This window comes from Sciurus carolinensis, chromosome 12, assembly GCF_902686445.1.
Source record: "Sciurus carolinensis chromosome 12, mSciCar1.2, whole genome shotgun sequence".
NCBI lineage: Eukaryota > Metazoa > Chordata > Mammalia > Rodentia > Sciuridae > Sciurus > Sciurus carolinensis.
The window spans coordinates 118,401,696-118,542,600 of NC_062224.1; the positions used below are offsets into that span (position 1 = coordinate 118,401,696).

Genomic DNA, 140,905 nt, shown 5'->3' on the forward strand with positions numbered 1-140,905 from the left:
GCCAAAGACAGTCCACTCGGGACTGCAGAGGCCCGGGCGTGAGAGGTAGTCAGATCTGGAATGCCGGAACGTGCCCCCAGAAACGAGGGGAGTCCAGGGTCCGGATGGAGCTGCCTTTGGCTTAGTGCAGCAGGAAGACTTTGGGGTAAAGAGCTTCAGACCTGGAGTTGGTGGGTTCCTCGTGCTGGAAGCAGTCGTGGGGGCCGTGGTGGGGCTGGGGCAGGAGAAGATGAGTCTCGCCGAGGCCAGTGGTGGCAGGTGTGCCAGCTGGAGCCCAGGATGAAGCAAGGCGTTCCTCATGGGTTGGGTTCACTTGGGCTTCGCAGCCTGTGAGGCAGACAGGACTGCTGGGGTGCCTTCATGTAAAGGGACCGAGAGGTAGGTTGGGGCTGGTGACTAGAAGCCCTGAGCAGAGAGAGGCGGAGCCGGAAGGAAGTTCACACATGCACGTCCCCAGTCCCCACGGCAGAGCTGGGGCTCCTCCCAGAGGGCACGCGGTCCTGCCTCCGTGTGTCCACACGCGGTCCTGGCTCCGTGCGTCCACACGCGGTCCTGGCTCGATACGTCTACCCTGGGGGCACAGACGCGCTGAAGCAGCCACGCTGTGATTCACACGCAGGCTGGTCCTTGTGCCATCCAGGAGCCCCCGGTGCCCAGGGGTGCTGTCCCTGTCCTGCTGAAGAAAGGGGAGGCTCCTGCACAGGTGTCAGTCAGACGTCCCCCGCTGCCCGCCCTGGGGCAGAACCAACCCCAGCCACACTGCAGGTGCTTCCCCACACCAACCTCACTTACAACCGGGGAGACAGAAAAGAGTGGGACCCAGGGCAGCCGCCGAGCGTGCACCTGAGGACGTCAGAGTGGGCCGTGGCTCAGGCCCTGTCCATCTCCGGAGTCCTCTCAAAAATGAAAATGCTGATAATGACTCTCAGAAAAGGCTTCCAAAGTGCCATCTTCCAGGAGAAAGACTCAGAGTTGTGGCCATTTAGGCTTCCGCTTGACCTAACATGACTATTGAGGCAGAAAACACATGCAGTGGGCAGTGAGTCCTGCCCCCATTGCCCAGGTCCAGCCCTAGCAGGGTCGGGGGTCCGAGGTGGGTAGGAGGCTGGGCGGCTGCAGTCAGATGCCACCCAGACCAGGTTGCAGAAGGACGTCCACCCAGACCAGAGAAGCATGAGCGTGCAGCCCTGCAGGGACCGAGGGCAAGGAAGAACCCTGTCGATGGAAGTGATGTGACGCGGCTCAGTCGGCCTGGTCCCAGGAGGGGGTTGCGAGAGGCAGCGGGCCCGTCACTGGGAACTGAATGAAGAGGCTGGGGCCTAAAACGCCTTTATAGAAGACGGTGTGACGGTGGCCCTGGAGTAGGGTGGGTCACCCCAGCTCAGGCTCAGGGTCTGAACACAGAAGCCGCAGCCTGACCCTGAGACGGGGTCCCACAACACCAGTCCTAAAGGGGACCTTCCAGCAGCTACCACCCCAGGCCCAGCACCGTACCATCTAAGCACAAGAAGAGGTGCTGCCGGGCATGCTGGCCCTCAAAAACACAGGTCCTGCTAGCAAATAGCTACTGAGTACTGACCTTGCACACCCGCTGATCAGGGCCTGTGAGGAGGACCCCGCCAGAGCAGCCCTACTGAGCCTCAGCACTCAGCCCTGCCCAGGGACAGACCCAGCGCCTCCCTTCCCTCTCTGACTACGTTGGACGGTTTGGCCTGCCTGCTGACCTCCAGATCATGACTCCACTCTGAGTGGGCTTTCCACTTCGTGTGGATGACTCTGCTCACATCCCTTCAGTAGCCCCGCTGGATCCAGGCTCTGCCCTCTGGGGGAGAGAAGAGGGATCAAGCATCTGGATGAGAAGCATCTTTTCCCCGTAGGAATGTGAGGCTTCGCTAAAAGAAAAATGGAGCTGAATGTTCTTGAAACTTTGTACTCTTCTCCCCGATGTTCTTCCCGACGTTCTTCCCCGTTCTCCCTTCCCTCTCCCTACAGTAACTAACTGCTCCAGGGAACAGCAGGAAGCTTGTGATTGCAGATCCTGGCTTTCTTTCCCGAAGTTCTTTCAGGAAAGAACTGGAGGAAACGAAATGTTTGGAAAACGTAGACTGAGGACTGAGGTGTCCTCCGTCCCACACGAGAAGAAAGCCCTGGGTGAAGCTGGTGACAGACCTCAGAAGGCTGGAGACAAAGGCCCTGCATCTCCCTGCTCTGACGTAGCCCAGGAGGGAGGTCTGTGCGTCTCGAGAGCAGAGCCAGGTCTGCTGTTCTACCTGGGAATCAGATGAGACCAGGGGCTGTAGGCCATCCAGACGGGGCTGTCCACGGCAGTCTTAAGGACAGGCTACAAAGTGGCCCCGAGCCTTGTGTCTGTACCAGAAAGAAGGAAGGCAGAGAGCCAGCAGGCCAGGGGAGGCCAGCCAGTGTCCATGGTGGCTGGTGTGGGCAGGTGAGTGGGGCCAGGCAGTGCTCTCCCCCAGGCCTGCGTTGATTCCCCATCACAGCTCAGGTTCAAACCAGGAAGAGAGGAAGCGCACAGCTCTGGCACCCAGCAGAGTTCTGGCTTGACGCGCAGCCAGCTGAGCGACAGAATGGAGCGTTCCGTTTCTCTTCTGAGTCTGGGGCGTCAGGCTGACAGCAGCGTGCATGCCGCTCGGGCCGTGGTGAACTCCGTGTGCACACGCGCAGATGCTCGCTCACTCCAGGTGACCGCTGTCCCCTGCACCTGTCCCGATCCTCCAGTCCTCCGGGGCTCTCAAGTCACACGGTGCAGGCGGAACTCCCACACACTGGCAGGGCTGCGCACCTCCCCTGCATCCAACCGAGAGCAGAGCCCAGGATGCTGCTGGCCTCACGCTCGCCATGGTTCCGTGAGCTCGCAAAGGACCACGGGGAGGGAGGTGCAGTGAGGATCGCCAGTGGAAGCAGGGGTGACCTGGGTGTTCACCAGTGCCCATCAGAGATGCTCTGGGAGATTGTTGGCCTCGAGTGACCAAAAGCCATGTGCTTTGAAGCACTCACAGTAGGATGTGATGATAAGAACATTTTTCTCAAGAAAGCAAATAGGCAAATGAGAAAAGCAAATATTCATGTAGGATTCGTAAATCAACCAACCAACTAAAGACCTCATTAATAGACTGAAAATAAAGGGAAATAGAACTCATCACACAGGACAAGAGCAAAATTTTTATTATAAATAATTCAGTATAAATATGCCTAATTCCTAAGTTTGTGAAATACAGGGCCTAAGAAAAAGTAAGTAAGCTTCACCTTTGGGTCTGAACCTGCTTCAGGTCTTCGTGGCTCCGCCACCTTGGGTAAATTGCTTGCCCACTCTCTGCTCCTCTGAGACTCACTGTTCTGTAAGTGGAGATTGGGAAGTCCAGGCCCACTGGCTTGTGCTGGGGAGACATCTACTCCTCTAACAGGGCCCTCCCTGACCAGGCCCGCCTGGCGAGTGCCCACAGCAAGGGTGCAGCCCCTCGGGTGTGCACGCACCTGGTGTGGCCTGCAAGCCCCCAGCACAGAAGCTGGGGCAGCCAGCCATGGCCTCCCCTGCACAGCCTGGTGTGTCTTCCCTCCCTGTTGGGATCCGGTCAGTCCGTCCCCTGGGTGCCCAGGCTTGGCGCCCACCCGGCTGCAATCTCCCACAGCAGCCTCTGACCCTGCTTGGAGCTGCTTTAATTCACCTTTCTAAACATCCTCCCTCTGACCAGGCTGTATGCAGCCCCGCGGGAGATCCAGGTGGAGCGTATCATGCTAAGGAGCCATGAAAACCTGCCATGGTTCCCAGCAATTGGGCAGCAGCTTGTGGACAGAGCCCCTGTGCCCCCTCTGACCTCCCCCATAGTCGCTGTGCAAGCCTGCTCTTGGACCTGCCCCTGCCCGGACACTGACAGCTCTCGACCCTGTCCTGGGTCATGTGTTCTACAGTGCCCGACGTCAACAGGGAGTTCAGATATCTAGTTCACAAATGAAGAGATGAACCTTCACTGCCGTGACCAGTTGTGGACACCTGGCCTCCCCCAGCATCACCCCGCTGACTACGAACAACAGACAGGCGTCTCTGTATCCTCCTTCTGAAGAAAAGGCCCTGAGTCTCGGCTCGGTAACTCGAGGTGAACAGCTAATAGAGAAACTTACGAGGTCAGGCAGGAGGAACCCGGGGAGAGAGCAAGGTCCCGGCAGCTGGGTGTCTGTGTTCCGGATCACACAAGTGGAGTCACGTCCCTGTGCTACCACGCTCACCCGGCTGCCCAGGCGAGTCGGGGCAGAAAGACACCATGCAGGAGGGAAGGGCCCTACCCTCTGCCATCCACGTTCCAGGCTAGCCTCTGTCTCTCACCCGCTACCGTCGAGTTCTGAAGAGGGCCTTTGTTGACGAGCTATTTCGTAGAGACCGTCTGCAATGCAATCTTCCTGAAGCTGAGATTTTCCCAGAGCAGAGTCCTGAGAAACCAGTTGGGGTTTTCCTCCAACAATATTCAAAACTAACAATTTTTTAATGAACAGGTCAAACCACAAAGCAGCAGGCATGCCTGGTCTCCATGCTGGTGGGCTAAGGTGCCTCCTGCACTGCCCAGGGTTGGCTGGTGGGAACAGGCTTGAGGCCTGCAGCCTATCCACACCTCTCCCTGGGGAGCACTGTCCCCCGAGGTGCCCTGGGGATTGGGCCAGGCCAGTCTGTGGCCCTCGGGTCACATCTGAAAGAGGAAACAACAGAAGCGTCATGGGAAAATTAGACAGGATATAAAAGCATTATCTAGGGCCCCAGGGAGATTGTAAGTATGACCTGAGAAAGGCCAAAGCCCGGGGAGAGACAGAAAAGCAAGGCCGGGCCGCGCCAGTCCCAGCTGCCAGAGCCCTGGAGGCTGCTCTCTGGACCTTGCTTCCTTTCTGGCGATGTACAAGTTGGGTCCCGTGAGACCCTGCTGGTGCTGCTTCTAAGTACCTCCCTCTGGTAAAAAGCAAAATAGAAACCCAAACAAACAAACAAAGCAACATACAAAACCCTAAAACGAGACCCGTTCTGAATGTGTGGAAAGCTGGGCACTGAAACAGAAGGGAAATTTTTGCCCTTTGCTTGTTGACCAGGTCTGAGACTTCCGGCTCCGACCCTGGCGGGCCCCTTTCCTCCCAGAGAGAGATCGTGCGGAGTCAGCCCTCGAAGGGTCCTCTGTGGCTCAGCCCCTCACCTCCCAGCTGCAGAGTCCCCGATCTGGGGGAAACCACATCAGCACCGGGTCCAGAACACTCCCATCCAGCAGGGGCATTCCCATCCTGGCTCAGGATCCTGTCTTCCTCAGACCCACCCTCACTTCTCTCTGATACGGCTGAGCTTTACCCCACACCGCTCCACTGACGTCCATGCCTGCTTCCCACACACCCAAGGTTCCAGCAACCAGGAACCAGATTTGGTACCATCACCTCTTCTGGAGAAATGACCGAGTGTTTTCTGTGTCAGAGTTGAAAAGTGGTGAGCTGCCAAGACCACTCCCTGCAGCAGACCCTGTTCTGAGTGGTGGTCTGTATGACCCCTCCCTGCAGCAGACCCTGTTCTGAGTGGTGGTCTGTATGACCCCTCCCTGCAGCAGACCCTGTTCTGAGTGGTGGTCTGTATGACCCCTCCCTGCAGCAGGCCCTGTTCTGAGTGGTGAGCTCTATGACCCCCTCCCTGCAGCAGACCCTGTTCTGAGTGGTGGTCTGTATGACCCCTCCCTGCAGCAGACCCTGTTCTGAGTGGTGGTCTGTATGACCCCTCCCTGCAGCAGACCCTGTTCTGAGTGGTGGTCTGTATGACCCCTCCCTGCACCAGGCCCTGTTCTGAGTGGTGAGCAGTATGACCCCTCCCTGCAGCAGACCCTGTTCTGAGTGGTGGTCTGTGTGACCCCTCCCTGCAGCAGGTCCTGTTCTGAGTGGTGGTCTGTATGACCCCTCCATGCACCAGGCCCTGTTCTGAGTGGTGAGCAGTATGACCCCTCCCTGCAGCAGACCCTGTTCTGAGTGGTGGTCTGTGTGACCCCCTCCCTGCAGCAGGCCCTGTTCTGAGTGGTGGTCTGTATGACCCCTCCCTGCAGCAGACCCTGTTCTGAGTGGTGAGCTGTATGACCCCTCCCTGCAGCAGACCCTGTTCTGAGTGGTGGTCTGTATGACCCCTCCCTGCAGCAGACCCTGTTCTGAGTGGTGGTCTGTATGACCCCTCCCTGCAGCAGACCCTGTTCTGAGTGGTGGTCTGTATGACCCCTCCCTGCAGCAGACCCTGTTCTGAGTGGTGGTCTGTATGACCCCTCCCTGCAGAGGAACCTGTTCTGAGTGGTGAGCTCTATGACCCCCTCCCTGCACCAGGCCCTGTTCTGAGTGGTGGTCTGTGTGACCCCCTCCCTGCAGCAGACCCTGTTCTGAGTGGTGGTCTGTATGACCCCTCCCTGCAGCAGACCCTGTTCTGAGTGGTGAGCTGTATGACCCCTCCCTGCAGCAGACCCTGTTCTGAGTGGTGGTCTGTGTGACCCCCTCCCTGCAGCAGGCCCTGTTCTGAGTGGTGAGCTGTATGACCCCTCCATGCAGCAGACCCTGTTCTGAGTGGTGGTCTGTGTGACCCCCTCCCTGCAGCAGGCTCTGCCCTGAGTGGTGGTCTGTGTGACCCCCTCCCTGCAGCAGGCCCTGCCCTGAGTGGTGAGCTCATGAGAAACTCCCCAGTCAGGCAGTGCAGCCCACCCTCCACCTCCCCTCTGTCATGCAGAGCCACTCTCTGTGAGAACTCATGGAAGCTGGGTAGCTCGGGTCTGCAGAGGACAGTTCTACAGAACTCATCTACCCACCCACTTGTCTCTTGTGCAGCTTTGAAGAGTCCAGGATTTCCCACTGGTCCCTCTGGGATATACTGATTCAAAGAACTTTCCCAGAGACATCAAGCAGCATCTGGATAATTTCAGGAAAATTCTTTTGGGAAAATTTGGGTTTGTTCTAGTGAAGAGCATGCTGGCCATCGGGTTCTCAGCCTCGCCCATGGATGCCCTTCTTTCCCCCAGCAGTATTCCCAGTGGCCTGGGTGCCTTGCCAATGTAGATCAGCTTTTCATGGGGTCAGTCAGTGGGGGGATTGACCCCAACACACAGCCAAGCATACTGTGTCCTGCTCTGTAAAACGTGTTCAAGTCCCCCTCCCATCTTTGGTTGTGGAAATTGTATGGGGTGGACTAGACGGAGTGTGCACAGGGGAAGCCTTTTTACACCCTGCATTTTGTTGTGTGTATACACAAACTGGAATCCCATCCACGCTTGGTCTTGCCCTCAGGTCTGGCTCAGCGCTGGCCCCGGGCGGGTGGCCCTCGGGCCTGGCTCAGCGCTGGCCCCGGGCGGGTGGCCCTTGAGTGGTTGCCTTCTGGGCATTCACGCGTGCTCTTCTTCCCTCTTCCTCCCCTCGCACTCGCTCCGAGACGGTGGGCTCATCCACAGTCTTCGTCATGGCCTCACTTCTGCTTGCCCCCTGCAGACCCTGCAGAGTTCGCCCTGGGCTCTCTCAGCCTTGGGCATTCTCAGGGCCCCTCTTTCCAGGTCCACGGCTGCATCTCCCCCTGGTCGGCGGTGGCAGTGCAGTAAGGGTGGACAAAGCCAGCTCCCTTCCCGGGCCCCAGCACATGGAGAGCGGCCGCCTCGCCCTCGCTCGTGGGGAGAGCTGCCTGGCTTCACCCTGCTTCCTAGTGGACTCATCTCCTGGGCCAGGGATCAAGGACTCTGCTGCTGTCTTCTCTTCTGCTTCCGTGAGTCCCAAGGGCAGGGTGTCCTGCAGGCCCAGCAGTGTGACTCCATTCTGGACGAGGTGACGGAGAGTTCCCGGCTCCAGAGGCAAGTTTCCACATTGTGGCTGGGACCAACTTGTGCCTCATCCTGAAAGTGGGCTTGGCCATCAGCACTGGGCAGAGCCGAGTCCATCTTACTCATCCATGTGTCAGGGGAGAAGCCAGAGGTCTGCCGGCCGCTCCACCTGGACAACAGACGCCCTACTCGCCTGCTCCTGAGGCAGGAAGGTGAGGGCCCTGACCCTCTCATGAGGAGGACAGAGACAAGCGTGGAGGAGATTCCCGTGTGCACCGGCCTCGGGTCCATCAAGCGCCCTGGGAGACACAGCCCTCGGACAGGGCGCCAGCCTTGGTCCTGAGCTGGAAGGCCTGCGTGGGGGGCAGGCAGCCTCAGGGCTGTCCGTCCTGGGCCGTGAGGCAGGAGTCTCTTCTGAGACTCTCCCACTCCTCCATCTGGAGGCAGCCTCTGAAGTTTGTCTTCAGGCTTCTGGTTTGTTCCTCACAGGGAAGGCCCTCCTTCCAGAGGGTCTACAAGTGGCCCTGACTCTCTTGCAAACCTTGGCTCTTTCCTGCCTGGTTTCCTCTTCTGAGGGCAGGCAAGGTTCTTCTTCATGAGGGGTAGATGAGCTAACACCACAGAGCCCTAGAAGTGCTGTCCATGGCCTTCGGCTTCCCTGGCTCAATGCGTGGAGTTCCCGATGCCCAGAGCTGCCCCAGCTCCTGACCAACATGGGTGCCAGGTGGGCAGCTCGGCTCAGCCCTAGTGTAACACCATCAGGGAAATCTTGGCTGAGTCAGGACACGAGGCCCCAAGGACAACCCAGTCGAGTCTCAGGCTGTCTGCAGAGACTGCAGAAGAACAGCCTGCGGCTCATCCAGAGCTGAGAGACAAGGGGCTGGACCGAGGAGGCCGACGTGAGGATATGGAAGCTGTCACCGCAGCTGTAAAACTGAGGCAAAGAGAAGAGACACCGACAAACGTGTGGGGCAGCCAGAGCTGGGCCTTCAGCCTCAGACCCTCCCCGAGGGTGCCCAGCACGCGGGGCTGCTGGATGCAGCCACTCTGCTGCAGGCAGAACCGCTCCCCACTCGCTGAGGAGCCTGCTGCTGTCAGGTGTGCGTGGACCACGGACCTCTGGGCACTAGTGCCGGGCCGCACCTTCCAGACGTGCCTCTGCAGGGAGGAGAGAGCTTTTCCTGCTTCCTCACTGCTCTCTGAAGCTCTTGGCAGAAAAGACCCCGAAGAACATAGGAAATATTATCTGTGCCAGAATAATGCCATTTCAGCTAAGTGCCACGGAGTCAGGAATTCAACACAGAAGATTGGCAGAGGGCAAGAATAAATAGCTTCTGAGGTTCTCTGGGCCATTTAATTTATGGTCTATAAAGTTCCATCCATTAAAGGGCAAAAATGCGGATGCATAAACATGTGGACAAGCTCTGCCAGGGCTGCTGACCAGGCGCTCCACCAAGAAGGGTCAGGGCTGGGCTTTCAGCTGACCCCCGTTTCACCAGCCTTGGAGACTTACTACTGGGACGCTGCAGATGCTGCCCCGACCCGTGGTGTCCGGGACCCCGAGGAGGGTCGCTCTGCAGAACATGATCGTCAGGGATGCGTCTCGGTCCTGGCCCTTACGCTCATGTGAGAGGGAGGACGCGCTGGAGGTGGGCTGGGTCCTCTGTGCTGCCTTCCTGCATGGACATCTGTCCTCTGGGGTCCTGACCCTGGAGTCCATGACGCTCCCAGACTTGCCCTGAACTCAAACATTTGCCAAACACATTGAAGCTTGATTTGAACGTTTTATCATTTTTAAAGTTCCAGAAGCACAGTGTTAAAAAAAGGAAATCACCCCAAATCCCGCAGCTCTGGCTCTGCCATGGGCCGTCTTCGCTTCTCTTGCTCTCGTGGATTCTCGGATGCACTGGGACCCGGGGCTCCTGACACGGCACCTCTCTTTGGTGTTCACCATTCCACCGTGACCTCATCCAATCTCGTGGCGCCAGACGCCTCTGAATGCTAAGGGCTCCTCAGATCAGGACTCCAGCCCAGAGCCACCGCTGCAGTCCAGCGCCGTGTCAGCCTGGCCTCGGCCTTCAGCAGCCACCCTTGCCAGCTCTGCAGCTCGAATGGCCTCAGGCACATACAGCTGTTGGAGGGGCCTCCTCCTCACTCAGCATGGCTTCCTTGAGACCCCTCCCAGTGGCTGGGCAGGTTGTCTGCTCTTCTTTGTGCTGCATACTATCACCCACTGGGGACATTGTAGCTCTTTCCCACTCCTAGCTGTTACAAAAAAGCTTCTGTGGGCCTCCAGTGTGACTGGCGGGGCCATATGTTAAGTATGTATTTGTTTTCTTATTTTTTTGTTTTTGGTAGTGGGAATTGAAGCCAAGGGTGCTTAACCACTGAGCACATCTCCAACCCTAATTCTTTTTTCATTTTTGAGACAGGGTCTGGCTAAGTTGCCTAGGGCCTCACTAAGTTGCCGAGGCTGGCCTTGAACTTGCCATCCTCCTGCCTCAGCCTCCCAGGTTGCTGCAGGGAGAGGCTGTGCCACCATTCCTGGCCTACATTGGTTTTCTAAGGACCTGCCAGCTTGTTTTCCACACAGTGGTGCCATTTGACAGGCCCATCACCAACTAGAGGCTGCGCAGCCTCTCTGCGGTCCTACCAACACCTGGTGCCACCTGACCCAGCCACCCCAGCCTGAGTGCTGTGGCCCTGAGGCAGTGCTCAGTCCTTGAAGAGAGATGCTGAAGCCTTTCCTGTGTCTGTGGCCACCGGCACGTTCTTCCTGATGAATTCTCCTCTCGTGTGGCTGCCCCTTCACGCTGCCCCTTCCGAGAGCCCTTTTGTGCCCTGTGTGAGTCTTCTGTGTGGCTTGTGTGCAGTTCGTCTTTCCGTACTTTTTATTGGAACATTAGAAGAGCAGACATAAGGACCTATTTACACGTGTTTGTCCACTGCTTCTCAATTGAGTGACCAGAATGCTCTCGTTTTGTCCTTAATTAGTATCTGACAGATCATAGCATTCTGCAAAACAGAGACGCAGAATATCAGCCGACATCAGGTCCAATGGGCCCAATTCTCCCTGGGTTCTACTTCCTGCTCAGTGTCGGGAACTCATCTGAGCAAATCCAAGGCAGCAAAGCCAAGCGGCGTGCAGAGTGGCCCTGTGATGCGCTTCTGGGGACAGGCTTTAACAAACGGTGATGCGGAGGGTGGGGCTGGAGTGCCTGGGAGCCGCGCCCTGCACTGGCCCCAGTGCAAGTCCTGATCAGTGCCAGCTGCTTCCCCGAGCTGGGACCGGCCGCTCCGCCCTGGCCTGAGCTCCTCCACCTGCAGACAGGCAGGCACTGGAGCCACAGGACCCGAGGCTCCTTCTCAGAGCCGTGTGGCACCCAAGGACAGGGACGATGGGGCTTGGGTTGGTTTGAGGGACCCTGAAAGCCCTCTGCAGGGTCACCTTTGCACACCTTCCTCACGAGGACGGGCGCTGCCTTCCTCCCTGCTCACATCCAAGCGCCGTGCTGCGCTCGCGGCCTTCTTTGGCCTTTCTGATCTAAGTCCACACCGATCACAAGGGACTAGGGCAGAAGAGCAGAGCTCTCCCACAGGCACGTGAGGACCGTGAAGAGGAGCAGGAAGACACTGGCCAGCAGGCTGGGGTGGACGAGGCCACCAGCAGCAGACACGTGTCCCCCAATAAGGGCAGCCATGGGACTGGCTGATGACCTACTGCCACAGCAGCCTCGCTCCAAGGAACTCCACACGGAAGAAAGCGCCTCGTAGGCAGCTCGGAAATCAGATGACGAGATCCTTCCTCCAACCAGGAAGCCGAGAATGCTGCACCTACGTGCGGGAAGGAGAGGGTGGACGAGGTAGTCCCAGCTGACCTGCACGCACCCGCCTCCGGGGACAGAGGCAGAGACGTGGTGGATCGAGATCTCATCCCTGTGGGGTGTGGACCCCTGGCACTGGAAAGCGGGGTCAGGAGCCTCCTGTGGTCAGGCCTCCCCACAGCAGTGTTTCCGGCCATGAGCTGTGTTCACGCTGCTGGACTTGGATGGAGGGCTGTCGGGACGAAGGCCTTTGGGCCAGCCGCGCCCCAGCACAGGTCTGCGTGGTGCTGAGCTCCACGGCTCTTGCCTGACAAGCCTTCCGTTTTGCTCTCGGTGAGTCCTTCTGGCTGTGTCCTGTTTCTCCACCCGAGAATCGAGAGTCGGCACTCAGAGAGGCTGATTGCCCCAGGGCTTCTGTGAGCACTTTCATTTTCTTTTTCATTTATTGCTAGTATCATTGTTTCTGCTAATGTTGTTCCAAACATCTGCCAAAATATAAAAAATCACTTGCAAACCTGGCTTCCTTTCTCCCCGAGTGTTAGAAGTGCTGCAGGATGAGTTCCAAGCAGGCGACATGGGCGTGATGAATTTGCTGGGCACTGGTCTGGAGACCATGCTGATCAGGAGCACCTGATGAGTTGGGAGGTGTGTGGCAGAGCCAAGGGAGCTGGGAGGGCCTGCCCTTGGACGTGGTTTCTGAGAAGCAGGGGATACCAGGAACAGCAGGGTGGGTTCTGCATCTGCATCTGACCCCACTTTTGTTCAAACTGCAGAGCCAAGAACATCTTCCTGGCTTTGCAGATCTCCTGCTGCTTCTGGTAAATGCTGCTATCAAATTATCTGCCACTCAAACTGACAGACAGTCCTATGGCTCCAGCTGTCAGCCCCTCAAATGCCGAGGAGCCAGAGCTGTGCTGGGTAAGCTGTGTTCAGGGACTGGCACAACTGCAAGGTCAGGTTTCCATTGTTCCCTAGAAGGTCCACGTGTCTTCAGCGAAGTCAGCCAGCTGGTGCAGGAGGCAGGCTCTCCCATTCTGAAAGCCAGGCCTTTGCTCCTTTACATATGGAATGTTCCATGGCAGTGGAACACACCCCTGCACCTGGGCTGCCTGTGGAGACTGCCTGTCTCTCAAAAGGTGCAGCAGGCACTTGACAGAGGGAACTCGTGCCCCATCGGACCCTGTCCCGTGGACCTTCAGAAAGCATGGGCTCCCTGAGGGGCCAGTGGGGGACGCTGCAAACTGGAGAGACTTGAGCTGCAAGCCCTGGGTCAAGGTGGACCCAGCTTGGAGGTCTCAGTCGCAGTGACATTCATTCACTGCCAGAGGCATCAGTCTTGGGTGGGAAACCAGACGAGTGTGGTGATCCAGCCTCTCCAACAAGACCCAGAATCTTTCGGATGCACTTAGAAACCCCTCATCTCCACCTCCCGGAGGCTTGCCTGCCTCCTGAGCAGCAGCCTGGCCTTCCTGTGGTCTGGAATTAACATCAGAACAGGGCGCACATGCACCCGGACAAGCTGCGTTGGCTTGACCAGCTCGTGAGCTGTATCCACAGCTTTGCAGGAACCAGCGGTCATCTCCGTCACTTCTGATTGAGTGGCGCTCCCAAGTCCATTTCCCGTGGTACTCTTTGGATTTCTTCCAGTCTCTCTCATGAGTAAAGTAATGATGTGCAAATCTTAGTGTTTATATATCTTTTTATTTACGGTGAGTAGATATTTAAAGCGGAGCTGCAAGGCCACAGTGCCAACGTGTTTTTGACTTAAAAAGAAGCAAAGCTTGCGAGCAGTTTTCTGAAGTAGTTTACCATTTGTTATGGTTCAGACAAGGAGTCCTCAGAGCTCATGTGTGAGACAGTGTTCAGAGGTAGGTGGTCGGTCGGTCCTGAGATCCTTAACCTAGTCAGTGCATTAACCCACTTGAACGGATTCACTGGGTGGTCACCGTAGGCGGTGGGGCGTGGCGGGAGGAAGGGGTCCCTGGAACGTGACTTTGGGGTTTTTCTCTTGTCCCCAGTGAGGCTTTCTGCCTCCCAGCCGTCATGTCCTAAGCAGATCTCCTCCTCCACCACGTTCTTCCACCATGACCTCTGCCTCACCCCAGCCCAAAGCAATGGCGTCAGGCAACCATGGACTGAGACCTCTGAAGCTGTGAGCCAAATGAACTGCTCCTCCTCTGGCCTTGTTCTTGTTGGTCTTTGGGTGACAGTGTGTAATCCTTGGGCCTGGAGTCCTGACACCCTTCAGCCTCTGCCTCCCGTCCTTTGGAGGGGTGTGAGTGACTGAGCCAGCAGCAGCAGACATGGACCAAGGCATCTGGGCTCACAGGGAAGCCCCCTCCAGGGGAGGGCAGCCCTGGAGGGAGCCCCGACTATCACAGGAGTATGTAAAGTGATGAGCTAGTTATGAGCCACGGAATTTTTATTGCTTTTTTATGTGATAAGAGATAACTGAAGCAGAAATTGATTTTGTTTTCAAATCCTTTCCCCAGAGAACAACCTAGCCTCGGTGATTCCCTAATGGATTTCATGATATTCATGGAAGAAGTAAGTCATTCTGTGGAAACATCTCCTGAAGGGGAGAAGAAGGGCACACCCCACACTTAGCGTCACAAGATCACCAGGCTGTGACGTGAACAATGAAGACGCATATTCATCACAAGGAAAAAGGTGTCAGGTCCAGGTCCCTCATCAACATAGGGGCGAATGTCCCTAAGAGACTCTGGGCCAATGAATCAAGAAATACACAAATTGGGACACAAATCAGTACCATGAGTTTCATTCCAAGACCGTGGAGTTGGTCTAACAGCGGTCAGTCCATGCTCACTAGCTTGACAGAGCACAGGAAGCAGGACCACCTCAGGAGGTGGGTGAAAACATGAAAACCCAGTGCTCACTTACAATGAAGAAACACTGGGAAAGACAGGTGCGAGGGAGCTTTCCCCGAAGAAGACTGTTCCTGAAAACCCTGCGGCCGCAGAGGCCTTCCCCAGGACCCAGACGGGGCCGGCCTGCTCTTACCCCTTCCACTCCACCCAGGCCTCGAGGTTCTGGCCAAAAGCAGATGTAAAAGGGGCAGATGTAAAAGTTTTGGAATTAGAACTGAGTACATACTGATGGACTGATCCAAATATTTACTTAAAAATAACATAGTTGTCGACATAGAAATTTCCACAAAATCCTGTTTCCGCTGGGGATTTCTAAAGCAGAGAGGGACTGCCAGGAGTGTCAAGGGCTGGCGAAGCCTGTTGCTCATAGTACAGGAGCCGGGTACTTAGGTCGCAGCCGCGGGTCCTTCATTACCGACCACGTGTTCACAAAAGGGCCAAGTTTACTGTGTAAGAACCTCGGACCCCGCTAACCGCCCCGTGCGAGTTGATGCCGTCTGTGACGACAGTGAAGGTCGTCAGCCGCGCGCCTCCTAATGCCACGCGACGGCCCGCGCATCCCTGAGGATGTCGCCTGTGTGCACCAGGACCCGAATCCAACATGAAGACGTGTTTTAAGAAGCAGGGATGCTCTGAAAACTTTGTTCTCAGCAAGAGTTCGGGAAGGTCCTGAAATCTGACAGTGCAGGGCTCAGGGTTGCAGGGTCCCAGAGGCCCAGGAGATCAGGGCGAGCCCCAGAGGGGAGCTGTGGGCAGCGCAGCAGGTCAGAGTCACCCTGCCGCCTGGACCCGGGCTCCAGCACAGCCCGAGCCCTGAGCTCGAGGTTGCTCCGCTGGGTCTGTCAAAGGGCACTCAAAGAGTGGGAGAAACAAACTTTACCTTACCCGGAGGACCCAGAGGAGACCAGCGCTCCAAGCTCTGAGCACCCCTGACCACTTTTTCACAATATTTATAGGCGATCTAGTGCCATATATGTTCTAGTCTAAAACAGTATACAATTGGGCACAAGTTTTCAAAAAACAGTATATGATTGTGTGTAAGACTTTCAAGTGGAAGTTGTGTTTACAAAGGACAGCCATAAGGGAGATGGGCTCCTCTTACCAGGCCTCACAGGGTCATTTACACTTCAACAGGATGTGGTCAGATCCTAGGAAGTCCTTTGCATTCCCAAGGGAAGGAGTGAGTGTGCTCCTTAGGTTCCCTGCAACCCAGCAGGCAGAAACTGGAACAGGGAGGGGAGCTCTCTCCAGGGCACCTGTTCTTACACCTGTTTCGTGTACTTTATATCCAGGCCCAGGTCAGTTACCCACTGCGGCTCTGCTCTGGCCCTCCTTTACCCTCCTTTGGATGGGGTGCTCCCTGTGCCCCTGCAGCTTGGAGTATGTAGCTGTGCCTTTGGCCTCTCACAGGGGCTTACAGCTTGATCTTCACCTCAGTGGAGACTTTGGGTTTGACATTTTGAGCAGTGCCAGAATGGTTGACTGGGGACTTTGGAGATGACCAAATGTGAGGACCTGGGTGCTCTGAGTTCTATCAATAGTCTCAAAGCACTAAGGTTCTTGGAGAACAGATTAATAAGCTGTGGGCAGGACCAGCTTTTATACCCTTGTGTAGCTCCAGGTTATCAGGAGCTTGCTTCAGGGCCATGCTACAGCAAAGTCATATTTTCCACCTCTCTAGTGTCCAGACAGGTTATTTTTAGCTCAAGCTTGTCTCTACCTTGAATAAAGTCATAATAAAGCAATATTATTAACAGCGCACCAATCAAGGCCGGGTCATCTGCCTTCTCCCACCAAGGTCCAGGTCATTAACCATGGTTCACTAGTTGCTTTGTCAAGCTGGCCAGTGAGCAGCAGAGCTGGGACAGCATGCTCAGTTCAAGCAGTGTTTGTGGACATCCAAGTGCCTGACAGCACACTCAGAGTCGGCGCTGCAAAGTGAGCAGATGGGGCCTTTGTTCAAACACACACACACACACACACACACACACACACACACATGAGCGCGTGTGCGCACACACAGAGATTTTGGCCTGTAAGCCTTTTTGATTATGATTCAGAGTAAGAAATACAATCTGCCTAATGATCCCAAGTACAGAATGCTGATAATTAAAAGGAAGCTTCCGGAAAGCAGCATTAACCTGTGTGTAGTATGCTTGGATGTTCATCTATTCTCTCATTTGATTTAAAGCATCAGGTCACAGTACATGGAATCGACAGGTCTTAGCTAATGATTTGAAGGAAAGAATATCCGAGGAGAGAGTCATTTGAATTCCTAACTTCGGAATAACAGGAAAACTGAGGTTGTTCTTGGGAGCCAGACCCTGAGCTGCTCTTGGAGTGAGTGTGGTGCTGCGGGTTTGGGCCTGGGCTCTGCCATCGCTCTGGCACCTGTTTGTGTGCCATCGCTAGCAAGTGCCTAGCCTCAACCGGACGTTCAGGCTGACTTCTTGGTTTTCCTGGGACTTCTTGAGTGGCAGGAGGCAGGAAGTCTGGAGGGCGGGAGCGGCAAGCCTCAGCCAGGAGGCCCACAGACACCCACCTCCCATGGAGGCGCAGGATATTCAGACCTGCACTTGCAGAGCTGCCCTGGAGTGTGCCAAGGTCCTGAGCACAGGAGGCGCCTCCTGAACTCCCGTGTCCACCCAAGGGCCTGGCACGTATTGGTTGCTCACATCCCCACCCCTCCACTGCAAGAAACCCAGGCTGTCCCCCACTGGGAGGGAAGCTGGACTCAGTGACCCCAGGGGCCCTTGCAGCCCTCAGGATGGCTGTCTTCAACAGGTCTGAGTGGCCTGAGGCGCCCTTCCTGGGAAGCCCACAGCCTCACTGTAGCCTGCCTGAGGTCAGAGTTGGAGCCTGAGGGTCCTGTGCATGCTGGGGCAGCCCTCTGGATCCAGCAGTCCAGGCTGGCAGCCCAGCCGGCAGCACAGTGCAGGAGCTGTCCCCGCCCTGTCCTGCTGCAGATTCCTCGGCAGCCCTGGATTGGTCCCGAGCCACAAGGGGCTGGGCCAGAGCCCTATATATCTCTCAGCGGGAAAGGCAGCCCCAGACCCTGCGGAAGGTTTCAAAGACCCTTCCCTGTTCGCTGTTGAGAATTGTGTCCAGAGCGGAGGCGCCAGACACCTGCCAGGATGTGTAAAGGGCTTGCAGCGCTGCCCCACTCCTGCCTGGAGAGGTGAGCAGGGGCCAGGGGCCGGAGCCTGGGGTGCTGTGGGTGCCCTTGCCCTGGGGACACTGCTGCTGGGCTGAGCTGGGTCGACAGGTCCTCTGTGAACAGCAGACATTCTGAAGGGTCCTCACACCTCCCTGAGGACCCAAAACACATTCCTTCCAGGGGATGCCTGTCCCATAGGTGCTGGTACAGAGTGAGGGAGCGAGGCTCAAGGCAGACCTCACGGGCAAAGGCCTGGGCCACATCCCACCTCTCTGCTCCCCTGAGCAGTGTGTTTAACCTCTCTATCTCAGTTTCCTCATCTGCAAAATGAAGATGCTGAGACTGTCTGCCACAGGCAGTTATGGGCATTGAGTTCCTGAGGGGACATGCTCAGAGGGTCTGGATGTGTAGATGGTCACCTTCCCTAATGGAGGAGAGGAGGGGTCTGCTGGGAGGAGGAGGGGACTGGTCTGTGTCTGCTCAGAGGGTCTGGATGTGTAGATGGTCACCTTCCCTAATGGAGGAGAGGAGGGGTCTGCTGGGAGATGGAGGGGACTGGTCTGTGTCTGCTCAGAGGTCTGGATGTGTAGATGGTCACCTTCCCTAATGGAGGAGAGGAGGGCTCTGCTGGGAGGAGGAGGGGACTGGTCTGTGTCTGCTCAGAGGGTCTGGATGTGTAGATGGTCACCTTCCCTAATGGAGGAGAGGAGGGCTCTGCTGGGAGGAGGAGGGGACTGGTCTGTGTCTGCTCAGAGGGTCTGGATGTGTAGATGGTCACCTTCCCTAATGGAGGAGAGGAGGGGTCTGCTGGGAGGAGGAGGGGACTGGTCTGTGTCTGCTCAGAGGGTCTGGATGTGTAGATGGTCACCTTCCCTAATGGAGGAGAGGAGGGCTCTGCTGGGAGGAGGAGGGGACTGGTCTGTGTCTGCTCAGAGGGTCTGGATGTGTAGATGGTCACCTTCCCTAATGGAGGAGAGGAGGGGTCTGCTGGGAGGAGGAGGGGACTGGTCTGTGTCTGCTCAGAGGGTCTGGATGTGTAGATGGTCACCTTCCCTAATGACAGGGAGAGGAGGGGTCTGCTGGGAGGAGGAGGGGATGGTCTGTGTCTGCTCAGAGGGTCTGGATGTGTAGATGGTCACCTTCCCTAATGGAGGAGAGGAGGGGTCTGCTGGGAGGAGGAGTGGACTGGTCTGTGTCTGCTCAGAGGGTCTGGATGTGCAGATGGTCACCTTCCCTAATGGAGGAGAGGAGGGGTCTGCTGGGAGGAGGAGGGGACTGGTCTTGTCTGCTCAGAGGGTCTGGATGTGTAGATGGTCACCTTCCCTAATGGAGGAGAGGAGGGGTCTGCTGGGAGGAGGAGTGGACTGGTCTGTGTCTGCTCAGAGGGTCTGGATGTGTAGATGGTCACCTTCCCTAATGGAGGAGAGGAGGGGTCTGCTGGGAGGAGGAGGGGACTGGTCTGTGTCTGCTCAGAGGGTCTGGATGTGTAGATGGTCACCTTCCCTAATGGAGGAGAGGAGGGGTCTGCTGGGAGGTGGAGGGGACTGGCCTGTGTCTGCTCAGAGGGTCTGGATGTGTAGATGGTCTCCTTCCCTAATGACAGGGAGAGGAGGGGTCTGCTGGGAGGAGGAGGGGACTGGTCTTGTCTGCTCAGAGGGTCTGGATGTGTAGATGGTCACCTTCCCTAATGACAGGGAGAGGAGGGGTCTGCTGGGAGGAGGAGTGGACTGGTCTTGTCTGCTCAGAGGGTCTGGATGTGTAGATGGTCACCTTCCCTAATGGAGGAGAGGAGGGGTCTGCTGGGAGGAGGAGGGGACTGGTCTTGTCTGCTCAGAGGGTCTGGATGTGTAGATGGTCACCTTCCCTAATGGAGGAGAGGAGGGGTCTGCTGGGAGGAGGAGGGGACTGGTCTTGTCTGCTCAGAGGGTCTGGATGTGTAGATGGTCTCCTTCCCTAATGACAGGGAGAGGAGGGGTCTGCTGGGAGGAGGAGGGGATGGTCTGTGTCTGCTCAGAGGGTCTGGATGTGTAGATGGTCACCTTCCCTAATGGGGGAGAGGAGGGGTCTGCTGGGAGGAGGAGGGGACTGGTCTGTGTCTGCTCAGAGGTCTGGATGTGCAGATGGTCACCTTCCCTAATGGAGGAGAGGAGGGGTCTGCTGGGAGGAGGAGGGGACTGGTCTTGTCTGCTCAGAGGGTCTGGATGTGTAGATGGTCACCTTCCCTAATGGAGGAGAGGAGGGGTCTGCTGGGAGGAGGAGTGGACTGGTCTGTGTCTGCTCAGAGGGTCTGGATGTGTAGATGGTCACCTTCCCTAATGGAGGAGAGGAGGGGTCTGCTGGGAGGAGGAGGGGACTGGTCTGTGTCTGCTCAGAGGGTCTGGATGTGTAGATGGTCACCTTCCCTAATGGAGGAGAGGAGGGGTCTGCTGGGAGGTGGAGGGGACTGGCCTGTGTCTGCTCAGAGGGTCTGGATGTGTAGATGGTCACCTTCCCTAATGGAGGAGAAGAGGGGTCTGCTGGGAGGAGGAGGGGACTGGTCTTGTCTGCTCAGAGGGTCTGCATGTGTAGATGGTCAACTTCCCTAATGGAGGAGAGGAGGGGTCTGCTGGGAGGAGGAGGGGACTGGTCTGTGTCTGCTCAGAGGGTCTGGATGTGTAGATGGTCACCTTCCCTAATGGAGGAGAGGAGGGGTCTGCTGGGAGGAGGAGGGGATGGTCTGTGTCTGCTCAGAGGGTCTGGATGTGTAGATGGTCTCCTTCCCTAATGACAGGGAGAGGAGGGGTCTGCTGGGAGGAGGAGGGGACTGGTCTTGTCTGCTCAGAGGGTCTGCATGTGTAGATGGTCAACTTCCCTAATGGAGGAGAGGAGGGGTCTGCTGGGAGGAGGAGGGGACTGGTCTGTGTCTGCTCAGAGGGTCTGGATATGTAGATGGTCACCTTCCCTAATGACAGGGAGAGGAGGGGTCTGCTGGGAGGAGGAGTGGACTGGTCTGTGTCTGCTCAGAGGGTCTGGATGTGTAGATGGTCACCTTCCCTAATGGAGGAGAGGAGGGGTCTGCTGGGAGGAGGAGTGGACTGGTCTGTGTCTGCTCAGAGGGTCTGGATGTGTAGATGGTCACCTTCCCTAATGGAGGGGTCTGCTGGGAGGAGGAGGGACTTCTGTGCCCTGACTGCATCAGAAGAAGCCCTCAGGACACAGGGGTTACTTAGCCAGGGTTCCTGGATAAATGGACCTTGTTGTCTTGGGTCTGGACAGTGCTTCAGAGGAAGTCCTAGGTTTCTACAGTGGACAGAGCAGAACAAGTATCTTGCTAGAACTTCATCTAACAATCCTACGTGCTACCGAGAGGAAGGGACGTTTCTCCTCCTATTAGGACTGGATTTGATTAATTTAGTGTGATCTGTATTATCAAAGGAAAGTGATACCTGCATTCTGTTCCTAAAGGCATGGCGGGGCTTACCTGAGAAGGTCACTTTGTTAGTGGCCACCTAGGACTTCTGTCTGTTTAAAAGACCAGGTCTTCTTTTGGATGACTTCCACCCTAGACACAACATCAAACTGATTTCTCAGGAGAGAACCCCGCCTATTGCTAGCTTCCACAGGCTCTCTAGTGGTCTGAGTGAGGCCCAGTGGGGGCTTGCCCTGTGGTCAGCAGGACAGATTGTTAGTGTCCTGCACACAAGAGGGACCGGTCGCCGTTAGTCCCAGCTGTCAGACTCCACCAGGGCATCCATGTGGCCCAGGGACCCACTGTGGGCCCGGAGCTCTGCTGTGCGTTGCTGCCCTACCTGCTCTGCGCAAACCCAAGAACGGTGCTCAGGTGTGCAGCCGAGCCCCGGACACCCGGAGGTGAGCTGGAGCTCTGCCCCTCGGGCACTCAGCTTGGCCTCCCGTGGGGCTGTTCTGACTGGCTGCTTCTGCCGCCTGGGCTCTGTCGGATCTCTAACATGGACTCACACTGACTTCAGATCCCAGAAACTCTCAGCTCGCGTGGCCTGAAAGCCGGACGAATTTGCTCTTCTTCCTCAGTAGGAACTGCATACTATTATGGGGTGGCCGCCGTTGAGGGAAGAAGGAGTTTCTGTTTCTGGGCCCAGGTTGGTGGCTGTTGTCTGTCCTGTTGGCCAGAAAGCAGAGTGGCCTCTACTGAGCCAGTCCTGTCCGGGCCAGTCACTGGGAACGGGAGCCAGGATCCGGCTGCCGGCCAGATGAGAACAGGTTCCTATCTTCTCCTCCTTTAAGGTTTGGATCCGTTTCCAGAGAACACTGGATCTGTGCTGTATCTCAAAGGCCGACTCAGCCAGGGCTGGGACCACAAAAAGCCTATTTCCAACTGCCTAAGGAAGTTATACTAAGGTGCCCACGTTCAGGATCACAAAGCCAACGTGCCGTGGGGAAGGTGTGCGTTCACAGAGTTCCTCTGCTTTCACCTGGGTCCTCACACAGCAAGGTGTTGAGGTGGTAGCTCGAGGTTGAACTTCCTAGCTGGTGTGTTTGGGAGGGCTCTGAAACTCTCTGATCTTTGTCTGCTCACTTGCAAATGAGAGTACTTGGGTGTTGGGAGAGATGCTACGGAGATGCACGTAGTACTGTATACAAGGTGACCTGGATTCAATACTTCCCTTGCACCCTTCCTTCTTTCCTATAGGTTGTCAGAGAAATGCTGGTCAATCACGTGCCAATGCCTTTGATAAAAGTTACTTCTTGGATCCTTCTGCATCATGCCTCATCTTTTCTAAATAATAAAGGCGAATTCGTAACATAGCACAGTGTTTCCCTAACACGTTTCACTTTTTTAAAAAGCATTGCTGGTGATTTATACAACATTAGAAACTACAGTTCACGCTTGAAAATTAAGAATATCCAAATGCCCTCAACGATCTCTCCACAGCTGGATTGTTTGAACCCACAGAGGCTTACACACTGAGATAGGATGAAAGTCTCAGATCTCTTAATCGACAGGCTCTCCCTGCTACAATTTATTTGTGTAGCACAGCATTTTGTTCACCAGAACAAGAGGGTACATCAGGCACAGGGACGGCACAGACAGGAAAACAGGTGTTTGTGCCGCCCCAGACCAGGTTGGCACACCAGGGAGTTCTCAGGTTCCTGCAGGCTCCCTCGCTCTGTCCATTACCTGTGCTGCAGCAGATGACTGGAGACCTGGTGGGTCATAGGGAATTGCTGAGACCCTTGGTTCTGGAGGCTAAAACCCTGCGAGAGAGTTGGCATGGACACATGCTGCCCATGATGTGGTGAGCAGGGACCTCCAGTCCATGGTGAGGTGGTGAGAGGGTGTCTAATGCCCCATGGTGAGGTGGTGAGAGGGGGTCTCCTGACCACAGTGAGGCGGTGAGAGGGGGCCTCCTACCCATGGTGAGGTGGTGAGAGGGTGTCTAATGCCCCATGGTGAGGTGGTGAAAGGGGGTCTAATGCCCCATGGTGAGGCGGTGAGAGGGGGCCTCCTACCCATGGTTAGGTGGTGAGAGGGGGTCTAATGCCCCACGGTGAGGCGGTGAGAGGGGGTCTCCTGACCACAGTGAGGCGGTGAGAGGGGGTCTAATGCCCCATGGTGAGGTGGTGAGAGGGGGCCTCCTGCCCATGGTGAGGTGGTGAGAGGGAACCTTGTTCCCCGTGGTGTGTAAGGAGTTAGCAGCTGTGTACAGGAACCAGGGCCAACCCAGGTGCGCGAGTCCTCTAGGTGCAGCAGGGTGTAGGGTCAGCCACGCTGTCCGGGGTGTGGAACAGGACACGTGTGTTCTGCTCGTTGTGCTGCACTCCCACCCAGGTCTCTGACTGCTGAACCCCTGCAGCAGGTTATCAGTGTCAAAAGGTGCTGGCCCATTGTTGGGGGCCTCTGCCTTCTGCATTCTGTCTCTGGTCGTGTGGAGACCTCTTCATGCGGGTGTGCTTAGGTCTGGGCTCTGTCCCATCCTGTAGGGTCAGGAAAGCCTGGGTCTGCAGAGGGCTCCAGTGTAGGGTCAGGAAAGTCTGGGTCTGCAGAGGGCTCCAGTGTAGGGTCAGGAAAGCCTGGGTCTGCAGAGGGCTCCAGTGTAGGGTCAGGAAAGCCTGGGTCTGCAGAGGGCTCCAGTGTAGGGTCAGGAAAGCCTGGGTCTGCAGAGGGCTCCAGTGTAGGGTCAGGAAAGCCTGGGTCTGCAGAGGGCTCCAGTGTAGGGTCAGGAAAGTCTGGGTCTGCAGAGGGCTCCAGTGTAGGGTCAGGAAAGCCTGGGTCTGCAGAGGGCTCCAGTGTAGGGTCAGGAAAGCCTGGGTCTGCAGAGGGCTCCAGTGTAGGGTCAGGAAAGTCTGGGTCTGCAGAGGGCTCCAGTGGCCCTGGCCCCTGCCGAGCCTGTGCCTTCCCAGCTCCAGCCGATGGCAGGCTCCTTCCTGCGTGCTTGCTTCCTCTTCCCTTTGCCTCCGCCTCTTCCCTTCACCTATGCCCAGTTTTCTGCCCCAGGGTGCTGACAGCTCTGCCCACTCTGTGGCCTCAGCCGTGGGCCTCTTGCCAGTCCCCAGACGCTTCCCACGTCACCTGGCTCCTGCTGTGACCAGTGGCTTTGTACTGGTGCCGATGGAGGGGCTACTGTCGCCACTGCACGGTTGAGGGCACTGGGTTTTCCCAGAGAGAAGGCACAGGGCCCGGGCCTGAGGAGCCTCCCTCCTCCAGGCCTGCAGCCACAGCCCTATGACTTCACATCTAGTGAGGGGAAGAAGGTCGAGGTGACGTGGAAAAGAAGGAGAACAGCCTAGTGCTCCCCAGCCCTTCTGCCTGGATCACCAGCAGAGCCGGCCTGTCCTGGGGCTAGGTTGGGACCTGGCCTGTCCTACCTCTGTCTCCACTCCACCCCTTCAGACGGCTCATGCTTTGATTCCCATTCCACATCTCTATCCAGTGATGACTCTGAAGACGCCTCTCTGTCCGTTGAGGGTCACAGGTTGCAAACTGCGCTCCTGCTCTGCAGAAGTGACAGCCAGCTTTGCACACCTGTTGGTGCCTTCCCATTGCTCATGGGACTCTGGGCACTAGTGCTCACCTGGAGAGTCAGCGCCCATTCCTGTTAAGGCACCCAGGCTGTGGCCGCAGCTTGCTCCCAGCTGGGGTGTCCTGACTGGCGGACCTGTGCCTTTGGAAGTGCAGGAGGAGGATGTCCAGACTCAGCCCAGGTCCACACTGTTGCAGACTCTGTGTCGGTCAGTCTGGTGTGTTCATGGGCACTGTCCCAGGGATGGCGGAATCTGCAGCTCTCACGCAGTTCCAGAATAGTTCTGGGGGGAGCAAGGCTCTGTGGCTCTGTTTCCTCCTTGCACCCTGAAGCACAGTCCTGTGTAAGTTGCCCCCGGCTCCTGAGGAATGCTCTGCACAGCCACCCCTCAGGAGACTTGCCCACGAGCAAGACGAGGTGTCCCAGCTCAAGACTCCTTGGCGCCCACGGTTAGAGAGGCAGTTCCGACCAACGTCCGATGGCGAGCTAGGACTTGCCTCTCCGAGGGAATCCTCCGGTCCACAGTCCTGGCAGCATGATGGAGGTCCTTGGGCTTCTGCCAGAGCCCCGGTGGGTGCTCCTGGGAGACGCCAGGCGGGCAACACTCCGGCTGCCCCTGGACCCTGCTTGGCATCAGCAGTGTTATGGACCTCCGCACAGTGCAGGCGGCGTGACTTGGAATCAGATTTCAGACTCTGGTGTTATGTCAGGTGTGGAAGCGGCCGCGGTCAATGCCATATCCTGCCTCCGGGGGCTCTGGCACCACGAGGAACCTGAAACTCCTGCACTCCCGGCTCATTTTACCCACTCATACAGAAGTCTGGGTTCCTAGCAGGGGCCAAGCCCGGGACCCAGGCCCCTCTGATCTTGTCTTGATAGAGTGGCCAAATGTTGCTTCGGGCAGCTTTGCAGGTCAGGTTCCTGATTATAGTTATTGTCTCCTGGCTTTTGAAGCTTCTCCAACCTGGGTAAACAGAGGGGCCTGCATGGGGCCTTCTGATGTGGGAGGAGCCCAGGCTCCTTGTCCCCAGCCCTCCGCAGCGTCTCTCCAGGACCAGCCATCCACGGCTGCCCAGTGTTTCCCTGGCTCGCCGTGTTTCCCAATGACCTTTTAAACATTCCCACCTCGTGAGAAGAGTCTGGTCCTCCCCACCGACATCTTCCATCCTGTGTCAATCAGGCTGCTGTTTTATTGGCACCCGGAAGATGCTCAGGAGGAACTAGTAAATCCAGCGAGGCTTCCTGGCCTCGCTCCCCTCTGCAGCAGTGAGATGGGGGTGCCTCTGCCATGCCTGGGAAGCAGGCCTACCCCGTGGGTGGACACCGAGTACCTCTCAACCAGCCCACACACTCACGTGCTGTGCTCACCCGCTGCCGCTTCTGGGACAGTCGCCTTGGCATTCCTGTGGGACGAAGGAGAGTTGCAGTGGCCCTCACCAGTCCAGCGGTCAGGTGACTCAGCCACAGCCACCCTGCCCCTGGGCCAGGCCCTCTGTGGGGGCCTGCTAGCCCAGCCCACTGCAAGAGACTCCTCAGGAGGCTGACCACTCCCTGCAGGACCCACAGCAGCCCCTTCCCCAGAACCCTGGGCCGCCACTTGGCTTTGCTGCCCCACACTGGCTCTCTTGCTGACCAGAAGTAGTTTCATCGTCTGGTAAATGTTCCCTTAGCCAGCGGCTTCCGGGTTGGTAGGAAGCCCTGGCAGACTCCTCTGGGCTGGTCTGAGTGCAGCACGTCCTTTCCTTTTAACTACTCCTGGGGTGGAAGGGCAGCCGCCTCTCACGCATTTGCTGACATGGTCAGTGGACACCCTGCAGGCGGGGGTCTCTGGCAGCCCCCGGTGACTCTACCAGGGGCTACACGACCTTGCACTTCCTGATCTGGGGGACCGGGGGGGGGGACGTAAGTTGGGTTTTCTCAACATTCTAACCCAAGGGCTCAGTGACCCTTTAGCTAAAGAAGGTGTCATGGTCCAATCCACTGGACACAGCTCTGCTTTCGCTGCTTCTGGCCCAGGCAGGGCCAGTGCTCGCAGGGTGATGAAGTGTGATTGCCATGGCTGGACGTCTGCGGCAAGAGTGTCCAGGACGAGCATCCAGGAGCACGTCCAGCCACATGACCGCTGAGGGCAGGGAGTGAGGGCAGCTCACATGGAGACTGTCCAGTCCAGGGAGAAGGCAGGGCACACTTCAGCCACACAGGGCGTGCCACAGGGCTGGGCTGCGAGGATGGACCTGAACCTCACACAGGGCGTGTCCACCTCCCAGGCCATGACCAGCTCAGGACCACAGACAGCCTGTCCCCCACTGTAGATGGCAGGCAGGTCTGTGCTGCGGTCGTTTCATTCCAAGCCACAAGGCCGTTAGGACTGGAGCTGAGGAAAGCCTCTGGGCTCACAAATCTCCTTCACTGCACTTTTCCTGATGGGTTTTATTTGTGAATTTGGCTATGAATCCATGCTACTGTGTCTTTAACTTCAAAATACTTACGCTTCTGTTAGCACTGTGCTTGAATTTTGATGATCATGCTGCACCCTTGTGGTTCTCCTTCTGCATCTTTATGCACTGGATGCATTTAGTTGCCACTTAGACTGAGAACCTCAGCAGTGTATGCAGTCGTCAAGAGCCCAGGTACTGGAACGAGATTGGCCCGAATCCTGCGACCGCCTTTCACTGTGTGAACCTGGGCAAGTAGCCTGACTCCTCTGGGTCTGTGTCCTCAAGGGCACAGGGGCAACAGGTGCTTCCCTCACGGGACGACTGGAGCAGCAGATGAGGTGCTGACCACCCATCTGGCTGGAGAGCAGGGTGCTCGCCCGCCCCTGTTCAGGCTGGGCCCAGAACAGACGACCACCTCCACCTCCCTGCAAAGTTGCAAAGCAGGTGCAGAAGGAGACCCAAGGGAAAGGGCCCAACACAAGGACCCAGAGAGGCAGGGTCACAGATGACCACTGGGCCGGGGTTGGAGAACAGCTGCCGGGAGGGAGGCTCTTCTGGAAGAAAGTCCCGAGTGTGTCCTCTGAACCCTAACCTCCTTCAGGGATTTTTAACTGATGTTGACCTAGTTTCCCTCGCCCTGACCTTCCTGGATAATTTCATAGTAGGTAGATCGATGCTTACACTTCACTAGTTATTTGATTTTTTTTTAAAGCTGTGAGCCACCAGTGGTAGCCATGCCTGTGATCCCAACAACTCAGGAGGCCAAGGCAGGAGGATGGCAAGTCCCAGGACAGCCTGGGCAACTTGGTGAGGCCCTGTCTCAAGTAAAATAAAAAGGTTCGGGGAACTCAAGGTGTAGTGCTTGCCAGCACGTGCTGGGCCCTGGGTTTGATCCCCAGCCTCATCTTCCATATGCAAGGCTCTAGGGAGTAATTCAGACAACACACACCAGCATGGACACGCGTGTAAAAATGGCGACATGGACACGTACGTAATGGAGGCCAGGGGACGCTGTCTAGGTTGAGCTCTTTGGCCTGGGAGAGAGGAGCAACAGTGTGGACACAGCTGGGTTGGGGAGACTGGGCGGCCACGGCTGGAAGCAGACCATCCAGCCAGGTTCAAAGGGCACAGAGGTCTGCAACAGCAGAGGCCATGGGGAGGCCCGGGCAGTGCCTGGGTTGGGTGTCCACCTGGTGTCCACTTGGAAGAGCGAAGGCGGAGTGTGCCTTGGGGCCGGCTTGCCCCTCTGCCTTGGCCTTGCCACAGGCTTGGCCTTCAGACAGTGCCACACGCAGGTATGCCCCACACCCTCCGTGGAGGCTGAGGGAGGAAGGAGTCCCTCGCCGCTCCTCACACTGGAGGCCATCTGCATGCCCAGCCCATGGCGACATCCTTCATCCTCACGGCCAGCAGCGTCTTCTGGTACCTCTGCTTCTCATCAAGTCACCTTGAGACGCTGGCCCTCCCTTGGCCATCGTGACCCTGTGACCATGAGGTGTCCACTAGAAAGCCCAGTGTGACCCCCACTGCAAATCCCCCACTGGGCACCTCTGCAAAGACCTTGCTGTCCAGGCGCCAGGGCCCGGGTGTCTCTGGAGGGCCGGGGGGAAGGAGAGCCTTCTCCGCGCTGGCCGCGTCTCTCCAAGGTCCAGCCTTAGGGTCCTCCTCCGAAGCCAGGCCTTCCCTCTCTCCTGGCACTGTCTCTGCAGCTCTTCCCTGAGTCTCAGGTCTGGTTCTGTGTCTGCGACTTGCGTTTGTGAGACACGAAATCGCCTCTCCCGGGCACTCCCAGCAGCTCGGCCTGAGGTGGGTGCTCCGCCAGGGCTGGCGCCTTGCCCGCCACGGGTGAGCACGGGGCTTCCGCTGGTGGCACAGGTGGCCTCTGCCTGGCCCCTGGCCTCTGCTGCCCAGTCCGAGACTCAGTGTCTCCTGCACAGTGACCACACGTGGGGCAGCTCCCATTCTCATGTGTGAGAGCCAGGGAGACTGCCTGCTGACTGGAGGGCAGGAGGGTGGTCTCAGAGCGCTGGGCGGGACTTCCAGGACAGCCATCCTTGAACACATGCGTAGACCTTGAAGCCTCTCCGAAATTTTCAGAAAGCATTTTAGAAAAATGTCAACTCTGTACCAAATTCCGGGAGGGGTCCCGTGGAGCTGGGGAAGGCTCTGGGGTCCACACGCCTCTTCCTTCCTGGCCTGCAGGCTCTCAGCCAACTCAGACACCCCGAAGCCCAGCACCAGGAGGTCTTCCTCAGTCTCCCCAGGGAGAGCTCGTCCTCCATGTGCAACTCCTGCAGAATCGTTTTTATCTTCCTTACAGCTCTTCTTACCCTATTTCTCTCAGATTCAACTTTGGTATTTGATATCCTCTGATTTAATTCTCATTAAGGTGTGCAGGGCAGGTATTGTTGACCTCACAGCTGTTCCAATGAACTCAGTGCGCTCCCCGAGCTGGGTTCGACCCCAGGGTGCTACCCCTGAACACGTCTCAGCAGCAAGCCGTGGACGGCCGTGGACCCAGGGAGTGGAAGCTTTATGGGAAGGGTTTCTCGTGGTTTGGGAAACATTCCCACGGTTTCCAGGACGGCATGGCAAATAGTGGCTGCTGTGCTAAAGAAAGTCTCTCCAGTAGATCAGAACGGAAGCAGAGTCCTTGAGAATAGGAGCCTTGGGATTAACAAGTTGCTGTTACATTTTCTGGGGGACGGTTTGGGACCTAATTCTACACTGCAGAACGGTGCTCTTATCCTCGTGTCTTCAGCAGTTTGCTGCGCATGCCCTTTTAGCCACGTGGCCAAGATAGGAGCCGACCTAGACGTTGGCGGCCGTGAATCTGCATCTGCACCTGGGACGGCACTTGAGGCTCTGGGAACGGCGGCCTCGTGGAGTGGCGGGACCGCTGGCTTCACTGTGCTCCTCCCTCCCTCCCTCCCTCCTCCTCCAGTGCCCTGCCTCGCTCTTACGCTTTGTGATGCATGAAATGAGGTAAAAGTAGGCCCCGTGCACGAAGCCTGAGTCCTCAAGTCCCTCCTGGCCACTCAGAGCAATGTGGAGCGGCTCCAGGGCTGTGGGAGGACAGCGTTCAGACGCTCTCACGGGAATCTCCTCTGACCCTCCACCTTTGGAACTCGAAATAGCTGTGGCGTCTGCCGCCTCGACGGGGCCTTTTCCCACTGCTCATTACCGAATCGCCACAACCCAAAATCCTGCCAATGACACTGGATGAGGTGAGGATGGAGGTCAGAGGGAAGTGAGCTGTTTCTGTCCAGCCCGTGTGTCCTCTCCTGGCCCCTCTCACCCCAGAGGAGGATGTCAGAGACAGGCCACAAAAGCATGGGAATGTCACTGTTTCCACGGAAACCCTTAGCTTGGGAAAAACAATACTAGTTTAAGATAAAATAATAGCACAGAGAGGTGATGCTGCAATGTGCCTGCGCTGCTCAAGGCAGCTGCAGAGGCCCCCAACTCACTGCCCATGTCCCTCCACGTCAAGGACCCAGTGAAGGGACAGCAGCTTATCTTTCATGCTTTCAGAACTAGCTGCACAGTTAGGAGGGGAAGACCTTCCGGAGGAGCTCATCCTGAATGTCAAGCAGATCTTTAATGACCCCATCCCACCTCACCCTATTCTGTCCCATCCATTCCTCCATCCCATCCCATCCACCCCACCCCACCCCACCCCACCCCATTCCACCCCATCCCACCCCACCCCATCCCACCCACTCCTATCCCACCCCACCCCATCCCACACCATACCACACCATCTCACCCCATCCCATCTACCCCATCCCACCCAACCCCACGCCCTCCTATCCCACCCCATCCCACCCCATTTCACCCCGTCCCATTCCATCCCACCCCACCCCATCCTATTCTATCCCATCCATTCCTCCATCCCATCCCATCCACCCCACCCATCCCACCCCATCCCAACCTACCCCATCTTATCCCATCCATCCTATCCATCCCATCCTACCCACCCATTCCATCCTATCCCATCCCACTTCATCCCACCCCATTCCACCCATCCCATCCCATCCTATCCCACCCCATCCCACCCCATCCCACCCCATCCACCCCACCCATCCCCCCCATCCCACCTATCCGTCCATCCTGTGTAAACCTATCTCATCTGTTCCATGCATCTGCTTGCAGCTGCCCATTTACCACACCTTTGACACAGTGCTGTGACATGACAGTGGCGGCAATAGTAACAGCGTGTATTGGATATTCTGTGTCCTGGGTGTACTCTAACACTCGAATGCCATGATTTCTTAGCCTCGTGACATGTCTGTGAGGTAGGGACTCTTCTATCACCATTTTGCACTGGAAAATGGACTTGATGTGAGAGAACCTGCTCCAGCCGCCCTGCTGGTAAGGACTGGGGGCTTCTCCTCTCTGCCCCAGCAGCTGAAGCCGCGTCAAGCACTGAGCTACTGTCGAGGCGCGTTGTAGAGACCAAGGTGTGTGCCTGCCCTCCAGGAGGCTGTTCACTGGGAATGCCAAGGATGGGACTCTCGGGACCAGGGACATCTGCTGTCCTAGCTCTGCTGCTTACTAGCTATGAGAAGTCGAAGACATCTTCCAATTTCTATGAGCTTGGGTTTTCTACTTTTAAAATGGGAGTGAAGCAAAGTAAACACTCTCTAACATGGTTTAGAAATGGCTCCATCTTGTGATTTCGTGGTAGGGAGGAGACGAGGCTGTGGCTTCAGAGGTTTGGGGAGAGCAAGACAGTCTGACCCAGAGCAGCAGAGGAGTTTAAAGCTGGTGCCTGGGTGGAGGGAGGCATTCGGCTGCAGATCCTGAGGAGGCCCCGGGACGGCAGGAGACACTGGGGGGAAGAATGGACTGAGGTTGGGGAGGAAGATTTGGAAGCCAGGGGGAGGCAGGCGGTTCTCCATGTTCCTGGCCTGAGGTGTGAACTCTCCAGTCTCACCTCGCATCAGGGGCTCTGGGCGGGCCCAGAGTCTATTCTCCAGGAGAATCCCCTGCACTCTGTGGGAGGAGCCCCTGCGGCTGTGACTCTCCCAGGACAGGAAACAGCCTCAAGGCATGCCCATTACCCAAGGGGAGGTGGCAACAAGGAGGACGATGGCCACAGGGCACTACACTGGCCACAGCGTGCACGCCGTTCATGTACCTGTTGCCGTCCGCGGCAACAATTGCACAGGTATTTATCGGAGGTGGACTGGAAATAAACTACTTCTATTTCTGTGCTGATTCCTTGCTTGCTTGCTTATTCTCTAGCCCACAGAGGAAGAAAAGCTTGCTTGATTTTAGAGGAAGAGAAACTTTGAGAGAAAGATAGGCTTTGCTTATAGAGAAAGTTTTAGAGAAAGAGAGGCTTCTACACTTATCAGAGATCTATTTCTTCTTAGAGGTGCGTCCCGCATCCTGTGAACTAGGTGCTATCCATCTGAGGGCTAGCTGCTTCTTCTAGCTGCTGCTTCTCTCCGCTAGCTGCTTCTTCTAGCTGCTGCTTCTCTCTGCTATCTGCTTCTGCTTACTGCTGCTATTTCTCTCCGCTAGCTGCTGCTCCTTGCCTTCTGCCTGCTGCCCGCTTATATTCCCTCCAGGAGGCGGAGGGTAGGGCCACGCCAGTTGAGATCAGGCGAGGAGCCAGCTGCCCTATCACGGCAAAGGTCAAAACAAGCAGGCACAAGCAGGAGCACTCGGGAACACCTGTGCACACGTTGTGTGCATGGACTTAATTGAATACGGCCAATGATAAATCACCTGGGTGTGCTTATATTAATCAACCTCCTCACTGCCGATGTGATCAAAGTAACCTCCGGCTGGCCTCCAGGCGCCATCCCGGCGCAGCCCACATGGCACAGCCCCCAACATGTGCCAGTGCCAGTGGACTTTGTAACCAAGCCATATCTCTTGTACTCCTCCAGAAACTTCCTTGAGTAGTCGGAATGTCCCCCTCCTTCTGGGGCTGGTAAGTCTGAGGCCCAGAGATATTGCAGCCTCCATAGCAGGCAGCTTCGAAGACGAGCCCACGCCAGCCTGTTCACGGCCACATCTAGGTGGCTTTTGGCAGATGCCTGTGACTGTCAGTGGTCAGTAGGAGACAGTCGTTCTTCCACAATGTCACGCTCAGTGCGTGAAAGCAAGACCCACGTGTGCCCTGCCCTGAGCCACTGTCCTCTATGCTCTGGCCACGGGGAGTATCAAAGCTGAGTCACAGTGATGCTCAGGACCCTCTCGCTCTGCAATGGGCAAGGAGCAGCCTCGGAGCCTGGACTGGACCGAGCCTCACAGAGATCAAGCTGCCAGGTCGTCTGCAAGGCTGAGGGCTAAGGGCACCTTTCTGCTGTCCTGTGGCTGGGGCAGCTTCCCAGAGCAGTGACCCCAGTCCAGATCCGCCAGAGTCAGTGCCTTGATGGGAGGCGCCCACTGCCTCATGCCCAGGAAGCTTGTTTCCAGCACTGTTCTGCTGGCTGGCACAGCACATGGCCTTGGTCCGGACCAGGCGGCCGAGACACAGCCTTCGCCTCCGGAGCATGACCTTCAAACACCTGCTGATGACCTCTGAGAATGACCTCTGAGAAGTGCATTTCTACTGGGCAGGCAGGGAGGTAGCTACTGCACAGGTGCCACACTGTGCAAGAGCCAGCCACAGCTGCTGCCAGCTATGGTTACAGCCAGCCTCCATGACAACCGGTTGTGATTACAGTCAGCCACAGCTGCTGCCAGCTATGGTTACAGCCAGCCTCCATGACAACCGGTTGTGATTACAGCCAGCCACAGCTGCTGCCAGCTATGGTTACAGCCAGCCTCCATGACGACCGGTTGTGGTTACAGACGGCCACAGCTGCTGCCAGCTATGGTTACAGCCAGCCGCCATGACGACCGGTTGTGGTTACAGACGGCCACAGCTGCTGCCAGCTATGGTTACAGCCAGCCGCCATGACGACCGGTTGTGGTTACAGACGGCCACAGCTGCTGCCAGCTATGGTTACAGCCAGCTGCCATGACAACCGGTTGTGATTACAGTCAGCCACAATTACAGCCAGTCACTTTTATAGCCAGTTACAGTTACAAATAGCTACAGTTACAACCAGCCTCATTTATAATAAGCCATAATTTTTCATTGTTCTCATTCCTTGTTTTTCCTGTCTTGCCCAATTAAAATCTAGACTCCTGCGGAGGACTGACTATTTCATGGGGAATTTCAAATGAGTAATACTGTATGACAAGGGCCTGGCATTCAGCAAACATAGTTTTCATCTTGACAAAATGAATGTGCAAAAGGAGAAGCGTGCGAGGCCAGGCTGGTGTTTTTTTGAGATGAGGTCAGCCTCGCTGCCCAGGTCAGCCTGGAACTCGTGGACTCAAGGGCTCATCCCCCTGGCTGGGACTGCAGGTGCTGCCCCCGCAGTGCTGACCTGAGCCAGGCTGAGCAGGCCCTGCTGGAATTCCCAGCCTTTTCCTGAGTTGTGCGCGAGGGGCTTGCACGTGGCCGTGAGCTGACAGCTATACGGAAAGCAGCAGTGGGAGGAAGACTCACCGGGGGTGCCTGAGGGCACCGTGGGAGCCAGAGCCGAAGGCTAGGTGCTGACTCCCACGCCCGCAGCCACCGGCGTGTGAAGCCACAGGACTGGTCTCTGTCTCGGGGCCGCTCTGTTTCCTTAAGTCCTGGAAAGTGATGGTCTCACAGTTAACTCTGCAGATTTCCAGATTGCACTTACTCTCTCTGCCTATCCTCATAGAACAGGTCCTGTGTGGTGTGAAGAACAGAATGACTACGCAGGTCGAACTTGTCTATTTTTTGATTTTTAAATTCTACTTTCCTTTCCTGAGGTGCTGGGAATCACACTTAGGACCGTGCACCTGCCAGCAAGCACGCTACTGCTGAACTGCATGCCCAGCCCCTCCACATACCTATTTTCAGCCTCTCTGAAGGACAGACATTAGATTCAATGGTTTTGGCCACTTAGGGCGTTTCCACTCCCCAGTTGACCAAATCAGACACACCCTCGTCCTCAGGGACTCGCTCTGTCTCACTGAATAGTTCAGCAAATGCTGCTTTACTTTAGCCTGGGGAATCAGTTCATTTGCTCGCTTGTGGGTTCCCTGGCTCAAGTACCAGTCTTTACTGAGTGCCCGTGGAGTGCAGGGCCCTGGGCTGAGAGCGAGGCTGTCACTGTGAGCAAACCCGACTCGCCGCAGTCACAGACACACACACAAACGAACGCACGCAGGGACGCAGTGCTGTGCAGGGAACCCCAGAGGCTCCAGGCAGTGAGGCCGGATGGGCAGCGCCCTCCTGCTGTGCTCCCTGGGCGGGCTCCTGTGTCCTTCTACCATCATAGCCTGCCCGCTGTCTTTCAGGACAAGCAAAGCACGTGCTTCAGTTTACAGGGGGGCAAGTTGCCCTTGCACTATTCCCAGGGTCTGAAGCTCCTTCCAGCCCTGGAAATGCCTGCACAGGGCTCTCTGTGGCTGGCTCTCAATGCATCTTGCTCAAACATGATTGCGTTTCTAGAGCATCAACCAGGGCTTGTTTTTGGCATTTGCTCCTGAAGGCTGTCCACCCATGAGCATCTCAAGCATAACAATTTCCACTCGATGCACAAATTAGCAGGCAGGACAAGGTGGCCCATGCCTTTGGATTTTGATTTTGCAGCCAGGGTACCTACATGGGGAGCAGGTTTAAAACAGCAGGTCCCTAGACTTATTCAAATCTTCTGGACGAAACCACTAGTGAGTCATCTCCAGAAAGAATGACTCCTCTGAGCCTTTAATTAAGCTCTCACCCAGGCATTTCCAATTGATTTCACTTCAAAACAAGTTTTTCCTTATTAAACAGAGGGACAAGGGACTGGACCTGCGAAGGTATAAAACTCGCTTCCTGTTAACAGGCCTTGGTGAAACCTAGCCAGAAGAAACGCCTGGCGTGTCAGAGAGAGCCCGTAAACAGGCCAGAAGGTCTCCCCCAGACAGGGCTGCTTCTGACTTTAAATCAATGTTAGCTATGCTCCAGTTTATCTTTAAAGGGGAGATAATGCAGTAAGCTTGGGCTTTGTCTTGGTTTCCATTTGATTAGCTTCCTTCCCGGAGTCCTGTGTGTGCAGTGACGGGGAGAGGAAAAGGACAAGGGTGTGGAGGTAGTCCAGAATCGCCCAGGGGGAGAGCAAGCCAGGCACTATTCCTCCTGAGACAGAGGCGAGCACGTGTCTACAGTGGGGGGAACCGCGGGCTGCCCGTGTCCTGCACACGGACGCAGCCAGGCACCACTGCCCAGCAAGCTTCCAGTTAAGCAGACTGCTGCCCTACACAGGCCCTGCTCCGAGGTGCTGTCCTGGCAGCCCGGGAGCGGGGTGTCCCCAGGCTGGCAGGGCTTCCCTTCCCACCTGCGGGGCCAGCATGAGGAAAAGTGGAAAGTGATTTTCGTTCTCTTTTTAAAGATTATCTTTAAAAGTTCATTCTTTTTAGGCATGCATGACAGTAGAGTGTTTTGACATATCACACATACGTGGAGTATGACTTATTCTTTTTTTCCTGCCTCTGGATTTATTTATACGAACAGCATAGGAGGATACCAGTCCCCATAGATAGGGGCTCAGGGGTCACACCAGTCCTGTCCTCACATTCACAGAGGATTTTATTATGGAGCTTCGCAGGGACCTGGGCACCCTTGGGCGGGGAGCTGGAGCCGATGCTGATACTGGAGCTGCAGTTGCAGCCTGGGTCTTGGCTTGGACTTGGGCCTTTGGCCGGCAGAGCCTGTCTCCCTGGCCATGTGGGCATGAGCACGCTTCCCAGGCTTGGGATGGGCAAGTGAGGCAAGGCAATCCAGCTTGCGGCTGGTGCCCTTTGGCATCTTGGGCTTGACCTCTGCAGGCTTCACCAGGGCCTTGACGGCCTCGGCTTGTGCACTCAGGGCCTTGGCATTGTTTGCCTGCATCTTTTTCGAGCCCTTCTTGTTGTGCTTCTTGGCAAAACGCATATTTCTCAGGAACTTGGGGTCTACTCCCTTAAGAGATTTGTATCTCTGTGATCGGGGTTTCTTGATTCCTTTTCTGTGCCATTTTCGGGATTGGTTGTGCGTGGTGTGGTTCTTGGACTTGGCCATGTCTGCACCATAAGCCGCTGCTCCCAGAGCGGTTAAGACCAGAAGAGGAAGAGCAACTTATTCGAATTAGGATCCCGTTCAGTGGTGGTACATGATGTGGAGCTTCACTGGTCCTGTGTTCACATTATGTGTGTAGGAAAGTGAGGTCCATTTATTCCACAGTCTTTCCTATTTCTATCACCCTCCCTTCCCTTCAGAAGGAAATGCCCTTTTCTCTAATCCAATGAGCTTCTATTCTTCCCTCCCCCTTATTGTGGGTTAGCGTCCACACATCAGAGAGAACATCCAGCCTTTGGTTTTGGGGGACTGGCTTATTTCACTTAGCTTGATACTCTCCAGCCATCCATTTACCAGCAATTGCCATAAAGTCATGCTTTTTTGTAGCTAATATGGAACGTGACTTTCTACACATGATGGAATATGGAACATGGAATGGATTAGAATGTGATTTTCCACAATGATTTTATAAACAGCAGTTGATTTCCACATAATTCCATTAAAAAACAACTAAGAAGTGATATAGATTAGTGACTACTGGGGATGATTCATCCTGCTGTTAAAAGGTTTCTGTCGAGTGTCGGGAGCATTTATGTACATCGTATATACAGTGCGTTCATGGGAAAAGCAAACGGACATACAACAGAAAAGTGGAAATTCAATGTGTTCATAAGACAGAGCCTGTCTGAAGATGATTTTCCGTAGTGCTGCATCGTAATTGCATTCATGTCAGATTTTCTACAGGTAAGGGTGGTGCAGAGGCCCTCCCTCTTACCTCCCAGAGTGCGACTGTATGTGGTGACGGCTGTGCTCTGCTCTAGACAGTGAGCATGTCATGGTTCCTAACTGCTTACACCCTCCCGAGCCTAGAGGACTCTCACCTGGGTTACCCTGCTCCCTGCACAGAGCCGCTAACTCCTACACCCTCCCGAGCCTAGAGGACTCTCACCTGGGTTATCCTGCTCCCTGCACAGAGCCGCTAACTCCTACACCCTCCCGAGCCTAGAGGACTCCCGCCTGGGTTACCCTGCTCCCTGCACAGAGCCGCTAACTCCTACACCCTCCCGAGCCTAGAGGACTCTCGCCTGGGTTACCTGGTCCCTGCACAGAGCTGCTAACTCCTACACCCTCCCGAGCCTAGAGGACTCCCGCCTGGGTTATCCTGCCCCTGCACAGAGCATACTTGTTCTACTGCCTGCTGTGCTGGGCAGGGAGAGAGCAACCTCGTTGGGTCAGTGGCTGAGAAGGTCTTGAGAAAGAGCAGAAGGAAGGACCCTGCAGGACACCTCCTGACCATGGCTATTGTGTCCCTTGTGCTGAGGGACAACGGGGTACTGGAACTGGTATTTCCTGTGGTGCCCTCCCCTTCTCTACCTTTCCTAATGCTCCTCTTGGGCATTCTGCATCTCGTCTCTGTGGTCGAAGGAGAAGGAACCTGACCTAATCACAGGTTGATCCCGTGGCCACTCTGTCACGTCTGGCTGTGATTAGCTGTGACCAGAAGACAAATGTTAGCAGCTCTGTGAGGAAAAAAGCTAGGTATTTTCAGTTCATATCAGCAAGCGTCCTTGAATTCCTGAATACTTTTGATGTCAACATTGTGCCCGGCAAGGGGATGAAGGCATTAGGAATTCCACTTTCCAGTTCTCGTGTCCAGCTTGGAAACAGACACATAAGTCACACCGTCATGCAGGACGGCAGCCTGTAAAAGCTGTGCCACACGACCAGGCCAGGAGCTCTGGGTCTCTGCCTGGCTCGTCCCCTGGATCAGTGTCAAAGCTCTGCTTGGTGCTCTCCAGGCTTGGAGTAGCGGTGAGGGGAAGCAGGGCCTGAAGATGGCGTTAGGACTGGGAGTGAGAAGCCCCTCCTCTTCTCAGAGGAGCAAAGTCCAGACCACTCACGCCCGAAAATGCTGGCCACACAGGGCGGCGGAGAGCGAGGCAGGTCCCCGGCAACAAGTCCGCTCCGTGAAGGGGTGCCTCCAGCGTCCGGGGCAGGCCGGGGCAGGGGAGCAAGCCCTGTGGAGGGGAAGGTCACCCAGCAGAACACCCCGGCCCCGCAGCCGGAATGGCACACACTCATCTGGTACACGCGTCATCCTGCAGGAGGAGCTGGGGTCGGGCAGTAGGGACACTTTTTAAATGTCATGTACCTAACTGGTGGCTGGGCACAGAGCCCAGGAGGACGGGTGGACCACACAGAGCCATTACCTGTGCATCCCAGAGACGGCTCAGGCTGCACCAGCCTGGCTGGTCGTCTGGATGTACTTAAGCTCCCTGTCATTCAGCTTCCTCATTGGCAGGACGGAAACGACACTACGCTCGCTTCCGTGCAATAAAGATGAAGCATGTAAATCAATTGAGATTAAAACGGGACGATGCAAACTAACCAGGGTCACTGCAGCCGCCTGGAGGTGTGACCATCAGTCTGCGCTGGTGTCCTTCCTGTGCGACAGGAAGGAAGCAGTGACGCAGTTGTCTCTTCTCGCTCTCAGAGCAGGAGGGACTCTGCTGTTGAGTCGCAGGTGCTGGTGTGGCAGTCCTCTTCCCTTCCCTCCCTTCCAGGGCCAAGGAGATCAAGCTCAAGTTGGGCACCCTCCTGCAGAAGCCCGACTCTGCCGTCGACCTTGTCATTCCCTACGATGAGAAGGTGCAGAAGCCAGCCAAGACCCAGAAGTGAGTGAGCCCCGGGCCCCTGCTCCACAGACCTGCCCCGATCACTGCAGATCAGTCCCCCGAGAGTAGGTTGTAGATGAGTTTTCCCTATGAGTCCATTTCTGGAGCACAGTGTCAGACACGGGCCGAACACACACACACACACACACACACACACACACACACACACTCAGAAGGAAGGAGGGGAGCCTTACCTTGGGAAAGTCAGACACTCTGTAAAAAGGAGAAGCTATCTGCTCAGTTAGCCACCAGAGTGTGGTAGAAACACCGGATCTGGCGCTGGCTGGGGCCAGGAACCCTCCCAGATCACGGGCCAGGAGCCCTCAGTGACCCCTCAGCTCGCTGCCGAGCGCCGGGACGGCTGGGTGCGAGGAGTGTTTCCCTCAGGAAGGTTCTGAGGGACAGGCAGATGATCCAAGACTTGGTTTCTTCCCCAACTTGGAGACCTCCCAGGTCCACAGAGGAGTGGGTGCTGGGCTGGCCATTTCTATTCCATGCACAAGAGCTTCCCCCAGTTTTACACCTGCACTCCTGGGTTTCACTGTGTTCAGGCGAACCTAGGCACTGTGGGAAGATGCAGTCCGGGGAGCTGAGATGTCAGTTCTCACAGCGATCCCGGCCCGATGGTCCTTCTGCTGTTGCTGTTGCTCTCTCCGTTTGAAGCTGTAGGGCTCTGGGCTGACTCTGCACATGAATGCCCCTTCTGGGCTCTGAGGACCTTGGACCCTCACTGCTGTGGCCAGGCGGACTCACCCACAGCCTGCAAAGTGGGCCTGCTGAGGACCAAACACAGGGCACCATCCTTGGTCCACATGTAGACCTCCGGAAGTACTGCTGTTTAGAACCCACTGCCCACTGGCGTGCTGGGCACTGCTGCCCATGGGGCAAAGGCAGGACAGGGTTCTCAGATATGGGCTGGCACCGAGTAGCTGATTAAGGGGGCGGCGAGCGGAGCAGGACCTAGTAGGTGCCACCCCAGCCCCTGGTCACCGTCCCAACAAGAGCAGGGACCTGCAAGGATGTCAAGTTGAGCCAGGCACCCTGCAGATGGCCAACCAAGCTGGACCCAGACACACAACACAGAGTGACCCACACTCAGGCACCCTGCAGATGGCCAACCAAGCTGGACCCAGACACACAACACAACACAGAGTGACCCACACTCAGGCACCCTGCAGATGGCCAACCAAGCTGAACCCAGACAGACAGTGCAGAGTGATCCACACTCAGGCACCCTGCAGATGGCCAACCAAGCTGGACCCAGACACACAACACAAAGCGACCCAGACCAGTCACCCTGCAGATGGCCAACCAAGCTGGACCCAGACACACAACACAGAGTCAACCACACTCAGGCACCCTGCAGATGGCCAACCAAGCTGAACCCAGACAGACAACACAGAGTGACCCACACTCAGGCACCCTGCAGATGGCCAACCAAGCTGGACCCAGACACACAACACAAAGCGACCCAGACCAGTCACCCTGCAGATGGCCAACCAAGCTGGACCCAGACACACAACACAGAGTCAGCCACACTCAAGCACCCTGCAGATGGCCAACCAAGCTGGATCCAGACAGACAACACAGAGTGACCCACACTCAGGCACCCTGCAGATGGCCAACCAAGCTGGACCCAGACACACAACACAGAGTCAGCCACACTCAGGCACCCTGCAGATGACCAACCAAGCTGAACCCAGACAGACAACACAGAGTGACCCACACTCAGGCACCCTGCAGATGGCCAACCAAGCTGGACCCAGACACACAACACAGAGAGACCCAGACCAGTCACCCTGCAGATGGCCAACCAAGCTGGACCCAGACAGACAACACAGAGTGACCCACATTCAGGCACCCTGCAGATGGCCAACCAAGCTGGACCCAGACAGACAACACAGAGTGACCCACACTCAGGCACCCTGCAGATGGCCAATCAAGCTGGACCCAGACAGACAACACAAAGCGACCCACATTCAGGCAGTCTGTAGATGGCCAACCAAGCTGGACCCGGACAGACAACACAGAGTGACCCACACTCAGGCACCCTTCAGATGGCCAACGAGCTGGACCCAGACACACAACACAAAGCGACCCACATTCAGGCAGTCTGTAGATGGCCAACCAAGCTGGACCCGGACAGACAACACAGAGTGACCCACACTCAGGCACCCTTCAGATGGCCAACCAAGCTGGACCCAGACACACAACACAAAGCGACCCACATTCAGGCAGTCTGTAGATGGCCAACCAAGCTGGACCCAGACAGACAACACAGAGTGACCCACACTCAGGCACCCTGCAGATGGCCAACCAAGCTGGACCCAGACAGACAACACAAAGCGACCCACATTCAGGCACCCTGCAGATGGCCAACCAAGCTGGACCCAGACACACAACACAAAGCGACCCACATTCAGGCACCCTGCAGATGGCCAACCAAGCTGGACCCAGACAGACAACACAGAGAGACCCAGACCAGTCACCCTGCAGATGGCCAACCAAGCTGGACCCAGACAGACAAGACAGAGTGACCCACACTCAGTCACCCTGCAGATGGCCAACCAAGCTGGACCCAGACAGACAACACAGAGTGACCCACACTCAGGCACCCTGCAGATGGCCAACCAAGCTGGACCCAGACAGACAACACAGAGTGACCCACACTCAGGCACCCTGCAGATGGCCAACCAAGCTGGACCCGGACAGACAACACAGAGTGACCCACACTCAGGCACCCTGCAGATGGCCAACGAGCTGGACCCAGACAGACAGTGCAGAGTGACCCACACTGTGTAGGGTGCTGAGCGCCCACGACCCCCCAGGGCCACAGCCCATGCATGCGGAACCACCAGCAGGCGTGACCATGGCTCCTCGCATGTCGCTGGCTGTGCCTTCCAGGAGCAAGCCTGTCTCTGGGGACAATGGCCGATATTCACGTACTGTGCCTGGACTCCTCAATTGCAGGGCACCCTGCAGTGCCTTCGGCTCATGACCAGCCCCAGGCCTGTGAAGACTTGCTGAGTCCTTACCCGTGGCCACCATTGCCCTGGGCACCATGGCTGGGACACCAGTGGGGAACGCTGGCCCTTTTCCATCCTGTGTGTGGACCCAACGGCAGACATCTCTTGCCCTCAGGAGATGCTCATGCTTTAGCTGCTGGTGTGCAGGTTGGGTTGCTAGCCCAGGGCAGGGCAGGGGAAGGTTCTCCCGAAGGTCCTGATCTCCCAGGCAGTGGGTGCACCATGGTGTCAGTGAGATCAGGCAGGCAGGTGGGAGAGTGGACAGGAGGGGCTACCAGTTGAGATGGCCCCTGAACCAAGGCACTTGGCCTTGTCAGACCTGCAGTCCACCCCTCCGCTGAGGCCATCCATTTGAACCAGCCCCCCCACACACACACGGAGGGCGCGCGCCCCCTGGTCCGCTCTGACCTTTAGCCCAGGATGCTGACTGGTCCCTGCATCTGTCTTGTTTCCTGAGAAGTTGGACGTAATGAGGGCTGGCTCACCTGAGAACCAGGAGGAACCTCTGCTGCCTCCCAGGCTGCTGTCAGGACGGGCTGTGGGGCTGTGTCTGCCTGGCTGCCTTACCTCCCCGTGGACCAACCTGGCCCTGAGTGGGCCCTGCAGGTCCTCTCCAGGACTGATCTGGGCTGTGATGTGCTGCTGGCATGGACACTGTCCAGCTCCGACAAGACCACTGGGGAGAGACTGGCTTTGGCAGCATGCTGACGTTGGGTGCACCTGAGGGTGCTCAGACTGCTGCCCCCCACGTCTCCACACCCCCAGAAGAAAGGGCCCAGGGAAGTGACTTCATTTCATGAGCATACTCGAGTTAGGAGGTTCAGCAAGCGAACCAGGCCTTTCTCTTGCTCGAGCCGATTTCTTTTGTCCAGTAATTTAATGTCCCGCTGCTTCTGTGCGTACTCTGACGTGATGTGTGACTATTAAGTGCAAAATATGGAGCTCACTGTAGTGAAGAAATCAGGGTCTACAGGCCTGGTGATGGCCACATAGGTGCAAAGGAGCACATTCGTAGGGAGAGTCTCAGTACGAAGCTCTGCAGAAGAGCCAAAGGGAGTCGTTGACCTTTTAGGTCAGCAAAAAAGTGAAGCAGGACGCACAGGCACTCACGTCCACGCCATTCCCCCGTCCCTCTGTGCTGGCTGGAGGAAGAGGGCCGAGACGGCGGCTCACGTGCTCAGTCTGTGGGAGCTCCTTCCGCCCCAGTCTGCGCATGCTCTGTCGTGGGGAACTGGAGTCGGAGGTCAGCGCAGCGCTCAGCACGCATAGACAGCGGAGGCTGCATCTCGGCCCCCAGGACGAGGACCCACGGCTGTGCCAACCTCAGCTGCTGGCCTGAATCATTAAAAGGTCACGCACTATTCCTCAGACTAGAAGCAGGGCCTCCCTGGGCTGTCTGCAGAGTCCGGGGTGATGCCAGAGCTAAGAACCCCCCAGCCCACAATGCCCGCCTGTCTGGTCTGGAGCAGGGAGTGGGACACCTCCCAGATGAGGCCCGCAGGACCCTGGCACTGCCAGGAGCGGGGAGCTGGCAGGAAGGGATGGGCACTGAGATGAATCACCAGACAGGACTCGGCGACCGGCCGCCATTCTCCTGAGTCAGTGCCCCTCGCGTTTGTGACAAATTCCATTCCAGGTGTGCAAACTGTGTTTCTCAAAATAGTCCCCTGTTCTAATTAGACAGGGAAAATGTGGATTTTTAAAATGCAGACTCGCTATGATCATTTCCCAGCATGAGGCAGATCACACCCCATCGTTCTCTAGCCTTGCTGATAGCCTGGGGTCAGGGACACGGAGCCCCAGGCTCCGCAGAGCAAATGGGTGAGGTGGAGAGGAGCTCAGCGGTGACGGGCGGAGTGCTCCCGCGGGACCCACGGAACGTGAGGCTGGCGCTGTGACCAGCAGACAGACCCAGCTCACGCGCCCAGAGACGAAGATCTGCCCGGGGACACAGCAAGGCAGTCGCTGACCGACGGGACCCATGGCTAGGAAACCACCCGCTGTCCTTGTCCCAGGACGGCCAGGGGCATCGCCGACTCGGCAGGGCCACGGCACTGCCAACCTGGCTGCCCGCCCAGGCCTGCTCTCACTGGCCTTCCTCTCCTCAGGCCCTCGCGGGAGGAGGCTCTGCAGTGGCGCGACTCGCTGGACGGGCTCCTGAAGGATGGCCGTAAGTGCTTGGGGCCAGGGGCTGGCGCCCGCTGACCTGCCCCTTCTCCTCTCTGCGACCCTCCAGTCCTGCTAGTGGTCTCCCTGGGGAGGCTGGCGCGGGATGCGGCAGTGCTGTGACCAGGAGGGCGAGGAAGGTGGAGCGTGGGGACAGGCCCGGTGCCCAGGGAGGCAGGGCGCAGGCTGCGTGCCCTCTGCCTGCTGCCGCAGGGGCAGTCAGGTGGCTGGGCCCACGTGCTGCTGCCTGTGTTCTCCAGAGGCCAGGACTCCCTGTGGGCAGGCTGGCCTTGACCTCCTGGGCCCCAGTGATCCTCCACCTCAGCCTCCAGGGCAGCTGGACTCCAGGCACTGTCCACCACACCTAGATGACCTGTGTGCTTCTTCAGTGCTCATCAGAAAAGAGCGAGGCTCCTGGGCACGGTGGTTCATGCCTGTGATCCCAGCAGCTTGGGAGGCTGAGGCTGGAGGATGGCAAGTTCAAAGCCAGCCTCAGCAACTTAGTGAGGTCCTGAGCAACTTGGTAAGAACTTGTCTCAAAATAAAACATAGAAAAAGGGCTGGGGGTGTGGCTCAGTGGTTAAGAACCCCTGGGTTCAACCCCTGGTACCGAAGAAAAGAACAGGGTGCTGCCTGCTCGGCTCTGCTTGGGTCAGGAAGGACCCACCCACCACAGGTCAGCGGTGCGCCCTGTCAGACTGCTCTCCAGCTCTCGGGACGCCACTGGGGCTGCCGCCCCTCTGCCTCGGTTCCCTCTCAGGCAGCAGGCCTCCTTCAGCTTCACTCAGGAGGTGACTGGCGCAGGAGGGCTCCTGCCCACACCAGTGCCACCTGGTACACCTGCCTGCCCACCCTGCCCTCAGCAATCCCCAGGCTCCTCTGCCGACTATGAGTTCCAGTGTTCAAGGTTCACCACGCTGCAGAAGACATGTTTGGGTAACCCTAAGTTGGCGGCTGGCGTTGAGCCAAGAGGTGGCGCATAGTTAGTGTTAACACAGCGTGATCTACTTCTGCCTGATTAGTTAATGTCTCCTCTGCACTAGTGGTCAGCAGATGTTTCTCATTCTTAATTGGTACCGTGGCACATGCTCCAACTGTGCTACTTAATCCTAAACTGATTGGCTGCCTTAGGTACATAAGACACACCTATAGGAAACACCACGGATAACCAGATAAGCACGGATAAGCAACGGTTAAGCAGCACCTCTGAATGATGGCAGAACGCAGGTTGCAGATTGCAGAATGGAGAAGTAAAGCCACACCTCTAGATAGCAGAGGGAAGGATGCAGGATGCACCTTTAAGAAGAAGCAGCAGAACTAAGAAGTAGCATCTCTGAAAATGTAGCCTCTCTGATAAGCAAAGACTCTCTCTTGGGCAAAGCCTCTCTCTCTCCTCTCAAAGACTCTTTCTCTCTTATGCAAAGCCTTTCTCTCTCTCTCCTCTCAAAGCCTCTCTTCCTCTATAAACTAGGGAGTAAACAAGCAAGAAAGCAGTCCACTAAAAAGAAAGATAGTAGAAGTAGTTCGTTTCCACCTCCCATAAATACCCGCAGGACTGTTGCTGCAGGCGGTAACAAATATCTGCAGGACTGTTGGCGTGGGCGGTGACACCACGCTGCTGCACAGCTGGTCCTGGGAAGCTGAACTGATCTCTGCACATGGGACGGCTACGTGCTGCCTGCGGCTGGTGTATCTTGGGCTCACATGTCAGTGCCAAACCCACCCCTCCTGCAGGGTAACCCAACACGACCTGGCTAGTCTCCCTCCACCTGCAAACTATCAGCACCCTCTGCCAACACAGCGCCACGCAGCTGCCCTGCCTGGGTCTCTTCTGTGTGCAGTGTCTTCCCTCTGTGACGGTGGGCTCACTGGAGTGGGTGGGCCTTCCATCTGCACGGCTCTGCCAAGGAGGAGCAGTGAGGGAGACAAGGGCTTGTGGCCAGGGTGCTCTTACAATGTGACTCAGCTTACAGTGCCAGCCCTGGTTTCTCCATCTTAACAAGGGTGCAGGAGAGACTTCTTAGATGGTGAGCCGAAGTAGGCAGCAGTGGCTAAGGGTCATTTCTCAAGGATCCTGTGCCCACAGGCATTGCTCACAGGACCCTGTGCCTACCAGGCATTTCCCAGGGGACCCTGTGCCCACAGGCATTTCTCAGAGGACCCTGTGCCCACCAGGCATTTCTCAGAGGACCCTGTGCCCACCAGGCATTTCTCAGAGAACCCTGTGCCCACCAGGCATTTCTCAGAGGACCCTGTGCCCACCAGGCATTTCTCAGAGGACCCTGTGCCCACAGGCAATGCTCACAGGACCCTGTGCCCACCAGGCATTTCCCAGGGGACCCTGTGCCCACCAGGCATTTCCCAGGGGACCCTGTGTCCACCAGGCATTTCTCAGAGGACCCTGTGCCCACCAGGCATTTCCCAGGGGACCCTGTGCCCACCAGGCATTCCTCACTGAACCCTGTGCCCACCGTGCACATCCCAGAGGACCCCATGCCCACAAGGCATTTCTCAGAGGACCTGGTGTCCATCTTCAGGACCCTGTGCCCGGTCACAGGACTGTGGTGTCTGTTGGGCGCAGGACTGACGTGTGGTGTGTGAACGTCTTGTTCGGCCGGAGACCGTCTGCCCCAGCAGCAGGCTCAATCTCTCGCTTTGGAGACTGATCTCCACAGTCTGTAATTTGGAGCTTTTCAAAATCTTACTCATTTCTGATTCACTTTTTACTTCTTGTACTAAATAGAGTCCCATCCTCTAACACATGTAAAGTTCAGAACATATTTATTAAGCAAATGAGCGGATGAATTAACTTGCTTCTTGGGACCACGAGGTTGGTTAGAAGGAAAGTGCTGATGTCCATCTGGTGCCCTCCTCAGCCGGCTGCGGCACTGCCCGCCCAGGCGGCTTCTCCCCGGTAGCTTTGGTGCCAGCAGCAGTTCCACAGAGCACAGGTGAATTCCACGCGCCCTGGACGGGACCCCTGCTGCTGCCCAGAGCCCTAGTGAGCAGAGCCACCCCGTGTTTCAGGAGGACAGACACTCCCTGCCACCCTCGGCCCTTTCCCAGGGCCACGCGCTGAGGCATTTCAGGCTCCTAAGGGTCGGGCACGAGGAGTAAGGAGTCTGCAGAGGACCCGAGCGGCTGGGCCCACGTGTCACAGTGCAACGCCTGCTTCTCCAAGGGAAGGCCTGTCTCCACGTGGGACTCGTGTGCACGTGTACACATGGGTGTGTCGATGTAACGGCACACCGAGCTTCTAGTGGAGACAACGATGTGTTTTAGAGTTACATGTGTCATGTGGGCCTACTGTGTGTGTCTGTGTTTGTGTAATGTGTGTGTCTGTGGATATTATGTGTGTGTTTGTGGACATAATGTATGTGTCTTCTTGTGGACACAGTGTGTGTGTGTGTTCATGTAATCTTAAGCTCCAGATAATTATCCTCTAAAATGATTTGTATTTTTAAGGCCTGGGCAACTTATCTCCTCAAAGCAATAAACAGTAAGCGCCCAGTAAACTTTCTAGTCTGCTTTTCCTTTGAAGGGCCACCTGTCCTTTCCACCAGCTCGAGTAGAAAAGGGCATTTAGGTGAGGGTGGGGAAGATCTCAGAAACAGGGAGAGGCCCGTGGGCGAGGCTGAGAGTTTCGCCTGTTTTTCAATGCTGTGGTGACCCTTTCTTCCCTCTTTCTGAGTCTGCATCTCTCCAGGACTCTTCCTTCTCCACCTTTCTGGCCACTCTGTATCTGCCCTGTGCCTTTGGACTCCTCCCAGGGAAGAACCCCCAAATGATAGGCAACCCCCATAGCACTGCCCAGCATCACCAACCAGAGAACCACATCTGACCATTTTCCCACACAGCAGCTGCTGTGCCTCATGGGTAACTAAGCACAACTGCATATTTGATTCTTGTGAGCTGTTCTGACTCAAATCCTCCAAAACTAACAGTCTCTCATCAGAAAAGATCTAAGATAGCTGTGATCAATTCAAGCCATAGGAGGAAGACAGAAAAAAAAATGCTTCTACAATTCAACAATCCCTCTGTGCAGTTCCAGTATGATAAATGTAAACCATTTAGACTTGGAGGACAACATCCTGTTGGTTTAAAGGGCAACTGCTAATGTAGGATATTCTGGGCTAATGTAGGACATTCCCTCTCCATTTGATTTGCTCACCAAAGCATTCCATACAATGTTTCTTATTTTTTTCTTGAATGGAAATAAAATTAAATGGTACCAATCCTCTAAAAAATGAAATATTAAAGTGACTACTCAAACTTTGGTAACTAGCAAGAGTCCTGTTACCTTTTCTTTTTAAAAAATAATTTCCAATCATGCAGTGTGTTTGATTCTGTTCTGAAGTACACCAACTCCTTACATATTCTGCTTCTGTTCTATACGCAGCATAGTCTGTTCCATTAGTAGGTTCCTGGGAGAACATAAACAGAATGCTGTTTTCAAACACAAAATAGATTGCTCATGGGACCTTCTGTAAGACAGTTACAGAAAATAATTCCACCACATGACCATTTCAAAGAACACGGAAGAATGGATCACTCAGGTGGCAGAAACATTTCAAGTGGTTCTTCTTTCCCCCCAAGTTCAAAAACTAGAATGGTTCCTAAACTCCTGAGACACGATGGATTCTCTAATGGGGAGAGAAGCAGCATGAATCAGGCACATCTCTCTTCCATCTGTGCCTGTTCCTGGACCAGGTGCAACTCCTCTCTTCCATCAGTGTTCTCCCTGGACCAGACCCATCTCCACTCTTCCATCTGTGTTCTCCCCTGGACCAGACCCTTCTCCTCTCTTCCATCTGTGTACTCCCCTGGACCGGACCCATCTCCTCTCTTCCATCTGTGTTCTCCCCTGGACCAGACCCATCTCCTCTCTTCCATCTGTGTTCTCCCCTGGACCAGACCCATCTCCTCTCTTCCATCTCTGTGCTCTCCTGGACCAGACCCATCTCCTCTCTTCCATCTGTGTTCTCCCCTGGACCAGACCCATCTCCTCTCTTCCATCTCTGTGCTCTCCTGGACCAGACCCATCTCCTCTCTTCCATCAGTGTTCTCCCTGGACCAGACCCATCTCCTCTGTTCCATCTGTGATCTCCCCTGGACCAGACCCTTCTCCTCTCTTCCATCTGTGTGCTCTCCTGAACCAGACCCATCTCCTCTCTTCCATCTGTGTGCTCTCCTGGACCAGGTACATCTCCTCTCTTCCATCTGTGTGCTCTCCTGGACCAGACCGATCTCCTCTCTTCCTTCTGTGTTCTCCCCTAGACCAGGCCCATCTCCTCTCTTCCATCAGTGTTCTCCCTGAACCAGACCCATCTCCTCTCTTCCATCTGTGTGCTCCCCTAGACCAGACCCTTCTCCTTTCTTCCATCTGTGTGCTCTCCTGAACCAGACCCATCTCCTCTCTTCCATCTGTGTTCTCCCCTAGACCAGACCCATCTCCTCTCTTCCATCTGTGTGCTCCCCTGGACCAGACCCATCTCCTCTCTTCCATCTGTGTGCTCTCCTAAACCAGACCCATCTCCTCTCTTCCATCTGTGTTCTCCCCTAGACCAGACCCATCTTCTCTCTCCCATCTGTGTTCTCCCCTGGACCAGGCCCATCTCCTCTCTTCCATCAGTGTTCTCCCTGGACCAGACACATCTCCTCTCTTCCACCTCTATTCACCCCTGGACCAGACCCATCTCCTCTTTCCATCTGTGTTCTCGCTAGACCAGACCCATCTCCTCTCTTCCATCTGTGTTCTCCCCTGGACCAGACCCATCTCCTCTCTTCCTTCTGTGTTCTCCCCTGAACCAGACCCTTCTCCTCTCTTCAATCTGTGTGCTCTCCTGGACCAGACGCATCTACTCTCTTCCATCTGTGTTCTCCCCTGAACCAGACCCTTCACCTCTCTTCCATTTGTGTGCTCTCCTGGACCAGATCCAACTCCTCTCTTCCATCTGTGTTCTCCCCTGGACCAGGCCCATCTCCTCTCTTCCATCTTTGCTCTCCCCTGGTCAAGGCCCATCTCCACTCTTCCATCTGTGTTCTCCCCTGGACAAGGCCCATCTCCTCTCTTCCATCTGTGTTCTCCCCTGAACCAGACCCTTCTCCTCTCTTCCATCTGTGTGCTCTCCTGGACCAGATCCATCTCCTCTCTTCCATCTGTCTGCTCTCCTGGACCAGGTCCATCTCCTCTCTTCCATCTGTGTCCCCCCCTTGGACCAGATCCATCTCATCTCTTCCATCTGTGTGCTCTCCTGGACCAGACCCAACTCCTCTCTTCCATCTGTGTGTCCTCCTGGACCAGACCCAACTCCTCTCTTCCATCTGTGTTCCTCCTGGACCAGACCCATCTCCTCTCTTCCATCTGTGTGCTCTTCTGGACCAGACCCATCACCTCTCTTCCATCTGTGTGTTCTCCTGGACCAGGCCCATCTCCACTCTTCCATCTGTGTGTTCTCCTGGACCAGAACCATCTCCTCTCTTCCATCTGTGTGCTCTCCTGGACCAGGCCCATCTCCACTCTTCCATCTGTGTGCTCTCCTGGACCAGGCCCATTTCCTCTCTTCTATATGTGTGCTCTCCTGGACCAGACCCATCTTCACTCTTCCATCTGTGTGCTCCCCTGGACCAGACCCATCTCCTCTCTTCTATATGTGTGCTCTCCTGAACCAGACCCATCTCCTCTCTTACATCTGTGTGCTCTCCTGGACCAGGTACATCTCCTCTCTTCCATCTGTGTTCTCCCCTGGACCAGACCCATCTCCTCTCTTCCATCTCTGTGCTCTCCTGGAGCAGACCCATCTTCACTCTTCCATCTGTGTTCTCCCCTGGACCAGACCCATCTCCTCTCTTCCATGTGTTCTCTCCTGGACCAGACCCATCTCCTCTCTTCCTTCTGTGTTTCTCCCTGGACCAGACCCATCTCCTCTCTTCCTTCTGTGTTCTCCCCTGGACCAGACCCATCTCCTCTCTTCCAAATGTGTGCTCCCCTAGACCAGACCCATCTCCTCTCTTCCATCTCTCTGCTCCCCTGGACCAGACCCATCTCCTCTCTTCCTTCTGTGTTCTCCCTGGACTAGACCCGTCTCCTCTCTTCCTTCTGTGTTCTCCCTGGACTAGACCCGTCTCCTCTCTTCCTTCTGTGTTCTCCCCTGGAGCCGACCCTTCTCTTCTCTTCCATCTGTGTGCTCTCCTGGACCAGGCCCATCTCCTCTCTTCTATCTGTGTTCTCCCCTGGAGCAGACCCTTCTCCTCTCTTCCATTGGTGTGCTCTCCTGGACCAGGCACATCTCCTCTTTTCTTTCTGTGTTCTCCCCTGGAACAGGCCCATCTCCTCTCTTCCTTGTGCGTTCCTCCTGGACCAGGTGCATTTCGTCTCTTCTATCTGTGTGCCTCCTGGACCAGGCCCATCTCCTCTCTTCCATCTGTGTGCTCCCCTGGACCAGACCCATCTCCTCCCTTCCATCTCTGTGCTCTCCTGGAGCAGACCCATCTTCACTCTTCCATCTGTGTTCTCCCCTGGACCAGACCCATCTCCTCTCTTCCATGTGTGTGCTCTCCTGGACCAGACCCATCTCCTCTCTTCCTTCTGTGTTCTCCCCGGATCAGAAACATCTCCTCTCTTCCTTCTGTGTTCACCCTGGACCAGACCCTTCTCCTCTCTTCCATCTGTGTGCTCTCCTGGACCAGACCCATCTCCTCTCTTCCATCTGTGTTCTCCCCTGGACCAGACCCATCTCCTCTCTTCCTTCTGTGTTCTCCCCTGGACCAGACCCATCTCCTCTCTTCCATCTGTGTTCTCCCCTGGACCAGACCCATCTCCTCTCTTCCTTCTGTGTTCTCCCCTGGACCAGACCCATCTCCTCTCTTCCTTCTGTGTTCTCCCCTGGACCAGACCCATCTCCTCTCTTCCATCTGTGTGCTCTCCTGGACCAGACCCATCTCCTCTCTTCCATCTGTGTTCTCCCCTGGAGCAGACCCATCTCCTCTCTTCCATCTCTGTGCTCTCCTGGACCAGACCCATCTCCTCTCTTCCATCAGTGTTCTCCCTGGACCAGACCCATCTCCTCTGTTCCATCTGTGATCTCCCCTGGACCAGACCCTTCTCCTCTCTTCCATCTGTGTGCTCTCCTGAACCAGACCCATCTCCTCTCTTCCATCTGTGTGCTCTCCTGGACCAGGTACATCTCCTCTCTTCCATCTGTGTGCTCTCCTGGACCAGACCGATCTCCTCTCTTCCTTCTGTGTTCTCCCCTAGACCAGGCCCATCTCCTCTCTTCCATCAGTGTTCTCCCTGAACCAGACCCATCTCCTCTCTTCCATCTGTGTGCTCCCCTAGACCAGACCCTTCTCCTTTCTTCCATCTGTGTGCTCTCCTGAACCAGACCCATCTCCTCTCTTCCATCTGTGTTCTCTCCTAGACCAGACCCATCTCCTCTCTTCCATCTGTGTGCTCCCCTGGACCAGACCCATCTCCTCTCTTCCATCTGTGTGCTCTCCTAAACCAGACCCATCTCCTCTCTTCCATCTGTGTTCTCCCCTAGACCAGACCCATCTTCTCTCTCCCATCTGTGTTCTCCCCTGGACCAGGCCCATCTCCTCTCTTCCATCAGTGTTCTCCCTGGACCAGACACATCTCCTCTCTTCCACCTCTATTCACCCCTGGACCAGACCCATCTCCTCTTTCCATCTGTGTTCTCGCTAGACCAGACCCATCTCCTCTCTTCCATCTGTGTTCTCCCCTGGACCAGAGCCATCTCCTCTCTTCCTTCTGTGTTCTCCCTGAACCAGACCCTTCTCCTCTCTTCAATCTGTGTGCTCTCCTGAACCAGACCCATCTCCTCTCTTCCTTCTTTGTTCTCCCCTGAACCAGACCCTTCACCTCTCTTCCATTTGTGTGCTCTCCTGGACCAGATCCAACTCCTCTCTTCCATCTGTGTTCTCCCCTGGACCAGGCCCATCTCCTCTCTTCCATCTTTGCTCTCCCCTGGTCAAGGCCCATCTCCACTCTTCCATCTGTGTTCTCCCCTGGACAAGGCCCATCTCCTCTCTTCCATCTGTGTTCTCCCCTGAACCAGACCCTTCTCCTCTCTTCCATCTGTGTGCTCTCCTGGACCAGATCCATCTCCTCTCTTCCATCTGTCTGCTCTCCTGGACCAGGTCCATCTCCTCTCTTCCATCTGTGTCCCCCCCTTGGACCAGATCCATCTCATCTCTTCCATCTGTGTGCTCTCCTGGACCAGACCCAACTCCTCTCTTCCATCTGTGTGTCCTCCTGGACCAGACCCAACTCCTCTCTTCCATCTGTGTTCCTCCTGGACCAGACCCATCTCCTCTCTTCCATCTGTGTGCTCTTCTGGACCAGACCCATCACCTCTCTTCCATCTGTGTGTTCTCCTGGACCAGGCCCATCTCCACTCTTCCATCTGTGTGTTCTCCTGGACCAGAACCATCTCCTCTCTTCCATCTGTGTGCTCTCCTGGACCAGGCCCATCTCCACTCTTCCATCTGTGTGCTCTCCTGGACCAGGCCCATTTCCTCTCTTCTATATGTGTGCTCTCCTGGACCAGACCCATCTTCACTCTTCCATCTGTGTGCTCCCCTGGACCAGACCCATCTCCTCTCTTCTATATGTGTGCTCTCCTGAACCAGACCCATCTCCTCTCTTACATCTGTGTGCTCTCCTGGACCAGGTACATCTCCTCTCTTCCATCTGTGTTCTCCCCTGGACCAGACCCATCTCCTCTCTTCCATCTCTGTGCTCTCCTGGAGCAGACCCATCTTCACTCTTCCATCTGTGTTCTCCCCTGGACCAGACCCATCTCCTCTCTTCCATGTGTTCTCTCCTGGACCAGACCCATCTCCTCTCTTCCTTCTGTGTTCTCCCTGGACCAGACCCATCTCCTCTCTTCCTTCTGTGTTCTCCCCTGGACCAGACCCATCTCCTCTCTTCCAAATGTGTGCTCCCCTAGACCAGACCCATCTCCTCTCTTCCATCTCTCTGCTCCCCTGGACCAGACCCATCTCCTCTCTTCCTTCTGTGTTCTCCCTGGACTAGACCCGTCTCCTCTCTTCCTTCTGTGTTCTCCCTGGACTAGACCCGTCTCCTCTCTTCCTTCTGTGTTCTCCCCTGGAGCCGACCCTTCTCTTCTCTTCCATCTGTGTGCTCTCCTGGACCAGGCCCATCTCCTCTCTTCTATCTGTGTTCTCCCCTGGAGCAGACCCTTCTCCTCTCTTCCATTGGTGTGCTCTCCTGGACCAGGCACATCTCCTCTTTTCTTTCTGTGTTCTCCCCTGGAACAGGCCCATCTCCTCTCTTCCTTGTGCGTTCCTCCTGGACCAGGTGCATTTCGTCTCTTCTATCTGTGTGCCTCCTGGACCAGGCCCATCTCCTCTCTTCCATCTGTGTGCTCCCCTGGACCAGACCCATCTCCTCCCTTCCATCTCTGTGCTCTCCTGGAGCAGACCCATCTTCACTCTTCCATCTGTGTTCTCCCCTGGACCAGACCCATCTCCTCTCTTCCATGTGTGTGCTCTCCTGGACCAGACCCATCTCCTCTCTTCCTTCTGTGTTCTCCCCGGATCAGAACCATCTCCTCTCTTCCTTCTGTGTTCACCCTGGACCAGACCCTTCTCCTCTCTTCCATCTGTGTGCTCTCCTGGACCAGACCCATCTCCTCTCTTCCATCTGTGTTCTCCCCTGGACCAGACCCATCTCCTCTCTTCCTTCTGTGTTCTCCCCTGGACCAGACCCATCTCCTCTCTTCCATCTGTGTGCTCTCCTGGACCAGACCCATCTCCTCTCTTCCTTCTGTGTTCTCCCGGAAGCAGACCCATCTCCTCTCTTCCTTCTGTGTTCTCCCCTGGACCAGACCCTTCTCCTCTCTTCCATCTGTGTGCTCTCCTGGACCAGGCCCATCTCCTCTCTTCCATCTGTGTTCTCCCCTGGAGCAGACCCTTCTCCTCTCTTCCATTGGTGTGCTCTCCTGGACCAGGCACATCTCCTCTTTTCTTTCTTTGTTCTCCCCTGGAACAGGCCCATCTCCTCTCTTCCTTGTGCGTTCCTCCTGGACCAGGTGCATTTCGTCTCTTCTATCTGTGTGCCTCCTGGACCAGACCCATCTCCTCTCTTCCATCTGTGTGCTCTCCTGGACCAGGTACATCCCCTCTCTTCCATCTGTGTTCTCCCCTGGACCAGACCCATCTCCTCTCTTCCATCTGTGTGCTCTCCCGGACCAGGCACATCTCTTCTCTTCCATCTGTGTTCTCCCCTGGACCAGACCCTTCTCCTCTCTTCCAAATGTGTGCTCCCCTAGACCAGACCCATCTCCTCTCTTCCATCTCTCTGCTCCCCTGGACCAGACCTATCTCCTCTCTTCCTTCTGTGTTCTCCCTGGACTAGACCCGTCTCCTCTCTTCCTTCTGTGTTCTCCCCTGGAGCAGACCCTTCTCCTCTCTTCCATTGGTTTGCTCTCCTGGACCAGGCACATCTCCTCTTTTCTTTCTTTGTTCTCCCCTGGAACAGGCCCATCTCCTCTCTTCCTTCTGTGTTCTCCCTGGACTAGACCCATCTCCCCTCTTCCTTCTGTGTTCTCCCCTGGACCAGACCCTTCTCCTCTCTTCCAAATGTGTGCTCCCCTAGACCAGACCCATCTCCTCTCTTCCATCTCTCTGCTCCCCTGGACCAGACCCATCTCCTCTCTTCCTTCTGTGTTCTCCCTGGACTAGACCCGTCTCCTCTCTTCCTTCTGTGTTCTCCCCTGGAGCAGACCCTTCTCCTCTCTTCCATTGGTGTGCTCTCCTGGACCAGGCACATCTCCTCTTTTCTTTCATTGTTCTCCCCTGGAACAGGCCCATCTCCTCTCTTCCTTGTGCGTTCCTCCTGGACCAGGTGCATTTCGTCTCTTGTATCTGTGTGCCTCCTGGACCAGACCCATCTCCTCTCTTCCATCTGTGTGCTCCCCTGGATCAGACCCATCTCCTCCCTTCCATCTGTGTGCTCTCCTGGACCAGGTACATCCCCTCTCTTCCATCTGTGTTCTCCCCTGGACCAGACGCATCTCCTCTCTTCCTTGTGTGTTCTCCCCTGGAGCAGACCCATTTCCTCTCTTCCATCTGTGTTCTCCCCTGGACCAGACCCATCTCCTCTCTTCCATCTATGTGCTCACCTGGACCAGACCCATCTCCTCCCTTACATCTGTGTTCTCCCGTGGACCAGACCCATCTCTTCTCTTCCATGTGTGTGCTCTCCTGGACCAGACCCATCTCCTCTCTTCCATCTGTGTGCTCTCCCGGACCAGGCCCATCTCCTCTCTTCCATCTGTGTGCTCTCCCGGACCAGGCACATCTCTTCTCTTCCATCTGTGTTCTCCCCTGGACCAGACCCTTCTCCTCTCTTCCATCTGTGTGCTCCCCTGGACAAGGCCTATCTCATCTCTTCCATCTGTGTGCTCCCCTGAACCAGACCCATCTCCTCTCTTCCTTCTTTGTTCTCCCCTGGACCAGACCCATCTCCTCTCTTCCATCTGTGTTCTCCCCTGGACAAGGCCTAACTCCTCTCTTCCATCTGTGTGCTCCCCTGAACCAGACTCATCTCCTCTCTTCCTTCTGTGTTCTCCCTGGACTAGACCCGTCTCCTCTCTTCCTTCTGTGTTCTCCCTGGACTAGACCCGTCTCCTCTCTTCCTTCTGTGTTCTCCCCTGGAGCAGACCCTTCTCCTCTCTTCCATTGGTTTGCTCTCCTGGACCAGGCACATCTCCTCTTTTCTTTCTTTGTTCTCCCCTGGAACAGGCCCATCTCCTCTCTTCCTTCTGTGTTCTCCCTGGATCAGACCCATCTCCCCTCTTCCTTCTGTGTTCTCCCCTGAACCAGACCCTTCTCCTCTCTTCCAAATGTGTGCTCCCCTAGACCAGACCCATCTCCTCTCTTCCATCTCTCTGCTCCCCTGGACCAGACCCATCTCCTCTCTTCCTTCTGTGTTCTCCCTGGACTAGACCCGTCTCCTCTCTTCCTTCTGTGTTCTCCCCTGGAGCAGACCCTTCTCCTCTCTTCCATTGGTGTGCTCTCCTGGACCAGGCACATCTCCTCTTTTCTTTCTTTGTTCTCCCCTGGAACAGGCCCATCTCCTCTCTTCCTTGTGCGTTCCTCCTGGACCAGGTGCATTTCGTCTCTTGTATCTGTGTGCCTCCTGGACCAGACCCATCTCCTCTCTTCCATCTGTGTGCTCCCCTGGATCAGACCCATCTCCTCCCTTCCATCTGTGTGCTCTCCTGGACCAGGTACATCCCCTCTCTTCCATCTGTGTTCTCCCCTGGACCAGACGCATCTCCTCTCTTCCTTGTGTGTTCTCCCCTGGAGCAGACCCATTTCCTCTCTTCCATCTGTGTTCTCCCCTGGACCAGACCCATCTCCTCTCTTCCATCTATGTGCTCACCTGGACCAGACCCATCTCCTCCCTTACATCTGTGTTCTCCCGTGGACCAGACCCATCTCTTCTCTTCCATGTGTGTGCTCTCCTGGACCAGACCCATCTCCTCTCTTCCATCTGTGTGCTCTCCCGGACCAGGCCCATCTCCTCTCTTCCATCTGTGTGCTCTCCCGGACCAGGCACATCTCTTCTCTTCCATCTGTGTGCTCTCCCGGACCAGGCACATCTCTTCTCTTCCATCTGTGTTCTCCCCTGGACCAGACCCTTCTCCTCTCTTCCATCTGTGTGCTCCCCTGGACAAGGCCTATCTCATCCCTTCCATCTGTGTGCTCCCCTGAACCAGACCCATCTCCTCTCTTCCTTCTTTGTTCTCCCCTGGACCAGACCCATCTCCTCTCTTCCATCTGTGTTCTCCCCTGGACAAGGCCTATCTCCTCTCTTCCATCTGTGTGCTCCCCTGAACCAGACCCATCTCCTCTCTTCCTTCTTTGTTCTCCCCTGGACCAGACCCATCTCCTCTCTTTCATCTGTGTTCTCCCCTGGACAAGGCCTATCTCCTCTCTTCCATCTGTGTGCTCTCATGGACCAGGTTCATCTCCTCTCTTCCTTCTGTGTTCTCCCCTGAACCAGACCCTTCACCTCTCTTCCATTTGTGTGCTCTCCTGGACCAGATCCAACTCCTCTCTTCCATCTGTGTTCTCCCCTGGACCAGGCCCATCTCCTCTCTTCCATCTTTGCTCTCCCCTGGTCAAGGCCCATCTCCACTCTTCCATCTGTGTTCTCCCCTGGACAAGGCCTATCTCCTCTCTTCCATCTGTGTGCTCCCCTGAACCAGACCCATCTCCTCTCTTCCTTCTTTGTTCTCCCCTGGACCAGACCCATCTCCTCTCTTCCTTCTGTGTTCTCCCCTGGACCAGACCCATCTTCACTCTTCCATCTGTGTTCTCCCCTGGACCAGACCCATCTCCTCTCTTCCATCTGTGTGCTCTCTTGGACCAGGTACATCTCCTCTCTTCCATCTGTGTGTTCTCCTGGACCAGGTGTATCTTCTCTCCTCCATCTGTGCACTCTGCTGGACCAGGCACATCTCCTCTCTTCCATCTGTGTGCTCTCCTGAACCAGACCCTTCTCCTCTCTTCCATCTGTGTCCCCCCTTGACCATACCCATCTCCTTTCTTCCATCTGTGTGCTCCCCTGGTTCAGGCACCTCTTTTTGCTTTCATCCCTGCTCCCCTTTCACTTCTCTCCTTTTGATTTCCGGTTTCCTTTCTTTTCTTCCTGGCTCATCTTTCTCACTTTCTTATTCCCTGGCACCCACAGTCTTTATGAAGATAGTTTTAACCATGATAAAAGCAATAACTATTATTCATTAATTATCGTATATCTTGCACTGTTTTCAGAAACTTGCATATGATCTTTATTTAATGATTGCAATAATTTTAGAACTTAAAGTCAATAGCAATTCCTATTTTTCAGAAAAGGAAGATGAAATTTAGAGAGGTTGGATAACTTGCTCATGAATAAAATACTATAACAATAGCAAAATCAAAATGTTTTTTTTTTCTTTAAAGCTTTGTTCTTTGGTTTCATGAGTTGAAAGGAAATGCTTTCCTTCATCTGTCTTATTTGTTTCCCTGGAGCTATTGCCTATTAAATGGCAGATGGGCATATTTAGAATAGGAGAGAGAACGCAAAGAGAGGCAGAGAGAACTCAAGCTCAAACCTTGAAGTCAAAGAATTATAGCCTCATGGGAAAGAGAACTGTAGGATTGGAAATCCTGATCAAAGACCCAGAAGTATTGTGTTCCCTCCCAACAAAAAAGTCCTCAGAGCATAGTGGGCAGTGGCTACCACTCAAGGAGGTGACTCTTGGGTTGGGCTTTAGTGATGATGAGTATGAACTTGTGGTGCAGGATAATGACAAATGCCAGCTTGTACTGAGCTGTGAATGGTAATGATGACTGGCATCACATAAGGGCTTTGTGAAAGTGAGTCAATCTCCATCCGGCCCTCTCATGATTATGTCCATTTAACAGACGAGACAGCAGAGACTCAGAGAGGTTCACTTGGTTCACTTGCCCAGCTTATTGCAGGAACACAGTGTGCTGGAATCTACCCCAGGCAACTGGGCTCTAGAGCCCACGTTTTAAACCTATTGGTGTATAGTTTATTAACTATGTAATGGAACTTATTGATGATCAGTACTTATCAATTATCAATGCCGTTTAATTCTCCTTCCATTTCTCCCTCCCTTGTTGAAGAAATTTGTGCTAATCTAGTTTTCAATATTTTTTTCCTTCATAGTAAACTGACTTGGATTTGTCTAATCCTGCCTTTATTTTCAAAGTGGTCTTATGGGCAGTCTCATTTAGGTCATGATAGGGTTGCTACTCTATTTTACATCAATATCAAAAGGGGTGTTACTCACTGGGCCAGCTCTGGGATCATAATGCAGACCACACTGGGGTGTTGGCACAAGCCTTGGACCAGGACCTCTGGCCCCGGGGTAGGGATGCCTGAAGAGATTTGTTGAGGGGTATTCTGAGGCTCAGGCAGCCTTAGTAGGAAGGATGTGGCAATTCAGCAGAGATGCGAGCTGGGTGTGCTGTGGGGTGGAGTGGCAGGGAGGTGGTCAGGCTGAGAAGACTCAAGCTGCTTGTAGAGCAGAAGCATCTGGCCTGTAGTCTTCTCCACTCTGACCCAAGAGAGCATCCTCCCAGATGATGGGGATGGACCAAAAGCAAACTAGAGGCCAAGGAGGGGAATGCACATGTGCGGTCACACGTTGTCAAAAGTCTTGGAATAATATTGCGGCCTTCAGTGAGAGGGCACCCAGAAATGGACGTGCATGCTGGAGGGTGGCCCCTCAGCCTGTGGGAAATGACCTGACGGGTGTCCTAGAGTGGTCAGAGACAGCACTGGGCATGGGATCTCACCTATGTGTTCTATGGGACATGGAATGGGTGACCGAAGGTGCCTGACAGCTTGTGGGTTAGGGGCTGACGAGAATTAACTGCCTGGCATATTCTACACACTGCTGGTTCCTCTGCGGTCTTAGATCTGCTGATGAGAATTAACTGCCTGGCTTATTCTACATACTGCTGGTTCCTCTGTGGTCTTAGATCTGCTGACGTGGGCCCTTCTCAGACTTCATTTTCTGGCAGCTAGAAAGGCCTTAGAAATTTCCACTCAACAGAGACTGACGTCCTTGGTTTAAGACACATGACGCATTCAGCCACAGTGGAGGAGAGCTGGGTCCACCTCTTCTCTCTGCACACAGCTGGCCTTGTAGTCTCAAGTGCAGTGGACAGCAGCAGCTGATACTGGACAGTCTGGTCCAAGAAGAGGAACGAGGCGGCTCTGAGCAGAGGGAACGTGTTCAGAAGCTTTGACTCTACGTCCAGCTGCCTAGCCTAGAGTCCACTCTGCCGCTGGTCAGCTGGGCCTCTGTGGGTAGTCACTTGACCTCTCTGACCTCACTGTAAACTAGGACTTCTCAGGTTCTCACAGAGGATCCAGTAGGTGACATTTGTGGGGTTCTTATATCCGTGACAGACACAGTCAGGAGGTTGGCCTGGCAGGAGCAGCCAGGTTCAGTGTCACTAAGTCAATCAACACATTTCCCCAACTGACTTCTTTCCTTGCTAGATGCACTTGCCAGCTTCAGAAGCTTCCTGCAGTCTGAGTTCAGTGAGGAGAACCTCGAATTCTGGCTTGCCTGTGAGGACTACAAGAAGATCCAGTCCCCTGCCAAGATGGCAGAGAGGGCAAAGCAAATTTATGAGGAATTCATCCAAACGGAGGCTCCGAAGGAGGTGGGTCCTGGTGGCAGGTGGGTGGGTGCGGTCAGCGGGGATCCGCTTGTCCCCAGGAGGCTTCCCTCTGAGAGACGGCCAGCACTGGGGCTCAGGCTGCTTCTGCTGGCGCAGCGTCTGCCCGGGCAAAGCTGGAGCTCCCGGTTCTGCCTGGCCGCTCTCCAGCCACGGCCCGCGCAGGGTGGGTACTGCGCTGCGATCTTGGAGGGATTGCTGACTCCCTCTGAACCTAGTTCCTCCCCCTGTGAAACAGGTGTGTGGGAAACTGCTTTGCAGGGCTGTCAGAGGGGTAGACGAGGTGTGGAAACCCCCTCCCAGGGACAGGACTCATGGTGCCGGCTGAGCGCCCCACGCCTCTCCCGCACGTCTCCTCTGCTCCTGCCGCCTCTGCTTTCCTTTCCTTCAAATCCTTTCCTCTCCTCTCTGCTCTCCCCGTCCTGTTTCCCCTGCCCTGTTCTTGGGGCCACAGGACAGGACGTCTGTCTGTGAAGGTCAACACAGTGTAAGAAAGCTGCAGACAAGGAACCCAGATGCCCGCTGAGCTGCAAGGCCAGCTCTGTGTCGGCCACGCAGAAGCTTTGAGAGGGTCGTCTGCGCATTTCTTTGCTGTCAATTAAACCAAACTGCAAAGGTGCCTGGGAAGGGCAGACGTGGCAGCAAGGCTGTCCGTGCTGTGCCAGGCTGCTCCACACCCGGCCCAGGCTCTGAGGGCTCAGCCCGGCTCTGCCCTGTGCCAGGGCCCAGCGCACCTCCCCCCAGCAACAGCGCCTGACAGCGAGTGGCTGCGACCCGATCGTCCCGCGGTCCCAGCATCAGGTGCTCGTTCTTGGTCATGTCCATCCTGCTCTGCTCCTGCCAAGAGGACCACGTGTTTGGGTAATGGGCAAGCTGCACACCTGTGTGTGATGGATGTGCTCTCTCCATGACTGGAGGCCTCGGAGTGCAGAGGACCTTGGGCAGCCAAGGAGGTGAGCGGCACTGCAGGGAGCTGGTTCCCTCTCCTGTGCTGTGAGCTCTGGGATTCCTGCCGCCTGCCCTCCATTCCCGAGGCTACCAGGAGGCCCTGAGCTCTCCCTCCTGCTGCCGCAATCCGGGTCGGGCATCCCCTCTTCTGTCCTCACGGACTCAGGAGCAGGGAGGAGATGAACTAAAACGGAGACCACTGTGGAGGAGAGCTGGAGCACGCTCCCCACCCGCAGTGGACTCTCCTTCACCGCCTGCATTCCTTAACTTCATTCCTATTCATGGGACTCTAGGGCTTGTTGAAATACCTGAAAATGGTGAAAACCACCCAGACCTTTGCTTGTTGCTCTAAGCTCCAGGAAAACATTGTTCTCAAGGTCCCTTATGAAGTCATCACTGGTTATGAAAATATGAGTTCTAAAATAGTTTCAAAATAAATCCTGGATGGCTGACCTACTAGAATAGGAACACAGAGGCCACTAAACATAAGGATCCAATTAAAATAACCCAGACCACAGTCCTAAATGACACGGGGTTGATGTAAGGAATAATCCTAGGCATGGACCCCAAAAGACGGCCCCTGTCTGATGAGGCAGAGCAGGGACCAGGGAGATGGATCCTGCCCCTGGGTAATGAGGGAGAGCAGGGACCAGGGAGGTGGACCCCGCCCCTAAATAAGGAGGGAAAGCAGGGACCAGGGAGGTGGATCCTGCCCCAGGATAAGGAGGGAGAGCAGGGAGGGAGGTGGATCCTGCCCCAGGATAATGAGGGAGAGCAGGGACCAGGGAGATGGATCCTGTCCCTGGATAATGAGGGAGAGCAGGGACCAGGGAGGTGGATCCTGCCCCTGGACAATGAGGGAGAGCAGGGACCAGGGAGGTGGATCCTGCCCCTGGACAATGAGAGAGAGCAGGGACCAGGGAGGTGGACCTCGCCCCTGGGTAATGAGGGAGAGCAGGGACCAGGGAGGTGGATCTCGCCCCTGGACAATGAGACAGAGCAGGGACCAGGGAGGTGGATCCTGCCCCTGGACAATGAGAGAGAGCAGGGACCAGGGAGGTGGATCCTGCCCCTGGACAATGAGAGAGAGCAGGGACCAGGGAGGTGGATCCTGCCCCTGGATAATGAGGGAGAGCAGGGACCAGGGAGATGGATCCTGCCCCTGGGTAATGAGGGAGAGCAGGGACCAGGGAGGTGGATCCTGCCCCTGGACAATGATAGAGAGCAGGGACCAGGGAGGTGGACCTCGCCCCTAAATAAGGAGGGAGAGCAGGGACCAGGGAGGTGGATCCTGCCCCTGGATAATGAGGGAGAGCAGGGACCAGGGAGGTGGATCCTGCCCCTGGACAATGAGGGAGAGCAGGGACCAGGGAGGTGGATCCTGCCCCTGGACAATGAGGGAGAGCAGGGAACAGGGAGGTGGATCCTGCCCCTGGGTAATGAGGGAGAGCAGGGACCAGGTAGGTGGACCCCGCCCCTAAATAAGGAGGGAAAGCAGGGACCAGGGAGGTGGATCCTGCCCCAGGATAATGAGGGAGAGCAGGGACCAGGGAGATGGATCCTGTCCCTGGACAATGATAGAGAGCAGGGACCAGGGAGGTGGATCCTGCCCCTGGGTAATGAGGGAGAGCAGGGACCAAGGAGTTGGATCCTGCCCCTGGACAATGATAGAGAGCAGGGACCAGGGAGGTGGATCCTGCCCCTGGACAATGAGACAGAGCAGGGACCAGGGAGGTGGATCCTGCCCCTGGGTAATGAGGGAGAGCAGGGACCAGGGAGGTGGACCTCGCCCCTGGATAATGAGGGAGAGCAGGGACCAGGGAGGTGGATCCTGCCCCTGGACAATGATAGAGAGCAGGGACCAGGGAGGTGGACCTCGCCCCTGGATAATGAGGGAGAGCAGGGACCAGGGAGGTGGATCCTGCCCTGGACAATGATAGAGAGCAGGACCAGGGAGGTGGACCTCGCCCCTGGACAATGATAGAGAGCAGGGACCAGGGAGGTGGACCTCGCCCCTGGATAATGAGGGAGAGCAGGGACCAGGGAGGTGGATCCTGCCCCTGGATAATGAGGGAGAGCAGGGACCAGGGAGGTGGATCCTGCCCCTGGATAATGAGGGAGAGCAGGGACCAGGGAGGTGGACCTCGCCCCTGGATAATGAGGGAGAGCAGGGACCAGGGAGGTGGATCCTGCCCCTGGATAATGAGGGAGAGCAGGGACCAGGGAGGTGGATCCTGCCCCTGGACAATGAGGGAGAGCAGGGACCAGGGAGGTGGATCCGGCCCCTGGATAATGAGGGAGAGCAGGGACCAGGGAGGTGGATCCTACCCCTGGATAATGAGGGAGAAGGGGACCAGGGAGGTGGATCCTGCCCCTGGATAATGAGGGAGAGCAGGGACCAGGGAGGTGGATCCTGCCCCTGGATAATGAGGGAGAGCAGGGACCAGGGAGGTGGATCCTGCCCCTGGATAATGAGGGAGAGCAGGGACCAGGGAGGTGGATCCTGCCCCTGGACAATGAGGGAGAGCAGGGACCAGGGAGGTGGATCCTGCCCCTGGACAATGAGAGAGAGCAGGGACCAGGGAGGTGGACCTCGCCCCTGGGTAATGAGGGAGAGCAGGGACCAGGGAGGTGGACCTCGCCCCTGGACAATGAGACAGAGCAGGGACCAGGGAGGTGGATCCTGCCCCTGGACAATGAGAGAGAGCAGGGACCAGGGAGGTGGATCCTGCCCCTGGACAATGAGAGAGAGCAGGGACCAGGGAGGTGGATCCTGCCCCTGGATAATGAGGGAGAGCAGGGACCAGGGAGATGGATCCTGCCCCTGGGTAATGAGGGAGAGCAGGGACCAGGGAGGTGGATCCTGCCCCTGGACAATGATAGAGAGCAGGGACCAGGGAGGTGGACCTCGCCCCTAAATAAGGAGGGAGAGCAGGGACCAGGGAGGTGGATCCTGCCCCTGGATAATGAGGGAGAGCAGGGACCAGGGAGGTGGATCCTGCCCCTGGACAATGAGGGAGAGCAGGGACCAGGGAGGTGGATCCTGCCCCTGGACAATGAGGGAGAGCAGGGAACAGGGAGGTGGATCCTGCCCCTGGGTAATGAGGGAGAGCAGGGACCAGGTAGGTGGACCCCGCCCCTAAATAAGGAGGGAAAGCAGGGACCAGGGAGGTGGATCCTGCCCCAGGATAATGAGGGAGAGCAGGGACCAGGGAGATGGATCCTGTCCCTGGACAATGATAGAGAGCAGGGACCAGGGAGGTGGATCCTGCCCCTGGGTAATGAGGGAGAGCAGGGACCAAGGAGTTGGATCCTGCCCCTGGACAATGATAGAGAGCAGGGACCAGGGAGGTGGATCCTGCCCCTGGACAATGAGACAGAGCAGGGACCAGGGAGGTGGATCCTGCCCCTGGGTAATGAGGGAGAGCAGGGACCAGGGAGGTGGACCTCGCCCCTGGATAATGAGGGAGAGCAGGGACCAGGGAGGTGGATCCTGCCCCTGGACAATGATAGAGAGCAGGGACCAGGGAGGTGGACCTCGCCCCTGGATAATGAGGGAGAGCAGGGACCAGGGAGGTGGATCCTGCCCCTGGACAATGATAGAGAGCAGGGACCAGGGAGGTGGACCTCGCCCCTGGACAATGATAGAGAGCAGGGACCAGGGAGGTGGACCTCGCCCCTGGATAATGAGGGAGAGCAGGGACCAGGGAGGTGGATCCTGCCCTGGATAATGAGGGAGAGCAGGGACCAGGGAGGTGGATCCCGCCCCTGGATAATGAGGGAGAGCAGGGACCAGGGAGGTGGACCTCGCCCCTGGACAATGAGGGAGAGCAGGGACCAGGGAGGTGGATCCTGCCCCTGGATAATGAGGGAGAGCAGGGACCAGGGAGGTGGATCCTGCCCCTGGACAATGAGGGAGAGCAGGGACCAGGGAGGTGGATCCGGCCCCTGGATAATGAGGGAGAGCAGGGACCAGGGAGGTGGATCCTACCCCTGGATAATGAGGGAGAAGGGGACCAGGGAGGTGGATCCTGCCCCTGGATAATGAGGGAGAGCAGGGACCAGGGAGGTGGATCCTGCCCCTGGATAATGAGGGAGAGCAGGGACCAGGGAGGTGGATCCTGCCCCTGGATAATGAGGGAGAGCAGGGACCAGGGAGGTGGACCTCGCCCCTGGACAATGAGACAGAGCAGGGACCAGGGAGGTGGATCCTGCCCCTGGATAATGAGGGAGAAGGGGACCAGGGAGGTGGATCCTGCCCCTGGATAATGAGGGAGAGCAGGGACCAGGGAGGTGGACCTCGCCCCTGGACAATGAGACAGAGCAGGGACCAGGGAGGTGGACCTCGCCCCTGGATAATGAGGGAGAGCAGGGACCAGGGAGGTGGATCCTGCCCCTGGATAATGAGACAGAGCAGGGACCAGGGAGGTGGATCCTGCCCCTGGATAATGAGGGAGAGCAGGGACCAGGGAGGTGGATCCTGCCCCTGGATAATGAGGGGAGAGCAGGGACCAGGGAGGTGGATCCTGCCCCTGGATAATGAGGGAGAGCAGGGACCAGGGAGGTGGATCCTGCCCCTGGATAATGAGGGAGAGCAGGGACCAGGGAGGTGGATCCTGCCCCTGGATAATGAGGGAGAGCAGGGACCAGGGAGGTGGATCCTGCCCCTGGATAATGAGGGAGAGCAGGGACCAGGGAGGTGGATCCTGCCCCTGGATAATGAGGGAGAGCAGGGACCAGGGAGGTGGATCCTGCCCCTGGATAATGAGGGAGAGCAGGGACCAGGGAGGTGGATCCTGCCCCTGGATAATGAGGGAGAGAAGGGACCAAGGAGTTGGATCCTGTCCCAGGATAATGAGGGAGAGCAGGGACCAGGGAGGTGGATCCTGCCCCTGGATAATGAGGGAGAGCAGGGACCAAGGAGTTGGATCCTGCCCCTGGACAATGATAGAGAGCAGGGACCAGGGAGGTGGATCCTGCCCCTGGGTAATGAGGGAGAGCAGGGACCAAGGAGTTGGATCCTGCCCCTGGACAATGATAGAGAGCAGGGACCAGGGAGGTGGATCCTGCCCCTGGACAATGAGAGAGAGCAGGGACCAGGGAGGTGGATCCTGCCCCTGGGTAATGAGGGAGAGCAGGGACCAGGGAGGTGGACCTCGCCCCTGGATAATGAGGGAGAGCAGGGACCAGGGAGGTGGATCCTGCCCCTGGACAATGATAGAGAGCAGGGACCAGGGAGGTGGACCTCGCCCCTGGATAATGAGGGAGAGCAGGGACCAGGGAGGTGGATCCTGCCCCTGGACAATGATAGAGAGCAGGGACCAGGGAGGTGGACCTCGCCCCTGGACAATGATAGAGAGCAGGGACCAGGGAGGTGGACCTCGCCCCTGGATAATGAGGGAGAGCAGGGACCAGGGAGGTGGATCCTGCCCCTGGATAATGAGGGAGAGCAGGGACCAGGGAGGTGGATCCTGCCCCTGGATAATGAGGGAGAGCAGGGACCAGGGAGGTGGACCTCGCCCCTGGATAATGAGGGAGAGCAGGGACCAGGGAGGTGGATCCTGCCCCTGGATAATGAGGGAGAGCAGGGACCAGGGAGGTGGATCCTGCCCCTGGACAATGAGGGAGAGCAGGGACCAGGGAGGTGGATCCTGCCCCTGGATAATGAGGGAGAAGGGGACCAGGGAGGTGGATCCTGCCCCTGGATAATGAGGGAGAGCAGGGACCAGGGAGGTGGATCCTGCCCATGGATAATGAGGGAGAGCAGGGACCAGGGAGGTGGATCCTGCCCCTGGATAATGAGGGAGAGCAGGGACCAGGGAGGTGGACCTCGCCCCTGGACAATGAGACAGAGCAGGGACCAGGGAGGTGGATCCTGCCCCTGGATAATGAGGGAGAAGGGGACCAGGGAGGTGGATCCTGCCCCTGGATAATGAGGGAGAGCAGGGACCAGGGAGGTGGACCTCGCCCCTGGACAATGAGACAGAGCAGGGACCAGGGAGGTGGACCTCGCCCCTGGATAATGAGGGAGAGCAGGGACCAGGGAGGTGGATCCTGCCCCTGGACAATGATAGAGAGCAGGGACCAGGGAGGTGGACCTCGCCCCTGGACAATGATAGAGAGCAGGGACCAGGGAGGTGGACCTCGCCCCTGGATAATGAGGGAGAGCAGGGACCAGGGAGGTGGATCCTGCCCCTGGATAATGAGGGAGAGCAGGGACCAGGGAGGTGGATCCTGCCCCTGGATAATGAGGGAGAGCAGGGACCAGGGAGGTGGACCTCGCCCCTGGATAATGAGGGAGAGCAGGGACCAGGGAGGTGGATCCTGCCCCTGGATAATGAGGGAGAGCAGGGACCAGGGAGGTGGATCCTGCCCCTGGACAATGAGGGAGAGCAGGGACCAGGGAGGTGGATCCTGCCCCTGGACAATGAGGGAGAGCAGGGACCAGGGAGGTGGATCCTGCCCCTGGACAATGAGGGAGAGCAGGGACCAGGGAGGTGGATCCTGCCCCTGGATAATGAGGGAGAAGGGGACCAGGGAGGTGGATCCTGCCCCTGGATAATGAGGGAGAGCAGGGACCAGGGAGGTGGATCCTGCCCCTGGACAATGAGGGAGAGCAGGGACCAGGGAGGTGGATCCTGCCCCTGGACAATGAGGGAGAGCAGGGACCAGGGAGGTGGATCCTGCCCCTGGATAATGAGGGAGAAGGGGACCAGGGAGGTGGATCCTGCCCCTGGATAATGAGGGAGAGCAGGGACCAGGGAGGTGGATCCTGCCCCTGGATAATGAGGGAGAGCAGGGACCAGGGAGGTGGATCCTGCCCCTGGATAATGAGGGAGAGCAGGGACCAGGGAGGTGGACCTCGCCCCTGGACAATGAGACAGAGCAGGGACCAGGGAGGTGGATCCTGCCCCTGGATAATGAGGGAGAAGGGGACCAGGGAGGTGGATCCTGCCCCTGGATAATGAGGGAGAGCAGGGACCAGGGAGGTGGACCTCGCCCCTGGACAATGAGACAGAGCAGGGACCAGGGAGGTGGACCTCGCCCCTGGATAATGAGGGAGAGCAGGGACCAGGGAGGTGGATCCTGCCCCTGGATAATGAGACAGAGCAGGGACCAGGGAGGTGGATCCTGCCCCTGGATAATGAGGGAGAGCAGGGACCAGGGAGGTGGATCCTGCCCCTGGATAATGAGGGAGAGCAGGGACCAGGGAGGTGGATCCTGCCCCTGGATAATGAGGGAGAGCAGGGACCAGGGAGGTGGATCCTGCCCCTGGATAATGAGGGAGAGCAGGGACCAGGGAGGTGGATCCTGCCCCTGGATAATGAGGGAGAGCAGGGACCAGGGAGGTGGATCCTGCCCCTGGATAATGAGGGAGAGCAGGGACCAGGGAGGTGGATCCTGCCCCTGGATAATGAGGGAGAGCAGGGACCAGGGAGGTGGATCCTGCCCCTGGATAATGAGGGAGAGCAGGGACCAGGGAGGTGGATCCTGCCCCTGGATAATGAGGGAGAGCAGGGACCAGGGAGGTGGATCCTGCCCCTGGATAATGAGGGAGAGCAGGGACCAGGGAGGTGGATCCTGCCCCTGGATAATGAGGGAGAGCAGGGACCAGGGAGGTGGATCCTGCCCCTGGATAATGAGGGAGAGCAGGGACCAGGGAGGTGGATCCTGCCCCTGGATAATGAGGGAGAGCAGGGACCAGGGAGGTGGATCCTGCCCCTGGATAATGAGGGAGAGCAGGGACCAGGGAGGTGGATCCTGCCCCTGGATAATGAGGGAGAGCAGGGACCAGGGAGGTGGATCCTGCCCCTGGATAATGAGGGAGAGCAGGGACCAGGGAGGTGGATCCTGCCCCTGGATAATGAGGGAGAGCAGGGACCAGGGAGGTGGATCCTGCCCCTGGATAATGAGGGAGAGCAGGGACCAGGGAGGTGGATCCTGCCCCTGGATAATGAGGGAGAGCAGGGACCAGGGAGGTGGATCCTGCCCCTGGATAATGAGGGAGAGCAGGGACCAGGGAGGTGGATCCTGCCCCTGGATAATGAGGGAGAGCAGGGACCAGGGAGGTGGATCCTGCCCATGGACAATGAGACAGAGCAGGGACCAGGGAGGTGGATCCTGCCCATGGACAATGAGACAGAGCAGGGACCAGGGAGGTGGACCTCGCCCCTGGACAATGATAGAGAGCAGGGACCAGGGAGGTGGACCTCGCCCCTGGACAATGAGGGAGAGCAGGGACCAGGGAGGTGGATCCTGCCCCTGGATAATGAGGGAGAGCAGGGACCAGGGAGGTGGACCTCTCCCCTGGATAATGAGGGAGAGCAGGGACCAGGGAGGTGGATCCTGCCCCTGGATAATGAGGGAGAAGGGGACCAGGGAGGTGGATCCTGCCCCTGGATAATGAGGGAGATCAGGGACCAGGGAGGTGGATCCTGCCCCTGGATAATGAGGGAGATCAGGGACCAGGGAGGTGGATCCTGCCCCTGGACAATGAGGGAGAGTAGGATCAGGGTGGTGGATCCTGCCCCTGGATAATGAGGGAGGTCAGGGACCGGGGAGGTGGATCTGCCTTGGACATGCACCTCAGAGTCATCTAGTACATGTTTGTGTGGGGAATGGATACAGGTATCCAACCTCACACTTGCCTAGATGTACGAATTTGTGCAAGTCTCTGAATCTTGGTTTCTCTCAGATTTCTGTTTCTCTTAACTGCAAATGTTTTGCATCCGTGTGTGTTTAATAAATTACAGGTATTACTATGTAAAAATCATGCGGTTCTTGCATTTTGACCTAAATATTCACTCTTCTGAAAAGATTGATCATGTTACAGATTCACTCTGGCAAGTAGTAATCCAAGTTTTTTTTCTTTGAGTATTTACCTCAGCTGTTTTGTCAGGAGCTGTCCAAGGGATATGGTGTTAAGAATCGGGACTAAGATTTTAAAATTTGTAGCTGGATGGAGACACAGCCTGTGCATTCACTGTCTGGCTGTAGTTAAGGTTAGGAGGTAATCTCTCCCAGCCCTGTGAATGGCAGGTGTCAGAAGGGCTCCAGAGAGCAGGTCCTGCACAGAAGCTGAGAAAGAGCTGCTCTCTTCCGCTGCCTCCTGTGAGTTCAGAGGGTCAAATCCCCTCACGTTTTAAGATAAGTCTAGGAGATATTTAATAGATTTTAAGATCATATTTTCCGACCATTTGGAGTCAGGCTGCCCGATAGCTTAGCGCATTTCTTCCTAAGAGGGGAAGCAGCCCTGGATTCGCATGGCAGTCTGAACTCATGCCGAAAACGGAGGCGTCTGCGTCGTAGTCTCCCCCTCTCCCAGACTTGAGCTCGCAGGCCACAGAGCCCACATGGAAGGCAGGTTCTCTGCCCCATCCCACCTGAGGCTGCTCCTGGTTCCCAGGGCTGCTCTGCCCCGAGCCTGCACCAGGCACAAACCCAGGCTTAGGAGCACACAGGCCTGCCGCCCCTGGCCCCGCCCCCCAGGCCTGCCTACCAGGGCTCCTAGGTATCTGGGCTCCTGGAAATGGCGCTGTTCAGTGGCAGGACCTCCAGCAGCCCCGAAGAGACCCTCAAACCTCCTCCAGGGTCAATTCCGTTTTCTCCTCTATTACATTCACACCCCTTGGGAGCCATTGAAGCACACAGCGTGAAGTACATTCTTCTCTAATCAAACTCGGGCTAGCTCCCCTGCTCACCTGCAGGGGAACAGGCCACACAAGGCCCTGATACCGTGATGCCTGGCTCATGCCACGTGTGGCCCTGCACACAGCACATGTGAGCCACCACCTTCCAGTGGCACTTCTGGCTTCTTGATTTGCTTTTTGCCACTCTGACCTTGAGTAAATCACATACTGTTTCTACACCTCTGTTTCAGCTGAGAAATCTAGATAGAGAGCAGTACCCTCTTCATGCAGTCATAGGATCCCCAGTTCATCCACAGGCTTTGAGCACGCCACCTGCAGAGACAAACCACTTAATGGATGTCCGTAGCTGCATGATCACTCTGTCATGTTTCCTGGTTTTCTTGTTCTTCTAGAGTCACAGAGGAGGTCACAGGTCCCTGGTCAGAATTTCTTTTCCTCTCTGCTCCCTCTGCAAGGTGTGAAAGTAATGCTGGGGCAGAAAGGGGTGAGATCCAATGGCAGGACCATGTGCTCAGAGGCACTCACCATGTGCATGCATGTGAGTGCACTCTGGTCTCGAAGCCACCGAACGTTCTGTGCACACACGTGTGTGCATGTGCATGCATGTGAGTGTATGTGTGTGGGTGCGCACATGTGTACATGTGTGAGCATGTGCATGTTGTACATATGTGTTCGTGTGTTGTGCATGTGTGTGGGCATGCATGTGTTGCTGTGTGCATGTGTATGTATGTGTTTACATGTGTGAGCATGTATGTGCATGCATGTGAATATGTGCGCATGCGTATGTGCATATGTATGTATGTGTGTGCATGTGTGTTGGTGTGTGCATGCACATGTGTATGTGTGTGCATGTGTGGGTGCACACGTGTATATATTTGTACTGTGAACACGTGTGAGCACATGTGTGTTGGTGCACATGCATATATGTATATGTGTGTGAGCATAAGCATGTGCCTGTGTGGGTATATATGTGGGTGTGCATGTGTATATGTGCACATGTATGAGTGCATTGTGTTGGTGTCGTGTATATATGTGTGAGTATGTGCGTGTGTGTGCATGTAAATTTGTGCAAGCATGTGCATTACGGTGTTTCTGTGTGTACATGTGTGAGCATGTGTGTGTTGGTGCGTGTGTATGTGTGTGAGCATGTGCATGTGTTTGTGCTTGTGTATGGTGGTGTCCTCATGTATATATGTGTACGTGTGTGAGCATGTGTGTGTTGGTGCATGTATATATGTGTGTGAGCATGTGCATGTGTGTGTGTGCATGTGTATGCTGGTGTCCTCAAACACATGTGTGTGTGTGTACATGTGTGAGCATGTGTGCATGTGTGCGTGCATGCAGAGCAGCGTCTTCTCAGTTCTACCAGGCATGGCAGCCTGCTGGCCATGGTGCAGGCTCTGGTGGGGCTGGTGTCTGAGGGTGGCTGGGGGCATCTGAGTCATGTGGAGGGTGCTTGCCTAGCCTTAGGGCCAACTCACCTGGCCTCCTCCCCGTTTAGGACTCTCCCCTCAGGTGCTTTATTGGTGCCTTGGCCTCTCTCTCCAACCCTCTTCAACCTGCCGCCCAGGCTGACCCTGCAGCCTTGCTTCTGGTCCACAGGTGAACATCGACCACTTCACCAAGGACCTCACGGTGAAGAACCTGGTGGAGCCCTCCCTGAACAGCTTCGACACGGCCCAGAAGAAGGTCCACGCTCTGATGGAGAAGGATTCGCTGCCTCGCTTCCTGCGCTCCGAGTTCTATCAGGAGCTTGTCAAGTAGTGGCCTGGTCTGGAGCCAGGCCCCCCACAGCCGGTCCTTCGCACACCCTCCAAGGCTTCCCTGCTCACCCCAGGCCTGCTGCTTTGGGGTCGCTCTGCCTCCACCCCGTTCTTAATTAACTCTGCCTGGTTTCTGTCAGCCCCAGTCAGAATCAGAGGGTCCTGCCTCAGACACACCCTTCGAGACAAGCGTGGCCTAGATAGCAGACGGCCGCCCACACCAGCTGAGAAGTCAGGGGGGGAGGCCGGTTTAGGGACCTTAGGCAGTCACCCCTGACCATTTCTGAATTGGTCAACAGAGGTGGTAAGAGTCCTACCACCGTTAGATTTCTAAAGCACTGCGCTGTTTAAAATTCTGCCCTTTCCCTACAAGTGCCTTCACATGAGCTGGAGAGCCTTGAGATACGAGCACAGCTCCAAGTTTATATAAAACCAGTCCGAAGGCCATTCAGGCTGATTCTGCCCTCATCCCTCCCTCACTTCCTCCCTGTAAATTACAAATCATATTTTAAATCGATGACCTCGTATCAACAATGGGCTATTTTATAAATGTATTTATGCCCCTGGGATGTAGAACAAAATTTAAAATTTTCGAATTATTTGAAATCCTTGTGAGGGTACAATTAATTCCAAAAATTCTTTGATCTTACAAAACTATTGCCATCCCCTGGAGTGACCGCCCGCCCGGGTGTGAGGAGGACGTGCGTCTTCGAGGGCAGCCATGTCCCGCAGTGGGCGGTTGCCCTGTGGTGTGTCTCCCTGTCAGTGAAGGCTGATTGGCTGCAAGGCGTGCTCGTCCTTGAGGACAGGAGAGGCAGTTCCCAGGGGCCCTGCATTTTGCAACAACTGGCCCTTCACGATCGCACCTGGTCCTGAACTCTGCCTGAGTTGTGGCTCCTCAGAGGCTGAGGCTCACACCTCTCACCTGCCTCCTGCACAGCTAAGGCACAGGTCAAGCTGTATCATGGCTAGAACTTCTGGTTCTACACTGTGTTATCACAAATGTTGCTAGACTCTTCCTGACTTTAGTAGGTTTGATTAGCAATGATTCACATAATTTGGTAATAAGTAGAATCAAACTGATCTACTGTGTGTGAGATCAAGGGAGGACATTGAGTTAGTTCACAGAAGGAAGGTGCTGGAGGGGCATCCAGGAGAGGGTGGCCCTGTCCAGTCCTGCATTCGCTCCTGCCCACGCTCCTTTCCCAGGGTGCTGCTCCTCTGCTTGTTACCCAGGAATGCCTGAGGGGCACAATTGTGCTACTGTTCTTGGGGTCAACCCTGGTCGGTCCTGCTGGCCTCTGTCTTTTGTGATTTCAAGGGATAAAGTGTTTGAATTCTTGCCTGGAAGTGGGTTGGAGCAACTGAATTGGCGCCCACATCTGCAGGGGCACGGACTCCAAGCTGCAGTGAGAGTCCTCGTGTCAGCCGAGGGCAGGCAGGGACCCAGGCTGTGAGTCCGTGTGGATTGAGAGGAGCTCAGACAGGAATTCCAGAGCCCGTTGGCACCCTCTTCCCCAGCACCTACTCTGCTCTGAGTCAGGGAAATGCCAGCCCCTGCCTTTCTCATGCAGCTGGAAATGTTAGCGACCAAAGAATCTGGGTGACTCGTTTTTTAAGAAAAAAATAATTAAAAATTCAAATGTCTTATCTGCATTATTTTAAAGATCCCAGTGTTTGAAAACGCCCGGAGGTTGAAGGGGATGTTACCGACTCCACCGAGAGGGCTGCTGTGGAGCAGGTGGCATTTGGTACCTCTCAAGCCCGTGCAGCCTGTGGATGCAGCCGTCCTCAGGGCTGAGGAGGCAAAGGGCAGGAAGGGCCCAGGCGGGGCTGCACCCAGGATGCAGGCAGGGATTTTTATCTAATGTATAAATATTCCAGCCCCAAATGAGAAACTGGACATATTAAAACTGCCCTAGAAAAAGTTCTGAAAGCTTTGGAAAGTTTTTTTGAAACTTGGAAAAGAGGAAACAAAACAAAACAATGCCCCATGTTAGTAGCTGGCTACGAGGTAACAGGAAGAAAACACATTCCTGTAGGTTTGGGAAGTTACAAAGGTGGGCGAGCTCTCCAGGCACGCAGGGTGCTCCCCTTTCCCTCTGCGCGCCCCCTGCCCTGAGTGAATTGTGGGAGCCTCGGAGGCTGGGGGTTCCCTGCCCCTGGAGTCGCAGCCCCTGCAGGAGGACTTGGGAAGTAGGGAGGAGGAGCCAGGCTGTGGGCCCTGGAGATGGAGGTACCTGTTTTGAGATACCTGCAGTGGCCAAGGTGTTGGCCCACTTTTCTGCCTGGGTTGGTATAGCACAGGGCTGGGCAGGCTGGGTTTAGTCAGAGCAGGACAAAGAGACCCGTGGATTCTAGAGCAGATCAAGAGCTGTGCATGACTGGGTGGGCTGCAGCAGGCCTTGCCCTGACCCCCACCCCACAGCTCTGGAACGTCGCGCTGGCCAGGCTGCAGGAACCTCTCTAAAGCAGGAGTCACCAGGTGGCATCCTGCCCCACTCTCCACACCCGTGCACCACTCCACCTCTGATTTAGATTCAGGAGATTTCAGATTTTACTAGAGGGAGAAGAACTTTTGAGGAAGTTTGTTTTCTTTTCATCCTCCCCAAAGTCATGGGTTTTACTTGGTGATATGTTCTCAGCACACAGTTCATTTCAGCAGGTGACATTGATTATTGAGGACAGAAGGGGCCCAGTGACATGCTGCTGAGAAGTGATGAGCACCAGGCCCCACCAAGCCACTTGTCCCACCTCGTGGTGATTCGGTGATTCTGTGACCTGAGGTCAGCTGTGTCCTGGGGAAGTGACCCCTACTGCTGCCCCTGCTCTCTCTCACAGGCCAGACCTGTGAGGTGAGCCCAGTGGCCAGGAGGCAGCAGTCCAGCCTAGTGGCAAGTCTTGCTGTGGAGTGGTGGGGCAGTCCCCGACTCAGTCCAGCCAGAGGGGACCTCAGCTGGCATCCCAGCCGCTGGCCCCAGGAGAGAGAGAGTGGAGGCCCCTTTGCTTCCCCATTTGGATTAGGTGTCAGAGGGCGGAGTGGAGAGACCAGTCTGTTTCTCACACAGACTCATTCAAACCCAGGGCCGGGCAGCCCTGCCTGGACTCGGGGAGTCTCCCTGAGCTGTAATCGGGCCTGGCCATTGTCCGGTCTCTGCTTCCGCTAGACAAGTGTGTGCTTGATCGTGCGCTCGGTCAGGTTCTGCAGGTGATCAGCAGCCGCTTCCTGTTTAGACACTTTACCAAGTAGGTCCTGGCAGACCATGACCATCAGCACCCACAGAGAGGTCTTCCCACGCTGGCCACCCCCGCTCTCAGGCCAGGGCTCCTGGAGGAGGTGCTGTGAGGGGACCTCACCACACACACAAGCAGGAGGGGCACGCTGGAGACCGGGGAGCGTCCCTGCACCATGTCTAACAGCCTCCTTTCCTAGAGGGGCTACGAAGCCGCCCTCTGCACCGCCATGCTAGCGAGACCCTTGCCCATCACTAACCTCACTTCCTTTCCTTCCCACCTCACTCTGAGGGCCTCCTCGCCTCCCTCTGCCAGAGAAAACGTCTAGTATGTCCAACCTTGGTGCCAGAGTGTGCGGAGAAGCACTGGGCTGCTACCCAGGAGAGCGTGTGGGCTTCCGCTCGGCGAAGGCAGGGGTGGAAGGTTCACCCCTGTGGACGAGTAATTCTGATACTTGCTGAGTCCTCTTTATGTCGTGTGGTGTCAGGACTGGGCGCCAAAGGCTTTTAGAACGCTGCAACTCGCCAGGCGTTTCCGGGAGCCACGGGCAGGAACGAGTGGAAGCAAAGGTCTGTCTCACCACCTGTCAGCATTTACCCCGTGTAAGCTCATAATTCTGGAATAGTCGTGTTTATCTTCTGATTTTTGTATCCAGCACTTTACGCACTATGTAATGCAAGCTTCTTGATAAATAAAGCACCACATCCACACCTGTGGCCACAGTGGCATGTGTGCGATAAACGGCGTCTGTGTGACGGCCGCCTCAGGGTCCTCCTTCCCAGGGTGAGGCTTTCCTTCCGGAGAAGTCCGTGGGAACAGCCTGACCTTCAGGACACCATGGGGGAGACACAAAGTGCCATGTCCATAAACTCTGGTGGCACTTTGTCCTGGCAGGGGTCCCTGCTGCCACTGCTGGGGAGAAGGACTGGGCACAGCACTGACATGGACCCCACGATGCTCAGTGAGGGTGACTGAGTCCTGCTTTCCCTGCACTAGTGAATGATGTAAGATCCAGCGCATGCAGGGCAGCGCGCAGCTCTGGTCTACGATCTTACGCATGGTAAGTGACGGGCTGAGGTCACACAGCTAGTGGGACTGGGACTGGGGAAGGGGAGAGCACTACACAGAAACCAAGTGTAAACGGGAGCAGACTTGCAGGAAGAAGCAGTGATGGGAAGCCATGTGGAGAGAGGCAGAGACGCGAGAAGACCCAACGTGGGAGAGATGGGCGCACCTGCGTTGGCCTTGGGCGGCCCTCCGTGGCTACCGCGGAGCAGACACCTGAACCTGCCCCGCACTTCAGTCACCTTGGGCTCCTTTCTGAGAATTTCCACCAAGTAACTCCAGGAGAGCAAGGATCACCGACCCTTCCACCTCCCCCACAAGCAAGGGGCTTTTTCAGGCCGCCATGGAAACGTGTGCAGGGCACGGTTTAGAGATCAGATGCCTCTCGGGCTCCTGTTTGATCTATCAGATCAGAGGGGCCACCTGCGACCCCGAGACGTGTTCTTGGCCCCGACCGGAGCAGAACCGGATAACTGAGCCCCGTCCTACTGGGAGCCCATTCTGCTCTCCGTCAGGCAGGTAAGGCAGGCTCTTACACCATCCGACATCCAAAGCACCCTCTGCTGGGTTCCGTCCTGGATCCTCAGGGTCCTGGAGACCGTGCTGCCCACCGACCGCTTTCCAGGTGCTGACTCTTCAGCCGGCCCACAGGGCCTCCGCGGGCTGTGCCAGTCTCACCTGGCAAGTCCTCGGGTGCTTCTTGCACTTCCCGTTTATCCTACCCTCTGGTTTTAACTTGTGGAGACTGAGACTCAGATGAAAATCCCACTGAAGAGCAGAGCTTGCAGGGCGGTCCTGGTCACCCTGGAAGACAGGCCTCAGGCCTCCCCACTGAGGTCACATTTCCAAGTCCCTCGCACCACTGGGGCTGCTGCTGGTGGCAGGTGACAGGGTGAGGGTGCTGCGCTTGAACAAGCAGCGCCCTCAAGTGCCAGGAGGGACGAGTCGCCACAGGAGACCAGGTGGCACCTGGCCCTGCTCTGCTCCCCGACGCCTGTGCTCCAGCTGAGTTTGGGACGCCACAGGGAGCGGGAGCCTGGGCAGGGGGGGGGGCGGCTGGAGCTCTTCACCTGCAGGCTCTCAGCCAGCAGCTGCTGCCCTGCCCTGCTGAGTGTCTCTACAAGGAGACGGATCCTGAGCTAAGAGGGGACATTCCGGTCCAAGAAGTGCTGCAGCTGAAGATTCAAGAGGTTCCGAGGCCCAGGCTGAAAGTGCACCAAGCAGGAGCCGGAGCAGGGCAGCCTTGGGGCCTGGGAGCAGGGCCCAGCCTGCCTGGACAGGCCGTGCGTCCACTGTCAACACACAGAACCCCACTGCAGATCACCCAACCATCAACCTCTGTGCAAATGGGAGGAAATCAGGCCCATGGGCACAGAGATTTCTCCAAGTCCTTTGTCTGAGGCAGTCATCAGACAACAGCTGATTCCAGTGTGAGGGAAATGGCCCCTCCACCCTGCTCCCACAGAGGACCCTGACCCCTCCACCTGCTCCCACAGAGGACCCTGACCCCTCCACCTGCTCCACAGAGGACCCTGGACCCCTCCACCTGCTCCCACAGAGGACCTGACCCCTCCACCTGCTCCCACAGAGGACCTGACCCCTCCACCTGCTCCACAGAGGACCCTGGCCCCTCCACCTGCTCCACAGAGGACCCTGACCCCTCCACCTGCTCCCACAGAGGACCCTGACCCTCCACCTGCTCCACAGAGGACCCTGGACCCCTCCACCTGCCTCCCACAGAGGATCCCTGGACCCCTCCCACCTGCTTCCCCAGAGGACCGTGACCCCTCCACCCTGCTCCAACAGAGGACCTGGACCCTCCCCTGCTCCCACAGAGGACCCTGACCCCTCCACCTGCTCCACAGAGGACCCTGTACCCCTCCACCCTGCTCCCACAGAGGACCCTGGTCCCTCCACCTGCTTCCCAAGAGGACCCTGAGCCCCTCCACCTGCTCCCACAGAGGACCCTGCCCCTCCACCTGCTCCCACAGAGGACCCTGGCCCCTCCACCTCCTCCCACAGAGGACCCTGACCCTCCACCTGCTCCCACAGAGGGACCCTGACCCCTCCACCTGCTCCACAGAGGACCCTGGTCCCCTCCACCTGCTCCACAGAGGACCTGACCCCTCCACCTGCTCCACAGAGGACCCTGACCCCTCCACTGCTCCACAGAGGACCCTGATCCCCTCCACCTGCTCCCACAGAGGACCCTGACCCCTCCACCTGCTCCCACAGAGGACCCTGGCCCTCCACCTGCTCCCACAGAGGACCCTGACCCCTCCACCTGCTCCCACAGAGGACCCTGGCCCCTCCACCTGCTCCCACAGAGGACCCTGACCCCTCCACCTGCTCCCACAGAGGACCCTGACCCCTCCACCTGCTCCCACAGAGGACCCTGACCCCTCCACCTGCTCCCACAGAGGACCCTGACCCCTCCACCTGCTCCCACAGAGGACCCTGACCCCTCCACCTGCTCCCACAGAGGACCCTGCTCCCTCCACCTGCTCCCACAGAGGACCCTGACCCCTCCACCTGCTCCCACAGAGGACCCTGGCCCCTCCACCTGCTCCCACAGAGGACCCTGACCCCTCCACCTGCTCCCACAGAGGACCCTGGCCCCTCCACCTGCTCCCACAGAGGACCCTGACCCCTCCACCTGCTCCCACAGAGGACCCTGGCCCCTCCACCTGCTCCCACAGAGGACCCTGACCCCTCCACCTGCTCCCCCAGAGGACCCTGACCCCTCCACCTGCTCCCACAGAGGACCCTGACCCCTCCACCTGCTCCCACAGAGGACCCCTGGCCCCTCCACCTGCTCCACAGAGGACCCTGACCCCTCCACCTGCTCCACAAAGGACCCTGACCCATCCACCTGCTCCACAGAGGACCCTGACCCCTCCACCTGCTCCAAGAGGACCCTGACCCCTCCCCCTGCTCCCACAGAGGACCCTGACCCCTCCACCTGCTCCACAGAGGACCCTGGCCCTCCACCTGCTCCCACAGAGGACCCTGGCCCCTCCACCTGCTCCACAGAGGACCCTGGTCCCCTCCACCTGCTCCACAGAGGACCCTGACCCCTCCACCTGCTCCCACAGAGGACCCTGACCCCTCCACCCTGTTCCCACAGAGGACCCTGACCCCTCCACCTGCTCCACAGAGGACCCTGACCCCTCCACCTGCTCCACAGAGGACCCTTACCTCTCCACCTGCTCCACAGAGGACCCTGACCCCTCCACCTGTTCCCACAGAGGACCCTGACCCCTCCACCCTGCTCCCACAGAGGACCCTGACCCCTCCACCTGCTCCCACAGAGGACCCTGACCCCTCCACCTGTTCCCACAGAGGACCCTGACCACTCCACCTGCTCCACAGAGGACCCTGACCCATCCACCTGCTCCCACAGAGGACCCTGACCCCTCCACCTGCTCCACAGAGGACCCTGACCCCTCCCCCTGCTCCCACAGAGGACCCTGACCCCTCCACCTGCTCCACAGAGGACCCTGGCCCCTCCACCTGCTCCCACAGAGGACCCTGGCCCCTCCACCTGCTCCACAGAGGACCCTGACCCCTCCACCTGCTCCCACAGAGGACCCTGACCCCTCCACCTGCTCCCACAGAGGACCCTGACCTCTCCACCTGCTCCACAGAGGACCCTGACCCCTCCACCTGTTCCCACAGAGGACCCTGACCCCTCCACCTGCTCCCACAGAGGACCCTGACCCCTCCACCTGCTCCCACAGAGGACCCTGACCCTCCACCTGTTCCCACAGAGGACCCTGACCACTCCACCTGCTCCACAGAGGACCCTGGCCCCTCCACCTGCTCCACAGAGGACCCTGACCCCTCCACCTGCTCCCACAGAGGACCCTGACCCCTCCACCTGCTCCCACAGAGGATCCTGACCCCTCCACCCTGCTCCCACAGAGGACCCTGACCCCTCCACCTGCTCCACAGAGGACCCTGACCCCTCCACCCTGTTCCCACAGAGGACCCTGACCCCTCCACCTGCTCCCACAGAGGACCCTGACCCCTCCACCTGCTCCCACAGAGGACCCTGACCCCTCCACCTGCTCCCACAGAGGACCCTGGCCCCTCCACCTGCTCCCACAGAGGACCCTGACCCCTCCACCTGCTCCCACAGAGGACCCTGACCCCTCCACCTGCTCCACAGAGGACCCTGACCCCTCCACCTGCTCCCACAGAGGACCCTGACCCCTCCACCTGCTTCCCACAGAGGACCCTGACCCCTCCACCTGCTCCACAGAGGACCCTGGCCCCTCCACCTGCTCCCACAGAGGACCCTGACCCCTCCACCTGCTCCCACAGAGGACCCTGGCCCCTCCACCTGCTCCCACAGAGGACCCTGACCCCTCCACCTGCTCCCACAGAGGACCCTGACCCCTCCACCTGCTCCCACAGAGGACCCTGACCCCTCCACCTGCTCCCACAGAGGACCCTGACCCCTCCACCTGCTCCCACAGAGGACCCTGACCCCTCCACCTGCTCCCACAGAGGACCCTGACCCCTCCACCTGCTCCCACAGAGGACCCTGACCCCTCCACCTGCTCCCACAGAGGACCCTGGCCCCTCCACCTGCTCCCACAGAGGACCCTGGCCCCTCCACCTGCTCCCACAGAGGACCCTGGCCCCTCCACCTGCTCCACAGAGGACCCTGACCCCTCCACCTGCTCCCACAGAGGACCCTGACCCCTCCACCCTGTTCCCACAGAGGACCCTGACCCCTCCACCTGCTCCACAGAGGACCCTGGCCCCTCCACCTGCTCCCACAGAGGACCCTGACCCCTCCACCTGCTCCCACAGAGGACCCTGCCCCTCCACCTGCTCCCACAGAGGACCCTGACCCCTCCACCTGCTCCCACAGAGGACCCTGACCCCTCCACCTGCTCCCACAGAGGACCCTGCCCCTCCACCTGCTCCCACAGAGGACCCTGACCCCTCCACCTGCTCCCACAGAGGACCCTGACCCCTCCACCTGCTCCCACAGAGGACCCTGACCCCTCCACCTGCTCCACAGAGGACCCTGACCCCTCCACCTGCTCCCACAGAGGACCCTGACCCCTCCACCTGCTCCCACAGAGGACCCTGGCCCCTCCACCTGCTCCCACAGAGGACCCTGACCCCTCCACCTGCTCCCACAGAGGACCCTGACCCCTCCACCTGCTCCCACAGAGGACCCTGACCCCTCCACCTGCTCCCACAGAGGACCCTGACCCCTCCACCTGCTCCACAGAGGACCCTGACCCCTCCACCTGTTCCCACAGAGGACCCTGACCCCTCCACCCTGTTCCCACAGAGGACCCTGACCCCTCCACCTGCTCCCACAGAGGACCCTGACCCCTCCACCTGTTCCCACAGAGGACCCTGACCACTCCACCTGCTCCACAGAGGACCCTGGCCCCTCCACCTGCTCCACAGAGGACCCTGACCCCTCCACCTGCTCCCACAGAGGACCCTGACCCCTCCACCTGCTCCCACAGAGGATCCTGACCCCTCCACCCTGTTCCCACAGAGGACCCTGACCCCTCCACCTGCTCCACAGAGGACCCTGACCCCTCCACCCTGTTCCCACAGAGGACCCTGACCCCTCCACCTGCTCCCACAGAGGACCCTGACCCCTCCACCTGTTCCCACAGAGGACCCTGACCCCTCCACCTGCTCCACAGAGGACCCTGGCCCCTCCACCTGCTCCACAGAGGACCCTGACCCCTCCACCTGCTCCCACAGAGGACCCTGACCCCTCCACCTGCTCCACAGAGGACCCTGACCCCTCCACCTGCTCCCACAGAGGACCCTGACCCCTCCACCTGTTCCCACAGAGGACCCTGACCCCTCCACCTGCTCCACAGAGGACCCTGGCCCCTCCACCTGTTCCCACAGAGGACCCTGACCCCTCCACCTGCTCCACAGAGGACCCTGGTCCCCTCCACCTGCTCCCACAGAGGACCCTGACCCCTCCACCTGCTCCCACAGAGGACCCTGACCCCTCCACCTGCTCCACAGAGGACCCTGACCCCTCCACCTGCTCCCACAGAGGACCCTGACCCCTCCACCTGCTCCACAGAGGACCCTGACCCCTCCACCCTGTTCCCACAGAGGACCCTGACCCCTCCACCTGCTCCACAGAGGACCCTGACCCCTCCACCTGCTCCCACAGAGGACCCTGACCCCTCCACCCTGCTCCACAAAGGACCCTGACCCCTCCACCTGCTCCCACAGAGGACCCTGACCCCTCCACCTGCTCCCACAGAGGACCCTGGCCCCTCCACCTGCTCCACAGAGGACCCTGACCCCTCCACCTGCTCCACAGAGGACCCTGACCCCTCCACCTGCTCCACAGAGGACCCTGACCCCTCCACCTGCTCCCACAGAGGACCCTGACCCCTCCACCCTGCTCCACACAGAGGACCCTGACCTCTCCACCTGCTCCACAGAGGACCCTGGCCCCTCCACCTGCTCCCACAGAGGACCCTGGCCCCTCCACCTGCTCCCACAGAGGACCCTGACCCCTCCACCTGCTCCACAGAGGACCCTGACCCCTCCACCTGCTCCCACAGAGGACCCTGGCCCCTCCACCTGCTCCACAGAGGACCCTGACCCCTCCACCTGCTCCACAGAGGACCCTGACCCATCCACCTGCTCCCACAGAGGACCCTGACCCCTCCACCTGCTCCAGAGAGGACCCTGACCCCTCCACCTGCTCCCACAGAGGACCCTGACCCCTCCACCTGCTCCACAGAGGACCCTGACCCCTCCACCTGCTCCCACAGAGGACCCTGACCCCTCCACCTGCTCCCACAGAGGACCCTGACCCCTCCACCTGCTCCCACAGAGGACCCTGACCCCTCCACCTGCTCCCACAGAGGACCCTGACCCCTCCACCTGCTCCACAGAGGACCCTGACCCCTCCACCTGCTCCACAGAGGACCCTGACCTCTCCACCTGCTCCACAGAGGACCCTGACCCCTCCACCTGTTCCCACAGAGGACCCTGACCCCTCCACCCTGTTCCCACAGAGGACCCTGACCCCTCCACCTGCTCCCACAGAGGACCCTGACCCCTCCACCTGCTTCCCACAGAGGACACTGACCCCTCCACCTGCTCCACAGAGGACCCTGGCCCCTCCACCTGCTCCCACAGAGGACCCTGACCCCTCCACCTGCTCCCACAGAGGACCCTGACCCCTCCACCCTGCTCCCACAGAGGACCCTGACCCCTCCACCCTGTTCCCACAGAGGACCCTGACCTCTCCACCTGTTCCCACAGAGGACCCTGACCCCTCCACCTGCTCCCACAGAGGACCCTGACGCCCTCCACCTGCTCCCACAGAGGACCCTGACCCCTCCACCTGCTCCCACAGAGGACCCTGACCCCTCCACCTGCTCCCACAGAGGACCCTGACCCCTCCACCTGCTCCCACAGAGGACCCTGACCCCTCCACCTGCTCCCACAGAGGACCCTGACCTCTCCACCTGCTCCACAGAGGACCCTGACCCCTCCACCTGCTCCCACAGAGGACCCTGACCCCTCCACCTGCTCCCACAGAGGACCCTGACCCCTCCACCTGCTCCCACAGAGGACACTGACCCCTCCACCTGCTCCCACAGAGGACCCTGACCTCTCCACCTGCTCCACAGAGGACCCTGACCCCTCCACCTGCTCCCACAGAGGACCCTGACCCCTCCACCTGCTCCCACAGAGGACCCTGACCCCTCCACCTGCTCCCACAGAGGACCCTGACCCCTCCACCTGCTCCACAGAGGACCCTGACCCCTCCACCTGCTCCCACAGAGGACCCTGACCCCTCCACCTGCTCCCACAGAGGACCCTGACCCCTCCACCTGCTCCCACAGAGGACCCTGACCCCTCCACCTGCTCCCACAGAGGACCCTGACCCCTCCACCTGCTCCCACAGAGGACCCTGGCCCCTCCACCTGCTCCCACAGAGGACCCTGACCCCTCCACCTGCTCCCACAGAGGACCCTGACCCCTCCACCTGCTCCCACAGAGGACCCTGACCCCTCCACCTGCTCCCACAGAGGACCCTGACCCCTCCACCTGCTCCCACAGAGGACCCTGACCCCTCCACCCTGCTCCCACAGAGGACCCTGACCCCTCCACCTGCTCCCACAGAGGACCCTGGCCCCTCCACCCTGCTCCCACAGAGGACCCTGACCCCTCCACCTGCTCCCACAGAGGACCCTGGCCCCTCCACCTGCTCCCACAGAGGACCCTGACCCCTCCACCTGCTCCCACAGAGGACCCTGACCCCTCCACCCTGCTCCCACAGAGGACCCTGACCCCTCCACCTGCTCCACAGAGGACCCTGACCCCTCCACCTGCTCCCACAGAGGACCCTGGCCCCTCCACCCTGTTCCCACAGAGGACCCTGACCCCTCCACCTGCTTTCACAGAGGACCTGACCCCTCCACCTGCTCCACAGAGGACCCTGACCCCTCCACCTGCTCCCACAGAATTCCCTGGCCCATCCACCCTGCTCCCCACAGAGGACCCTGGCCCCTCCACCCTGTTCCCACAGAGGACCCTGACCCCTCCACCTGCTCCCACAGAGGACCTGACCCCTCCACCTGCTCCACAGAGGACCCTGACCCCTCCACCTGCTCCCACAGAGGTCCCTGGCCCATCCACCCTGCTCCCCACAGAGGACCCTGGCCCCTCCTCCCTGTTGCTCACAGCCTTCTGTGGACAAAGGCTCCTTCAGGGTTGAGTCCCTTTTGGAAGGCCATCAGCCCCTCCTGTTTAACAGGAAAACCCTGTGGGTCCAGCTGGCCTGTTCCTCACATCTTCATAGAAGCCTGGGCATGGTTTTCATGGTACATTGAAGGTCTGCCCAGCATTCAGAGATTAGTGATCCCTGTGTGCTGCTCAAGGTTCTGCTCCTACCCACTGGGATGAGGGCCCGTCTACACAGGGAACAAGCTCTCTCCTGCACCCACTCCAGCGTCTAGCTCCATTGCTGTGTTGAATCCCAGAGGGCCCACTGCAGGCACCCCTGTGCGGCACCGTAAGAGTTCTCCCTTAAATGGACATTCTGCCCACCTCTTAGAGTTCTCCCTTAAGTGCACAGCTCCCATAAACACATGAAGACTTCAAATGTTTTTGGTTGTGAGGGAATAGAACATGTAGAGCATTTATTGGATCCTATTATTCTTCTGCTTAAAACCCCACCATCATGTATAGTTATTAAGCACCAGTTAAAAAAAAAAAAAAAAACAGTGAATGAATGGAGGGAAACCACTGAATGAACGGGAGGGAAACCAGGGAAACCACTGAATGAATGGGAGGGAGACCAGGGAGACAAGTGAATGAATAGGAGGGAGACCAGGGAGAAAAGTCAAAGAATGGGAGGGAGACCAGGGAGACCAGTAAATGAACGGGACGGAGAACAGTGAAAAACAGGAGTGGAAGACCAGTGAAAGAACAGGAGGGAGACCAGGGAAAGAACAGGAGGAAGAGCAGGGAGACCAGTGAATGAACGAGAGGGAGACAAGGGAAAACATGAAAAACAGGAGAGAGACCAGTGAATGAACAGGAGGAAGACCAGTGAAAGAACAGGATGGAGACCAGAGAGACCAGTGAATGAACGGGAGGGAGACCAGTGAAAGAACAGGAGGGAGACCAGTGTAAGAACAGGAAGGAGACCAGGGAGACCAGTGAATGAACAGGAAAGAGACCAGTGATAGAACAGGAGAGAGACCAGTGAAAGAACAGGAGGGAGACCAGAGAGACCAGTGAATGAACAGGAGGGAGACCAGTGAAAGAACAAGAGGAAGACCAGGGAGACCAGTGAATGAATGGGAGGGAAACCAGGGAGACCAGTGAAAGAAGAGTAGGAAGACCAGGGAGACCAGTGAAAGAACAGGAGGAAGACCAGGGAGACGAGTGAATGAACAGGATGGAGACGAGTGAAAGAACAGGAGGGAGACCAGGGAAAGAACAGGAGGAAGACCAGGGAGACCCATGAATGAACAGGAGGGAGACCAGGAACACCAGTGACGAACAGGAGGGAGACCAGGGAAAACAGTGAATGAACAAGAGAGAGACCAGTGAATGAACGGGAGGGAGAAGAGGGAGACCAGTGAATGAACGGGAGGGAGACCAGGGAGACCAGTGAATGAACGGGAGTGAGACCAGGGAGACCAGTGAATGATCGGGAGGGAGCTCAGGGAGACCAGTGAAAGAACAGGAGGGAGACCAGGAAAAGAACAGGAGGGAGACGATGGAGACCTGTGAATGAACGGAAGGAGACCAGGCAGAGCAGTGAAAGAACAGGAGGAAGACCAGTGAAAGAACAGGAGGGATACTACGGGGAACCGTGAATGAACAGGAGGGAGACCATGGAAACCAGTGAAAGAACAGGAGGGAGACAAGTGAAAGAACAGTAGGGAGACCAGGGAGAACAGTGAATGAACGGGAGGAAAACCAGGGAAACAGTGAATGAACAGGAGGAACACCAGGGAGACCAGTGAATGAACGGGAGGAAAAAAGGGAGAGCAGTGAATGAACAGGAAGGAGACCAGGGTGACCAGTGAAAGAACAGGAGGAAGACCAGGGAGACCAGTGAATGAACAAGAGGGAGACCAGGGAGAACAGTGAATGAACAGGAGGAAGACCAGGGAGACCAGCGAATGAACGGGAGGGAGACCACGGAGACCAGCGAATGAACGGAAGGGAGACCAGGGAGACCAGTGAATGAACGAGAGGGAGAGCAGTGAAAGAACAGGAGGGAGACCAAGAAGACCAGTGAATGAAGGGGACGGAGACCAGTGAGTGAACAGGAGGAAGACCAGGGAGAACAGTGAATGAACAAGAGGGAGATCAGGGAGACCAGTGAATGAAAAGGAAGAAGACCAGGGAGACCAGTGAATGAAGAGGAGGGAGATCAGTGAAAGAACAGGACGGAGACAAGGGAGAACAAAGAAAGAACAGGAAGGAGACCAGTGAAACAACAGGAGGGAGACCAGTGAAAGAACAAGATTGAGACTAGGGAGATCAGTGAATGAATGGGAGGGAGACCAGGGAGACCAGTGAATGAATGGGAGGAAGACCAGGGAAAGAACAGGAGGGAGACCATGGAGAACAGTGAATGTACGGGAGGAAGACCAGAGAGACCAGTGAATGAACAGGAAGGAGACCATGGAGACCAGTTATGAACGGGAGGGTGAATAGAGAGACCAGTGAAAGAACAGGAGGGAGACCAAAGGAAGCACAGGAGGGAGACGAGTGAAAGAACGGGAGGAAGACCAGGGAGTCCAGTAAAAGAAAAAGACAGAGACCAGTGAAAGAACAGGAGGGAGACCAGTGATAAACAGGAGGGAGACCAGAGAGACCAGTGAAAGAACAGGAGGTAGACCAGTGAAAGAACAGGAGGGAGACCAGTGAAAGATCAGGAAGGAGACTAGGGAGACCAGTGAATGAATGGGAGTGAGACCAGGCAGACCAGTGAATGAACGCGACGGAGTCCAGAGAGATCAGTGAATGAACGGAAGGGAGACCAGGGAGAACAGTCAATGAACGGGAGGGAGACCAGGGAGACCAGTCAATGAACTTGAAGAAGACCAGGGAGATCAGTGAATGAACAGGAGGGAAATCAGGGAGACCAGTGAATGAAAAGGAAGAAGACCAGGGAGACCAGTGAATGAACAGGAGGGAGACCAGTGAAAGAACAGGAGAGAGACCAGTGAAAGAACAGGAGGGAGACCAGTGAAAGAACAGGAGGAAGACCAGGGAGACCAGTGAATGAACAGGAGGAAGACCAGGGAGACCAGTGAAAGAACAGGAGGAAGACCAGGAACACCAGTGAATGAACAGGAGGGAGACCAGGGAAAACAATGAATGAACAGGAGAAAGACCAATGAATGAAAACGAGGGAGACAAGGGAGACCAGTGAATGAACGGGAGGGAGACCAGTGAGACCAGTGAATGAACAGGAGGTAGACCTGGGAGACCAGTGAATGAACGCGAGTTACAGCAGGGAGACCAGTGAATGATCGGGAGGGAGACCAGGGAGACCAGTGAATGAACGAGAGGAAGACAAGGGAGATTGGTGAAGGAACTGGAGGGAGACCAGTGAAAGAACAGGAGGGAGACCAGGAAGACCATTGAATGAATGGGAGGGAGAACAGTGAAAGAACAGGAGCAAGACCAGGGTCACCAGTGAAAGAATAGGAGGGAGTCCAGGGAAAGAACAGGAGGGAGAACAGTGAAAGAACAGGAGGAAGACCAGGGAGACTATTGAAAGAACAGAAGGGAGATCACAGAAAGAACAGGAGGGAGACCATTGAAAGAACAGGAGGAATACCAGGGAGTCCAGTGAAAGAACAGGATGGAGACCAGTGAAAGAACAGGAGGGAGACCAGTGATGAACAGGAGGGAGACCAGAGAGACCAGTGAAAGAACAGGAGGTAGACCAGTGAAAGAACAGGTGGGAGACCAGTGAAAGAACAGGAGGGAGACTAGGGAGATCAGTGAATGAACGGGAGGGAGACTAGGGAGATCAGTGAATGAACGGGAGGGAGTCCAGGGAGACCAGTGAATGAACGGGAGCTAGACCAGGGAGAACAGTCAATGAACGGGAGGGAGACGAGGGAGACCAGTCAAGGAACGGGAGGGAGACCAGGGAGACCAGTGAATCAGCGGGAGGGAGACCAGGAGATCAGTGAATAAACGGGAGGGAGACCCGGGAAAGAACAGGAGGGAGACTATGGAGACCCGTGAATGAACGTGAGGGAGACCAGGCAGACCAGTGAAAGAAATGGAGGGAGACCAGTGAAAGAACAGGAGGGAGACCAGGGAGAACAGTGAATGAATGGGAGGAAGACCAGGGAGACCATTGAATGAACGGGAGGGAGATCAGGGAGACCAGTGAAGGAATGGGAGGGAGACCAGGAAAAGAACAGGAGGGAGACCAGTGAAATAACAGGAAGGAGACTAGGGAAACCAGTGAATGAATGGGAGGGAGACCAGGACGACCAGTGAATGAACGGGAGGGAGTCCAGGGAGACCAGTGAATGAACGGGAGGGAGACCAGGGAGAACAGTGATAAACGGGAGGGAGACCAGGGAAAGAACAGGAAGGAGACTATGTAGAACCGTGAATGAACGTGAGGGAGACCAGGCAGACCAGTGAAAGAACTGGAGGGAGACCAGTGAAAGAACAGGAGGGAGACCAGGGAGAACAGTGAATGAACGGGAGGGAGATCAGGGAGACCAGTGAATGAACGGGAGGGAGACCAGGGAAAGAACAGGAGGGAGACCAGTGAAAGAACAGGAAGGAGACTAGGGAGACCTGTGAATTAATGGGAGGGAGACCAGGCAGACCAGTGAATGAACGGGAGGGAGTCCACGGAGACCAGGGAATGAACGGGAGGGAGACCAGGGAGAACAGTCAATGAACGGGAGGGAGACCTGGGAGACCAGTGAATGAACAGGAGGGAAATCAGGGAGACCAGTGAATGAACAGGAGGAAGACCAGGGAGACCAGTGAATGAACAAGAGGGAGACCAGGGAGAACAGTGAATGAACAGGAGGAAGACCAGGGAGACCAGTGAATGAACAGGAGGGAGACCAGGGAGACCAGTCAATGAATGGGAGGAAGACCAGGGACAGAACAGAAGGGACACCAGTGAAAAAACAGGAGGGAGACCAGAGAAAGAACAGGAGGCAGACCAGGAAAGTACAGGAGTGAGACCAGTGAAAGAACAGTAGGGAGACCAGTGAAAAACAGGAGGGAGACCAGTGAATGAACGGGAGGGAGACCAGGCGGACCAGTGAATGAGCGGGAGGGAGACCAGGGAGACCAGTGAATGAGCGGGAGGGAGACCAGGGAGACCAGTGAATGAATGGGAGGGAGACCAGGGAAAGAACAGGTGGGAACCAGTGAAAGAACAGGAGGAAGACCAGGGAGACCAGGGAAAGAACAGGAGGGAGACCAGTGAAAGATCATGAGGGAGACCAGGGAAGGAACAGGAGGGAGACCACTGATGAACAGGAGGGAGACTAGAGAGACCAGTGAAAGAACAGGAGGGATACCATTGAAGGAACAGGAGGGAGACCAGGGAGAACAGTGAATGAACAGGATGGCGACCAGGGAGTCCAGTGAATGAACGGGAGGGAGATCAGGGAAAGAACAGGAGGGAGAACTGTGGAAGAAGAGGAGGGAGACCAGGGAGACCAGTGAATGAACAGGATGGAGACCAGGGAGTCCAGTGAATGAACAGGAGGAAGACCAGGGAAAGAACAGGAGGGAGATCAGGAAGACCAGTGAATGAATGGAGGGAGACCTTGGAGACCAGTGAATAAACGGAGGAAGACCAGTGAAGTAGAGAAAGTGAAGGGAAAGCTGGAGGCCGTGGTGGAACCGAACACACTCCACACAAGTGCCCTCGTGTCACATTGAGCCGCGTTGTCCCCTGTCACTGTAATGCAAATCTAAACCTGAGGAGACCGTGAGATGACCACCCAAGCCCCTTGCTCCCTGCACTGCAGACCCAGGGCAGAGACATTCATTGGTCTGAGCCATGGGCTCTGCACCGTCCATTTCTCAGCAATACTCCACAACCCTGTGTGTAAACCCAGCCACTACTGTTAACAGCAAAAACACAAATTCACTTTTAAAAACCCTTGAAAGTCTATTAGTTTCTCATTTCAAGTGTTTTAAACAAACAGGCAACAATATTATAGCTACTCTCAAGTGGACTGTCCTAAAACACAGTCCTGGTCTTGGAAGGTTGTTCTCGTTCTGAAATCGTACGTGCCACACCGTAGCCAATGGCATCCTGAATCCCAGCTGCATCTGCAGGTTCTTGCCCGCGCGTAGCCTGCAGCTCTGGCAGAGCGCCTAGGGCTAGGTCCTCCAGGGCCCTGTGTCTGCAGCCACACCCATGCAGCCTTAGGAATTAGCAGCAGACTTCCTCTCTCCAGCGCGAGCTCCCCGGCCTCCTCAGACTCCACCCACCTGTAGACTACGCTGGCCCATCCCCACCAGCAGCTGGTAGCATGGTGTGGGTATAGGACTGCTTTCTAAAAAGTGTTGGGGGGACAAAGTGTAACATTTTAATTTCTGAAGAAGTCTGGACAGGGAAACCTCCAGACCCCACTCTGCCCCTGGAAGGCCAGGAGGACAGTCTTAGCCACCCAAGACTCCAAGAGGGCCCTCAGCAAACAACATTCCACATCCAGATGGTGGCTGTGGAGACGGGGAGGGTGGCTCCTGAGCAACAGGACCCTGGTGGGGCCTGGGAAGCCTTCACCCTTCCTCAGAGCAGCCTCTGGGCAGGACACAGCATGGACATCCATTAGGCCCAGTGTCCCTCACGCAGCCCGACCCTAAACAAACAGAGCAAGTGGACTGTTCTGGGTTACTTACGGCAGGGAGCTGTGTGGCTTTCCACCCCAAGAGCTTTTCTGCTCACCCTAGGGGTACGCAGGCAGCGAAGGCTCATCTCACTCATCCAAACTGGAATGTGCTCCTCCGAGAAAGTTCAGCAACATCAAAAGTGCGTGATTCCCACCTAGTCTTCCCGAATGAGGAAGGAGGCAGAGGAGGTAGGGGTGTGGTTTCCAGTTTTTGGGGAGGCCCTCCTCTTAATCCAGTCTCTAGAGGGTCTACAGGGAAGTCAGGACAGCTCCTGGCTCCCCAGTCACACTTGAGGGAAATCTCACAGTGGATTTTGATAAAGCCATGCATGGCCTGCATGCTGCAGGAGCACCGTGCATGGGTGACAGCGGGCTTCAGGCTGGGAGAGGTGCCCTGCCAGCTCAGCCCTCACCTCCTGTAGCTGACTCAGGGCAGCAGAAATAACTCCCTGAGCCTCTTTCTGCTCATCTGTAAAACTAGAGCAGAGGGCCACCCATCAGAGAAGCAATGGAGAGCAAACGAAATGCAGTGTGGAAGGTTTTGCAGCCTGAAGCATGGCGGCCTTCCCACAGCCCAGGTGGCACTGGCTTCCCTTCCCTTCTTCATGGTGCAAGTCTGCAGGACAGGATCAGAGAAACAGCACCTCTCTAGCTAGCCAGCTCCTGACTGCAAGCTAGACAGGCCAGCACCACGGAGCTTCCTGTGCGCTCAGGACCTGGAGCAGTGTCCTGGCTAGAGCCCCACTGGGGAGCTGGTCTGTGGGCGTCGGCAGATGTGGGCCCCGTGGCCCGGTCCGCTCATGCCATGGCAGCTGTGGCCTGGTCAGCTCTCCCTGGGTGTCTTGCTTGACTGTCAGAGCTTGCAGGAGGAGGAGGGGTTACATATGTTCACGCGAGAAGTGAGTGTAGGTCAGGGACTCGGCGAAGTCACGGAACCTCAGCGAGCTGAGCCAGTTAGATGGTTCAGGTTCAGGAGTTCCCTTCCATGCAGGGTCTCAGGGCTGGTGAGAGAACACAGAGCCTGCACCTCTCTCTGCCCAGATGGAAGATCCCTGGCACAATGCTTGTGCCTTTGTGCAAATGCATAACCCTTTCTTCTTAAGCCATCTCATCGGAGGCCAATCCCACAGATATGCAGTCCTCTGAGAAGGAGGGAGACAGAGCTGAGGAGCACGTGGGACCCCCGCAGACTCTGTCAGGCAGGTTGGGGCGGGCCCAGGCCGCCCGACCCCCTGCTTCCCCAGAGCTGGGAGCTCTTGACCAATGTCTGAGGTCAGGCTCTTGTGCCCACCTGAGGGGGCCTTGCTGTGGTGAGATTGCTCTCCTGTCTGATGCCTTCCCACATCTAGACACTGCCTCGGACCCTGGAGCCATTTCTGCAGGTGTACTTGCATGGGAGCCAGGCCCAGCTGCTCTTCTCCAAGGCCCGAAGCTGCTCCAGGTCCCACAGTCCTCTTCTAGGATGAACTAGGTCTTGATCCTTGGGGCTAAGCCTTCCCGTCCTCCTCCAAACTTCCTTTCCTTTCTCCTTTGACCCCTTTCCACTTCTTATTTCTAATTTCCGTGACAGAGCTTCCTTCTTATTCAAAATTTCATTTGCCTGTATTCTTGGGGCCACGATGCTGGTGTCTCACACTTGCCAGGACAGGGTCTGCTGGGTTCCCCGTGAGAGCAGAACTGGGCTGTGAGGCGGGAGCCAGGACAGGATCTGTGGTCAGCACCAAACCTGCACTCCTTTCTTCCTCCCTTCCTTTCTTTTATTTCTGTCCTATTTCAGCTTCATGCCAGGTTTTTACCATAACGGCCTGAGTTTTCTTGCCCCTGTTCAGAGGCCTGTGACTGCAGGTACCTCTTCCTCCTTCTTACAGAGCAAAGGTGGTCCATGTTCCTGCTCTGTGGAATTGGCTCTTAGCCCTCCTCTCTCATTGCTATGGACCCCCAGGTCCCTCATGGACTTGCCTCCCTACCTGTGGGGCCGCCATGGGCTCTGCAGGCAGCAGCAAGAGGCCAGAGATCTCCCAGGCAGCTGCCATTTCCAGGGGCCTGTTCTGTTTCCCTTGAAAGCACATGCGGTGGGCTGCAAGCCCCCGTCTTAAGTTCAGAGGACAGTTTTCTTCCAGCTAGGCTGTTAGTCGGCCCAGACAGACTGGGCTAACGTAACTGTGGTATCCTTAACAAATCAGCACCTGTGGAAAAATTCATTCCTATGCTTCGAAAGACAAACAACTGAACATTGTAGACGCCAAGTCACACTCTGCCTAAGAAGGTTCCTCTGGGAGCCTCAGCCTGCAGGATGAACTCCAGGACCTGGTTGGATTGCCGTGGACTCTGCCGCAGGAGGCCCGGGGCACTGGCACAGCACTGACTGCTGTCCACTGTCAGGCCCACCACGTTCCTCGCAGTGCTGGATGCAGACCCCTCACTGCATCCTGACCCTGCAGGTGCTGGCCCCTCTGATGGCACCAGGAACCGGTGGTTCTCTGAGAGCTCAGGTTCTCCTTGGGAAGTGCCGAGTTCCACGGTTAGGCCAGGAGTGACCTCTGGGCTCATAGAGCCTCAGATGAACCTGCACACCAGCCAGACCCCTCCCCTCACCGTGTCCTCCTCCAGCACCTGCTGCCCTGACGCCACCTTCCTGGTGCTTCTCAGCAGCCAGGGTCCCCCTCTTAGAGATGCATGCGACGGCCACTTGTGAACAGAGGCGCTGACCACTCTCCTGCAGGCCCAGACTCCTCTTCTCAGTGCCCTTTCTGAAGTGTGGCACCAAGGACGGTACGACAATGGTTTATGCTCTGGCTGGGCCTTTTCCCCCACTTCTGTCCGTCACCTAGCCACCTGGAAGAACAGAGCCGAGGTGCAGGTGAGCACGCCTGCTGTGACCACAAGCCAGGTGTGGAGCAGCTGCCCTGACCAGCACCAGGCCGCCGTCCCCATGGGAGGTGGGCAGGGTGGTGACGGCAGCAGCGAGTCATGCACTCACGGGGCGCGAGTTCAGCGGATGGGCGCGCGGACGTCAAGACCGTCTTTGGCGCTAAAGTCATTCAGGGAGATAAACGCTCTGCACAGATCCCACCAGCAGACAGGAGCAGAGGGGTTCCAAGTTGTTTCCATGGTGGGGAAGTGACCGCAGACTCTGGAAGACTGCAGCCTAGTCCACCAGGAAAGGCCCTGTCTGCCACACTCTGGGGATCCTGCTCTCACTCAGGGAACCGGCATGGGGACCCCCCTCTGCCCCGTGTGCCTTCTGGTCTGAGGTCCACAGAGCCCACTGGAGGGGGATCTGTCTGGGTGACTGTCTGCTGAAATTCCACGAACACAGATCCAGCAAGGCTGAGGCCCGCCCATCGACGCCCCTGGTGGGCGCACCAGGACCGAGCCAGACCCTGGTGTTTGCTGCTGCTTCCACTGTCCCTTGCAGGGTTCCCTCCCACCTTCTCTGATGACTCACGCTACCACAGCTCTAACCCCAGGGCTGCGTTAGGACCACTCCGCTATCCAGGCTCCCCGAACTGTGACAACAGGACAAGCCACCAGGGAGCTCCCAGCACCTCTGGTCCCAGCTGGTGGAGGCCTCCTAGGAACTCGGGGGGCTAAGCAGGTCTTGTGTGAAGAAACGGCCCCAGCACCCCAATCTCCCTGAGCTAATGCATGCATTTCAAGAAGTCCACATTTGCAGCTTTTTAAAGTCATGAAAACAAACTCTTTTCTCTTTTGAGCTAAAGTATGCATTCTTGAATCTCTGCTTGGTGAGCCCATAAATTGGGGTTTGTCTGATTTTATTTTCTTTCTCCTTGATCCTAAAGCTTTATGAGCCATTTGCACACATACACCCCAGGTTTCTATTGACATGAATTTACAAAGTCAGGTCACTCTCTTGGCATATAACACACCTCCTGTGTTAGCCACCTGTTCGTTGCTGTGACCAAAACACCTGACAAGAACAACTTAGAGGAAGAAAAGTTTATTTTGGCTCACAGTTTCAGAGGCCCGTGTTTGGTGATCCAGAGCTGAGCTCCAGTGAGGCAGCATGTCATGACAGAAGGATGATGGCACAGATGATGGCACTGCCCCAGGGAGCACCTCCGCCAGCCTCGGCCACCTGCAGTCACCACCCAGGCAGACTAAGATGGACTGACAGGTTACAGCGCTCACGTCCAGTCATCTCAACTGAATATTCCTGCAGCGGTGCAGGAGGTTTTAGGGACGCCTTGTATCCAAATGATAATACTTTGTCCCTGGTCCCCAAAAGCTCATGTGTGTCTCATAACACAAAACACCCTGAGTTCACTCAAAGAGCCTCTTCATCTCCACGGTTCCAGCCCTGCCCCAAAGTCCAAGTCCAAAGTCTCGTTTGAGACTCAAGGCAAACTCCTGGCTGTGAGCCCCTGTGAAGGTCAGATCTAGTCACACTTACCCCAGAGAGTGGCACAGGTTAAACATTCCCACTCCAGGGGGACAAAGAGGAGCCCAGGAAGAAGGTGGGGCCGCAGCAATACCTCACCCAGGGAGCAGACCAGTTCTCCACTCTGCCTCCGGCCCAGGACATGGTCAGGTGGCGTGCTGTCCAGGCCTCTGCGTTCTGCTGCTGGACTTGCTGGACGCAGAGCTCATGGCCCTTCTCCCAGGCTGCTTTCTCCACAGCCAGCAGCTCTCCTCAGCAGAGTGCACTTTGGGGCTGCTGACATCTCTGAGTTCCTGGGGCCTCCGTTCCCATTTCAACTTTGCCTTCACCTCTCACACATCACCTGCTCAGGGCTCCCGAAGGAACTCCCACCTGCTGCACTTTACCTGGCCTCCCAGGTCTTCCTCTGACTCTTGGTGGAAGCCTTCACGACCCCCTAACTCCAGCATCCTGCAGAGCCAGCACCATGTGACTGACCCCGATCTGCCACCACCCTGAGCAGTAGCCCAACCTCAGGAGCCACGTCTACAGCAGCTCTGGTGCCTGCATGGCTGAGCAAAAGGAAAGACTTCCTAGGACCCTGGGCAAGCAGGGTGCCCTCCTGCCCTCTTCTCAGGGACTTCTTACTGTTACTCCCGTGAGCCTGAGGTGGGTGTGGACTTGCCAATTCCCAAGATGCCCTCCAGCCATCTTTCCTGTAGTCTCTATTTGAGGTGCTTATTATCTCTTAAGTGACTGTAATGTCTCAACAGCTGCACTTTTCTTGTCCCCAGAGTTACAATTCTTGTTTAAACAGCAAATTTTTAAAATCCTTTTAAAAATCCTGTTTCTGTGCTGTCTGCTCTTGATTCTCACAGTAAACTTTGCCAAAGCTGTCAGACATGTCCATGCCTTTCCCTAAAGTCTGTGCTGCCTTGAAATTTCTTCCACCAGATTAATTAGTCCACTCCCTTTAAATTCAGCCTCCCACCAAGTCTCAGGACGTGGACAAAACATAGAGAAGTTCTTAGCCAGAACAAGAACAATATGGACAAGTTCTTAGCCAGGGAAGTCATGGGAATTTTCAAATCTCTTGCATCTATATTTGGCTGGGATACAAAGTTCTGGGCTCATGCTTTCTCTACAGGCTATAAGCAACGATCCAGCTCCACTGCACTCCTCCTGTTCGTTAAAATGCTCTGGAACAGAGAATACCTGGCCATGGTGCCTTCTCTGTGCATTTACCTGTACAGATGGTGATGTGAATAATGCTGTCCTTGCACCCGGGGACCTGGGAACAGGGTGATTGCTGCCTTCAAGACAGTAACATCCAAGAACAAATCAGAAATCACAGAAAACTCATCTCTACTATTTTGTTCCTCTGGAACTGTTCTCAATACAAGTCCCTTAGCAGTTACACTTCAATCAGCAAAACAGAGTCACTACGACAGAGAGAGAGAGAGGGAACCAGGGTGAGTGCCACAGGGCAGGACAGTGTGCCACTGTGGGAATCTCTGAGCAGTCTGCAAAGCCCCTTGTCTTCCGTTGCATGCAGGAGTGTGGGTCCACAGATGGGACAGACGGGAAGGAAGAGGGACAGGAAGTACCAGGGAGGGAGAACGAGCTAGAGCCCAAACCCAGCCACTACTGCCTCTGACTTTGACAGGACTGATATTCCACAAAGGCTGGGAGGTGTCATCAAAAGCTAAAAACAAACTGAGCCCAGAGCTGGGAAGCTGGATGAGGATCCAGAGGAAGGTGGAGATGGTGCAGGCCCAGAGGCTGCCTCTAATAAGCCGCCAAGGATACACAGGGCAGGTGTGGATCCAGACTCACACCATCTCTCTCCTGAGGCGCCTCTCACGGGAACTCCAGTGAGATAAAGAAGATGTGGTGCATATACATATACAAATGGTGCATGTGACTCAGCTTTAAGGAGGAATGAAATGCTGGCACGTGCTGGTGAAGGACGGAGTTAGAGAATACCACGCTAAGTGAAGTGAGCCAATACCAAAAAACCAGAGGCTGAACGTTTCCTTTGATACATGGAAGCTAATTCACAATAATTGGGAGGATAGGGTTGAATAGAGTTACTTTATATTAGGTAGAGCTGAGAGGAGGGAGGGGAGGGGTGTGGAGGTAGGATGATAGTGGAGCGAAACACACATCATTACCTCATGGACATGTACGACTGCATGACCCATGTGATCCTGCAACATGTACAATCGGAAAAATGAGAGACTACCCTCCATTTATATATGATCAATCAAAGTGCGTAAATGCATTCTTCTGCCATGTACAACTCGTTAGAACAAATAAAATAAAAATTTTTTTAAAAAGAAAGCAAAGTTTGCACACCTGCAGTCCCACTCAGCCACGCAGGCGGAACCACACTTCCTCCCTGGTGAGGTGTCTCCACGCAGGACCTGCCTGTCCAGGCTGCGATCACCTGGGTACTGGATCGAAACCTGAGTCTGAAGGGGCTCCTTTCGCTTTCCTCTTCCTCCTCCTCCCTCCCCGCCTCCTCCTCTTCTTCTCTCTTGCTTCTACTCCTTCTCCTTCTCCTCCCGCTTCTCTTCTCTCCTGGTTTTTTGTTGTTTTTCTTGTTAGACTCCTTAGTATTTTGTCACGAGCAGGCCTAACCTCACTCCTTCTTTCTGAGCCTCTGTGGGTGTTCGTCTGCCCTCCACCTTGCGGGGGGTCCTCCAGGAGGAGAGCACTTGTGAGCCCCTCCCTCAGGAGCACTCAGCAAGGGCAGCCTGCTCCCCACGCAACAGGGCAGAGATGCTGCCAGTCCCCAGGCTGTGCAGCTTGAAGGCACAGCCTTCAGTTGTCGTTTAGACCTCATAACGCAGGGAACCCCACAGCCTTGGTGTGGGTGCTGCTTCCCACGGGAGCTGCAGGAGCGCCTCCCCTCGTGCATAAGGCAGCGCTTGCTGTTTCCCACCTCCTTCAGCAGCCACCTGGGAGGCGTGAGGGCACACTTGTGGGTGGGGTTCCTTTCCCAGAAGCCGACCCACGATCACCATGCCTGTGCTGGGGTTCAGCTGTCGGCCTTCTCTGGAGGGACACCTGGGGCTCCCGCTCAGCCTTAATCTGGCTGCTATTTTTGCTCCTGAGGTGTGAGTCCAACCGTGTTTCTGACCTGCGGCTTGGAGGCATGCTCTCCGCTGCCTGGCTGCGCGCTCCTGTGCAGGCGCTCGGGAGGCCGCCCGCTTGCTTCTCTTCACTTCTGCTGGTGCACTTTTGGTGCCGCATCTTCGCCAAGACCCGTGCAAGGCACTCCCGTGTTCGCGCCCAGGGTTTCACAGGGCCTGGGCCCCGGGCCCTGTGGGGGCTGCAGGGCTCCATCTCCACCCTAGCGCAAGCAGGGCCAGCGCTGCCAACACCGTGGAGACTCCGTCCTTCCCCACTGTGTCTTCCTGCGCTCCTGCCAGGTCTCGGGGCCCTGGGCACGTGGGACTGGACCACGCTGGCTGGGAGGAGCCGACCCCAAGCCGCCGGGTGGCTCACTCTGCCCAGTGCTGAGCCGCGAGTGTGGGAGCCCAGTCGCCCACCTCTGGTCAGTCGTTTTGCCCTTGCTTCTTGTGCTTGGTTCTCTGCTATTTGGTGTCCACACCTTGGTGTGTTCTCTTGAAACACCGCCTTGCTCTGTGTCCTCACGCAGAGTCCCTCCTGCTGCCGTCTGTGGGCTCTGCTGTGTACCACGGCCATGTCTCCTGAGCAGGGCTGCCCACGTCTCTAGTCTTCCTGTTTGCGCTCCTACTGACCATTTTCAGTTCTCCCCATTCCCGTAGGTGGACATGAGTTACCTGACACAGGACGATGGGGCTTCTGGCTGCTATCTGTTGGGTCCAGGCCGCCACCTGTGTCGGGCGTCTGTACTGGTCTTCTGCAGTGGACACCTGATGGCAGGAGGAAGGGGCAGGGTCTGCATCCCATGGGTTTGGTGGGCCTTGCCGCAGCCAGTAGGCAGCCTCACCTGGCTCTTTGCAAGGTCGACTGCTTCCTGCGTTCATCACTGACCGACGGCTGTTCCCAGGTGTCTGCCTGGTGTTGCGGGTGCCACAGTTGGAGTCTGAGGGGCGCCGCCTTCTCCGAGGAGCAATGGAGCTCTGGGTAGGCACTAGCTGGCTGGCAGATGGGCTGCCTTTCGACAGGCCTGTTTTAGGCTCCAACAGAGCCTTAACACTGCACTTGACTTTGACAGATCAGGCTGCTCCTGCAGCATGTCAGCCTGAATCTCCACCCTGCTCCACCCTGCTGCTGGTCTCTTGGGTCTCCAGAACTCTAATGAACCCGGATGCTTGATCTCGTTACTATCTGCTCTGCTCCCCGCTACCTAGGCTCTCCTTGTGCAAGATGAATTTTGAACTTGACACCCTGTGCAGCAGTTTTGCAGAGCCCTGGGGCTTCTTTTGCACAACCATGCCTGTGGGTTGAGGCATGGCTAAGGTTCCTTCCCAACCTGATACTGATACCGCCGTTTACCGGTGACAAGTTCTGCTCCCTCTAAGGTTGAAGTTTGAACACTACAGAAGCACGCCAAGGCAAGCATATTAAGCAGGTTTTATTTAAAGGTAATAATACAGACTTCTCCGGGGAGGGAGAAGGGGGCCATGGTCGATGTCCTAAAAGCCCCAGACGTGAGCACACCCTACATCTTTTATAGATTAAGGTCTCTTTTGTTCTCCAGTTCTCTCCCTCCTTAGCTCTCCTTCCTAGACCTTGTTTTGCAGGTGAGATGTAGAAAGTGAGAAGCGGATGGGGCAGGGGGAGGGCCAGAGTGATCCCGACAGGCAAGGGCCCAGGGGGCATTAATTAGCAGCTCCTTGCTTGCAGCCCTTGATAAGGACAGGTAAATTTGGTCATCAATGGGCTCCGGAGATCCTTGACATTCCATTCTCCCAGGGTGGTCTCCACTTCCAGAGGCAGATGGCTTTCATGGCTTCATTTCCTCGATTTGACCCCATCCCCTATTTCTACACTAACTGCCTGTCCCCAATTCTGGCTTCAATACCAGGAGGCACCACAGCCATTCAGTGCTTGGCTATCATGAGTGAAATTGCTGTCGGTGCTGAGGTGTGGGTTTGGAATGAACAGAGTTTCCAGTTCACTTGGGTAGATTCCCAGCAACGTTGTCACGTGTGTGTCAGTCCTCAGGAGGAAGATCGCAGGGCGCCAGCACCCTCCCCCAGCCATCAGTGTGCACTCCTCCACACCCTCCGCCTGCCAGAGCGGTTTGCCACTGGTGATCTGTGTCTCAGTCCGCAGTGTCCACGTCCTGTCCTGAGTGTGTTGCCCTGATGGGCACTGAAAACCTCCATATGGTGGTTACGTGTGGAAGGCGTGCTCTCAAACTACATGTTCATTTCATGTTTAAAAACGTGTATTCATCAAAATATATACCCATTGAACATTTAAAGTGTGCATGGCCATGAAGCAAATCTGACCATATTCTGTATGTATATATAGCAAGACTTAAATTTTTAAAACATATTAAAATTGTACAGTTACACAGAATTAATGTAGTTGTTAGTAATGATAACTGCAAAATTCACAGATGTTAGAAAACTGAGCAACAGACCTCGAAGAGCACTCTAGAGAACGAGGAGGAAATTGAGCTGTACATGAAGGCCCCGTGTCAGGTGAGGTTTGCGGGAGGTGGCCTGGCCCAGGCCTAGAACAGCTCACAGTTTGACTGTCATGTCAGAAGGCTAGAGCCTCCAAGGCAGCACAGGCAGAGCAGAAACGGGAAGGTCTGCTGAAGACGGACGGAAGCAAACAGAAAGCAGATCAAGACAGCATAAAAGGAGACTGGGGAGCGCCGTGGTGCCTGCCCAGGCTCCTGTGGGGACAGTGCAGCAGGTCTGGCTGAGGAGCGACAGTCAGTGCCTCAGTCTGACAGGATGGCAGGCGGCGTGGTTGGAGGAGGGCCGGGTGCCCTTGGGTTTGTGTTCTGTCCCTGGTGAGCGGAGCCCTCTGCTCCCTGAGGCATGTCCTGAGCCGCTCTGCCCCGCGCACCTCCACCTTGACTCCCCCTGCTCTGTGTCCTCCACCTCCTCAAAGTGCCACCATCTCGACACGGCCACACTGGGCACCAGGTTTCTGCACGACAGCCTCTAGGAGGCTCGTCCACGCTCAAGCAGCTCCGAGCAGAGCACCGTCCACTCGGCTCCCTGACCTGCTCTCAACATCACCCTGAGGCGAGTGCTTGGAGGGCCAACCGCCCAGCCTCTGCGGTTGGCGTCGGGGCTGTGCTTGGTCTTGGGCCACGTCGCTGTCCCGCTTCCTACTGCCCACTTTGCGGCGCCCTTCCCTGGGTCTGTGGGCTCAGTTCTGGGCCTCCTCCTTTCTCTCCTAAGGATCCCATCCACTCGGGTGGCTTCCCACACAGCCCACACGTGGGAAGTCCACCCTCGTCTCCACACTGTGTTCCAGACACTTCTCTGCCTCTTGATCCCTGTTCACGTAACACAGTAGGCATCTCAGACTCCAAAACGCCTCTGAGAGTAAGTTATCTACTTAGGGTCGTTGACTTCTTATCTTGTATCAGAACTTCCTGAGTAGATGCTGAACTCATGGCTCTGGATTTTTTAAAATCCTCCCCCTTTCATCCTCTAGCCTGTTGGGCACCGTCTACGGGGCAGTAAATGCTACCTGTTTTAGATCTTTCTGGAAGTAGGTCACACATCTGTAACAAGTGCATGTAGCCTGCGGTCCCCTTCATGCAGACCATGGCTTCCTACTTGGTTTATGTTCAGGAATAAGATCACGTTGCCTGGACCCTGCCTCTGTTGACATGGGTGTGGCTAGCTGCCATCCGTTACCTCGCCCTTTCTAACTGAATGATATTTAATTGTGCGGATTTATCTGGATTTGTACAACTAGCGCTTCACTGACTGGTATTTCCATTTTCTCCATCTCTCACTCTTACTAACAAGGCGCAATTGATAGCTTTATCCACGAGTTGCATCTGTGCCAGAGTTTCCTCCAGGACAGATTCTGAAGAGGAGTATCAGTTGAAGAAAGAAGCCATCACGGTTTTGACCAACTTCTGAAAGACGGATGGTGTTTTCCCACACTGGCCAGCACTGCCTACAATACGTGAAGTTTCATCTTCACAATAGTAAAAATGCTGTCTTTTCAGTAATTATAATTGGTACTTTCTGTGAAAACATCTGGATTTCTTCTTATTTAATTAATCATTGCACACATTCTCTGTGACAGTTTCATATTCATTCCATTAAATTATTTTTTAGTGATTCACAAAAACTCTTTGTAGGCAAGGGAAATTTATCCTTGGCAATCTAATCCCGACTTTTCTTTCATCTGCCTATTGTCTTTGAATTTTCTTGTGATTCATAGAAAATAATCTAAGAATGGAATGAAAACTGCACTCCCCCCTCAGGGAGTTCAAGAAGTCATCTCTCCCCACCCCACACGCCTGTCTCGAATGGTGTATCCACTCTCACACTACTGTCCAGAATTTTGTTGGTTAAATCTTTGCTTTTCTTTTTAAGATTGTCAATTATGTATCCTTATAAATTGCTTCCTCTTTCGTCTGTCACTGAAATTCACATAGGTGGAATAATGTACCTGTTGGCTTCGTGGTTTGCTTCAGCTGCTCACATGGTATGTTTGAGTTCGTGCTGATGTGTGTTGGGTGAGTTTATTAATTTTTGCTGCTGTATAGCATTATAGGATATAGAAGCACTATTATTCATTTGTCCATTTGACATCTGAGCTGTTCATTATCCATGCACCTGGAGCTGAGTGAGCACTTCCTTGCATCTCTGGATGCACAGGTAAGAATCCCTGCCTGATATTGCTGTAAGCGGGGTAGTAGGTTGAGACAGTGGGGTGCTAAGGTTGGAGAAGTCATGCCACATTGCTTCCTTGGGGATTCTCACAGTCTGCACTCCTGTAAGCAATAGCTTTCCTGCCCAAGCTGGGTACCAGAAGAGTTGCTTATCTGGTTTTTATTAGGGCTGCTTTTCTTGTTCATGCTAAGGTGAGTTGCTTATCTATTTAGCTTTCGTGTTGGGTGCTGTCATGATGTGGTGACTCCTGAGTCTTTCCTCAAGTCTGCATGGCAGGCCAGGGTAGCCCTAGTGCTGCCCGTGAGCCACGCAGTGTCAAGTGCTGAGGGTGGACATGGGATCCTGGAGTTGTTGGGGAGAGGGGCTGCTCTGGCCAGTGGGCTTCTCCTCAGGGCTCTGCCAGCCTCTGGCCTCTCGCCATGTGGCTGGTGGGTGGGTGCAGGGTCAGTTCCTGCTCCTGTCTTCAGCCTTTCCTTCTTCTTGGGCTCTGTCTGGCTCTGCTCTTTTTAAGGTCTGAACTTGGAAGATTAACTCATTATTGTTTACATTTTATTATTGTTTTCTACAAGGTTTTAAATGATGGATCAGTTAAATAGCACCGGGACTGTGAGGCAGATTCCAACACAATGTTTCATAGTCACTTGATTCCAAGGAGATTCTGCTTTCCTTATGATTTTGCCTACTTTTGAACTTAACTGTTCAGAAGTATGTTTCTAAATTTCCAAGTTTATCTTTCTGCTTGTTCTTAGTTTTGATTTATAGCTTAAATACATTGTTTAATTATAAAAATAAATTATTTAACTTTGTAGAGGTTCACCTCTTAGCGCATGGAAAATTTTTTGCAGATTTTTCAAGACAGCAGAAGTCCAAGCTACGTGAGAGACAAGTGCGCTCTGGGGCCACATTGTCCTGGGACCTCATCCTGGTTCCTTTGCTTATGAGCTGTGTGATCTCGGGCAAGGCATCTGCTCTGTGCCTCAGTTTCTCACGTGTACAGGGAGGTGATAAACATTGGCACTTCTTCAGCAGAGTAGTGACATGTTTAGAGTGAGTTGATGGGAATAGAGTGGTAGTAGAAGAGAAAAGCAGATGCTTGTGAATCGATGCTGTGGATGTAACCAAAGGTCTGTGCATTAACCACACACATGATTATGTGCAAAGTAATGAGCAACTTTAATTGCCTGTGTAACAGATACAGGAATGCAGCGGTTGCGCTCTTGTGCCTTCATTAAAGTCTTCTCTATCAGGTGGTGCCAAGCAGATCGTCCCTTTGTGCGCATCTCCCTCAGACCGGCACAGGCTGGAAGGAGCCTCCTGGGGGGGCCTGTGGGTCACTTGCTGGATTCCAGGAGCTGCTGAGCTGGTGCCAGTCACTCTGTCAGCAGGCTGTCACCCCCCGAGTGCTAGGCCCCTCAACTGGTGCAGGGGTGACGGAATCAAGGCAACACACCCATGCTCTTGAGGCACTGGCAGCAGAGTTTGGGAGATAAGATCATAACTCGGTGAACCAGGAAGCCCCAGAGGAGCACCCAGCACACCCACAGCAGCAGGAGCTTCCCAAGGCCAGCAGGTCTAAGCTGTTGAGAACAGGAGGAGGGAGCAGGGCTGACGGGGCAGCAGGGACAGTGGACAATGCCCCCTCCAGCAGCTGTGGAATTGCCCCACTGCAGCCTCAGAACTACCCAACCTGAGACTAGAAAGCTGCAGATTCCAAAGCCATACAGTCCCAATGCTGACCCGGGGAGCTGGGAACACTGCAGATTCTCAGGAGGAGGAGATCAAACGTGCATCTGAGAACACAGCTGCAGTTACTCCAGGGGAAATAGGGGCTGTTGGACTGGTGCTGGGGAAGCCAGCAACAAGGCCAAAGCCCTGACCAGGGCTTGCCTGCAAGGCCTGGGTGAGAGCCACCCCTGCAGATGGAGAGCAGATCTGTCTGCAGAGCCAGCCACTGTTCTTGAGAGTAGCAGAGGGTGAAATTCTGGACATCAACGAGGTGGCAAGAGGCAGAGAAGGCAAAACCTCTGATGGGGTCTGCGTCTTAAAGGTTGACTCATACCCCACAGCATGAGCGTATCAGCTAGAGGACAAGAAGGGCAGAGTCCTCGGGAGAAAAGAGAGAGCAGAAGCAGGTAAGCTCCTGGGGCCTGCAGAGCAGAAGACCAGGCAGGGCGGCTTCAGTATGGTCAGACCAGCTGTGCAGCCCACGGCTCCTTCCTTCTGAGCTGATATCGCAGGTCAGAACAACAGCTTAGCGGAGAAGAAGCTTCTTTGTCTCATGGTTTCAGAGGTTCAGGCTGTAGAGGGCAGACTCCGTTGTTCTGCATCCAGGTGAGGCAGAAGGTCATGGCAGAGGGCCCAGAGGAGGAAGACTGCTCAGCTCCTGGTGAGGTCAGGAGGAGAGAGGGGGCCACAGGGAAGATGCACCTTGCAGGGCAGCCCCCAGTGACCCACTCCCCGCCCAGTCACCACCCAGCTGTCCATTCCAACTAGATTGGACTCACTAGGTCACAGCTCCCACAATACAGTCATTTCTCATCTAAATATTTCTGCACCGACACAGGAGCTATTGGGGACTTGTCATAGTGAAACCATATAAGAGGTCATAGTTAGTCCATGGTCATCTGTCTCCTCGTTCCCTGGGCCTGAGGCAGAGCATCATGGTGGAACGGCATCATGCAGGAGAGCTGCTCAGCTCATGGTGGAAGGGAAGCAGAGAGCAAGAAGAAGGGGTGGGGACAAGCCCGTCCAGGGGAGGCTCCACCACCTTCCAGCGGTCTATTCAGCTGTACGTGGACCAATGCACTGATGAGGTTCCTTGTGGCTAGTCATCTCCCAAGGCCCCCTCCTGACACCACTGCACACAGGACCATGCCTTCAACTTGTGTGCTTTTGGGGGATATTTCAGTTCCAAACCATGGAGGCACACGTTCCTGAGAGAAGATAGCTAGAGAAGTCTGACTGCATCAGTGGAAGCATGTGGGACTCTTACAAAGCAGCAAAGCTCTTGGCTTCCCTTCTTCAGAAGCAGCCACGGCCTCTGCCTCCGGTTCCCACAGTCTGGCTCCTGACCTGTGTGTGCTGCTGTCTCAACTGCACTCTGGACACCAGCCCCAGGTCACTGACTCCCCCCAGGGGGAAGAAGCAACGTGACCAGGACCTCGAGCCCAGTGACTGTGTCCAGCTGGGACCTGCAGCACGTGATTCCCAAGCAACACAGACTTTGGCCAGGAAAACCCAGACCTCTGCTATCTTCCTCCTCCAAGTGCACTTAGGGACAGCTGCTTGGGTATATGTCAATTCTGTCCTCTTGCAGCTGTGGAGCATCTTCCATGAAGGTGGGCTGAGCCAAGTCCGGTGCCTGCCTCAGAGTAGACGTGCCCCCTGGCTTAGCAGCCTGTTCACGGGGTTGTCTGCTCTGGTGGCAGAGTGCTGCTTCCCCTGGCAAGGTAGAAACCATGCTCGTCACCGGCAGGCTGTGCTGGGGTGAGGGCAGAACAAGAGCTGGGGTCCAGAGGACTCATTCTGACCACAGTGCTGGAAAACAGAGACGATGTGCTGGGACCTCCACAGCACAGGTTGTTAGGCTACAAGGTGACCAGCTAAAGTGCCTCACCACACACGGGACTTCACAGCCAACATCCACAAGCCACAGGGAAATATGTCATGAGAAGGAAACACATGGAGAATAGCTTTTGTCGAAAGGGGGCTCTACTGACAGCCCCCAGAGTGTGGACCTTAAGGGAGAGGCACAGGAGGTTTGCTCCCCACTTCTAGCCCCCATTCTGTCTACTGAAGGCAACTTGACCTTCAGGTGGACCTTACCTCTGTGTATTGGATTCCTCATCTGTAGAACAGCACACAAAAAAGTCTTAAACAGAGAGCCATTCAAGTGCTCCCCTGAGGGCGAAAAGGGACTGCACACCCACAAGACGGAAATGAGGAACCAGGGTTTCTTGCAGGGATTGTAAAACTGTGCTCTCAATGTCTCAGGGAACAATAGATGCCTTGGTGCAATATTCTAAGGAAATAATCCACACAACTCCCCATATTTTCAAAAGATGATGACTCATGGCATATTGGATCCAATATCTCAGTGACTTCCTTGGTGCTGTAAGTGCAGGAGGGATAGGGGCAGGCCCTGAGGACAGGGTCTGCCTTGGTCCTGTGAGTGCAGGAGGCACAGGGGCAGGCCCTGAGGACCAGGTCTGCCTTGGTGCTATGAGTGCAGGCGGGACAAGGGCAGGACATGAGGACCAGGTCTGCCTTGGTTCTGTGAGTGCAGGAGGGACAGGGGCAGGACCTGAGGACCAGGTCTGCCTTGGTGCTGTGAGAACAGGAGGGACAGGGACAGGACCTGAGGACCAGGTCTGCCTTGGTGCTGTGAGTGCAGGAGGGACAGGGGCAGGACCTGAGGACCAGGTCTGCCTTGGTGCTGTGAGTGCAGGAAGGATGGACAGGGGCAGGGCCTGAGGACCAGGACTCCCTTGTGCTATGAGTGCAGGAGGGACAGGGGCAGGCTCTGAGGACCAGGTATGCCTTGGTGCTACGAGTACAGGAGGGACAGGGGCAGGACCTGAGGACCAGGTCTGCCTTGGTCCTGTGAGTGCAGGAGGGACAGGGGCAGGACCTGAGGACCAGGTCTGCCTTGGTGCTGTGAGTACAGGAGGGACAGGGGCAGGGCCTGAGGACCAGGTCTGCCTTGGTGCTATGAGTGCAGGAGGGACAGGGGCAGGACCTGAGGACCAGGTCTTCCTTGGTGCTGTGAGTGCAGGAGGGACATGGGCAGGACCTGAGGATCAGGTCTGCCTTGGGGCTGTGAGTACAGGAGGGACATGGGCAGGACCTGAGGATCAGGTCTGCCTTGGTGCTATGAGTGCAGGAGGGACAGGGGCAGGACCTGAGGACCAGGTCTTCCTTGGTGCTGTGAGTGCAGGAGGGACATGGGCAGGACCTGAGGATCAGGTCTGCCTTGGTGCTGTGAGTACAGGAGGGACATGGGCAGGACCTGAGGACCAGGTCTGCCTTGGTGCTGTGAGTGCAGGAGGGACAGGGGCAGGACCTGAGGACCAGGTCTTCCTTGGTGCTGTGAGTGCAGGAGGGACATGGGCAGGACCTGAGGATCAGGTCTGCCTTGGTGCTGTGAGTACAGGAGGGACATGGGCAGGACCTGAGGACCAGGTCTGCCTTGGTGCTATGAGTGCAGGAGGGACAGGGGCAGGACCTGAGGACCAGATGTTCCTTGGTGCTGTGAGTGCAGGAGGGACATGGGCAGGACCTGAGGATCAGGTCTGCCTTGGTGCTATGAGTGCAGGAGGGACAGGGGCAGGACCTGAGGACCAGATGTTCCTTGGTGCTGTGAGTGCAGGAGGGACATGGGCAGGACCTGAGGATCAGGTCTGCCTTGGTGCTGTGAGTACAGGAGGGACATGGGCAGGACCTGAGGACCAGGTCTGCCTTGGTGCTGTGAGTACAGGAGGGACAGGGGCAGGACCTGAGGACCAGATGTTCCTTGGTGCTGTGAGTGCAGGAGGGACATGGGCAGGACCTGAGGATCAGGTCTGCCTTGGTGCTATGAGTGCAGGAGGGACAGGGGCAGGACATGAGGACCAGATCTTCCTTGGTGCTGTGAGTGCAGGAGGGACATGGGCAGGACCTGAGGACCAGGTCTGCCTTGGTGCTGTGAGTACAGGAGGGACAGGGGCAGGACCTGAGGACCAGGTCTGCCTTGGTGCTATGAGTACAGGAGGGACATGGGCAGGACCTGAGGACCAGGTCTGCCTTGGTGCTATGAGTACAGGAGGGACAGGGGCAGGACCTGAGGACCAGGTCTGCCTTGGTGCTATGAGTACAGGAGGGACAGGGGCAGGACCTGAGGACCAGGTCTGCCTTGGTGCTGTGAGTGCAGGAGGGACAGGGGCAGGACTGAGGACCAGGTCTGCCTTGGTGCTATGAGTGCAGGAGGGACAGGGGCAGGACTGAGGACCAGGTCTGCCTTGGTGCTATGAGTGCAGGAGGGACAGGGGCAGGACCTGAGGACCAGGTCTGCCTTGGTGCTGTGAGTGCAGGAGGGACAGGGGCAGGACCTGAGGACCAGGTCTGCCTTGGTACTATGAGTACAGGAGGGACAGGGGCAGGACCTGAGGACCAGGTCTGCCTTGGTGCTATGAGTGCAGGAGGGACAGGGGCAGGACCTGAGGACCAGGTCTGCCTTGGTCCTGTGAGTGCAGGAGGGACATGGGCAGGTCCTGAGGACCAGGTCTGCCTTGGTGCTGTGAGTGCAGGAGGGACAGGGGCAGGACCTGAGGACCAGGTCTGCATTGGTGCTGTGAGTGCAGGAAGGATGGACAGGGGCAGGACTGAGGACCAGGACAGCTTTGGTGCTGTGAGTGCAGAAGGGACAGGGGCAGGACCTGAGGACCAGGTCTGCCTTGGTGCTGTGAGTGCAGGAAGGATGGACAGGGGCAGGGCCTGAGGACCAGGACAGCTTTGGTGCTGTGAGTACAGGAAGGATGGACAGGGGCAGGGCCTGAGGACCAGGACAGCTTTGGTGGTGTGAGTACAGGAAGGATGGACAGGGGCAGGGCCTGAGGACCAGGACTCCCTTGTGCTATGAGTGCAGGAGGGACAGGGGCAGGCTCTGAGGACCAGGTATGCCTTGGTGCTACGAGTGCAGGAGGGACAGGGGCAGGACCTGAGGACCAGGTCTGCCTTGGTCCTGTGAGTGCAGGAGGGACAGGGGCAGGAAATGAGGACCAGGTCTGCCTTGGTGCTATTAGTGCAGGAGGGACAGGGACAGGACCTGAGGACCAGGTCTGCCTTGGTGCTATGAGTGCAGGAGGGACAGGGGCAGGACCTGAGGACCAGTTCTTCCTTGGTGCTATGAGTGCAGGAGGGACATGGGCAGGACCTGAGGACCAGGTCTGCCTTGGTGCTGTGAGTGCAGGAGGGACAGGGGCAAAGCCTGAGGACCAGGTCTGCCTTGGTGCTGTGAGTACAGGAGGGACAGGGGCAAAGCCTGAGGACCAGGTCTGCCTTGTGCTATGAGTGCAGGAGGGACAGGGGCAGGCTCTGAGGACCAGGTATGCCTTGGTGCTATGAGTGCAGGAGGGACAGGGGCAGGACTGAGGACCAGGACAGCTTTGGTGCTGTGAGTGCAGGAGGGACAGGGGCAGGGTCTGAGGACCAGGTCTGCCTTGGTCCTGTGAGTGCAGGAGGGACAGGGGCAGGACCTGAGGACCAGGTCTGCCTTGGTCCTGTGAGTGCAGGAGGGACAGGGGCAGGACCTGAGGACCAGGTCTGCCTTGGTGCTGTGAGTGCAGGAGGGACAGGGGCAGGACCTGAGGACCAGGTCTGCCTTGGTGCTGTGAGTGCAGGAGGGACAGGGGCAGGGCCTGAGGACCAGGACTCCCTTGTGCTATGAGTGCAGGAGGGACAGGGGCAGGCTCTGAGGACCAGGTATGCCTTGGTGCTACGAGTGCAGGAGGGACAGGGGCAGGACCTGAGGACCAGGTCTGCCTTGGTGCTGTGAGTGCAGGAGTGACAGGGGCAGGAAATGAGGACCAGGTCTGCCTTGGTGCTATTAGTGCAGGAGGGACAGGGGCAGGACCTGCGGACCAGGTCTGCCTTGGTGCTGTGAGTACAGGAGGGACAGGGGCAGGACTGAGGACCAGGACAGCTTTGGTGCTGTGAGTGCCAGAAGAATGGACAGGGGCAGAGCCTGAGGTCCAGGACTGCTCTGGTGCTGTGAGTGCAGGAGGGACAGGGACAGGACATGAGGACCAGGTCTGCCTTGGTGCTGTGAGTGCAGGAGGGACAGGGGCAGGACTGAGGACCAGGTCTGCCTTGGTGCTATGAGTGCAGGAGGGACAGGGGCAGGACCTGAGGACCAGGTCTGCCTTGGTGCTATGAGTGCAGGAGGGACAGGGGCAGGGCCTGAGGACCAGGTCTGCCTTGGTGCTATGAGTGCAGGAGGGACAGGGGCAGGGCCTGAGGACCAGGTCTGCCTTGGTGCTATGAGTACAGGAGGGACAGGGGCAGGGCCTGAGGACCAGATCTGCCTTGGTGCTATGAGTACAGGAGGGACATGGGCAGGACCTGAGGACCAGGTCTGCCTTGGTGCTGTGAGTGCAGGAGGGACAGGGGCAGGGCCTGAGGACCAGATCTGCCTTGGTGCTGTGAGTGCAGGAGGGACATGGGCAGGACCTGAGGACCAGGTCTGCCTTGGTGCTGTGAGTGCAGGAGGGACATGGGCAGGACCTGAGGACCAGGACTGCTCTGGTGCTGTGAGTGCAGGAGGGACAGGGGCAGGGCCTGAGGACCAGGTCTGCCTTGGTGCTATGAGTACAGGAGGGACATGGGCAGGACCTGAGGACCAGGTCTGCCTTGGTGCTGTGAGTGCAGGAGGGACAGGGGCAGGGCCTGAGGACCAGGTCTGCCTTGGTGCTGTGAGTGCAGGAGGGACAGGGGCAGGACCTGAGGACCAGATCTGCCTTGGTGCTATGAGTACAGGAGGGACATGGGCAGGACCTGAGGACCAGGTCTGCCTTGGTGCTGTGAGTGCAGGAGGGACAGGGGCAGGGCCTGAGGACCAGGTCTGCCTTGGTGCTGTGAGTGCAGGAGGGACAGGGGCAGGACCTGAGGACCAGATCTGCCTTGGTGCTATGAGTACAGGAGGGACATGGGCAGGACCTGAGGACCAGGTCTGCCTTGGTGCTATGAGTGCAGGAGGGACAGGGGCAGGGCCTGAGGACCAGGTCTGCCTTGGTGCTATGAGTGCAGGAGGGACAGGGGCAGGACCTGAGGACCAGATCTGCCTTGGTGCTATGAGTACAGGAGGGACATGGGCAGGACCTGAGGACCAGGTCTGCCTTGGTGCTGTGAGTGCAGGAGGGACAGGGGCAGGACTGAGGACCAGGTCTGCCTTGGTGCTATGAGTGCAGGAGGGACGGGGCAGGGCCTGAGGACCAGGACAGCTTTGGTGCTGTGAGTGCAGGAGGGACACAGACAGGCCCTGAGGACCAGGACTGCTCTGGTGCTGTGAGTGCAGGATGACAGAGGTAGGGCCTGAGGACCAGACAGCTTTGGTGCTGTGAGTACAGAAGGGACAGGGGCAGGGCCTGAGGACCAGGTCTGCCTTGGTGCTATGAGTGCAGGAGGGACAGGGGCAGGACCTGAGGACCAGATCTGCCTTGGTGCTGTGAGTGCAGGAGGGACATGGGCAGGACCTGAGGACCAGGTCTGCCTTGGTGCTATGAGTGCAGGAGGGACAGGGGCAGGACCTGAGGACCAGGTCTGCCTTTGTGCTATGAGTGCAGGAGGGTCAGGGGCAGGCCCTGAGGACCAGGACAGCTTTGGTGCTGTGAGTGCAGGAGGGACAGAGGCAGGGCCTGAGGACCAGGTCTGCCTTGGTCCTGTGAGTGCAGGAGATGGAGGGGCAGGACTGAGGACCAGGAGTGCCTTGGTCCTGTGACGGCAGGAGATGGAGGGGCAGGACTGAGGACCAGGTCTGCCTTGGTCCTGTGAGTGTAGGAGGGACAGGGGCAGGTCTTGAGGACCAGGTCTGCCTTGGTCCTGTGAGTGCAGGAGGGACAGGGACAGGACCTGAGGACCAGGTCTGCCTTGGTGCTGTGAGTGCAGGAGGGACAGGGGCAGGGCCTGAGGACCAGGTCTGCCTTGGTGCTGTGAGTGCAGGAGGGACAGGGGCAGGTCCTGAGGACCAGGTCTGCCTTGGTCCTGTGAGTGCAGGAGGGACAGGGGCAGGACCTGAGGACCAGGTCTGCCTTGGTGCTATGAGTGCAGGAGGGACAGGGACAGGACCTGAGGACCAGGACAGCTTTGGTGCTGTGAGTACAGGAGGGACAGGGGCAGGGCCTGAGGACCAGGACTACCTTGGTTCTGTGAGTGCAGGAAGGAAGGACAGGGACAGGACCTGAGGACCAGGACAGCTTTGGTGCTGTGAGTACAGGAGGGACAGGGACAGGACTGAGGACCAGGTCTGCCTTGTGCTATGAGTGCAGGAGGGACAGGGGCAGGGCCTGAGGACCAGGACTACCTTGGTTCTGTGAGTGCAGGAAGGAAGGACAGGGACAGGACCTGAGGACCAGGACAGCTTTGGTGCTGTGAGTACAGGAGGGACAGGGGCAGGACTGAGGACCAGGTCCGCCTTGTTGCTGTGAGTGCAGGAGGGACAGGGACAGGACTGAGGACCAGGTCTGCCTTGGTGCTGTGAGGGCAGGAGTTGGCGGGGCAGGGCCTGAGGACCAGGTCTGCCTTGGTGCTATGAGTGCAGGAAGGAAGGACAGGGGCAGGGCCTGAGGACCAGGTCTGCCTTGGTACTGTGAGAGCAGGAGGGACAGGGGCAGGACTGAGGACCAGGACTATTGTAATCCACCACTCCATTCTCTCTTCCCCCAGGTTGTTTATGGAGGCCTGATGGCTCAGTGCCCTGCATCCTGCTTTTGTTCTCTGTCTCTGGAGTATGTTAATGTGTTTCTGAGAAGATAGTTGCTGGAAGCATTTATTACCTTTTTATTGGGATCCTGTGCTTCACAGGAAGCTGGGTTGAACCCTCTAAGCAGAGCGCAGTGGCAGGCGTGCGCGCCGAAGTTCATGTCTAGGACTGTTGTCAGGGAAGCTAGCCACATTAGTCACCAGAGCACAGGAAGACACAATTGAAAACCACTCCAAAATGTCTGTCATGTACTAATTTACTTCTCTTTCAGAATGGCCTCCAGACCAGCTTGTGAGGCACAATCTGCAGCCACAGGTGCACTTACAAGTGGAATGAGGTGTCGTGAAGGCAAGTTCAGTTACAGATGGACCCTTGGGTCAGCTGGAGGCACACTGTGAGACAGGTTGATGCAAAGGACAGTGGGATCAGCTCTGCAGCATGGCGAGCCAGCCTGCCCAGAGAGGAAGGGCACATCAGGTGCCCTGAGATCCAGTACCAGAGACACACACCTAGGAGTCCTTGTGGGCATCTGGGGCACCAGCCAAGCGGCCAGCCTGTGAGGGAGTGAAGGTGCAGGGGCCTGTGCTTCCCACAGTAGCAGCTTTAGGAGAAAGCCGCTTTCCCTAATGGTCCAGGGAGGCCCGCCCCTCTGCCTGCACAGGGAGCAACAGTAAACCCTGCTCAGAAGAGCGTCCCGAACGGTCCACACAAGAATCGCCAAGTATTCCTACTGCCTTGGAGAGCTCCACAGTGGTCCTCATAGCTGGTCTCCTTTCCCTCCCTTCATGCCTCTCTTCTTTGCTCTCAGGGGACAGGAAGAAAATTTTCAGTCTGTCAGCCTGGTGTTTGGGAAGGAATGAACAAGGTTTACCTTGCAGAGGAAACTTTTTGAGTTTGTAACTTGTTCCGCCTCAGAAACACACCCTGTCCCTCTGCTAGTTTATAAACACAGGTACAGCCTAGAACCCTTACAGAAAAGAGCCAGCCCACCAGGGGGACCAAAGAGCTTGTCTGATGGCCTAGGTTCTCAGTTCTCAGGGGAACAAGAAGAGCACCTTGTTCAGGAGGGGACGAGGTCAGTGGACAGCAGCCATGGCCAGGGCAGAGCTCCAGCCAGGGACTCCACTCACAAGGCTGGCCAGACCCTGCCTGCAGCTCCTCACTCCCTCCATCTCCAGACGCCAGCCCAGCCAGGCTGCTCACTAGCATGCCTGAGCACCCAGGAAAGGAGTGTGCAGTCGCTCCGGGACTCAAGTAACAGTAACAGTGGCCAAGAGAGAGCCCTGTGCTGGGTGGGCCCAGGGGCCTTCCCAGCAACTGTGCTGAGGGCAGAGTCTGCAAGGGCTCAATGAGCAGGAAGACCTGGGATTCTTCTCGAGCAAAGCCCACAGTTGTTACAGAACCAGTGTGCACAGGTTGGCATCCTCCTTCCCCTGCATGGCAGCTGGCTCAGTGTGCCCCGTGCCAAGGCAGCAGAAAGCAGAGATGAGAATGTGCATGGACACGTGGACACACACAGATTCGAGCACCCAGGTCTCTGTGTACTCTTGCAGAAATGTGTGTATACACACACAAACGCACAATACATGCCAAAACATAGACACGAAAATGTATGCAGAATGCATATGCATGTATTATATCTATTTAATATGCACACTACTCATGTGTATGTACCAGACATGGACGTCACCTAACACCACACCTGCAGGAAGTGCTGGCCAGCACACCACATGTCCACATGAGTGTCAGAGGATGTGCACCAACCAACCAGACTGAGGTCACACTGCGGGAGGGCACTGCCAGTGGCTCTGGGATCCCAGCCCTGAGGCCAGCACTTGGGTGCTTGCTCACATGCCCCATGAGGGAACCTTGGGAAGGGTGGGCTACAGCAGGGTCCCGCCCCAGTGAAGGCCCAAACACCCTGCCCACATCTACCTGGCAGTGGCTCACACAGGGCCATGCATGGACACCACACTACCATGTGGACAAAGCACCCAACTGAACAGATCAGAGTTGGCCTTAGATGTCCAGAGCACAGTGTCTTCCGTTCCAGCCTGGGCCTCAGAGTGAGTCAGGCACACTGAGGGAGCAGGGATGCACAGTCTGCAGGACTCTTGGCTCCCTTCTGCTTCTCCACCCTGCCACTGGAAGGCATGGCCAAATCCAGATAGAATCGGGACTTGAGGAAGCGGCGGTAGGAGTCCTTCTCCATCAGGTTGAAAATCTTCTTCTGGGCCTCGTCGAAGCAGGTCACTGTGGGCTCCAGCACATTCCGGCCCGTCTCCTCCCTGGTGTGAGAGTCCAGGTTTACCTGGGGACAAAGATGGAGGCTCCATCAGACCTCTGCCAAGATGAAGGTGCAGCTCTGTGCTGGGATGCAGGTGGCTGTGCCCTGCATCCCAGGACGCCCAGGGCCATGGGGCCCCCAGGAGGTGTGGCAGGCCATCCTGCCATTTCAGGCGGGAAGAGCATTGTCTTCCTTTCTGTCTCCCAGATTGGAGAGATTTATCAGAAAAAGCTTTAGAGGAGGCAATTTGAGCCTGCGTTTCCTTGAGGCTTACCTGGGGTGTGTGCAGGTACAAGAGCCTGTGGGTGGTGGTCCTACCTCCAGGACCTGAAGACCCTGCCCAGAGCTCACCAGGAGCTCCTCCCAGGTCCAGGAGGCCCTGGGCCGGGACTCACCTCCTTGGTGGCCTGCACGGAGATGAACTCCTCATAGATCTTCTTGGCCTTGGGGCTGAGTTTGGCGGGTGACTTGGTCTTCCTGAACTCCTCGCAGCTGACCCAGAAGTCGATGTTCTCCTCGCTGTACTCAGACTTCAGGAACGCTCTGAATGCGGCCAGCCCACCTGGGACAGGGAGAACCACGCCATCAGGCTTCAGGCCCCAACATCAGATGTCAGACAGATAGATCCCGGTTCACCTAGCGATCCTTAACCAAGATTCAAGAAGTGTTATGTTTCAGAGATGTCTATATAGCATCGACCACCAAGGTGCCTTGAAGGAGAAACCAAGGCCAGTTCTGCAGGAAGATTTCCATATTCAGAATCTTTTCTCTTTGCCACTTTCCCATGTGGTGAGAGCAACAGTGATTTCTGTATGAATTTTCCACTGTGTAAGGTAAAGCTCTAGGGCATGGTAAAATTTTTAACAGTTGGGATGTGAGATCAAAGTTTATCCTGGTCTGGTGATCAGAAGACCCAAACGTTTCTGCAGGTGCTCTCAGATCAGCACAAGGCGAGATAACCTGTCTTATCCTGAGTGCCTTTGTTCAGGGGCCCCGGGTATAAGGGACATCAGACTTACATTCATGTTTAATCAGGTTTTCCAGTGATTCAGCCCATTTCTTGACTTCTTCTTGGCTCACCCTAGAGATATCACAGAAAAAAAGCATAACTTGAATGCCATGATGTACAGTTGAGACAAGAAGTCTAAGATCCTAGGTAATATACAGATGTTATCTTCTGCAAGGAGATCTGCTGTCAGTTAGGACAGGTTTTCACCAAGGATGTGGAAGTTTCAGATCTATCTATGGTCCACGAGAACAGAGGCCCTCTGGATCCAAACTCAGCTTTCAGGCTCAGCTTCAGTCCCCGCACAGGCACCTCCTCAGCAGGTGTCACCCAGAGCTGGCCTTCGCCAAAGCCAGTTCTCTTACCTCTGGCAAACAGCCCCTTTGTCCTTCTTGCTGTGGGAAGAGCTATGCTCACAGGAGTCGGACTTCTGCAGCAGGAAGCCTAGCCGGTGCTTCATGTCTTTTGCACTGCAGAGAGGAGGAAGAGGACGGTGAGCAACAAGGCTGTCCCCAGAGGACACCTGTCAGTGGAGCTGAGGGGCCCACTAATGGTGCCAGGGCGGAGGCAGCTGCACTGGGAAGGGGACTCCGTGGAGCACGAGCTCCCAGGAGGACCCATTTCTTCCTCGCTTCTGACTTCTACCAACCCTGGCAGAGTCACAACACTGGGTCCTTCAGCTGTGACGGGGACTCTGACCTTTCAGTCCACCCAGAAGCCTCCTACGCACATACCCTCCCTCTTCTCCAACGTAGCACCTCTGGTCTGGCCAATGGAACCAAACTGGACACAGGATTGATCTTAAGTAAGTTTTAGTTCAAAAGCAAAGTACAGTGGTTCTTGCTGCACGCCCCCTCCTGGCAGCTGCTGCCATTCACCTGCCTTTCTGCTGGCAGAGGATCCTGGACACATCTGGAGGGATACTGAGTTCAGTCCTGCTGTCCCAGCAGTTGCTGTGAGCACCCAGCACACTGAGCTGTGCAGTGCAGGGTGGGCAGCAGGTGTGAGCACCAGTTGGGCTGGAACCCAAGCTCCTGGAGGCGGTCTATCTCCAGCTGCCACCACCTTCCTTTAAAAGCTGCATGACCAGGAGACACAGGCCAGAGGGTATGGGAGGTTTTGGAAAGAGCAGCAGGCTGGAGTGGTCCCTGGAGCTAACAGCTGCCAGGCTGCAGCTGGTGGCTGAGGAGCGGAAGGAGGACCCCAGTGAGGGGCAGGGGGAGGACCCTTAATGAGAAGCAGGAGGGAAGACCCCCCTAATGGGGAATAGGAGGGATGACCCCTGACGAGGAGTGGGAGGGAGGACCCCTAATGAGAAGTGGGAAGAGAACCCCTAAAGAGGAACAGGAGGGAGGACCCCTAATGAGGAGCAGGAGGAGGACCCCAATGAGGAGCAGGAGGAGGACCCCTAATGAGGAGCAGGAGGGAGGACTCCTAATGAGGAGTAGGAGCAGATCCCAATGAGGAGTAGGAGGAGGACTCCTAATGAGGAGCAGGATGGAGGACTCTTAATGAGGAACAGGAGAAGGACCCCAATGAGGAGCAGGAGAAGGACCCCAATGAGGAACAGGAGGGAGGAATCTTAATGAGTAATGGGAGGAGGACCCCAATGAGGAGCAGGAGGGAGGACTCTTAATGAGGAGCAGGAGGGAGGACTCTTAATGAGGAACAGGAGAAGGACCCCTAATGAGACGCAGGAGCAGGACCCCTAATGAGCGCTTGGCTCACTCTCCCTATATCTTTCTCTCCTCGCTTTACCTCTTTAATTGTGAAAGCCAAGAAATCATCAAAGAGGAGAAAGTCATTTTAAAAGGAACAGTAACTAGCTGGTCCGCTGGCGAGGGAGACACAGAGCCCATGGGGATACATGGAAGACACTGGGGATGGCCCGTGGTCTCTGCGTGCTGGCATTCCTGTCTGCACGCTGCCCTGTAGGAGGCCGTTCCCCTCACAGCACTGGTCCCTTCCTCTACCTCTCCAGCTGGTGACTGTCAGGGGAAGGCAAAGGCCCTCTCAATGGAGGGCCGCAGTCACTGGGCTCGTCCTCCTGAGGGCCAAGTGCTTGGAGGCTGCCAGTATGTGGAGACTGAGTCCAACAGAAGCTGTTTCAAGCCTCCACCTGCTGCCTCTGCTGCCCAGCAGCTGTAGCCTGAGGTCACAGCACGGGAGCCAGAGCGGGCACAGCCCAGGCGACTTGAGCCTCCTGGAAACAGGGAGTGGCTCCTCACAGCACCACTCCTGTGGCCAGGAGCAACTAAGGTCCTCCGGGGCCCGGACCTGGGAAGGCATGGCACTGGGCCAGGAGGGCAGCTCACTGCACAGGTCCCTCTCAGGTTGGCTGCAGCGTAGCCTGCCTGTCCCAGGCAGGATTCCCCGCACCCTCCTCCCCGAGGTTACCTTCATAGGTGACGGGACTGAACTGGAGCTGGAGGAGGGGCTCCTACGCCCCCTGCCAGACCCCTCTTGCTTCTGAAGAAGCCTCTGGCAGGGTCTTGCCCCGAGGAAATGTTTGAAAGGTAAACTCAGTGACACATGAAAAAGTGCTTATGGGGTTATTGCCAAATTGCAATTTCATGTGATTTCTATTTGCAGGGAGATAAGAAAGGAGTTGGTATACCTTCAGATTAACTTTACCCTTAATTGAAGATTCATAATGTAAGATACTCCAGTCTTTCATTTTATTTTCAACTGGCTAATATATGAGCATTCTCTGAAATCACTCATTTAAACCCTTTTAATAAAGCCAGAGACAGATGAGCAGCTGTAAATCTTCAAGGTTTTTTTTTTTTTTTAAATGGAGCCCATTGATAAAACAATGTCCTCAGGATGAGATCTGAGGACCCTGAGCTGACTTCAGGGCTGGGGACGGAGGAAGGGAGGGAGGTCCCTCCTTGAACAGATCCACTGTCACACTGGCTCACAACCCAGAGAGAAGGGCAGCGCAGCACACCAGAGCCTGCCTCTCTAGGCTCAGCCTCCTCCCCAGTGCCTCCCCAGAACACCCACAGGCAGGGTCAGGAGCAGAGCCAGAGCCAGGAGCTGCAGTGAGGCTCAGTTAGCAGCCCTGGACGCAGAGGCGTGTGGACCTCCATGTACAGCTCGACCACATGCCTCTCCTGGATCCAGACCAGCTTGCTCGGAGGACCAAGCTTCCAAGTCAGCACCAGTCTCAGAATGAAGTCACGCCAACAACACACAGGTACCCAAATCTCAGCCACCATATCCAGCTAGTCCTAGAGGACAGCCGGACTCCTGACCACGCTGTTTCTAAAAGTCAGACAGCCTTACCTCCGCAGGCAGGAGGCCGGCAGGCCCGCCAGTCCCTTGCACATCTTGAGGAGCGGTTGAGGCGCGTGGCAGGAGGCAGGGAAGCAGCTTCTGTTTTGAGCGTCTCTGCTCTTCGCCGGGAGTGGCTGTCAGAATCCTTCTCCCTCCCCAGCCTGCAGGGGTCTCTTTTATAGCCCAGCCAGGATCGGTCAGCCAATCAGATGGCCGAGTTGCAGCTCAGACTCCTGCCTCGGCCCTGGAGCAGAGGAAGAGAGCACTCCTGCGTCAGTCCTCCCCCACGCCCACAGGGAAAGCAGGACCGGGGCTCCCGGAGCTGGGGTTCTGCGGGGAAGGGAACGCTGCCAGGAGCCTGGGCTAGCCAGTCAAAGGACCCGAGGACTGACCCCAGGCGCCTCAGTCCAGGTCAGAAGCAGCAGGTCACACTGGGCAACATCTGACCATCGGCCCTGCCAGGAAGGAGCTGGAGGGTGCTGTTCTCCGGACGGTGACCTGCAGAGGCTCCGGGGGTGGGAGAACTAAGCAGCTGCAGGCAGACACAATGACAGGCGCCTGAGAAGAACTAGACTAGGAGGGTAAATCTCCAACTCTGGTTGACCTGACCATGGGCACTGCCCCAAAAACCTACCAGCACAGAAGTCAGCCTCACGCTGACGACCTGGCCTCCTGCAAGAGGGACTGCAGGAGGGGCAGACGACAGACAGAGACACCAGCCGTCATTGGCAGTGGCTTTATGTATTTATTTATTTAAAAAGCCAGTGTTAGTGCAGTTTTAAGCTGTCGGTGGATATTTGTTTGTTTGTTTGCTTGTTTATGCAGTGCTGAGAATTGAACCCAGTGCCTCACACATGCCAGGGAAGTGCTCTGCCACTGAGCAACAACCCCAGCCTGGTGGTGGGTTTACGTCCATGTGATCCCAAGCCTCCAAATGGTATTTCAGAGAGAGAGGTTGGGCATCCAAACATAGTCGCCTCCAAACCTCCAGACTTCCCAGGGAACATGAAAGAAGACCCAGAAGATCCCGTGATGCTGAAAATGTCCACAGCAAGGACTTCCAAAGAGGCTCTGACTGTCAAGAGTCATGAATCGTGGCCCCCGGTGTGCCAAGTGGAGCTGAAGACAACCTGACCCACCACCTGGGCTGCCAAGTAGGAAGGGGACTTGCCAAGGTCCTTCCATGGAGGCCGGGTCCAGAGGCGGGTCTCCGCTGGACGGGCTTGCTGAGGGAGGCAGACGTGCTAGCGTATTTCTAGACTGTAAAGTGCAGGAAGTGATTTTCACTGTTAGACTGTGCCCAGCAGACAGTGAAACCCGTGTTCGCTTTACACACCTTGCTTGAGGACTCTCATGCCCCCTTTTCCCTGCTCCGGGAAGCAGGGCTGCTGTAGACCTACTGTGCTGACTCTGCTAGAAGCAGGTCTTCCCACCCTTACTCTGTTCCAGCGTTTGTAGCCGTTCACGTCCTTGACTGTGACTTTGACTTCTTGCTTTCTTAAGAGGTGTGATACTTGCAGGGAGCCCGGGAAGTGTCCGTGGCCTCGCTGGCTGTATCTGAGGAGAGGCAGCCTGGGCACTGCCGGGCCTTGGGGGCCTTGTCCTTCTCTCCAACAGGCGAGAGATGACTTCTGCTGCTCCGTCGCCTCCCTTCCTGGGCGACTGGTGAGTGGGGAGCTCTGCTCTCGAATGCTGTGTGCTCAGTTGAGACACGGCTTTCCAGCACCTCCTCTGGGCCAGGAACTGGCTGCAGACCTGCACTTGGTGGTGAGCAAGCAGACCAGGCCTTTTCCCTATGAACTTTATCTCCAAGGAAGGAATCAGAAAAAGAACAAATAAAATGCTCCAAGGTGACCTGGGCTGAGGGAGACAGGCGGCTGGTGGAGCAGGCAGCCCATGGCCCAGGGCTCCCTCAGCCCAGCAGGTCAGGAAAAGCCCTTTGAAAAGGAAGCATATGAAATGGGATTTGTTGGGTGAGAATGATTCCCAGCGGAAGAAGAAAGAAGTGTCCACCTGAGTCAGGCAGAGCACCGCGGGCAGCTTCTGGAGAACAAGAGAGAGCCGCAGGGAACTGAGGTCCTAGAGGCTGAGAGGGCGCCAGGGCAGGCAGAGGCTGGGTCTGACAGAGGCACAGTGGAGACCCACTGAAGGCAGTCACAGCCCAGGGGCGCATCGTGCTGCTGTCCTGGGGAAAGGGCAGATCTGGGCAGGAGTGCGGGAGCAAGACGGGCCACAGGTCGGGAGCTCGGATCGGTTCATCACTTCTGCATTGCAGAATGGAGGGCTGGCTCACAAATGAGTGTGCACTGGACCCTGAGCCATCGTGAAGGATGAATGCGGTTCAAAGCGTCGGAGAGCAGCACCATGCCGGGCACAGTGAGAGCTGCCGGCTGCTCTGGCACCAACAGCACAAGGTGCTGTCGAGCCCCTGCCAGCAGGGCGCTGACCTGCACTGTCCACCCTGAGAGAGTGCCCACAATGTCCTGTTCACAATGAGACCAGGGCGTCCAGGCAACCTCCGAGGCTGCACATCCGAGAGGGCGATGGCTAACCTTCCAGGCAGGTGGCCCAGGGTCGTGGTCATGACTGTGAAGAATGGGAAGACAGTGGACTGTGCGGAGACCACAGAGCCGTTTGGCATGAGAGCAGTGTTCCAGGGAAAGGAGAGAAAGGAGGCCGTGTGGGCTTCTCGCCACACTGAGGACCAGCTCTCACCCGTCCTCCACGGTGTGGTGGCCCAGCTTCTGACTGGCTTCCTGCTCTAGAAAGAGGGCAGCTGGGACAGGAGCAGACTGATGGAGACCGTCAGGCAGTGTGGACTCCTGCAAGAGCCTAGTGAGAAGCCAGGCGAAGGACCCAGAGCCAGGCTGTGGCGAGGACCAAGTGGCGAGAAAGCGGGGGGGGAGCAGGGTGTGGACAGCAGTCCCAGCCCTTCCTCAGGGAGAGCAGAAGGCCTGTCTCCACACTCCTGGGCTCTTGCAAGAGGAAGCAGGCCCCGCAGGCTGCCCTTCCTCCTGGTTTCAGAAGGGCTCTGCCTCCCCACAGGAGCAGGATGTGAGCCGGAGCAGCCTCGGGGGCTTGCACCACCGCAGGCTGCAATTTCCTCTCAGCTGGTAACTGCCTGCGTTGTTCACACCGTGGACCCCTGACCACTGCGAGCTCGGTCACTGTGCTTAAGACTCAGAAGCACACACTCCGGGCCAGGGATGCCTGTACCAGGAAGCAGGTCGGGGCTTCCCCAGCACCAGCTGTGCACACCCCAGGACCAGGAAGGCCCCTCAACACTGAGAGTGGGTGCCGCACCTGGCCCCGCGGCAGGGATGGGGTCAGTCATGGGCCTATCTCTCCTGAGAAGTGGGGGAAGAACCAGCATGTCCCTGTCCCAGAGACGAAGTCCTTCTGCAGAACTTAGCCCGAGACAGGAGCCACAGTCTCATGGGCGCTCACTTGCTTTGCGCAGGTGGAAGGAGAGAACTGGGTGTCATGGAAACTGCCGGAACCTCGCGGGGGCAGACTCGAGTTCTAATTCCAGCTCCCCACAGATGGGCTGGATCCTGGCAAGCTGGCACAACCTTCTCACCTCCTCGTCCTCAGGTGCAGGGATTGAAGCGTAACCGCTGGGCCCCACTTTGCAGTGGGTCCGTGACTTGACCCCAGCCGTACTTTTCACCCCCTTTTCACCCCTTCCACCTCTGCTGCAGGCGTGCTGGCCACGGAGCAAAGCAGACACCCAGGCTGCCCCAGTCCGCACCTCGGGCGTCTCGGGGAATAGCTCCACAGCACACCTGACACTTCCTCCACCCAGCAGCACCCATCTCTTCTGCATACGTCGAGCATGGCGCTCGAACCCGACCCCCACTTCCTTGTGACACCAGGAAGCAAACTCCAGCTCAGGTCTACGCTGGGCACACGCCCTCTCTGGGAAGCAAGGCCACCCATGGTGAGTGGGGCCCCGCGTGGCACCAGGCCCAGCGCAGCCCTGTACCCGCAGCCCTGTGGTATATCCTGGGGAGGTCGAACTCCATCACACTGGGCTCAGCATGGGACTCACGCCAGTGCTGGGGACTTGGTCACATGCAGCCCACACGGAGGAGGACAGCTGCAGCAGGGCCGGGCAGGAGCATCTTCTGGGACCACGCTGTGCGTTCAGCCCATCCTTGACTGTGACGGCTCCGCCCTGGCTAAGTCTGACCAACAAATGAAAAGGTCACATAGGTAACAAGACAAGGGCTAGGAAGGAAGGGCAGCTTGAGGAACGACAGAGAGGAGCCCTCTTCTCCAAGGATGCAGCACGAGTCTCCGAGGAAACCAAGCTGATGCCTGAAGGTGCTACTCCCACAGACAGAAGCATGCCAGTGGCTGGAGAGCTGGCTTCCAGGAAGGCAGCGAAGGGCAGCGTGCGGCAGGCTAGCCTTGGATGGGGCTTGTCTCAAGCCACCCTCGATGGAGGGGGTGGCATGTTGCACTTCACAGCTCACGTTGCAAGGTTCTGCTGCTGTCTAATGGACAAGAAACCACAGCTGTCGTCTGGAGAAAGGACAGTGGGGCCAGACCCAAGAGAGGGGCCTTTGATCCCGTTATGGTGCAGATCTGAGGTGTCCCCCAAAAGCTCATGTGTGCAGCAATGCAAGAAGGTTCAGAGGTGGAAAGGGTGGGTTGTGGGAACCTCACCTAATCAGAGCACCGATCCATTTAAATGGATTAACTGGGTGGTGACTGCAGGCAGGTAGGGCGTGGCTGGAGGAGGTAGCTCACTGGGGGCAAGCCTCTGGAGTATACGTTTTGTCCCTCTGCTTCTTGTGGTCATGTCCTGACTGCTTCCCTCCTCCAAATCCTTCTGCTATGATATTCTGCCTCACTTGGACCCAGAGCAATGGAGCTGGCCAATCATGGACTAAGACCTCTGAAACCATTAGCACCAAAGAAACTTTTCCTCCTCTATGTTGTTCTCCTTATGTCCTGTAGTCATAGCAGGGGAAAAGTTGACTAGAACAGATTCCATCCCTAACCCCGAAGAGCTTTGATTCTGGTGGTGGAAATGCCAAACATTCCCAGATGGTGATGGTCACTGGTGCTGGGACCGCAGGAGGGAGGTGTCTGAGAGCCTCAGGGAGGTGACAGAACGGGTGCAGCTTAGGAAGAGTGTTGGGAAACCTCACTCCCTCCATCTCTGCCCTGGCTTTGGACTCTTGGTGTTTAAATGTTAAACCATGGCTGAGATCAAAACACCAGGAAAATGCCAACTAAGGGTTCCCAAGCCCAGTGAGAGCCCAGGGAGGCTACTTGGAGAAGCAAATGAGGGCCACAGGAAGCAGGGTCCTGAGCCAGACAGGGAGCACACTGTGGCCGACAAGAGAGGGACCGGAACAGAAAGGGGCCGGAGGGAGGCACATGGGCTGGACCTCCCCGACCCCTCAGGAGCACCGACAGGCCCCGTGAGACCCAGCAGAGTACCCTCCCCGGGCCAGCCCTGAGTTCTGGTCGCCAGCAGGCTGTCCACGTGCTTTATGCTGTTTTTGCACAACACAGGCTGCAGGGTCCTCAATGCCAGCTGGTTGGGGACCCCACCAAGGGTGTGGCCCTCCCTGGGCAGCTGAGGGAGGCCATCGCCCTCCCCAGCCCAGGGCTGCTCTGAACCCTCTGCTGGGCGGCCAGTGCAGCTTTCCAATAGTCAGGTCCTGAAGTTTGAGGATGCTCTTGAACTGACTTTTGTTGCGCAAGGATTTCGGAAACTCCTGGTGGCAAACGACAGTGAGGACAATAAAACCCAGGGCAGTGAGGAGCGGTGACATCGCTGGGACACATCCTGGGCTCCGCGAGCTGGTTGGCGGAGCTGAAGGCTGGCCGGGACGCTCTCCTCTTCAGGCTCACAGAGGGAGTTCTGAAGAGCCCCATTCAGACACTGGCCTCTGGGCTAAGCACTGAGTGGCAGGAGAAGAGGCCTATGTGGCTCAGAGGCCAGCCCTGGCCTGCAGCGTGCCTGCTGGGTGCTGGGCCTGTCCCCATGCAGCGCCCTCCCCCAGGGAGCAGGACAGGGTCCCCTCCACCAAGATTTGCCTTCCATGGTTTCAGCCACCTGTGGCCAGTTATGGTCTGAAAATATTAAATGGAAAATTCCAGAAATACGCGGTTCGTAAGTTTTAAGCCACATGCTCTTCTGAGCAGTGAGAGGGGATCTAGTGCCACCCCTTCCTCTCTCTCCCGGACCTGGTACCCCTCTGTGTGCATACGCTCCGTGCTCATGGAGGGTCTGCAGGGAGCAGTGCCCCAGCTCTAGGGAGCCCGAGGGGCCGTGCACATGGCCCTCCTGCGCCACGCAGAGGGACGTGGTGCTATGGCAATGCTCCTGCCATGGCGCCAACCCGGAGCCAGGACCTGGCTCTCGGCCCACAGCGTGGGTCGCGCTGTCTCTGCGGGAGAGCAGGCGAGTTTGGTTAGTCATGAGCTAGTTCTCACCATTTCCTCTTAAAATAGCCCTTCCACCTCCAGAACACTTCATGGTGTGAAGCACTTTGCCTGCGTTATCTCATCTGCCTTTCACATCAGACTCAGGATGTCCAAAATGGCAGCGATCCGCCCTCTCAAAGCTCTTTGTTCCGTAAGTCCACCCGGGAACTGGCTCCGGCTCCTCCTTCTCCACCCTGCCCTGGTTCAGGCCCTCCTCTCCTCCTAAGTGGGAGTGTGCACTTCCCAGGGACCTCAGTCCTCGGTGCCTCAGTACTCAGCACTTGGGGTCTTCTGTCCCCTCTGGCATCCACTGTGAGGCCCGAAACCTTGCTGGAAGGGTGGCCCTGCCCCTCACTTACATGTGGCTCTCCCACCTGTGTCTGTGGCTTCCATGTCTTGGTGACAGAGTTGCAAACCTGCAGCGCATATTGCGCGGCTCACAGACTGCGCTATGCGCTCTCCCGCCTTTGGAAGGAGCCCGCTGCCAACTAGCTGACCAGACAGGGTGATATCCTGTTCTCTAATTCGGTTAAAACACTACTATCATTCTCTGACTCCAAAATTAATACTGAGTTCCCACAAAACAAAGGCCGAGTCTCCAAGCCTCGAGAACCCAACTGACATCCGGGCTCAGCTCTGCTTGGTTCCCTCCTCTCAGCCCTCTGGGTGATTGCTTTTCTGTCCTGGTGATGCTCCATCCACCTGAGCATCTTGACGGGAAGGAACCACCCTCCACCCCAGCTGACCCAATTAGTTGCACCCAGTCACCAAACACAGGACTCTAGGGAGAGCGCCTTGAGCTGTGGGTTAAAAAGAACCCATCCTTAGGTTCCTCCAGGTATTTGAGCTCCTCGCACCTGGCAGCTCTGAGGCACTTCAAGTAAACTCATGTTCACAGCTGTTCTTCCTTCACTCCTCAGTGAACTCACTGCTGACAGGAGGTCGACTCCAGTCCGTCCTGTGAAACTCCTGGATTCTGGCACAAGTCTCAAACTTAACAAGATGGGTCAGAGTTTCTGAGAGAATCAATCTGTGGAGGAAGGATTTTTATAGCTGTATTTACACATAGAAAAACTAAGAAATGCCTTTCGGGAGCTGGGCACCATGGTGCATGCCTGTGATCCCAGCTACTTGGGAGGCAGTCTGGGCAGTTTAAGGAGATCCTGTCTTGAAATAAAAAATAAAAGGGCTGGGATGAGACTCAGAGGTAAAGTGTCCTTGGGCTACATCCCCAGCACCAAAACCATCCCTATTACCACCTGCCTGAGTGCACACAGTCCTCACCCTTTCCACCAGGGGAGACTGAATGTACCACCTCGACTGCAGGACTGGGGACGGAGCAGCCTCAGTCTGGAGTGTGGCCAGTAATCGTGGCAGAAGAGAGGAGAATGGAGCACATAGCCCTGCTCCAAAAGGTCCATATGGGGCGCACGTCGGTCCAGCTCTGTGTCACTGATTCACTGGTCCACCTTGATGTCCAAGGAGAGGCAGCAAATGTTCTAAAATCACGGTGTCTCCCTGAGGGAGTTTAAACAGTTTGTCCAAATTCACACAACCAGCAAGAGACAGGACAGGGACTTGGGACGCACGCAGCATCCTCACTTCACGGTGGAGACAAGACACACGGAGGCACTGAGCAGAGACCACGGAAGCCACCGCATTCTGCCCTTGCAGCCACCTGCCCAGAGCCTCTGACTGGAGACAGCAGTGAGGAGAGATGCCAGGTCGACTCTGCAGCAGGCTGGTGCTGAGCACAGAGGCTGTGCCACCTGGAAAGTGCAGCCGTGACCGCCTCTGCTCTGTGGACTCTTCACAAGGCTGCAGGACAGAGAGCTGTGCCCAAGCATCATCCCCAGCTCCGGGAGAGAAGGGGCCTTGGGAGTCCGGTGGACTAGGACTGAGGGGCGAGTGCGAGGCTGAGGGTCTGTGCAGATCCACATCTACATGGTGGTGACTTATGGTGGCGACTGTCCGGCTGATGTCAAATTATTCGAATCTAGTTTACACAAGCAGAGTCATTTCTATGGGGACCTCAGCACATAGCTAACGATTTTCACTTTCTGGGCCTGAGCTAGGCCCAGGGAACAGGATAGGCTGGTCCCATGGAGATCACAGGCAGCACACGCAGACACTGGGCAGCATTTCAGCTTGCTGGGAACAGGAGGGACCAGAGCTGCCGTGGGCCCTCCTGGCACTCTGAAGAGTCTCCTGTCATCCCTTCCCTGTCCTGCAAGCTTCTCTCCAGGATTCTGCTTCCGAGTGCCCCTCCTGGTGCTGGAGGAGCCTGCCAGCAAGCAGAGCAAGCAGGGATGCCCAGGAGCACAGGCGCCCAGGCCTGGTGACGGTGGGCACCTCAGGCCACTGCCACCAAGGCTCAGTCAGGGCATCCTTATGCCCCTGGGGAGCTGGACCAGCCTGTGCTGACTGTCCTCACTGGTGTTGTGGCCCTGAGACAAGTGACCAGGGTAGACGTGACCAGGGCCCAGCTGCTGGCCTGAGCCCTGTCCCGAGTGTGTGCTGAGGTCATGCCTGCCCCAGGCTGCTCCTGACCCCCGCAGGCCAGGTGGTGGGCCACCCAGGCAGGCTCTTCTATGCCGCAGGCTCCACGGGTGCCTTGGGTTCAGGGACTTGGCAGGCTCAGGTCTTCCTCCTCCACAGGGAAAGGCTAGAGAGTCTCCCCACTTCCTGCACTTCCTGCATGGGCTCAGACTGCACTGCAGCCAGTGGCTTCCCCGTCGTTCTGATGGCCCCCTGCCAAGGTACTGCCTCCTTTTTGATTGACACAAAAATTGCTCCTGCCCAGGGTGTCTTGTGATGTTTGCATACGCACATGCAGCAAAGGCCAAAGTCGGGGCAAGCACACCTGTTTCCTCACACTGATCACTGCCTTGCGGTGAGACCCTCAGGACACTCTCTTCTAACTTTATGGAGCGAACAGCACACTACTGTTATGTACAGCCCCTGCATTGACCCAGGGCCCATGGGGCCCCCTCCGCTGTCCCTGCTCTCTGTGGGTGCTGTTTAGACTCCACAGTGGAATCAGGCTGTGCAGGGGCTGCTCTTCGCCTGGCTCCTTCCACCCAGCACAAGGTCTTTCCGTTCCCGTCACCTCGGTGGTGGCTTTGCAGCAGAGCAGTACCTGCACTGTGCCCACTCTCAGGCCCGTGGACACACAGGCCAATGCCATCCCTTGGCCGTTGTGAATGACGCCACGATGAACTGGAGGGGCAGACGTCTATGTGGCGTCCAATGTGAGTTCCTTTGGATACTGACACATTTATTCTTAACAGATGTTGCCCCAGAAAACCCTCAAATGCTTGATCCTGCGTTGGCAGCTGCCCTCAGAGGGTCATGCCAGCCCCTTTCCCTGCTGGACCTGCCTGACTCCCCGTGGATGCTGAGACATGAGCCCTGGTCCCAGTGTGGGCTGGGCAGCCTGGTGCGTGAAGGGGCCGCCTCAGGGATGTGGGATGAAGGGAACCCAACCCACCCACCAGGCCGACTAGACAGCAGGGGAGGCAGGGGCTTGGGGGAGAAATATCACCTGCAGGGGCCAAGTGACAGACAGCCTTCAGAACCAAGGAAGGGGTGAGCAGCGACCCAGGCAGCGAGGCGGGGGGTCGGCTTGGCCTGGTTGGCCATGCCACCGACAGACGTGTGCTTGCCCAAGAGAGAGAAGAGAGGTGCTGTGAGCATCCGCATGGGAAGAAAAGCATCAGCGTGTTTGAAAACCTCCTCCTGGAATCTGGATAGAAGGGGGACCTGTGGGAAGGAGGCCCAGGGAGCCAGACCAGAGCCAGTTGGCAAGCCACAGCCACAGCCCGTTTTTGCCGCCCTAGAGCAATGGCCCATTTTTCATTTTTAAAGAGCTGTTGAAATGGATGGAATGTGTCTCCCAAAAGTTCATATGTAAGATCCTAAGCGCAGTGCAACGGCCTTTTGCTGTGGGTGTCTAGGAGGTGATTAGAGAGTGAGGGGAGTGCTTGTGACTGGCTACTGCACTGACAAAGGACCCCAGAGCACTCGGGCCCCTTCCCATGCCAGCCTGTAACAGGGAAGGGGTCCCTGGCCAGAAGCAGAGCACGCAGAACCCCAGGACTCAGCCTCTGCGAGCACCTGGTGTATGGAGCTTCCTCACAGCTCACCTGCTCCCCATGTCCTCAGCTGCCCCGCTGCGCTGGAGTCCTCTCGCCTGCGAAGGCTCTTGGGCTTCATTGTACCTCATGGATGCTGAGAAGGGCAGTGGCTAGACAGGGGAGGTAGGTTGTTGTCCCGAGGGAGCTCAGCAGGTGGAAGGGAGGCCCTCAGGACTCCCGCAAGACTGATCAGGAACTGGTGGAGCAGGAAGACTGGAGAGTGAGTGGGGCCATCTGGGTCCTCCCTGCAGCCGTCCCTCCAGGCCTCCGCGGTGTTAGGGCGCCTTGCTGGAGACTGACCCAGCCAGGACGGGGTGCACTTGACCAAGTGCAGGAGCAGGAGTGGCAAGCCGCTACCTCGGCAGGTCCCTTCCTCTGCCTTAGCTTAGTGTGAGCTCTTGGAGCGGAGCTCACTGTGGGGTGTACAGGTCACAGGAGACACCTGCAGCAGAGATCGGTCTTCTTAAACTTCCCGCCGAGGGTCCGAAGGTGGGCACAGTTGGCTGCACTCTGCCTCTGAGCCCTCGGCCCCACCCCAGGCTCGCTCTCCCTCACTGGTGGATGGGATTCATGCCAATGTCCCTACCAGTCACTGAGTCACCAGAGATTAAATTATGCTGTCCACACTTCCTCCCTGAGGGCAGAGGGGCGATCAAAGCAATTTAGAGAGGTCTGGTAAGAAGTCTTGATGCTGAGATATTTCTCACTTTGAGGTTCAGGTAATTGGAATATGTGACCACGACCATTACTGACCACACTGCTTCTGTTCCTGATTCTCCTTGATGGAAAATGCAATGCTGAACAGGAGGTTTCACGCAGAAACAGACCCCACAGACCACCACACGGGAAGGAAGGAGGAAGAGAGGACCCTCCCTGGCTGGGGCTGCTGTGAACTTCCAGTTAAATGCCATCGAGACTCCAGCAGCAGCCCAGAGTGCAGGGGGTGCAGATTGCCATCTCTTGTAACTGTCATGGCTCCAGCCTTGCTGGCGAGATGCTGGGTAGCAGGCTTGAGGGTCAGACGGTGCTGGCTCGCCTGGCCGGGCAGAGGCCCTCCTGCTCAGGCCTGTGTCTGCTCAGCAGCCCTGACACTTGCCCCCCTGCCTGGTGCCACTGTGTCCCATGGAGGGGCTTTCCAGATAAGGAAACCGAGGCTCAGGGCGGTCAGGGAGGAGTTACTGAGAATCCTGCACTGGGGCTCTTATCTCCTGACTCCAGCTCCCATGTGCCCTTCTCAATAAACACAGCTTCCATCTGAAATGGGTTCTCTAAAGCCTGGTTACAGGTACCTGCAAGACCCCAGGATCTTTCCACAATCACCACCCACTTCATAGAAAGATCAAGAGGGAAATGTGCTAGGTTTTCAGAAATTAGGCCACCAAGCATCACTGATGCGAATTGTGGGTGGTTCAATCTGCTTGGAGACACCAAACAACATCAGCGTAGGTTGCTATGACAATGCTTCTCTTATCTCAGCAGCTTCAAACAAAAATATCTCAAGGGCAGAGTAATCAGGTAAGTGGAGCAGTGAGTCTGCTGTGTGGCTGCTTCCTGGTGATCACCAACCACCCCTCCACCTCAGTGCCAGGCTCAGGTGCTGCCGGCCTGGCAAGTCCACTGGGGGCCCGTGTGCTGTGGAGGGCATGTCACAGGACCGTGCCTGCCCCCAAACGCCTTTAGCAAGTGGCACTGGGTGGCCAGCTCCTGCTCCAGTGCAAACAGGACAGAAGGAGATTCGGGACCACTCAGCCCCCAGGACACTCGTGGGCTGTGAGCCTGTGCTGTGCAGCGAAGCTCCTGGCGCCTTGTCTCCGCTCTGACTCAGGCTCCAACGCCTCTCAGCGTTGCTGGTCGCGATGGCTCTGACCCAGACCGTCCTTTCCCAGGCCTTGAGAGGTCTGTGTCCCTGCCCACCACAACTTGCTTACTGCCCTTGCCCCGGAGGTGCGGGACTCCCTCTGGAGCTGCGTACTCACCCTGGGAGACGCCACCTGGGCTCCTAGCCCCCACGCTGTTCCTGCCCCTCCTAGTCTGATGGAAGGACAGCTGTGGTTCCTGTGAGGACACCTCCTGAGAGCCGAGTGCTGGGGTTTGTGCCATGGAGGGTCCTTCCCCACGGCACAGATGGCAGGCCAAGACCCCAGTGTCCCCTGGCTCTCGAGCAGTGGACCTGGAAATGAGCCCAGGGCTGGCGAGTCTCTTCACTCTCCACCAGGCCATCCTGCCTTCCCGCACAGCTCACGTCTTTAAGATGCGAGAAGGCTGCCCGCTCCTCCCTCTGCTGCCTGGCTTTCTGCCTGCCATTTCTGTCCATTAGGTTGGTTGTTCTCAACCAGGGTGAGTTCGCCCTCCCAGGACATTGGCACTGTCTGGGGCCATTCCCAGTTGTCACACTGGGAGGTGCCACTGGCCTCAAGTGGTCAGGACAAGGATGCTGCCAGTGGGCCTATGGTGGGCCAGGCAAGCCCACAGCAAGGACCTGTGCTCCAAAATATCAGTGGTGCTCAGGCTGAAGACCACCTGTGGCTTGAAAACCCCCATGTCCTCTAGAGCCCGTGGCACTGGGTGCAGCCCCCTCCTCGGGACTCTGCTCTCTAACGCCGCCTGCCCCAGTCACTAGTCACTCCCAGGAGGGAACTGACCCCTCTCCTTCACCGGAGTTTTGTGTGGGCTTTGATGCTCAGAAGCACTCGACGCAGTGGACAGACATACAAGCATGTCACAAATGAAACGCCGTCAAGGCACCGGACAGGCTCACTGTCGTCTAGGGAATGGGGACAAGTTGCCTTCAAAGAGCTGGGAGTGCAGGAGTGTGCTCCCGATGGCCAGGGAGGGGCAAGTGTTCCAGGGAGAGAGGACAGTGTGGGCCACACCTCGAGGCTGGGAAGAGCCAGGCCCGTGCAGGGAGAGCCCCGGTGCAGAGCTCCTGGAGTGCAAGCAAGCAGCAGACCCTCAGGACAGGGCCTCCTGTGTGGGGCCAGCTCCTCTTCAGTGGTGTCCACCAGATCGCTCATCCCAACCAGCACTGAAGCCAGCAGGCTCCAGGATCTTCCTTTACATTGGGTGATGATTGCAAAAATGTAAAACTACTACCCCTCTCCTGTTTGTTTTGAAAAATATAGAATCTTTTATAAGAACATGTTACTTATACTGATGGTAATGGGTCCTTAATTGCTATTATAAATTTTTTAAAATTTGTGTTTAATTTCTAATGTGAAACATTTCAATTGACATTGACCACACACAGGCAAGATCTCTGGGATCTTTAATAATCTTCAAGAATGTAAATGTATCCTGAGACTTAAAAACTTTGAAAAAGTCAAACTAGAACAATTTTAGATGTTAAAGCACTTGCATGTTCCTCTTCCTGGTGTGGCAGTTCGAAGTTGAGGGTAAGCTCTGCCCTCAGAACACTGCCCTGGAAAGCATGCCCGCCCTACCTGACCCCGAGCTGTCCTTTTCTCCACTCACCACCAGGTCCCTGGAGACCTCCACCTCCAGGAACACACTTCCTGTGAAGAGCTGCCGAGTGGTCAGCTCCTGGGGCTAGGTGTATGCATGTCCACAGCCACGTCCCCTCTCACAAGGACCAGCACTCTGAAGCCATCCACTAAGGGCCTGGGTGCAGGGTTGGGTCATTTGGGGAAAACCCAGGGCTCCACAGCTCCTGGCTTGGTGCTGACAGAAGGTGCAGGACTTAGGCCCTGCTGTCCCCTCCTGTCTGCCCGTGGGCTCCCTCCACCAGGGTCGAGAAGGGCAGTGTGAGGCTTTGCACAGCAGACCCTCTCCTCGGGTCTCGCGGCAGTGCTCCCTGTCAGTCCACCTCTCTCTGAACTGCCATTTTCTCTCTGCAGACTGAGATGCCTAGAGTAGCCCCTGTCTCACACCAGCCCTCCGAGGCTGTTCCTCGCCTGAGGAAGGCAGCAGTACTCCTGTGAGCAATCAAAGCTGGTTTAGAAACGTGGAACGCTCTTGGAATACGTTGGCTGGGACTGACAGGAAGGCGGCCTCTCCCCACCAGCGAGCGGATGGGGAGGGACTCTTCCCAGTCCTTTACTAAGCTCGAGTCTAAAACATTGATACGAAAGCGTCTTTCTTCCTGTAGTGCCTCCCTGTCTTCCTGTAAAGGGTTTTGGTGAAGGAAGGAAAAGGCACAGCTCTGTCATTCAGGGACGGTGAAGGTGGTCAGCCCCTCTCGTCCCTCACGCATTCCACTCTGACGCCTGCTGACCTGGAGTGAGGAAGGACCCAGTTCCATCTAAACACAGCTTAGTGCGTCTGTTTCCGCCTCTCCCTTGAGACCTCACCACAACCTACCCAGATCAAAGTTAAATTCTCTCTCTGGGCTCCCGTAGCACTTTTCCCCTGAGAGCAGCTTACATGGTTTTTTTTCTGTTTATCCATTTTTGCGTGTACTTATCATTAGGTCATCAGCTTCTTCAGAACGTCCACTCTTGTCGTGGTTTCTGTTCTCAGTGGGTTGGACTGAATCCATGACATCATTTCCACTGGTTGCGACAGTGAAATACCTGTGAATGGAGGGTGTGATGGGGCACAGTGTGCACGAAGCTGTCCCCGGCGCTCACCCCTGGAGGTGGGCCCACCTTGCCTGCTCCAAAGTAGCTACTCATCCTCCTCTGGCTCGCGCGTTTCATCTTTCTCCAAGAGCACAAACTGCCTCCTCCTCTGCCTCTCCTGCTCAGGTAGCTTTGGGTCATCTGAAATGCTATTCCTTCTTTACTAGAGTTTCAGGAAAAAATGTATTTTTCTAATTGCTAGAATTTACTGTTGAGCCTTAAGCAGTTTTTCGGATCCTGGCATGCCCATAATCCTAGCGCTCATTAGGCTGAGGCAGGAGGACTGCAAATTTGAGGCCAGCCTCAGTAATTTAGCTAGATCCTCAGGAACTTAGCAAGACCTTGTCTCAAAGTAAAATGTTAAAAGGACTGGGTGTGTAGCTCAGTGGTAAAGCACCCCTGTACTCAACTCCAGTACTGAAACAAAAAAAAGAGAAGAAAAGAAAAAACCTTAAAACAACTTTTCTAAATCTTAACTTGTTTGTTTCCAAGGACCCTCTGAGAGGTAGTGAAGTGTTCTTTTTATTTTATGGAAGGAGATAGGATCTGTGGGACTCAGCGGCTTCTCTATGGTGGCCCCCGGCAGTGGCGGAGACAGGTTCTGCCACCTGCCTTCTAATGCTGGGACAGCTTCTGTGCTCTATTCAGACTCTCCTACAGCACAAGTCAGTTTAGGGGATGTGACTTTTTACCTTTTACTGTGATGTGCAATGTCTCAGTCACAGGAAAGTCCTCATGTGGCTTCAGAGCCAGAAAGTCCTGGGTTCACATCTCAGCTCTTACCTGGTACTTGGCACGTGACATCTGCCAGTCATGTGGATTTCCCACCTGGAAGTGGAGCAGGTTGTTCACCTGGAGGCTTTGCTGTGAACTTGCAGCTCAAGCTGGGAGCATCTTGCAAATGTTCAGTGAGTGAGTGCTCGCCTCCTTTCTAGTTCCTGCACAGCCCTGCAAGTTGTGGGGGTGCAAGGTCTCTCCTATTGCACACAACTATTTGGTATTAAGGCATCTTCAAACCAAGAGGCCTTCTGCTAAGTCTCCATACTCTAAGACACATGAGCAGCGTAGAAATGCCCCACTGCAGCATTCCCGCCGGCAGCTACAGCTAGGTGCACCAGAGAGGAGCAGTGTGGAGAGCCCTGCACCAGCTGTCCAGGCGGACGCTAGCCGAGCCTCCACAGGCACAGCGGGAGGCGTGAGTGCCTGACAATTGTACTAGTTCCGTTGACTGAACACTGAGAGCACTCAGGCACCATTCCCAGAATTTCAAGTGCCTTCTCTGCAGTCCTTAGCACACCCTGGCAGTGGAGCCTGTGGTGACAAGGACAGCTCAGACCACAGTGGCATCAGTGTGCACATGCAGACCTGTGTACTTCTGCACCCCTGAGCAAGCACACCCAGGACAGCCTGGGCAGCAGAGGCCAAGGTATTCTAAAATCCTGGGATTTCCAGACCGCCTGCATACGGGGTTGTACAAAATCAGCACTCCTTGGCAATGAGTGTGGTTCCCCCCAAACTGGCAATGTTGTTTATTACAGACTTTAAATTCTTCCAACTGGATGAAAACAATTGTTGTCTGTAAGGGTGTTCTAGTTCATATTTCTTGGGTCAAGAGGTCTAGTAACTTCTCATATGTATGTTGGATACTTAAAAGTCCTGTTTTCAGAACTTGTGTTATGATCTTCTCTTCTGGTTGTTACTCGCCTATGAGAACTTGACCTTGTCAAGAATATGGCAAATATCTTTGTTGATTTAAAGGCAACTAAGAATAACCTAGGTTTCCATCAATGGAAAGTGGGTTAATAACTTGCAGTATGTCCACAGAGTGGTACCCACGTGGGTCCTGAGAGACAGGCAAGGGGCACCCAAGTGGGGACGCCCTGGGGACAGCGAGGTGAGGCGGGGCACTGGCGTGGGGGACGCCCTGGTGGACAGCTTCTTGGCACAGCACACAGCAGGCAGTTTGCAGAGCATCCACTGAGCACTCTTGCACACATTTGCACTTTGGTGAGCCTAAGGACCTTGAGAAGTTTCTGGTACATATAAATGGCATTGAGCAACAGGGTCCTTTGCGTTTCACATTTTTTGTACGATGATCACTTATTTCTTACAGTAAACAGAATTAGCAGTGCCCCTCCAAGACTGGCTTTTAAATG

The 140,905-nt window shown here is 56.4% G+C and overlaps 2 protein-coding genes and 1 pseudogene across 3 annotated transcripts; 1 reads left to right on the plus strand and 2 right to left on the minus strand.

Moving 5' to 3' along the window:
* The first annotated feature begins 17,579 nt into the window (after positions 1–17,579).
* Rgs5 (regulator of G protein signaling 5) lies at positions 17,580–78,610 on the plus strand. Its single transcript, XM_047521053.1, has 5 exons — positions 17,580–17,701; positions 39,747–39,857; positions 44,992–45,053; positions 62,124–62,290; positions 74,506–78,610. Exons 1-5 carry the CDS (start codon positions 17,658–17,660, stop codon positions 74,665–74,667), a joined length of 546 nt encoding a protein of 181 aa, XP_047377009.1. The 5' UTR covers positions 17,580–17,657; the 3' UTR covers positions 74,668–78,610.
* Positions 36,680–37,185, minus strand: LOC124961924 (60S ribosomal protein L29-like; annotated as a pseudogene).
* A 38,749-nt stretch (positions 78,611–117,359) lies between the features above and the next one.
* On the minus strand, positions 117,360–123,725 carry Rgs4 (regulator of G protein signaling 4). Of its 2 annotated transcripts, XM_047520999.1 has the most exons (5): positions 123,599–123,725; positions 120,676–120,780; positions 120,324–120,385; positions 119,700–119,866; positions 117,360–119,328 (listed from the first exon to the last, which is right to left on the minus strand). In XM_047520999.1, the coding sequence occupies exons 1-5, from the start codon at positions 123,640–123,642 to the stop codon at positions 119,089–119,091; spliced, it is 618 nt and encodes a 205-aa protein (XP_047376955.1). In that variant the 5' UTR covers positions 123,643–123,725; the 3' UTR covers positions 117,360–119,088. The 2 variants fall into 2 exon arrangements, with proteins under 2 accessions (XP_047376955.1, XP_047376956.1); XM_047521000.1 differs by lacking the exon at positions 119,700–119,866.
* Positions 123,726–140,905: the final 17,180 nt, after the last annotated feature.

Excerpts from the sequence above, each read along its gene's own strand:
- Rgs4 (XM_047520999.1), bottom strand. The coding sequence starts at position 123,642 with ATGTGCAAGGGACTGGCGGGCCTGCCGGCCTCCTGCCTGCGGAG. Across the intron at positions 120,781-123,598 it reads CCGGCCTCCTGCCTGCGGAG|TGCAAAAGACATGAAGCACC; the intron begins GTAAGGCTGTCT and ends TCCTCTCTGCAG. Across the intron at positions 119,329-119,699 it reads CCGTGCAGGCCACCAAGGAG|GTAAACCTGGACTCTCACAC; the intron begins GTGAGTCCCGGC and ends CTTTGTCCCCAG.
- Rgs5 (XM_047521053.1), top strand. The coding sequence starts at position 17,658 with ATGTGTAAAGGGCTTGCAGCGCTGCCCCACTCCTGCCTGGAGAG. Across the intron at positions 17,702-39,746 it reads CCCCACTCCTGCCTGGAGAG|GGCCAAGGAGATCAAGCTCA; the intron begins GTGAGCAGGGGC and ends CCTCCCTTCCAG. Across the intron at positions 39,858-44,991 it reads AAGCCAGCCAAGACCCAGAA|GCCCTCGCGGGAGGAGGCTC; the intron begins GTGAGTGAGCCC and ends TCCTCTCCTCAG.